Below are 125,448 nucleotides of genomic sequence, written 5' to 3' on the forward strand. Positions count from 1 at the left end.
TTTTACTGTTATTTTAAGTGTATTACTTTTTTACATTATATACCAATATTTCTGGGTGAACCTGCTCTCTCTGTCTCACATTTAAGTGATCATGACTTCAAGAAAGGGGAAACTTTATATTTTGCCTGTCATTCAATATTTCAAACATGTAAGCATGGTGTTGTGGTTGGTATTAAATCTGAAGGCACTTACGTATCCGTGAAATTCATAGACTGGATTGTTCCAGGCGGCCTGTAATATACTGTTATCTGAAGTAGATGACACTAAGGAAGCTTGAACACACATTAGGTTAGTAAATCCAGTCAGTCTGGGTATGTCTACATGATTTAATTATATAGAAGTCTTATGCAATACGGCACATGTCTTAAAACCGGGGAGATGTTACGAGCGGAATTTTGACACGCGAGATTCTCCACGCTTGTAATGTATTTTGCCCCACTCGAGGTATAAATATTTGTCTACGCTTGTTCTGTGTTTGTGTTTTTTGTCCAGGTAGCGGCCTAGCCACGAGCTGATCGCTCGTCCAAGGAATCCTACCGAATGTTTAGAAGATAGAAAAAGTGAAGTGAAACAAAGCGTTTCATGAATGCCCTATGCTCCAGAACGAGCAACAGAAATATGAATTAATTAATGAATGAATCAAATGTATTTTGCTTGAATCCTTTCCTTTCTTTGACTCAGTAATATATAGTTTGGTATTTACAGATGAAAAATATAGAAAAAAATCCCATATATTCCCTCCTTTGTAACCGCACCACTGCCGCGCACTAGTTTAGGTATAATTGGAATAATTAGTACAAAAGAATTAAGCCAGTGGGTTACTAACCCCTGGGATATGACACTGTGTAATCGAGTTGAAGTTCGCTGACGTTTCGGAGTAACTATGGCCTCCGTCTTCGGAGTCGAAGAGCAAGCCAAGAAAAGAGCCAATATGATGATATCAGCAAGCACAACCATCACAATCACCACTATGTAAACCTCAAACTGTACATTGTATCCCTAAAGAAATAGTTTTTTCATATCAACTGAGGTGTTTTTAAATAACTTCGTGTATAGTGAACTAAAACGAATTTAGAGTACTTTTATCTAGTTCCTGTTTATCACGATTTTGTAATATTCAATGAGGTGGTGATATATTGAAACTCCTTCGTATACAAAAGAGCAAAGAATGTAAGATATGGCGTTTGATTCTTCTCTGACGTTAAAGGGGGCCTCATTTTGAAGTTCGTGTGACTAATATTACTGGTAGAGGGATCCTCCCTGCGGTGGGTGATTGGAAAGGATGAGGAATGAGACCTGTTTGTAAACTGTTCTTGCTACGTACCTCTATTCACAGTCTCACATCATTCATATCCGCTGCATGCCTCACTGCCTTTGCATTTTTCATCCACCCCTTCAACCGGCACACCCACCCCCAACAAAGTATGAAGGAAATACGGTTTCCAATCCATGCGGATGGAGTAACAAAGCTGCAAACCCAAAACCTTTCTCTACACAGGATGTCCCAGGAGGATTGTGCCAGACTTCGGGAGGGTGTTCCTTATGTTAAAGTATGCCGATATAACCCAAAACACCTATGTCCTAAGTTGAACGATTACGGAGATAATGGCCAGAGAAGTGTGAAACTTTGACAGGTGTTACACACTTGTTGATTACCAAATACATATTAAAACGGGCAGGAATATGTGATTTCTGTAATGTTAATAATGTACGTAACATCAAACTAACTTGTGAGTGACATGAAGCCATTAAATTGAACTACGAAAACAAAAGCGCGCCATGTCATAGTTGTCGTTAGGATTCCAAGCACTATACACGACACATGAATGGCAAGCACTGACGTAACGTTGCTGACTGCGCATTCTGGTATGCGAGTGTATGCGGCTAGTGTGAGCCGTCATCACCACACTCAAGGACAAACATCGATACGACTTGTCAGCTGACAGGTACAGTGCGTGGACCGGCCAGAAGACCACACTTTTCTTGGGCCATTATCTCCGTAACCGTTCAACTTTGGACATAGGTGTTTTGGGTTATATCGGCATACTTTAACATAAGGAACACCCTACCGAAGTCTAGCACATTCCTCCTGGGACATTCTGTATATAACAAGTTTCAAGATAATGTAAAGATAAAGTTGTTCTTGCGCTTAATGAATTCAGCACCACGCTATAAAGACGAGCATGGGATTTGTGGTATAGCTCCACTGTTCTTGACCTCAGAATTAGATGGAGTGGGCAGTGTGATGTCCCGGCCGCTTTACCCCCGGGGAAAGACCCCCCCCCCCCGGTAAACAATTGATAGCAGGCCGGGTTCGCCGGTCTAGACTTCATAGAGAAGAGAAGAATTTCCCCTGCCAAGAACCGAACCCCGCCCCTCCGGCCAGTAGCCCGTCGTTATACCAATTCAGCTATCCCGGCTCTATTGCGTGATGTAGTACACAGAATTAACAACTGCGTTCAGGTGCGTTAAAATGGTGATTATTTATTGGTTCAAGTAAACATATCACATTACACCCAATTAAGTGTATCTGTGTAAGCTAGTGAGTTCTGCTTTACGGGGCCTGAAACTTCTCAATGAAACGGAATGTCTTTATAGGAAATTCTGTGCACTGATCGCATTGTTATAAGTAATATGATAGTGTATGCTCTCTTACAGCACTGTCGCCTGAAGCTGTTCCGGCTCTATTATCTGGCCTCGACTGCGAATTGTATTCATCCCTCATTTGGGTACGAGACTAAAGAAACACTTTCAGCCTGAATCTAGAATAGCACAGTAACTGAAAACAGCAGGGGCTCTGTCTCAGCGACTGTTTCTATTTTGATAAGAGGAGAAATTTTACGTTATCGCGTAAGCAACGATGCGGAGTGCGTGTCATAACACGTATATCCGATTGTAGCGTGCGAAAGTACTTAAATTCAAGCATTTATATGCTAAGTTTTGTTTAATGTGATAGTATTCTCGTATTTCTGTGTAGTACATAGGGTACGTATGTATGCGTGTAAGGGTTGGGCCATAAAATCCGGCCCTTGCACCGCGACCTTCAATGATCTCTTATCCTTCCCCTTTGGATTAACCCTTTATTAAACCTACACTTCGAATGAAATGTAGGATTCTATTTATGGGGGCGTCATAAAAGTCATATGGTTCCATGAAGAACTGACCCAGGTGACGAAATCCTAAGTAAGCTATGGTCTCACAATGACACAGGATATGTGTGGCTTATTCATCTTCTTGTAGGCACCTCTCACAAGTTGGGTCCTGTGTCAGTACCAGTTTGGAAGGTGTCCTTTTAGGTGTCAGTGTCCAGTAAGTAATCCTACCGCCCATCTTAATTGATCTCTGGGCCGCGCCATGGCTCAAGTGGTTAGTCGCTGGCTTCCCACCGCGGCGGTTCAAACCCGGGTCTGGTCAAGTGGGATTTGTGGTAGACAAAGTGGCGCTGCGGTAGGTTTTCTCCGAGTACTTAGGGTTCCCCTGCCAATCTTCGTTCCACCAAATTCTCCATCACCATAATCACCCGGGCAGGTACAATAGGCCAATCAGTGGACGCCGTGCCGAGTGGATCCAACTGGACTCCACCCCCCACTATGCGAATAACAAATTTTAATAAGTGATCTCTACTTAACTTCAACAGGTCCTTCGTTCTCCTGGCAGAGGGTCCTGATATAAATCCCTTTGCCTGTTTGAGTCCAATTGTGGAATCGCAGTATTTTCTATGATTTCTGTTAGTCCAGTCCCTGATCGCTTTCTTGGCAACTCCAATTGAGATGCCGCAAGCTGGTTCAATGTTCAGATCCTGTTCTTACCAGTTGATCTGCGGTTTCATTCCCAGCAATACCCTCATGGCCTGGCACCCATATCAGTTGAATTCTGTTTAGTGCATAGGGTAAATTAGAGACTAACTAACTTACAGCCCAGACCTGAGCCCTTCGTGAGAAGCCGCCAGTAGAGCAGCTACTCAAAAACTTTCCAATATTTATGGAACCCGAAGGTTCATTACCGTGTTCACAAAATCCCTCCACTGGTCCCTATCCTGAGCCACATCAATCCAGTGCACATCATCTCATCCAATTTCTCTTGGATAAATTGTAATATTATCCACCCATCTACGTCTTGATCTACCTAGTGGTCTCCATCTGACTTTCCCACCAATATCCTATATGCAGTCCTCTTCTACCCCATTCGTGCTATATGTCCTGCCCACTTCATCCTCCTTGAATTGATCACTATAATTATACTTGGCGAATAGTATAAGTTATAAAGTTCCTCATTATACAGTTTTCTTTCAACCTCATATTAGGCATAACTTCGACCGATAAATATCGCAGGCAATTTGAACTATCAGATAAAAGCAAAACAAATATAGTCGTGATGATGTGATGACGTTTAGTTTGGTATATGGCTGCAAGCATTCTGGAAGAACCTGCTGCCTCCATGTTAAGAATCAAAAGTAAACCAAGATGGCAAACGGTCCATGATCGCTCAGTCGTTATTCAGAGGTTATTGGAAGAATAAAGCCAAGTTTCCACTAATTCTTGTTACATTTTATACAATCTCGTCTAAAGCTGCATTAATCTACTTAAGACTGTAATTTAATTTATATTCAAATGCAGACTTCTGTAACTATTAAACAGAAATGTAATCCGAGTTAAGGAAAAACACATTTTAAGAAATACTGCTGTTAAATCCAGTTTCACGCGAAACATTTGGCTTACTTTCAGAATATTAAGTATTCAGAACAAGATACAAATGAGACACGACTGCGACAATGCAGACATTGTCTTATAAAGTTCACTGTATAAAAATAAATTAAAAACAATTTGTATTCCCATAAACATTACACATTTCAGTTTTTCTGAAGTATAGGGAAAGTGTTTCTTTCGTTATTTTCCTGTCTTCAGAATAGTTCCGAAAATAGCGATTTGCATTATAACTTTCATACACGCCGAATAATAGAGCGCCTGAAATGTCAGAATTTACGAATTCTTGGGTTTATTATCCGGAATTCATTTGTTTCCTTCTATTCTCTCTTCTAAAGCTTCCAGAAGGATTACGAGATATCCCAAGCCGTTTTAGATCCGCAGAGGCAGAACCATTTGGCCAATGAGCATTACTTCCCCACCACAAAACGCTTGTTCCTAGCAATACAAGCAGAGCACCATCCACAAGAGAATCAATTTTCCAGACCACGCACTGTTTTAAGTTTGTGTGTCAGGACACGAGGGGTACCACATACAGCTTACATTAAAACGTTACAGACGGTAAAGAGGCGGTTACTTGACGATGCTGTCAATATCCAGACTTCATGCCTCCAGTAACAATATGTATAATATATATAATTATATACCACAACCACGGCCACAACTACAGAATTATTAGCAGATTCTAAAGGGTTCTGACGATGGTGTGTAACACTCAAAATTACTGGGTTTTTGGACTATTCTGGAGAGTAGAAAACACGACGTTTCAGAAACTTGATATGTTTCCGTCCCTAGAAGAGGGGCGAAGACATGTATTCAGTTGGGCCCTTAGAAAAAGCTGACCTCGATCATTGGACAGACCTAGTTTCCGAAACGTCATGTTTTCTAGTCTCTAGAATACCGGACGATGGAATAGTCCAAAACCCCAGTAATTCTTATTTCTACAAAAATATTTTTAGCCTAACTTAATTTTAAGACTACGTNAAGGAAAAATATTAGAAATCGGCAGGCGAAGAGACGGTGAGGACCGGTAAAAGCAGTCTCTTCGCCTGCGGATTTCTTATATTTTTCCTTCTACCCTGAAGACGGAGGCGATACGTTCCTCCGAAACGTCGGTTAACACCACATATACACGGTGCCAAATCCCAGAAGACTGTTTTCTTCATGTAGCATCACCTTTACGTAATAAATAATAGTGATACGATAATATCTATTTTCATCTTCATTTGAAAATATTTACGTTGTGTTATCTAATATACAACAGGTTGCAAACCATAAAGGACAAGATGACTAATCAATGATGAATTAGAGAGCATCTGATGTGAAGGATTGGTGGTCTAATTCAGGTATTACTACAGGTATTGTTATCTGTCAGGAAATCCGATTTTCCGGTTCAAATTCCAAAGGAGTGCCTCTCGAATACAAGTCTAGATGGTATCCGTAAACCAAAAGAGCAATTGTAGAAGTAAATGTACCTGTGATCATCGCTGAGCGTCTTTTTAATATTATAGTGTCATGTGTCCGGGGTTTCCTGACAAATAATTGTGGATTCTTAGATTTGATCTGTTTTCTGTTGTGCTTTTCTGACTGCGCACTTACGGCTTTCAGGCAGTGTTTACCGAGCTTTGTTCAGCAATCATCTATTCCAGCTTCTTATCCGGCCACGTGTTTTAACAAGCCGTTGACTAGCAATGGACGACCGCTCAGATATTCTGGATTTTATGCGGCACGCCACAATAGTTTCCAGCTTATAACACTTACAATTTATACAGCAGGAAGCGACATAACCCACACAGAAAATNTTGAAGGGTTTCTTTTCCCGTGTTAGCTGATGTATCCGTTGCAGCGGGAATTTCAGTAGTTCTGGCTTTCATTCTCGCGGTTAACGGTCTGCCAATGTATGCGTTGTCGCGTTTGCGTGTTCACAATTGCCGCCTAGGCAACAAGGTATTCAATATTCTTTGTTGTATGGGGAACATAACTACTGAGCCGTTGTCTAGCAACGGACTTTTCTGTTGTGCTTTTCTGACTGCGCACTTCCGGCTTTCAGGCAGTGTTTACCGAGCTTTCTTCAGCAATCATCTATTCCAGCTTCTTATCCGGCCACGTGTTTTAACAAGCCGTTGACTAGCAATGGACGACCGCTCAGATATTCTGGATTTTATGCGGCACGCCACAATAGTTTCCAGCTTATAACACTTACAATTTATACAGCAGGAAGCGACATAACCCACACAGAAAATTCTTCATGAAATCGACGAGCTTTAGAGTAGAAACAGCGGAGTACGATTACACTCAGAACTAGAAATTCTTTGCTATACCTTCATCTGTTTCCATCTTACTTCTGTTTCTGTCTTTCTTCCGTCTCAGGCGCCACCTGAACACACACCCAAACGTCGGATAATAAAATAATACTTCTCTACCTCACTTTCTTTCCAGCTGGAGTAAAGTAGAAACCAAATTTACTGTCTTTCCTTCTTGAGTGAACTCCAATCAAATTTTCTAAGGCAGCTACCACAACTTGCAAAAGGCGTCGAATACATTTAAAACTTTATTTTCCTTGTAACTTACCGCTTTCTTGCTGCCTGGGTTGGCTTACAGCATGCATCTCAGTAATGTTTATAGGAAAATCCAAAGGTAAACTTTACACAAGTCCACTGGGAGTTTAGCGTTTCGTATTTATATTCTCTTCCTGCTACGCCTCTATTTCTGTATCCTTTTCACTTCTTTTCAACCACGAACACAAATGCTCATACGATTCTCGAATCGATTTCTTCACTGACTCCTAATATTTATCATTATACAAAGGTGTACATCAAACGTAATGGATGAACTTTAGCCTCCTTTCCTCATTTTGTAAAAATATAAGGAGTCTTATGTGTTCTTCATGCTGCGTCCCCCACAACAACTTTTGAATCCCTGCTAGACAAGCAATCCTAAGGAGGAGGAGGGTTTGAAAACAGCATCCCGAGTAACAGTTCACGAAGAACGAAGGCTGAACGTCGTCGAAACCGAAAGAAACTTTGAGACCGACACGACGTTGCGGGACCATTAGCCAGGGCGATGGCAGACCTTGCAGATATCCCCACTCCTTCGGAGAAGAAGAAATGGCAGTACGCCTGTAGGCTACTCTGAACGAGAAGTCTTAAAGAGGGAGCAATGTGACATGACGTCTTAAGGCTGGACTAGATGATCCAGGAGAGGAAGTCATACTAGGCAACGGTTCGGTAAACATGTTCCCGCGGCGACGAACAAATATACATACATATTATACATAATTTGTAGTAAAAGGACAGTAGGCGACAGTTTTCCAATCTACTGTTTAAAGTTATTACTGCAGACAGATCATTACTTTTCAACAAAATCGTCAATTTTCTTTTTGCTTTCCTGCTACTTATATATCCAAATTTATTGACATTTGAGGAAATATTTTCTAGGATGTGATGCCGTGCAGCCTGGTATTCATTCATTCATCAACAGCTCTACACCCATCTCCTGGGCTCTGGCCTCTTCTTCAGTTTCGTAATCTTTTTTACACAGACGGTGGGACGACACAGACGAGTGATCAGCCCGTCACAAGGCCGCTACCTACACACAGAACAACATAAACATGGACAAACGCACACACACACACACACACACACACATACATGCCTCGAGTGGGATTCGAACCCACGATCCCAGCGTTCGAACGAGCGACGATATTTCATGCCTTAGACCGCGCAGTCACCGTGATCGGCGCAGTCTGCTATAGGTTTTCCAAATTTTGGAGGAACATACCACCACTATATTCAGACTTCAAACGTAAGCCGAACAAGCAAGCATCAAGCAGAGTAGGCACTCTGACCACTGGCCTTCGGGGCAGTACAGTCATTCTCGCCTTTTGAGTCCTATTACGCATTTCTTTTTCAGTCATACAGGTATGGGGTGCACGTTTTGGTGGGTGCCTCCTCTCTGACAAGAGGACGAGTTTGTCTCTCAAGTAAAGTGATACGGATGTAAGCCAGCGCAGAAGCCTTCAGCGAACCAATAAGAGCATGAAGAAGATTGAATCTAGGCTCTTCGACACTGAAGATGGAAGAAACATGTTCGTCCAGAACCATGTAAACTTCATGAAACTACACAATGTCACTTTCCATATTAGTGCGAAATCTTCACAGTAACCGTTGTGGGAACTTCACACCTCACATGTTACGAACTACAAGTTAGTTGTATCTCTCATCCACATTAATTACGTCTCAGCACCATTCTTAAAATAGCACCGCTGATGAAAGCCCCCTCGAACTGAAGATTTAGATCCCGGGGAACTGTAAGAAATCAAACGGGGATCTAACAGGCGAATAAATAGGAATTAAAGTGACTACCACCTACACCCATATCTTGGAAAGTAGCATGCGTGCTACATGCTCCTTGTATCTCTCCGTTCTTTATAAGACCGTCCTTAAAACATTCTGTCTGCATTATATATCGTGCAGATAGTGATCTTTGTTACTTCCTGTTATTCTTTTCTCTTAGGCCCATATATCCTCAGCATTCTTTTGTCAAAAGCCCTGAGTATGTCCTTCCCTCAGGAGAAGAGACCATGTTTCGCAGCCGTACAAAACTGCGTGTACATTCGTCTTCTCAGTTGCAAAATATATGACTTACTAACTAACTCCATAGACCTCAGTCATACTTAGGAAGCCATCAGTCGTGCAGCTACTAAAGAATTTTCAAATATTTCATGGACTCCAAAGGTTCATTAACTTGTTCACAAGTGACCTTCATTGGTCCCTATCCTAAGCCAGATGAAATCCAGTCCATACCATCCCATCCTAGTTCTCTACGATCCATTTTAATATTACCCTCTCACCTGTATCTAGGACTTCCTAGTGGTCTCTTTCCTTCTGGTTTTCCAATGAAAACCTACACGCAATCACCTTCTCCCCTGTGCGTGCTACATCAAATTATATGACAATATTTAAATGTTATTATCTCCAGAATCGTGTAACGGAATGAGGGTACATTATCACAAAAGGTCTTGCGAATCTGTGTACTCTACATAGCGGAATTATGAAATCCTGATGTCCGGCTTGTTTCCAAATCAGAATTGTTATCAAGAGCAGTGCCTGGTCTCTCTGTGTGAGGGCTTGGGCAACGGTCAACGTGGGAATATGGTTCGTTAGCGGTCTATTTGTATTATTATTATGGTTGTGTTTAATCTTTATAATCATTCTGACACACCGCATGTTCGTTTTGAATGTAATATGATAAAATTAAAGTAAATTAATTTATTGTTAAGTCTCGTAATGAACTCTGGCCAAATTAAAATCATCACAGGTTTTAACCACATTATGAACCACAAGCTGACCAGCGTAGTTTACTGTGTTCAATATTTACAACAATTTGTTCCCAAACATCTCACTTCAAAATAACAGTAAAGGGATGAACTAGATACACAATTTCCCAAATCTGACCTTTACGAGTCTCCTTCTTTGAAGTCCCTTTGTTGCAAATATAAATAGTATATTCTTTAACAGCCAATTATAATAAAGACATCGTACTGAGTACATCTACAGTTTATTTTTCTCTGCATTTTAAGTAGCATGTTACTGCACAGCTGATCACAATACAGCACTAAGTGGACCAACAATTTCTTCTTTTCTTCATCATATAATTAATTCATTGACAAGTTCTATCTTCAGGGATACAACGCCGTGTAGTCCGTTGAAATCAAGTCAATGAGGATGAGATGGGCAGGGCATGTAGCACGAATTGGGGAGAAGAGGACTGCATATCGGATATTGGTGGGAAAGCCAGAAGGAAAGATACCACTAGGAAGACCAAGGGCGTAGGTGTGTGGACAATATTAAAATGTATCTTACAGAAATAGGATGGGTTGGTATGGACTGCTCTGATCTGGCTCAGTATAGGGAAGAGTGGAGGGCTCTTGTGAACACGGTAATGAACCTTCGGGTTCCATAAAATGCTGGGAAATTCTTGAGTAGCTGCACGATTTACGGCTTCTCAAGAAGGGCTCAGTTCCATCAGTGAGTAGTCCGTTGAAAATTAACCGTCCTTTCGGAGGAATATTACGCTTCCATCTTCAATTTAATCTGCAACAACATGTAATGGAAAAAAACGAACAATGGAATCGTCTTAATACATTAATCGCAATTTTCTGTGTAAAATATGGTGGCATATTTGCTCTGAGTAGAAACTGTGCAGGCAGAGAAACAGACGTTGCTAGCGAACAGCTCTCAGATAATATTTGTGTCTAGCCAAGGGCCGCAAAATAGACACCGGAACGACGTCCGTTGCTAGGCAGCAAATTCTTAATAAGCAAGAATAGACAGCAGCTGCTAGGGACCGGTTCGGTACACACGTTCCCGCGGCAACGGATAAGCATATGAGAATAAATGGTGGCGTCTCCGCGGGCCGTTCTGAGAGTTATAAGGAAGAAAACTGGGGAAGCCAAGTCAGTCCTATATGGGAGGCTGTGAAGATAGGGCTTGAGCGTGTGAAGCCTGAAGAAACTCCACTGTTAGAAGCCATTACCAGAGAACGGCTGGTAAAGAGACAACAGACTGGAAAAGACTTAGGGGGTGTTGTGATGATTTGTGAATTGTGAAGAATAGCGATGGCGCTGTAATTGCTTGCAGTTTCAAGTCGTGTGGTAAAGTGGTAAATCAATCCAATATCCAATCGAAGCCCCCGTTGAGTCACACGCCATGCTACGTGACAATATACTTTAGGTATGCCTATTATAATACTTCAGAGAGACTGTTCACCTTCATTAATGAAATGATACTGGACCAGAATTAATTACACATTTATATTTCCAAGTATTTTTTTATTGCTAGTGGGGTGGGACTAAGTTCCTTACACTGCGGCCACTTCTGGCCTATTGTACCAGCCCCAGGTGAGGGTGATTGTGGAGCAACTGGTGGAATGAAGATTGGCAGGGGAAACCGAAGTACTCGGAGGAAACATACCCCAGCGTCACTTTGTCCACCACAAATCTCACTTGACCATACCCGGGATCGATCCCGGGCCGCCGCGGTGGGAAGCCAGCGACTAACCGCTTGAGCTTAAGCGGCCTCCGTAGTCTAGAGGTAACGATCCCACCTCATGACTCGTAGTACGCGGGTTCAAATACCCGGCGGAGGTCGTCGAATTTTTAAGGGCGGAAAAATTCAGGGAACAAGTCCTCCGGGAGGGACTTTAAGCCGTGGGTCCCGTGTCGTAGCTCTACGGCACGTAAAAGAACCTCATATCTCCAAAGGAGGTCACTGAGCCAAATTTACGGACGTTTCCCGCCCNTATATATTTCAAAGTAACTACAGTCCTACATTTCTATTTCAGAACATGAGCTTTATACACTTGTAAATTTTTAGTAAAGGAAATGTTATTTCTACTTGGGTTTAATTTTCCAGGCAGAAAACGAAAACCGTAAGGACCTTAAGCTCAAATCCACCGATGTTTAAGACGCTTTAGGAAGCTTTTCTGTTAAATGAACAGATAAGGTATAGTTCCTCCGAGTAAAATGATGGAGAGGAACCTAACTGGTAATTAAGTATCATACATCTGTGTAATTTGATGGCAAAATTTCCATCGCTAGGCATCAGAAAACTCTGTACTCCAGAACACACTTACATCCCAAGCTTCAGCCCGTGATATTATGCGAGGTTATTACTAAACACATCTCCGGCAGAGTAACAATATCCTTTCTCTATTTCACAGAGTTCCTAGCGGCTCTGAGACCCATCCAGCCTCCTATCCAAGGGTACCGTCGGCTTTTTCCCCAGGTCTAAAGCGGCCGGGGTATGAAGCTGACAACTAACTCCATCTAGTGCCGAGTACAAGAACGTTAAAGCTATAAATCCATTCCATCCTGACTTCATAACGTGATTCTTCAATAATTAAACAATAGGACGAACTCACCTTTATTAGAAGCACTCATCATTGGTGTAACGCAGGGTTCCACAGCATTAAACCATTTGAGTTCTCATATAAATTTAAAACCTCACATATTTTCTCGAAGAAACGAGACGTAAATATGTATCTGCTACAATGACAAACCTATCTACTTGTTGTTACTTCACACTGTCGAAGGAAAAAAATTATATATAATAAAATCGTAATGAAGCTGCGTGTGTGGTTACACATTGCGCTGACAGAGCGATGCACGAGCTCTCTGCAGGCAGTGTTAAATCTGCCAGTAGATGGATCTGCCAACAATAGTCCCTCTGTCATTAGCTGTCGCCATTTTCATGAGAGAAACTTATTTATAAAAACTTCTTGAAGCGTGCATTTTGTATCCCTCCCCCCCATATTGGATAGCGTGACATTGTAAACGGGGTTTGAGTACGTGGGGCCCCTACAACAAACTACATTGAGTAGAAGTATGGGATTTCAATTTTTGGCAGTCCAAGTAATAGGGTAAACATAAGAGTGATGTCCTACTTCTTGAAAACATGTTGCGACTATTATCGGGAAAAGACAGAAATAAACCCCCAAAACACGTAAGTATTTATATAATATTACATAAATATATCAAAATATTCTACCGTTCACTGCATAAAATTGAAAGGAACAAAAAGTAATGTTTTTTGGTCCATCTCTCCCACAGCTAAATGTAAGATATACCATCAAAGACGAGAAGATCTACAATTTATAAAACTCTAAGCACAAAAAAAAAACAGAGTCCAACATCCCTTCTTTGAACAAAAACCGAAGAAAGATCTTTAAATTTATGAAGATTTAGTTTATACCTACACACTGTAAAATGAATATATGGAATATCTGTCTCAAAGAGCTGAAAACTTTGAAAATTAAATAAACTTGGTACCAAACATACAGAGCACTCCAGATATCACCACAATGTGCTTCATGACACTAAACAACATGGCTTCTCCCCCTACCACAAATGTGTAAACTAGGAGCTGAAGCATCTCTCCCAATGGGACGTCTTACCCCTGTTTACCACAGAGCTTCATCCAAACAATGTTATTAATATTATTATATCGGAATTAATCCTGTTCAGACTGAAGCAGCGTGTATCACAACTACTGTAATTTAATAAATGCCAGTCGAACGTACCTTACTCTTTTTACCTGTGACTGACAATCTAATTTTATTTTTTGGGTTAATATTGGCTGTAGACTGTGGACTAATAAAAACTTCATAATTAGCAGGAGTTCTATACAGACACAAAATGAATGTTGTTGCTTTGTAGGTAGACACAGCGCGTCACTTTCTAGGCTCACTTTTCACGTTGCTCTGGTTAACATATGTCAAACTGAGAGAGTAGCTTACATTTTCGCTCGATGATTTTGCCTTGAATACGCAAGGGTAGTGAACGTATGACCGCATTCTTAACGTCTACACCCGGCCACATTACCCCAGGTGAAAAATTACCCGGTATCAATTAGAAAGAAACAGTAAACACAAGAGCCGGGCTAGGCTCTGTGGATAACAGTAAAATCTCTTGTCACTGTCGGGAATCGAAACTCCAGTTCCCAGTTGTCAAATCTACAGAGCTGTCACTTTACCAACCTTATAGGCTTATATATATATATCTTTATTTTGCGATGTCGTCAGTGCCTCAGGTTAGAACATGTCGAATGATCGTGCAATTGGTGACTAATGAATATGAAAGGATTTTGAAGGAAGAAGCCATGATCTAATGGAGATTCCAGAATGAGGGCAACCACGAAGAACCTCAGTCAGAATATGTGTAGCGAGATTCAAACCAAGCACCTCATGATTACAGGTCTATAGCGTTACTGACAGGGTAATTTATTCGGTTAGCAAATTTATCTCTAAAGTAATCTTGTGTATTCACCCTAAACGTCGGTTGGCACTGTAAGTCGATATATCTCAGAAGATAAAATTTTCGAAGCCACCGCTGCGGTAACCTCTCTTCCAACATGCTTTTCATTTGTCCTGATACTGCCTCTCGTTTGCCTGGGTGCACTCCATATACATTACAAATAAATTCTGGTCCGAAATTTTAACCTGGGACATTCATAATATGAAACAAGGATGATATCCACTGAACCATGGCGTTCATGCATTTTACATGTCATTACAATTGAAGCGACCACATAATATGACCACAGCCATCCCATTAGGCTTACATTATATCAGAATTGCGAGGGCAAAGTGATATTATGTGCCTCTGTGAATGTGATGTATAGCTTCATATTTCCTTATTGCAGCTACTGCGTTGCGTGGTACTTCAAGTGTTCGGCTCACAGAGCCATTTCATTACACTCAAATGAATCCTGCATCAGCAATTCGGTGACTAATGCCTGCTGATTACTGCAAATTAATTAGAAAGTAGGATATAACGTGCAGTTGAAACAACCGCAAATATATCGGCCGATTGCACCTTTCTCTCGTCTACGTGCCACAGACTTTGAGGTTATGTATGGTTCAGCCGTTCTTGTAAAAGACAGTTATCCCACGCTGCCCCTCATCACTAACACTTCATATGAATAGTATGCAAGAATTTTAGTCATGATTTAAATTGAAAATTTTCCGATACTTCAAAAATATGGAAGGAAGTGAACAGATGTTGTGCAGCCCGCAGGTATTGGATTTATAATTTTAACTACGAGAGAGCTCAGTCGGTACAGCGAAGGGTTACGGGCTGAGCTACCGGGGTAAACTCTCATAAGTGTAAGAGATTTTTGTTTTCTCCACAGCGTCCAGCCCGGTTCTGTGGCCCACCCAGCCTCCTACGCAATGAGTAAAGGGGTCTTCTTCACCGAGGGTAAAGCTGCTGGAACGTGAAACTGAATATGCACCTCCATCTAGTGCCGAGGTCAGAAATGGAGGAGCTATACTTTAACTTCCCCCAAACGCCGTCATGCAGTTGGATTCAAATAATTAAGCACATGACATTTTACTAAGAGACTTCCGGGAGTGAAGTCCTATCTTGGGAAATTAACTCACATTTTGGAAACATCTTCAAAATGATATATTAACAAATATCTAGGAAGTGTAGCATTTTATACAGTTTTCTTATTTTTTTAATATAAAGTACTGAAACATTTTATGACTCCTAAAAGTTAGCAACTAGATCCAATGTAATGACCACTAAATTTTCTACAACTTTCGTTCTACACAGGCACCTTCGTTGGCGACACGTTGTGCTGTATAGGCCTACTGTACACTCTTATACATACTGCATGAATTAGCATATAATGCAGCCGACGGTGTGACTGAACGCCCGTCTGCATGTTTCAACTCCAAAACTACTACATGATTCTCGATTACGTCTGGGATTTAGGATCTATATTATAAAACGTGATGCGAATTTCATTTTAGTTCTGGTTGCTAAAACATAGTTCTTTATCTCTCTATCTACCTATCTATGGCTCTATAAGCCTTTGTTGGACATTGACCGCTTTTCAATTTCTTGATCTTTTACACAGTCGGTAGGACTCCTTGGACGGGAGATGAGCCCGGCGCAAGGCCGTTACCTGCACACAGGACAGCACAAACATAGAATAAATGAACACAAATATCCATGCCTCAAGCGGGGTTTGAATCAACGATCCCAGTGTTCGAGCGAACGAAGGCAGTTCATGCCTTAGACCGAGCGGCCTTTGTCATCGGCTAATGATTCTTTATAAGAAGCGTAAATCAAATATTATTACTCGTTTTCAGGTTATAAAGATGGTGACTACGACGAGTACCATCTTCTGTGATGTATCACTGTGTACAACATTTCAAGTCCCACAGCTTAATCGCTTTTCTTGCTAATCCTATGGGTTCACTCAGGACTCCTGTCTGTATACCTCTTTTCACTCCTAGCTTACTCTCATACACCGAAGATGGAGGCAGTACTTTTGCTCGGAAGTCGATAAAGTTGTGCCACGTAAGCGCTATCACACCACAGAAAACAATGGTCTTCTCAGTACTGCACATACTCGTATATGTGTTACGTTAGGGAAAGTACGTACTGGTGCAACGTAATGTTCGAGGGACTTTCAAGGTACGCAGTCTGAGAAATAAATGAAAGAGAACGGCTGTGATTTTGTTGTCACGGCAACCTAAGTGTGCTCTCGTCAACGGAGTACAAGTCAGAGTGAGTAAACTGTCCTTAATTTGGCCGATTTTAACCAAAACTGAATGGTGTCAACAGACATTAGTAAAACTCCCCAATATAAACCCTCAAGAAAATTCATCCAGTCTGAGCCTAGTTTCTTCATCAGGACTGAAGGACAGATGGACAAAAAGAAACAAGACATGACGAAGCTAATAGAAGGTTCTCGTAATTCTTGCCAGCATTCCTAAAATATAATGTAAAATTCGTGTAAATACGTATTTACTGTAGAAATTACAGCAACTCTGATATAATGGTACAATGCAATTTGTCAAAAAAGCATCCACCCTGTATTCAGAAAGGGATGGGATTCGTCACACACATTACAAAGTCTCAAGTACGTGTAGAAGAAGAACGGATGCGTTCTCCAGATATTGGACTCAGCGCAAAAAGACAAGTACGCCCTCCTGGTACACTGATTCCCCAATTCTACGCCTTCAGAAAATTGCAACCGTTTCTTGAAGGGTGACGGAAAAGATGAACACTTCCTGAAATGTTCCAGTGAGTATATTCAGCTTCCATCAAAGTCTGAAGAACAGGCAGACGCTTTCCTTTAGTGGCAGAAAGGAAAATAAGCGCTAATACGGCTGAGATAATGACATCTGTTTGAGCCTATGGAGGCAGATTCGGGAACAGAAGAATGAAAAGGCAAAAAAGCGCAGAAAAGATAAAGAGCGCGTTGATTGGAGGACTTTTCAACCCAGTTCACAATCATGCCCGTAGGATAACGACGGCTTGGATCTTAACGTCTCGTTGCAGTGCTTCCGTTAAACGCGGAGAGAACTACAGGTCTAGCATTGAGAGAGAAATTTATGTCCCTGCTACTTCGGAGAATAGGAAAGATTTAAGAAAGATGAGTGAGAAACAGACAGATATTCGATCCTGGGTTCTCAGTTGCGCTTCAGTAGCGACACAGAACCTTCCGTTACTTGAATTAAAGTTTCGTGTTGACTTTCTTTGTTTTGAATAACAGTCTTATAACAAGTGTCTATTTAAAAATAAATAAATTAACTACCTAATTCTCCACAGCGTCCAGAGCGGCCTGGGGCCCACCCAGGCTCCTGTACAATGGGTACCGGAGGATCTCGCCCCAGGGTAAAGCTGCAAGAGCGTAACTTTGACTCCTAACCTCCATCTAGCGCCTAAGTCAAGAATTTGTGGATCTATACATCCACTGTGCCGTATGTCTTCATGGCGCAGCGCTTGAATAGTTAAGGTACATACGCCACACGTAATTTCACGACATGCCTTAATTCTTGGTACGACACTTTAAATTCGACAAGACACGTGTTTCCGAGTTAGTTATCGCAGTTCTTCAGAGATGGCTCTTTTAGCATATCGGACCACGAATTTAAGTACGTTTACCTTGTACACCTATATATTTACATGAAGCCCAATCAAAATAATAAAAAATTTAAAAGCTCGTCTCAAAGTTTACAACTTACAATTTCTTATTATTCTCCGACATTGCATAACAGATGGTCTTACAAATGACTCATTTCACAATTTATGGGCTTTCTATGTTTATTAATGTGACACATATTCGAAGCTGTTGGGACACTAAAAGCCCCCAGTAGGACACGCCTATCGCAAGCTAAGACGCATATGGACAAAGAGTTACTAGTAAACAGGTCAGGAATGACGAAATATTCGTGCAAGTAAATAGAGTGAAACCACTGAACATTCAGTAACATAGTCTTACTTCAGTTGTTCTCATTAGCGATTTCTTGATATCAAGGGAATATTTTGTCCATCGGTTCTCGTCCATTACGAAGAAAGGGTGGATGAATAACGCTTTTACGTGTTGTAGACAAAACAATGCTTCCATATTGAACCAAAAGGCTTCTAGACTGGATGGAATAATTGTATGTACCGCTATACATGTGCTTACAGCGTGTATATATCTACTTGCTTTCTTCTTAAGACAATCACAGAATGGTTGATATGGTACATTTAGTATCTCACAATAAGGTAAGAATATACAGGATTTTTGCGAATAAGATTCTGAGGAAAACATTTCTATCCAAGGGGGAGAAAGTAATGAGGGGATGAAGACAATTTTATAATGAGGAATTCCATAATTTATACGTCTACTCACTACCATATATAACTAGAAACAGAATCAAAGGAAATGGGATGGGCGGGGAACGTAGCACGTGGGGGAGACGAGAAAGGCCTACAAAATTTCTGTCGATAAATCTGAAGGGGAAGAAATCACCTGAAAGGATTACCGTAGATGGGAGGACAATATTAAAATGGATCCATGAAGAGATTGAAAGGATGCAGGCTGGATTCATCTGGCTCAGGATTAGTATCATTAGCTGACTCTTGTGAACGCAGTACTTAACTTTCTGATTTCTGGGAGGTATGTTTAATGACCGGCCGGTCACGGTAGCCGAGCGGTCTAAGGCATGTACTGTCTTCGCTCGCTTGAAAACCGGGATCGTTGGTTCGAATCCCACAGGGCATGGATGTTTAGTTTGTGTATGTGCGTTTTTCTGTGTTTGTGTACAGGTAGGGGCCTTGCGACGAGCTGATCACCCGCCCAAGGAGTCCTACCGAATGTGTAAGATCTAGAAAAACCGAAGTGAACAAGAGAAGTTCATGGAGGTACGCCTAGGCCCACTGGGGCTGTAGTGCCAAGGAAGAAAATGTTTAATGACCAGCTAAGCTTCTATCGGCTTCTCAACGAGGAGTCTCCTCCACGAAGTCAGTCATTTTGTGAATGGTTACGTGATCGTTAAACCGTGGGGGGAACAAACAAACAAACAAACAAACAAACAAACAAGCGAAGTGCAAATGTAAACAGAAACTTAGGGGGAGAACTTATGCATAAAGAGAGCTATCTTATAGAATACGATGCCGTGTGGTCTGGTAGAGGTGTATAACTACATGGCATCATGCTCACCGCCACTGAAACTTCAAATTTAACTTGTGATACATACTGTAATTTCCTTCGGGGGACGCGCGGTAGCGTAGTTGGTTGAGGCACTATGCTACAAGCCGGAAGGTCGCGGGTTCAAGTCCCGATGAGGTCATTGGATTTTTTCAATTGACCTAATCCTTCCAGCCGCACTATGGCCCTGGGGGTCGACTCAGTCTCTAACAGAAATGAGTACCAGGAATTAATTAAATAATTTTCCTGGGGAGTAAAGCTTGGCCGGCGCTTAAGGCTGACAACCCTACCGCCATCTTTGAGCCAATTGTCTAGATAATGTGGGACCCTCAACGTCTCACAACCCTATGGGCCTCCACGGCTTGTTACAGGGATAGCTTTACATTTACTTTTCTTTACATAATTTCCTTTAAATATATGACTGTATGTGGTAAGGATAGCAAAACCCATTTCTATACTTATGTTGCACTTATGTACTCCTATTACTTTGTATTTGTCAGATATGTTATCAGTGTTTCCTACCGTCGCCATTTTGCAATTGTTCACACGTAAACAATATGTTATATACGTAAAATATGAACGCATCTTCAAGCCTAGCTCCAATTTTAAATTTGTCGTCAGCATCACACCTAGAGGTGCATTATATTTCGTACTACTGTCATATTGTTGCCTTACATTAAAAAAAGTAAAAAAGTAAATCTAACCCTCTAGCAGGCCGTGAAGGCCCATAGGATTGTGAGACGTTAGGGTTCCACATTATCCAGACAATCGGCTCAAAGATGGCGGTAAGGTTGTCAGCCTTACGCGCCGGCCGCGCTTTACTCCCCAGGAAAATTATTTAAATAATTCCTGGTACTCATTTCTGTTAGAGGCTGAGTAAACCCCAGGGCCTAGTGCGGCTGGAAGAATTAGGTCAATTGAAAAAATTCAGTGACCTCATCGGGACTTGAACCCGCGACCTTCCGGCTTGTAGCATAGTCCCTCAACCAACTACGCTACCGCTACGTGTGTAAATACTGACGACCGTAAATTACAGGACGTGTGAATGTAGTTTTTATTTCCACACCGATTTCAATGCAGATTCATCATTCGCAGGACTGGGACAGAGTCAACGATGAGATACCACAAACCTATCTTCTTTTAGAAAACAGAATGCTTTTGCTTGCCCAGTTCCGTTTTCCCAACCTGCCTGGTCTTCTCGTTAAGAGAATACACAGGTGTATTAATGCGCAAGACGATTTAGGTACACCGATATTTCGTCGTTCGGCAAAATTAAGATATATAACCCATACAGTTATCCACGTCCACTACCAAGAAACCACAGGCAGTTAATGCATAAAGCGATCTATTTAGTATTTAAAAGAATTGTGACCATGCGGTGAATTATACAATAGTGGTGTAATGTCAAAACATTTCTCTCAAGGACCAAAAATGTAAATATAAATAATACCTCGGTATTTACTTCTTGCAATGAACATAGTTCCATGTGTGATTTGAGGTTCTCACGGGATTAACTATCAAGGGCACTGTCTTCTGAGAAGTAAGTCGTGTGGACTCCTGGAAGAGGACGTGGAGTACAAATATCCCAGAAAATAGTACTCTGCATAATTTCATGTCTCGGTTATGATGGTAATGTAAAGGATATCTGGGCCGTGCCATGACTCAGGCCGTTAGTCGCCGGCTTCCCACAGCGGCGGCCCGGATTCGAGCCCAGATCAGGTCATGTGGGATTTGTGGTGGACAAAGTGGCACTGGGGCAAGTTTCCTCCTAGTACTTCCGTTTTCCCTGCCAATTCTCATTCCACCGACTGCTCCACAATCACTATTACCTATCATCCGGGGCTGGTACATTAGGTCAATATTAGCCAGAGTACCAAGTAGACTCAGTCTCACCCCACATCAAGACACTAAACTAAAACTAAGCTACATCATATTTGAAAAATGCCGTCTTCTGGGATGTGGCGTCGACGTTTAGGAAGAAAATATCACTTCAATCTTCAGGGTAGAAAATCCGCGAGCGAGGAACCAGCGAGAGCAGGTGGCTGTAGACTCAGTCTGGTTCATCACTCGCGGATTTTCTACCCTGATGATGGAGGCGAAACTTTCTTCCGAAACGTTGATTCACACAAGCTCTAAACGGCGTCACATCCCAGAAGACGGCATTCTTCATAGTCACCGCCGTGAAAACCTCAAATCTTACTTTATATTCGGCTATATTTTTATATTTATTAAGGCGCATGCAGAAGATTAATGCAACACGCATCTAGTCACAGGGAATAGAAACAGTTTTCAGTCATCTCTTCTAACAGTAACCCACGTTGTCCCTCAGACTTTTTCATCATATCTTCATAACGCAGGGTACCTAAAGTCCTTTCTACGATTTCTTTCCCTCAACACGGTGTAGCAAAAACTTATTCACCGCCTGCTTTCAATAACATGTGGTCGCGCCTATTAGACAGCGCCCCATTCGTCCACTTTGTCGAATACACTGCGATATCCACGTCACAGCTTCCAAACCCACAAGATTCTAACCTTGAAGATGACAAATTTAATGTTTGTCGAAACGATGGAAAATCTATAAAATTCTATATGATGTATTCCCGAAAGACTAAGTCATGCATTACACTCCAGAAGCGAAAATCGAAAGACAAAAATAAGAGTTCATTAATTTTTGTTTGTTTAACGACGCTCTCAATATGGAAATTATACAACGTCGATGATAGGGACATTAATGAATATGGTAGGATCATGATTGGCCGACTCAGTACCACTTCGTACACCATAAATCTCACATGACCTTAACTGAGGTCGAACGCGGGCCGCCGCGGTGGGAATCCGGCTATTAACCGCCTGATCAATGGTGCGACAATGGTTTGGTGAAGATGTGTGATGAAAGAAATTATCAATTTCATTAGGCTACAGAAGAAGAGCTTATTTCAAGGAAAACCCAGGCAAAAATATGTTACATCAACTAAGTATCTCAAGACGGAAGCAACATGTGCTAACAGTCGTTTTTTTTTTCAAAGAGTATTTACTAAATGGCGAACGGAGAAGTTCGTGGAGGTAGGCCTAGGCCCACTGGGACTGTAGAGCCATGGAAAAAAAATACTAAATGACTGGGTCAATATCGACAAGTTAACATAACGGGATGATAATTAAAAAAAAACAATCCTGAATTTGGTTTATGAAAAGTAAAGGATAATTATTTGGAACGACGTCAGTTCAACGTTTCCCCTTTTTACATACTGTTATATATTTCACCTTTTTCCACCTTCACATTATACAAAAAGACTGGATCATTGTTTGAGACCAACTTCATTAAAATTAAGTGTCCGTAGGCTAACCCTGTTCCTGCAAACCCCATAATAAAACCAATTTACGATATGTTTCGTTTTTTATAAAAGGTCTGGATAACGTAAAAACGTGTTCAGATACGAAAACCTTAATGGTCTCAGTACAGTTGTTCTATTGTTATATATCATCATAAAATATTAAAATGCAATGATGAATTTATATTTCCCAACATTTAATTACTTAATAAGCATGTCTGTTAAACGTCAGAAGTCGCTTTGAATCGCTGTACAATAATTGTAACTAAATTAAGAGTAATTATTATATTTCTGAAGTACTGTGCAATTTTAATATTGTAACGTCCATTGAAAACGAAACGAGAGCCCCTTCCTTTATCTCCTCCATCCTTTCTCCTTTATTCCCTTTCCATTGTACATGTGTTATCTTTGACACCGAAAATTAACGCCATCTGTCAGACATTGTAAGTAACCACGTCCTCGTATCCCAAAAGCAACGGGTAGAAATTCATAAACCGTTTCCTACTTTACTTGTACATTCTTTTACGTTTTTGGAGTAGTAAAGATGATAATTAATAAACAGTGTTATTGAATTACGTGTCGTACCTTGACCGCCTTTGTGGTCTAGTGGTCAGAGTTCCCAGCTAAAGATTCAGAGGCACCGAGATCGATTCTCGGCGCTACCAGATTTTCTGAGAAGTAGTGGATCTGGAACGCGGTCCACTCAGCCTCGTGAGGATAACTGAGGAGCTGCTTGAATGGAATAGTAGCAGCACGGTCTAGAAAACCGAGATTAACCGCCGTGGGGAGCCGTTGCGCTGACTACGCGACATCCTCTATTAGCTAAAGTTGGCACTAACTTCACCGACAAGCGGCGGTCGCTCGTTCGGTATAGTTCGTTTGCACACTCAAGCCACAGAGTTTATTTTAGTCGTACCTTAACAGCCATGGTAAAAGTCCAACTTAAATTCCAACTGCCTGTAATGCAAAGTCCGTAGTTCGTATCCCTACCGCTCTATTCACATGAAAATATACAATGAACGGTTGGGTATTGCGAACTAATGAATGAATAATACGCCCCTTCAGGACCCGTAACGCGTGGATTCGCTTCCCGGTTGAGCTATCCAGAAACTTCATTGAGAGTCTACTATTTCTACTACTTCTGAAAACAGAACGCTCTGGATTGTAAAATGCTATCTGTGTGTGTGTAAACCTTTGAACGTAGTTCAAAAGTTTCGCTTTTCATAAATCTCTGCGAGATAATTTACTGGCACTTTATCTACCGATGCTCTGTCAACTATACAGACTATTTTGAGTAAAATTATCGGGCACGATAGTCATGACTGGTGAGCAACAAACAAAACAAAAAATAACAAACTCTGTGGTTTTAGTCCGCAAGCGAACTATACTGACCGAGCGACAACAGCTTGTCGGCGAAGTTAGTGCCAACTTTAGCGGATAGAGGGTGTCGCGTGGTCAGAGCTATGGATCCCCACGGCCGCTAATTTCGGGTTTCTATACAGGAGTCGCAATTTCCTTGAAATAGCTCCTCAGTTATCCTCACAAGGCTGAGTGGAACCCGTTCTACACCCACTACTTCTCAGAAAATCTGGTGGCGCCGGGAATTGAACCCGGTACTCTGGATCTGTAGCCAGGAACTCTGACCACTGGACCACTACATATATATCACACATAAGTCAGAGCCAGGTACACTAGCCAATACACTACAAAATGGAGATTTCGTCTTACTGGTGAAGAGAATTTGAATTATTAATAAAAATGTCAAACTCATTTGTATGCCATGTTTCTGTCAGCAGCTGAGAATTTCCATAAACTGAATTAAGTTGGTTTAGAGCCAAATTCCTTCTATTTCTTTCATTTTCACACATTTTATATTGGTCACGTTTAGGAGACATATATTCAGGATGGTCGTTGACCTTCTGCGTTCTTTCATAAGGACGGCCAAGAATGAGTGGCGTGCAACAGATGCGACGAAGAACACGAGGACAAGTTACACGTTATTGTGCAAGACAGTCTTCATTTTCTTCACAGATGCAGAAGTGCTTAAAGAGAAATTACACTATTCTACAAATACGTACACTAATTTAATAGAAAAAGTAAAGTCGATGTCGCACTATTTTACCCAGTACAATTCTTTACCAGTGTAATTTATTCCGAAGAGTTTCAAACATGTGCACTGACTTTTAGATTAATTAAAAGCTTATTATTTTGCAGTTATTCTTCAAGCTTGGCGGATTGGGTTCTCTGGTCTGTTGCCTCACTTATTCACTCATGGAGCTGAGCCCTTCTTGAGGAGCCGACAATTGTGCAGCTACTCAAGAATTTCCCAGCATTTTATGGAACCCGAAGATTCATTACAGCGTTCACAGGAGCCTTCCACTGGTCCCTATCCCGAGGCAGATCAATCCAATCCATACCATCCCATCCTATCTCTCTGAATCCATTTTAATATTGTCCACCCACCTACGTCTTTTTCTTCACAGTGGTCTCTTTTCTTCTGGCTTTCCTATACGCATTCCTCTTCTCCCCCATTCGTGCTACTATCGACTTCAGTAGACAGATTATGCTTTAAAACAGAAGTAATAATAACCATGTGGATGAACCTGGCAGGATATATAATGTATCCTATAATTATTTACACTTCATTTTTGGTGCCGGGCTGTCTGTTATCTTAACACATGTTTTTGCAAATTGCCCTATCGCTCTTTCCAGATGCGTGTTAACTTGAAACAGGCCATCATCATATATTTTCATATTTCTACTTACCCACTATCCATGACGGCAACATTCCATCTCATTCGAAGCTCGCAACCTCACAACCTAAAAATAAATAAATAACTAGTAAGCATGCGGAGCACATTACTGCAAGGACTGTTGCTACAATGAATGTAAAGGCGCTTCCACATTACTCGTGCTCGTGCTCGTGCTCGCCAGCCTTGTTCTCGTCGGGAGACTCGTCTGGCTTTTACTTTTGCTCGTAAATATTCGTCCACACTACTTCAGTTTCTCACCAGGCTTCGGTGCGTGAGGATCCGTATATTTACTCGTAGTGTGTATAGGCTGTAGTCGTATTATAATTTATTGGCTATAGTTTTTATATTAAAAATTTTAAATCTGCTTGTCTCGTGACTTGTCATTCGTCCACATTACTCGCGAGCATAGCGAGTCACACGAGCACGAGTACTGTGGACGCGCCTTTAAGCTTCAGTCGGTATAGCGACTGACCACAGGCTGGACGGCCGAGGAGTCGCACTTCTATTCCCGGTAAGGGTAACATTTCTCCTCTCCACGTCATCCAGTTTGGATCTGCGACCCACCCAGCGTCCTATCCAAGGGGTACTGGGGATTCTTTCCCCGGAGGTATAGTGGCCGGGACGTGAAACTGACCACAAACCTCTTAACTAGTGTCGAGGTCAAGAATACATCCACACCCCCATACGCCTTCATGGCATAATGCTTAATTAGTTAAGTAAAAGGACAATTTTTTCTACATTTTCATGTGAGCTCATAAAAACTTTGTCTACATCTTCGAACATAAATTATACATTGAGTAAAGTAAAGTTGGCCGTTCACGGTAGCCGAGCGGTCTAAGACATGTACTGTCTTCTCTCGTTTGGAAACCGTGATCGTGGGTTCGAATCCCACTCAGGGCATGGATGTTTAGTTTGTGTGTGTGCATTTTTCTGTGTTTGTGTACAGGTAGAGGCCTTGCGACGAGCTGATCACCCGCCCAAGGAGTCCTACCGAATGTGTAAGATCTAGAAAAACCGAAGTGAACGGAGAAGTACATGGAGGTAGGCCTAGGCCCACTGGGGCTGTAGTGCCAAGGGGAGGAAAAAGTAAAGTTGTCCTTGTGCTTAACTAATTAAGCATTATGCCATGAAGGCGTATGGGGGAGTGGATGCATAGAGCCAAGTTTTCTTGATCTTGGCACTAGTTGGAGGTGAATGGTCATCTTCACGCTCCTGCCGCTTTACCCCCGGGAAAGAGTCGCCGGTATCCATTGGCTAGGAGGCTGGGTGGGCCCCAGAGCCCGGCTGGACAACGTGGAGAAGAGAAAATTCTTGACCCTACTGGGACTCGAACCAGTGGCTATACCGACTGCGCTAACCTGGCTGCATTATAACTTAAGTTGGCAGGAGAAATATCCTGCACGTTCTATGAGTACTCCAGTATGAGCAACTTGGTTTCCAATGCACGCTGAGGACACAATCCAATTATTTTCTAATGATGACGCAATGATATGCATGTTGGGTCCTCAAATATATGTTATACAGAGAACAGTTCTGAGTTCTTGCTTCCTGCATAGTTATTTGTTTTATAATGAAGGAAATTCCGACAAGAAGACAACTTATGAGAGTGAATTTTGGTCTTCAAGAATTCATAATAACCTGCATTGTCATCACTCGTGCGAGGTACTTAACATTAATAATAATAAATATAACTAGATTCCATTGCTACAAGCTGGAAGGTCAAGGGTTCAAATCCCGATTAGGCCAATGAGTTTTTCAATTGATTTAATCCTTTCAGCCGCACTATGACCCTAGGATCGACTCAACCTCTACCAGAAATGAGTACCAGGAATCTTTATGGGAGGTACATGGAGGCCGACCCGTAAAGCTGACCTCACTATCTATGAGCCGATTGTCCAGAAAATATGGAAGTCTCGACGTCTCACAACCCTATGGGCCTCCAAGGCCTGTTACAGGGATAGGTTTACTTTTTACATATAACCGGATTCCGATGAAGTGCACATAGCCCAGAAACAACGCAAGAGTAAAGAAGCCACAACAGAATGCGTAGCAAATTACGACGATGCAGATAAGCAGATTCGCCAGCAGCTAGCACTAAAATACATACTCCAGACAGAACAAGGGTACAGGCCTAACTCACATGCACTTACTGTAGAACACTCTCTTTTGTGTTACTACGTCGTGTGGTTTGGTACATGTTTGCGGACTTTTCTCTGCTCAGTGCTGATTCTTCAAACATAAACTGTCCACCTATTAGATGCGCATCAGATGCTTATGCTGCTTCTATGGGCGTCGAAATATTTAAAACAAAAATGGTTTCTTTCAGTCATATTTTATAAGAACCGCTATATTTTCCTCTTTAATGCTTATCAGTACATTTTTTTTTCCTTGGCACTACAGTCCCAGTGGGCCTAAGCCTACCTCCATGAACTTCTCTGTTCACTTCGGTTTTTCTAGATCTAACACATTCGATAGGACTCCTTGGACGGGTGATCAGCTCGTCGCAAGGCCTCTCCCTGTATACAAACACAGAAAAACGCACACACACAAACTAAACATCCATGCCCTGAGTGAGATTCGAACCCACGATCCCGGTTTCCAAGCGAGCGAAGACAGTACATGCCTTAGACCGCTCGGCTACCGTGACCGGCTTATCAACACATTAACTGAATTAAAAATTTAATATATTTTTCTTTTCTCACCATCTAATGATAACTTTGAATGGAATTATTATTATTACTATATGCAAACAACAAAAACTGCGTTTTCTTTTTCTTTTATCTTTGCGATTCTTTCTTTCTTTCTTCTTCATGCTTAAATTGTAATTGGTGTGTTAAGTTATCAAGAAAATTATTAAAATATTATACTGAATTTTAATATTATTTATATGACATAAATTGTCTTGCCTCTGTCTTTTATTTGCGTATGTTTCTCTTCTACTTCATGCTTAAATTTTAATTTGCCTGTTAAATTATCAAGTAAATAGTTAAAAATTATGCTGACTAATTATTACTTATTATCACCATCATTAATTATTTTATTTAGTTTTTAATATGTTCTTTTTATATGTCCATTCTTCTTTGTTCACGCCTGTTCATATCCTCTGTATTAATGTTTTTTCTTCAGTGCTTGCCTGTAATTGTCTTTCAGTTGTTATGAGGCTCTTCAATAAATGAACTGAACTGTACTATGTTCCTGTGCTCCTATTTGAATCTTTGTTTCGAATACATCTAACAACTTTCTCCACATCTGTATCCCAAGGAGACAAACGTGCGTATTCACACCACGAAGTGCGCATGTGCAATCCATTATGATTATCCGATGAATAGATATTGTAATCGTCTCCTACTTCACCAATCTGTGTCAGAAACATGGAATTTTGGCACGAGCGTACGGAATGTGACGAAACTGCAACTGGATTCAGGAGAGAGTGAAGGTGGTTGCTACCGGTTGGCTACTGTCACAATATTATTTGGACACTACAACGCAGCCATACCAAGATAGGCACCCTCCCACATGTCCACTGGGTATATAAACGCGGGTCGACTGACCAGAAGGCACTGTGCATCCATCAGGAACAAGCAGACATCTCTTCCCTCTCATCATGTTTAAGCTGGTGAGTGCAACGGTGGCTTACAAACTGCTTACAGTTACAAACGTCAGCAAAAAATATATATTTGGATATATTTCTTGATCTCTGTTTTACAATATCAAATTACAAATATAAGAGGTTCTATAAAGATTACTAAAATATATGCAGTGATACAGTGTAGTCTTGGTAGGTAGTTATCAATGTTTCGGAGACATATGTTGCCTCCAACTTCGAGGAAAAAGATGGAGACAGCAGGTTCCTCCCAAAATGCTGGTAATCATATAATTGAGTTACTTTCTTTGTGATGAAAGATTTCTGAGAAAATTGGTAAAGTTTTATTTGGAGTTCATGTATGTTAGGGATTGTAATACACGAATTCATTCATTCATCTGTAATCTGTCGAGACGACAGGTCCACAGTCTCTTCCAAAACAGTTCCTCCACTTGATGCGATCGAGAGCTTTCTCTTTCAAATTAAAATATCCTCTTCTGTCCCCAAGGTCATCCAGCATCTTCTTACGTCTTCTTCCTCGTCTTCTGGGCACTTCTATCCGCCCCTCTATCTTTCCTTCAATAACTTCTTTTAGAAGGCAGTTACCGCGTAAGATATGACCAATCCAATTAGCCTTCCGTTTTCTTATTTCGTGTAGGATATTCCTCTGCTCACTGACTCTAAATAACACTTCTTCATTTCTCACATAATCGGTCCAACTGATCTTCTCCATCCTTCTCCAACACCACATTTCGAAGCTTAATATAGCGCTCAGGGTCATTGGTATACTCAAACCCCCTCACCACGATAAGGTGGAGCCACCAACGAGGGGGAAATACACGAATACCGAACCAAAATTAAATTCACCCAACAAATCTAACTCACACAGAGAGTGGGTCGTGTTCCGTTCCCGAAAGTACTTTGCACAGAAATGCTGTATGAAACTGGGAGATACCGTTCGTAAGACAAGTACTGACCAATAAAGGAAATAATGAACACAACGCAGTGTAGCCCGGTGAAAGTCAACCGACGTTTCGGGGGATTATGTCTCAATCTTCATGGTTGAAGACTGAGCATAGCAAGAAACCAATCATCAAGCAGCCAAAACGTCATTTGACTTTCAGCGGTCTACAGGGTGTTGCATCCCAGAAGATAGAACGTTACACAGCCACCACTGTGATAACTTCATATAGTACACAACGATTGAGATCAGGAAGTTATACAAAACTGCAACAAATGAAAATAAAGAGAGGAATGGTACTTTACAGTCAAACAGAATATTCGAAATATCACTCCATAAATTGAATAAAATGTCAATACTAGATATCTCTCGTTCAAAAGAAGTATTTATATTAACTTCAGGAAAAAAATAATATTGGTAAAACCTTCTCTGGCGATTAGGAGCGTGAATTCGGAGTCGAAGTCTAACTTTTCGGACGCCTCTTCTGTTTCTATCAACAGGGCATGATGTTCCTTGATGACAGAGGCACAGGAAGTCGCTGAAACGTTAACCTTTCCGAATTTATGCGGCTAGTTGCCCAACAGTATCACCCACCACTTCTAGTCGCCATGAGACCTTTCAACACTTACTACAGTACTAAACAATAATGACAAACCACGCATTTCTTCTGCGCAGGTTGTTTTCCTCGCCACCCTGGCAGTGGCACTGGCTGCCCCTGGAATCGTGAGTGCCCCTCTGGCAGCGGCACCACTAGCTGCCCCCTACGCTTATACAGCTCATGCTGCCTATCCTGCGCCACTGGCTGCATACACCACAGGAATTGGTTACCCTGCCTACAGCGCATATAGCGCCCCTATCGTCAGTGCTGCTTACTACGGCTAAGTGCAAGATGTCTCATATAATCTTGATACTTGCTTAGTCTTCAAACTGTGTATTTGTTGCTCTTTCTTTTCTTGACATTCGAATGACAAAACTGAAATAAATTCTCTACAGCCGCATAAATATATCTGATTCACTTTTCCACATCTCCAAACCATTCCAAACAAAACTGTGGAAGCTACAGTGTTTACAGCTGCAGAGGTTACGTTGGCTCTAATAAGATGGAGACACAATTATAAATTATAAATATGTATTTGGAAGGAGTCGGTCGTTTCCAATATCGCGATGTTAGTCCAGCATACACTTGGAGAGGCTGAGGAAAGCGGCGGAATATCTTTACCTCCTACCCCACCTGGATCCTGCGGCCCAAGCACCAAGGAGTTAGCAAAATGTAAGATTTGAGGCTTTCACGGCGGTGACTATGAAGAGAGCAGTATTCTGGGATTTGGCACCGTGTATATGTGGTGTTAACCGACACAGTCTGCTTTTACCGGTTCTCACGGTCTCTTCGCTTGCAGAATTCTTATAATTTTTCTTCTACCCTGAAGATGGAGGCGATACGTTCCTCCGAAACGTCGGTTAACACCACATATACACGGTGCCAAATCCCAGAAGACTGCTTTCTTCAGAGTTAGCAAAATGTTTAATTATTATGTCTGAAATGTCTATAGGCTTGATATCCAAAATATCGATTCCGGCATATTTCATAACTGAAAGCGTGACAGGTATCTGTGAAAACCTATCAAGGTAGGAACGGGAGACTTTACGCGGCTGCTTTCCTGTAATCCCATGTAATTTATAAGGTACGAGTATTAAGTCTGTCTAATGTGGATTTACCTAATGCGACGTTCTCGTGGAGCCCAACCGTCTCACTGACGAGGTTTTATTACGTATGTAGCACCAGGGCATACAAAATACCAACCTGTACATCATGGAGTGGAATTTCTTGCATACAATGCGGACCACAACGGTCGCGTGGTCCAGGGCTTCTACTACCTTCTGCCAACGGGACAGACTTCTGTATCCGAATCCCATCCAGGTTCGCTATTCCCCCCCTCTCCCCCCCCCTTACGTTTATGTTGTCCTGTGTAATTGATGGCCTGACTTTCCAACCAAAGAGCACCAGAAAATATCTAAAAGATTCACACTTCTTCTTTTCAGCTCTGCGTATTACGCCCCCTCCTATTCCAAATCATAATTAGCTTCTCACGCTATGAATCTTATAAAGAATGGGAATGGTTTCTATGGCAGCGGGATCGGTCCTTCGAAACGTTTCTAACTTCACAGGACATCACCAACGCAAAAACAAGTTCTGGGAAAAAGCAATCGCCTATTCCCCTTTGACACGGCACAGACTGCACAGAAAACGAAGAAATTAGGGGGAACAGGCAGATACACAGAGAGGATGATCCCATAAGCCTGTTAATAAAAATTAAGAGGGGTACACAAACTGACAGCAAGGTGATCTCATAAGCTTCCCTGACACGATACAGACCAAAGATAAAATAAAAATTAGGGGGATACACGGACATACAGAGAGAAAATTGTTCTCATAAGCCTCCTAGCAAAAATTATGGGATTATACACAGACAGCAAGGTGATCTCATAAGCCTCCTAGAAAAAATTATGTTATACACAGACACATGGCAAGGTGATCTCATGCGCCTCAAAATTAGATCGGACATACTGATAGATGGACAGACACAGACAGACAGCAAGGTGATCTCATTGGTCTTCTCTTGCATTTTCTAAATAATGAAAGTAGGCTAAAACATGGACATCCATCAAGACCCGCAGTGTGATTCGAACTCATGTTCCCAGTGTTCTGTTCAAGCTGTGAAAGACGGCACGGCGACCCTGATCGGCAAGATTCATACTGACAGAAGCTAATTCGGAATTGGAACAGGTCACAGGGCCTAATCAATAGAACCTGAAGAAGAAATATCACAGATATAAGCAGACATAGGTTTATTGTTCATTTTCAAAATGTCATGGCAATTAATTCATACCTACCTACCACTCGCCGCTACATCCCTTGGTGAGCCTTGACCTCCTCTACATCCAGTCTCCACAACCAACGCGTGCTGCCATAGGAATGGGCCCACGCATAATCTGAGACTGGTTGTTAGGTTTCTGAACAAATTATTTTTACAGGATGAGGTTGCTAGCCTCATGCCCAACCCCAAACCTGGAGGACCAGGGCATCTCTCTTGGTCTAGACTCTACCCTTTGACCTTCCTGGCATGAGTGACCCTACCGGTAGTTTAACTACCGCCTGCATAGCTCTCCAGGTCACAGAGTCAGGCAAGCCCCACCACCACGACAAGGTGCAGACATCTTTGGGGGGAGGTAATTAATTCATATCAGAATCTAATTAGGAATCTCTAGGTTAATCACAGAGCGCATATAACATCAATAACAACTGAGATGACACAAGAGTGTCCGTCCGTAGTACAGCAAGCGACCCGATGAGGCTGACAGTACGTTTTCCTGTTGACACTGCAGTGTCCCGAATGATTGATATATTATTCCATGTTGCAGAAACGTTATAACATGGTGCTCACTCCTCCGTCACTCGACACGAATTTAAACCTGAACTAGACATAACACTGAATAATGATACATGTAACTAGAACGAAGACTGTAGTTACGATAATTTTGCCACTTCGCTCCTAGTTCATTTCTGATCTCGTTGGTAACTGTAATACCGTGGTCTGTGAATACTGCAGCTCCTCATCTAGAGCCTGAATTCCAAACCTAATTCAACAGCGAAGTGGTGCTGAATAAATTGAAGGGGTTCAGCAAGGGCAGATTAGTCGAGGACTAACCCACCACTTCTCCAGTTTAATAATGAAATTATGGACACTAAAGGAACAGGAGCTCTGATTAATATTCTACAGGCCATGTTTCATTGATGAACGCAGAAAACTATCACTCGAAGCACAACCAAATGATTTGCCAAGTCACACTCAGTAGTCTGGCGTAGCGATAATGTCTAGATCAGGAATGTCCATCGCGTCGATCGCGGGACGTTTTTTGGTCGATCTCATAGGCCTGTGAGGAAATTATACGTGAAAAACTTGTAAATTCACTTGCAATATAATATGATTATATTCAGATTGCTCATTCCTATTTTTCTGTTCTTATGTAGCTTACGTGAAAATTGCTTTACATTTGTGTTAAGTGAACTGCGGGGAAGTCCCTACTCTATCCTTATCACGTGAACTCTTATTTCATCACTCGTCGTCAGCCGCGTGTGTTCTGATGCAACAGTGATCGACAGAACGTGTGATTCACTTCGTTCCCTCCCTCCAGTCAATTGTGAATCCCCGTACGTTGAACTAACAAGTGAGTCGTATTTTTATAATAGCTGTTAGTGGAGATTTGTCGCTTTGCTGTGCATTAAACAAATATACAGTTTGGGGATGAGCTCAGTGTAATAAAAGGGGCAGTAAGTGCTCTGCCCACGTTATTTTATTAATTTCGAAAGCGTTTGCATGCGTGTGCGTGTGTCAGACAAAACAGTTACCTCAGTATAGTGGAAAATGCAACGCCTCAGTATCCTTGCCAAAAAAGGGTAATCTGGAACGTCATTATAATGCTCTCCACAGCAATAGGTATGATGCTGATTTTCCACCCAAAAGTTAAATTCGTAAACTTAAGCTAAAAGAACTTAAATCGAAATTAGCTGCACAACAACAGTTGATGGCAAAACCAATGTCACTTTCTAACAATGCAACCAAATATCCTTCAAGGTCAGCAATCTGATCGTTAAAACATGCAAACCTTTCACTGAAGGGGAAACTGTAAACGAGTGCTTTCTTGAAATAGCTGATATTCTTTTTGAAGGATTTAAAAATAAGAAAGAGATCATAGCTACTATTCAAGATCTTTAATTACCAAGAAACACCATTGTGCGGCGAATAGAAATGATGTGTGGAAACATAACTGAACAGTTGCTGAAAGATGTTTCCAATTGTGTTGCTTTTCCCCTCCAACTGGATGAATCTACAGACATCAGAGACAGCCAAGTTACTAGTTGCTTTTACAGCAAACATCATGTGTCGTGTTATTTTTACCAATATTTTTGCCTAAAGCGAGGTACGACGATAGGAGGGGGTGGCAGATCAATGGCAGTTCTGACACTAAAAAGTCTATCACAACCTGTTTGAAGCTGGACATGCTTGCTCTAGATTTTCATCCGGGAGGTGCTCGGTACGAATCTCAACCCGGACACCGATTATCCTGACTGATATTCCTTGTGGTTTTCTTCAGTCCCTCCAGGCAAATGCTGGAATAGTATCTAGAATACATGATCGCCCATAGCTCGAGCGGTTAGTCGCTGGTTTCCCGCCGCGGCGGCCTAGGTTCGATCCCGGGGTCTGGTCAAGTGGGATATGTGGGATTGCTCCACAATCACCCTCACCTATCGTCTATGGCTGGTACAATAGGCCAATAGTGGCCGCAGTACAAGTGGACTTAGTCCCACCCCACTAAGAATAAAAAAAATGTAAAGCTATTCCTGTACCAGGCCGTGAAGGCCCATAGGGTTGTGAGACGTTTAGGGTCCAACATTATCTACACAATCGGCTCAAAGATGGCGGTAAGGTTATCAGCCTTACGCGCCGGCCGCGTTTTACTCCCCAAGGAAAATTATTTAATTAATTCCCGGTACTCATTTCTGTTAGAGGCTGAGTGAACCCCAGGGCCATAGTGCGGCTGGAAGAATTAGATCAATTGAAAAAAATCAATGACCTCACCGGGACTTGAACCCGCGACCTTCCGGCTTGTAGCATGGCCCCTCAATCAACTACGGTGCCGCGTGCCCCCACCCCACTAAGAATAAGAAATAAAAATAACTGACTGCACCGGATTTGTTCGAGTCTACATACAGAGGATAACTTAACGCCGCATGTAATGTTATTCGTGCCTAAGAGCGAGTCACAGGTCCTCGGTTCCAGCATATTATTCTTACGCTTAGGAAAGTGACTTCTTGCGTAGAGCTTATCGACTAAGATAAAACATTCGTCTGTTTCGCGTATTTACTACAGTATTAACAACCTAACAAAATAGTGAGAAAGATAATTTATATGGAATTTGTAGTCTTTACGGCAATGACCATGAACATTCTGGGATACGACACTGTGTGATCTCTTAGCTTTTCGAAGTTTCGGAGGGACCTGATGCCTCTATCTGCAGTGTCGAAAATGAGACCATGAAGACGAAAACAGAACGATCCAGCCAAATAAACTATAGAGCGTCAAACAAACAAACAAAACAGAAAATAACAAACTCTGTGATTTTAGTCTGCAAACGAACTATACCGACTGAGCGACCGTCGTTTGTGGGCGAAGTTAGTGCCATGTTTAGCGGATAAAAGGTGTCGCGTGGTCATCGAAACGAATCCACACGGCCATGAATCTCCGTTTTCTAGACCGGAGCAGCTATTTCCTTGAAACAGCTCCTCAATTACCCTCACGAGGCTGAGTGGACCCCGTTCCAGAACCACTACTTCTCAGAATCGAACCCGGACCTCTGGATCTGTAGCCAGGAACTCTGACCACTAGACCACAAACTACATTTTAGTTGAGGAGATCTGAGGACTTAATACACAAACACATATTTGTATACTGACGACCTTAGGTTACATTTAAATTATATACCGTAAACGTCAAGAAGCCGGTCACGGTAGCCGAGCGGTCTAAGGCATGTATTGTCTTCGCTCGCTTGGAAACCGGGATCGTGGGTTCGAATCCCACTCAGGGCATGGATGTTTACTTTGTGTGTGTGCGTTTTTCTGTGTTTGTGTACAGGTAGAGGCCTTGCGACGAACTGATCACCCGTCCAAGGAGTCCTACCGAATGCGTAAGATCCAGAGAAACCGAAGTGAACGGAGAAGTTCATGGAGGTAGGCCTAGGCCCACTGGGGCTGTAGTGCCAAGGAAGGAAGGAAGGAAGGAAGGAAACGTCCAGAAACAACGCATAGATCTGCCCCCGGATATACTGTCAATTTTAATTCGGTTTCCCAACGGAACATGATATTAAAAGCAAATGTAGCATAAACATGGCTATGCTCCTAAATGGATTAAAATATAGCATATAGCGCTCACGGTCTACTGAAATATGACAAATGATAAAATGAAATTCTTAAGAGCTGAATGGATAAAGCGGCAAAAACTGTCTGTATTTCACTGCCAAAAAATCCATTTATTATAAATCCATATACGTGTAGTTGTATGTTTCAAGTCGCATTTGCCACGAGGCTTTTACCGGTGATCGCCGTCAGAACGCGATGACTCGTGAAACATTTTGGAGGCAGCAATAAAACTGGTGGCGCTGCGGGAGGGAATTTCACATTTTCGAATTGAACTGCATTTACTGGTTGTTGGGTGTTTGGTAGCTGTGTAGGGCGAAGAAAACTACCCTCAACTGTGTTCATAACCCAACCCAATATTCCTCCATTTCCTATTTTATTCTTTTTTTTTCTTACCCCAAAACTCGAGTCCCATCACTTGCTCCTCAAGTCTGTATATCTCTCTACGCCCTTTTGTTAGATAAGAACTCCAGAGAAATAACAGAAAATTATTGGGGTCTCTGGTCCACTACTGCTACACTTTCTGAAGACAAGTTTAGTTTTCATTTATAAAGACTATCAAACAAAGTTTTGCGTTAAAGGAATTGGGGCTCGGTGGAGATAGTCATGACGTCACATTTTACGTCACTTATAAAAACAATAGAAAATAAATATCTCTTTCTAAAAACTCGTATAATTTGAAAAGTAAATGTCTGTGAAGAAAATGACAGGCAACAGTAATAATTTCTATGCGCTGTACGCCTCTCTTGAATGATTGCCATTTAATTACGAATGTTAACAACGAAACATAAGCTCCACTACCGTGTCGCTTAGTTAATGAAAAGTGCTCATTAACGAAGCAGAGCAATCGGAATATTTGGAAACGATTCTGTAGTAGGCGGACATTATAAACTCGGGCTGAAAGACTGGAGAGGTCCTTCATTGCTTTTCAGCCTACGCTGTAATGTTAGCCTTTAAATCGAAAACACACTGGGCATTAAAACTCGAAGAAGATTAATATTTTTTGTCTGTACCGTAAAATATTTTGTTGTTATTGTATTACTGATATAGAAACTGTACGAGTAAGATTTTCATATTTTACTAATAAACTGTCATAAATTTTATAGCAATTCGTTGACATAATTACGTAATAATAGAGACATTACTCCAATAGAAGATGGGTTATTTTCGACGCAATGGAATCCTCGATTTAGTGGAGACAAGTATTTTCATCTTTTAATTTTGTATTTAATAAAATGTCAGAAACTTATTTGTTACTGGAAAAAGTAATACATATAACACTACACCGATGCGTAACTCAGTATGTTCAATCCAACACACATTCGTAAACCAATGCTACACAATATGAGCAGCTGAAACAGCATCAATAAATAACCTTCCAGTCACAGGGAAAACACGGGTTCTTCGCATCGTGTGGACCACCTCACGGACCCAGCAAGGTTCCTATCCAGTTGGGCACCGGTTACACTTTCCCCGGAGATGAACCGGCTAGGTTAAGAATATGTGGAGCTAAACCTCCACTACCCCATACATCATCATACTTCCAAATAGCTTTCCTTAAATGAAGTACGATATGTTCTAGGTATTCAAGGAAATTAAAATTTGTATTATAAGCTTCTATGTTAGGATAATATTGTGAAGTATTTACTCTATGCAGGACACCCCCCCTTTCAACGGTGAAAGCATCGGAGCAACCCCCGCTGCTACGGTAACAGGCCAGTCAACACTCCGTCCCCCTCCCCGCGGTGACGTAACAGGGTACACCGCGGTTACTACGCAGCTATAATCAACTCTCGGCAGCGTTCCCCAGGAACGCCTGTAAACACGGCGTCACGCAACAGGGGAGCCCGTGCAACGACTGTTGCTAGGCAATCGGTAAACACGACGTTACGCAACAGTGGTACTTATCATGTAACTGTTTTCTGTGTTGTCCGTGCCGAGCCTAAATAAGGAGCAGCGAACACTATTCAGTAGTGAGTGAGTAGTGAGTTACTAGAGAGAGAGTAAACAGTCAGTTGCAGTCAAGCATTCGCCGGAGTGAATGACTACAGGAGAAGCTTGTATTTGTGATACTGCCGATGGCAGTAATTGTGAGATTGTAAATTGTGTAATTGTGAGAGCGAGTGGAATAAATTCGCTACACCCAAAACGTCGTAAAGTTATTTGTCGCGTTATACACCCATCACGTGGCAATATATAGTCTGTTAGGTGAGTATCAACATTACGGATGAATATACCACTTCATTCTTCAGGGTACAAGCACTTCTACGCTGAAGATGGAGGCAGTACGTTCCTCAAAATCGTTGATTTCAATTTACAAAAATATGCGGCGTCATAATCCATACCAGACATAATGAGTGGTCCATAAGCCTCAATATAGCATGGTGTTTAAATAATGCGTATCCTTCTACAATGTGAAATGAAAAAACGAGAAATATGGTTTATATCGTGTAAAAGTGAGTCTTTTTCAATTTTCTGACCTGAACAGTTTCTGTTTTAAATCTTCAAAATAATATAATAAATACAGGAGCTTCGATAGCTCAGTCGGTATAGCGACTAGCTACGGGCTGGACGGCCGGGGTTCGATTCCTGGCCGGGGCAAAAAAGTTTTCTCTACTCCACAGCCTCCATGCCGCTTCTGGGGTCCACCCAGCCTCCTACAAAATGGGTACCGGGGGTAAAGCCTCCGAGGCGTGAAGCTGGCCAGTCACCTCCATTTACTGCCGAGCTTAAGAATGGTGAAACTATACCTCCACTCCCCCATATGTTTTCATGCGGTTGTGCTTAATTATTTAAGCATAGGGGCAATTTTACATTTACCTTTCAGATAAATTCAATGTGTAAAATTTCGTTACAACCTAAATTGTGAACTACATGACCATTCATTTCTTCCTATTGCAGCTGCTACGAAATCCAAGCAACCGACAAAATTGCATCCCTTTCTAAACTGTCACAGTATTTTTAGCGATTTTCAATTCCGTAACAATCATTTCCGCTTAGAAAAGAAAAGGTCGAGGATTTTGCCAGTACCAGGTGTACCAATAAACAGCGGGTACCCTCCCTGGACTTCTAGGGTAAACTGAACTAACCTAACTTGACCTGACCTAGTCTCGCCCCAACCAAGTGATTCCCTTGTGTACATCCAATACAAGTTCAGTTCTATGCCGGTGCCATGAGATAGAACAGAAAGGATATCCTCAGGGAATTGACCCAAAGTTGCTGCTTCGCTGACTGAGTTTATCGGGGGAGGGAGAGAGAGAGAGAGTGAGAGGAAAAAAGAATAAGATAAAATTACTGAGAAAAGGAATTTGGTAGGACAGAGAAGGAAGTACAGCACAGTCTCACCGATGTCACCGACAGTCAGTTGCATCTCTTGGTTTCATTTCGTAATCATCGAAGAAGAATTTCCTCGTAAGTTCACAACTGCAAATCAGGGGACTGAATATGAACCAAAGGAACTGAAAAGCAGCAGACTACAGCAATACAGGACAATAACGTACCGGTCACACAAGACAAGTATAAAAAGTTTACGTCACTTCACACATAACATTAGTCGTAAGACAAGCTACTACCATGATTAATTTATTATGCACAACGCCATAAAGACATATGGGGGAACTGAGGTATAGCACCACCATTCTTAACCCCGGCACTAGATGTAGTCAGTTTCAAGCTCAGGCCGCTTTAACCCCGGAGAATGAATCCCAGTACCCATTTGACGGGATGATGGGTGGGCTACAGAGCCGGTTGGCCGCGCCATAGCTCAAGCGGTAAGTTGTTGGCTTCCCACCGCGGCGGCCCGGGTTCGATCCCGGGTCTGGTCAAGTGGGATTTGTGGCGGACAAAGCGGCGCTGGGGCAGGTTTCCTCCGAGAACTTCGGTTTCCCCTGCCAATCTTCATTCCACCAATTGCTCCACAATCACCCTCACCTATCATCTGGGGCTGGTACAATAGGCCAGAAGTGGCCGCAGTACAAGGGAATTAGTCCTACCCCACTAGCAATAAAAAAAATTCCACCTATTTTGATCTGGAAATTCTACCTTGTTCTCAACTGAAGCTTTGCCTACTTCCAAACTGGACTGCGAAGTTAACCTAATTCTGAATGGCAGCCTCTGCCTAATTCTGAACTGGAGCATCTAACTGGTTCTGAACTCGAGTTTTAAACATATTCTGAAAAGAGTACTCTAATTAGTTGCGATCTAGGGCGTTTACATATTTCTGGAATAGTCTATAACATGTAAGATTTCACGTTTTCACGGCGGTGACTATGAAGAATTCCGTTTTCTGGGATGTGGCGCCGTGTAGATAGTGTGTATACCGACGTTTCGAAGGAACGTTTCGCCTCCATCTTCAGGATATAAAAATCCGCGAGCGAGTAACCAGCGTGAGAAGGTAGCCGCCGAAAACCTACTCACGCTGGTTCCTCTCTTGCGGATTTTTATACCCTGAAGATGGAGGCGATATGTTCCTCCGAAACGTCAGTTTACACAATATCTAAACGGCACCACATCTAAGAAGACGGCATTCTTCCTAGTCTTTAAACAGTTCTGAACTAGAGAGTCTATCTAGCTGTGAATTGGAGCGTTTATCTAGCTCTGAAACTGCAGTTATCTATCTAGTTCTGGGCTAGTCATTAACGAATTCTAAATCGAAGAATCTTATCTTGTTGTAAACTGAAGTGTCTACCTTGTTCTGCAAAGCGATTCCAGGCCGGATTTTTTTTAATGCTGGAACCGCTCTGGTAGTGTTGACATGTACCCATGCTTGGAGGTGTTAAGACACTTTTGCAATGTGTTGTATCCTGTAATCCCCAACCTCCTGCAGAAGGAATTCCCTGGCCAGAGTTAAATTTGATCCTTTCCACTGTGGCCCTCCCGTTGGACTTGTAAGCATGAGAACCATTGGTAACCCTAATGGAACCCTCGGTTCTTTCTTCTCTTCTTGCCACTAGGGAATACCTCATTCCGATCAAGCAGACTGCATCCTAACGGACACCTGCGCTATTTCTGTGGCGAAATCAACAGTAGCCCCTCTCTACTGCTCTGCGGACAGGCAAGGACGTGCATTGCAGTATTAATTCATTTCAATTTCTTACTAACGCAGTGAACAATAAATCATAGCGACTATACTGTTTTAATGCGAAATGATAATCAACATTTAATTTGTAAGTTTTGAGGTTTTCACGGCGATGACTATGAAGAAAGTCGTCTTCTGGGATTTGGCGCCGTGTATTCTTTGTTTCAGCCGACGTTTCGGAGGAACGTTTCGCCTCCATCGTCAGGTTATAAAAATCCGCGAGCGAGTAAGCAGCGTGAGCTGTACTCGAGAGATGAGCGCTCATACTTCGTTCTGTAGCTTACAGACCCGCTGCTAAGAGGTAACTCTGTAAATAGCGATCGCTTCTGGGCAGCGACTCGGTACACACGTTCCTGTTGCTAGGCAGCAAATTCTTAATATTGCAACAGTTTGACGCAGCAATAGAAGAGCTGTGGTTTCTATGTGGTCCGTGCCGAGATGTTATAAGCAAGGGACAACGTTCAGTTCTGTACGGAAGGCTGTGAAGAAAAGATTTAGGTGCAAGAGTGCGGCTGTGAAGAGAAGAATTTATGCGTAATATTGGGAGTGTTTAAATCAGTGAGGCTGTTAGAGTTCCTGTGTTAAAATCCACTGTCAGGAAACGACTAGTGATGACTGTAATACAAGAAAGACATTAGACTCTGTGCTCTAGTGAACTTGCAAAGTGTGGAAATAGCGATGGTGCTCTAGTTACTTGTAGCATAACCTGTAAGCGGTCAGTAAACCATTCACTAATCAAATCGCCGCTTATAGTCACACACAGTCACGTGAGAGTATTTATGAGTCCCAGATTTAAACCTCAGCCGAGAGACAAGTTATCAAGACAGGCGTTTCATTGGTTACTCTCAGTCTTTCAAGGAACATGCTGAGATATTACTTTAAATTCTATCAAAGTCGTTTTCTTTCAGAATCCTTAAAGTCCATTAACTTCCTCTGAAACGTTAATAAGCACTTACCAGACAACACCGTGTCATAGACCAAAAGAAAAAACATAATCTAAATTAAATTGTCACCGTAATAAATTTCACTAATCTCATATAAGTTTTTGGCTCTTTTGTCAACATGCATCAAAGGTATTTAGATGAGAAGAATATGTAGCACGCATGACCTTCACGACAAAATTTATTATTATCGACGTTATTATTATGACGTTATGAGTGAAGTAGGAAGAGAGTAGCTCACGAGATTTAATGATGACCATAAAGAATTTCAGTAACAGAGAATAACTATCGATTGTTCGGAGGAAGCAAAATCGTACAGTATTTAGTAACTTAGAGTAATTAAGTATTCCATAACCAGCCTCCGCATCTATAAAATGGACAGCCATATTCGTTCCACTTGCCAACCTTACAATTCAAATGGCCTACGTAAAGGATAAATTGAGTAAATTCAGCAAGTTTTAATAAAATACAGACATTTCTGTAATTTTTAATATAATACAGAGATTTATCTAAATGGCATAACTGAATCTGCAGCTGTCGTTGAATAATTCAGTCTCAAACTTAGCGTCCGTCCGTCCGTCCGACTCGTCGTTTCGAAGAACAAGAAAACGTCAGACTGGGACAGAAGAGACATGACTGAAGTGAGTCCAATTTCGTTCCTTTCAAAGTGCAGAAAATTCCTAACCTTTCTTCACTCCTAAATGCGGTGAAACTTCGTGGTTCACCACATGTCCCATTAAAATAAAACACAGCTCCAAAGAAAGGGCTCCATGAATGAAAATGTTGTATTTTATAGGCCTAGTTTAGAAATGTCAAAATTCTAGAGTCGATTACCTTAAATATGTCTGACATTACAGTACAGACATATGAAATCTGCTTCTTAATTATCACAGTATGTGAAAGCTGCTGCCAACTCAAAATAAAACAGACTGAGACAGACGCGCTGTGGAAGAAACTGGAAACTGAAAAAAAAATAAGGGGGAAAATCGCGAAACGAGGAAGGATAACCTTCAAATCTCGCGATATTAGTGCGTATAGGAACTCCTGCGTCCTTTCTGTCTTCTGGGCTATGACACCGTGTAATCTGGTAAGCGAGTATCAACAGTTCGGATGAATATACCGCTCCCATCTTCAGAGCGAAATCATTTCTATGGTGGTGATTCTGGAATGTTGATACCCACACACCAAACTACACGATGCCATATCCCACAGGACATTCTTCACGCATTCGAACTGTACGTAACACAGTCTATAAGGAGAAACAAAGGTAACGTGTATGAAACACTTGGCTGGCGTGTAGACAACAGGAAACGCTGTGTGTAGGCTCCTGGCTTGTTTTCACAGTTAATATGCTACACTAGAATCATATCACGTCATAGGTTATTGTTTGTTCAGGTGGGTCGTGTCCTTTGTTCTGTCTTCCGGCTAATCGATCTGCAGCCTCGTTGCGTTGCAAACGGTGGGCGTTGCATACTCGAACATTCACCAAGAATGACAGGGAAGTGAGTCAGTCTGCTTCCCCGCTTCCAACACGAGTTCGGAAGTAAACGAATTCGAACCTCGTTCGGGGTACCGTCTATCTTGGAATTTGTGGTTAGGATGAGATACGGTGAAGTAAAATCTAAAAATGTTCATACGCTTAATTAATTAAGAATCAGGCCATGAAGACGTAGGGTGAAGTGGAAGTATATTTCCACAATTGTTCTTACCTTGGCTTGAGATGGAGATTTTTCTCTTAACAGCGTCCATACCAGCTCTAGGGCTTACATAGCCTCATATCCAATGGGTACCGAGGGCTCTTTCCCCGAAGAAAAAGCAGCCGGGGCATTAATCTGACCACTCTAATGCCGAGATCAATAACGGTGGAGATATACCTCCACTCCCCCATATGTCCTCATGGCACGGTGTTTAATTAAGCAAAGGAACAACTTTATCTTTACCCACTTTTTAAGAGACTTGTAATTTATTTCTTAGTAATTTACGTAGCTTCCTGTCCTGAAATGCTATCACGTCATACTGCACACACCTTTGATATATTTACCAATCAAAACGACCAATGATGTATCGTATTTCTACCATAAATATGTATGAGAACTTTTATTCACATGTGCGTGTATTTACTACAAAAACAGATTTGATAGTCACTAACAGAAAGAACTCCCCTCCCCCTCTGCATGACAGCGCTGTCTACCTACTTAATCTGTGTTATCCAATTTTCTGCTCTTCGCGAAGGCTTTCATTTCCCTTACGAGATCAAAGGAAGAGTAGAACCATATTGTTGCTTCAAAGTTTTACTTCCTACACAAGGGAGGAGCAAGGAAATTAATCTCCTACTTTGTCTCCTGTACAAGAATAAATTTATAGTTTCATCGAATAAAAAATACTCTTTACGCGTTAACAAAAACATTCCCTGGATAATATTGAAATGAAACATATCAAAGCAATTATTTCCAAGATGAGGCATATCTCACTGGTGCTAGTAACACTTTTACAAAGCTGTACTTCAAACTTTTAATAATCGTTAGAGCCAATACAGTGTGCTTTTAGAGGCCATCTTTAGAATTTTAATCTGGGTTGTGCGTGAGGAGACGCACTGCAAAAAGTAGCGTGGGAGTGGTTGCAGCTTGACTGTGGGGTACGAGGGAGAGGTTACCGCACAATAGCTAAGGCTCCTGACTAGGTCATGCTCAGTCTGCAATATTACGGAAGCGTACGTAACAAGCGCTGAGAATTCCCGTTGAATTCCCGATGGATGTGTGCACTAGCTACACTCTGTAAATGCATACGGATCATGAGAGAGGTGAGATGGAACCCCGAGCCAGCCACAGATGTCTGCCCCCCAGACGCCTTCGAAAGCCATATAAACGTATATGAACATATTTAATAAATACTTTTAAAAACCAGATTTTCTATCATTAAAATGGATTTTAAATTATATTATTTAGAATGGTTTACAATTTACATATTATTTACATTGATTCGACACAATTTAAAATTTAAGGCCGTGCCATAGCTCAGGCGGTTAGTCGCCGGCTTCCCGAACCCAGGTCAACTAATGTGGGATTTGTGGTGAGCTACCGCTTCCCCTGCCAATTCTCATTCCACCGATTGCTCCACAATCATCATCTATAACCCGGGGCTGGTACAATACTCTAGTTAGCGGCCGACGTACCAAGTGGACTCAGTCTCACCCGACCACAAGAAAACTAAAGAAACAAAAACCAATTTAAAATGTATTTGACTTTCTAAATCAAATAAGAGTATATTTGGGGCCCGCCTAGGCCAGGAATGGAAGCCAAATAGCCCCCCCCCTCCACCATTCTCTCTGAGATCCTCAACCCATATATAAATGTCTTGAAAATATTTCATGCTTAGAATTCTGGCTTCTTTCCTTCTTTCCACATAAAGTACCTACTACAGGGGAAAGAAAGAATATCTCACCAAAATCTCATTCTACCGTTCGAGCAGAATTTGGCTTCCAACTTCACTACAGAGCGCTTGATGTTGTGCTGCTCCAATGAGGCTGGTTCATAACGTAGAGAGAATCCTTCACTTGTTCTGTATTCGAACCGTTTGATGGCAATGGGAAAAATACAGGAGGATAAAAAACACAGCGACCTCTGGACTCCATAAACTGTAGAGTTTGAGCCCTAAATTTCACAGGACGTAACTTTAGGCAAAAAATATTTATTTTGTGATATTCTCGGTAATGACGCCATGTAGTTTGATGTGCGCAGGTTCTACCATAACGTCAGCAATCACCTGTCGCCGTCATCATTTTCAGAACACCTGAAGATAGACGTAGCATGTTCCTCCGAAACGCTGGTACTCATCTACCAGATTATAGATCCTAATACAGAGAAGAATAGAGGATAAGACTCCTCTTTCGAATATAAGAGGTCGAGGAATCAAATATCGACCACAATGCTAAGGTGTTCATGGTTTTCCTGAGTCCTTCCGTGCAAATTCTCCAGCAGTACCTTACGATATATATCGATCCCTTTCTTATTTATCATTTGTCCAAAATCATTCCATGTTTGGAGAGTACGGTGAAGTCGTGTACATGGGAAGGAGAGCGACGTTTATTTCTAGGCTTCGTCTTCGATCGTGAAGATGGAGGTCATGTGTTCCGCCGAAACGTCAGGCTTCCTCCTAGCTACATGACGTTACAGCCCAGAAGACCGACCTCAATTACAGTCATTCGATATTTCCTCGCAGTACAACTTGCTCTATTTTGTCACGATTTAGGCGTGTGGCTACAGACGGGGTTTGGTTTTGAAGATTGGATTCATTGCTCCCTTACACACACAACTCGTAACTACAAGTAATTACAGCCCCAACGCTAATATCAACAATTTACCACAGCACCCGTTAAGCCATTTTTCCGGCCTGCCGTGTCTTCATCAGCCGTTACCTGGCAACGGCTTCAAACAATTGAAATTCTTCAGCTTCCTGTACTCACGTCGTTCCTTCGTCGACTTCCGTTCAGAACCGCTTGCCAGCTATTTCCTCAACTGAAATGGATCGCCATCTCCTCTGAGCCTCCCTTGCAGAGCTCAACTGCACTCCCTCAACACTAACTGGATTCTCCAATTGTCTCCCTTATAACTATATTGCACGGACCGGAGAGAAAGCACCGTTTTCAACAATAAACCTATTGTTGCTTGCGCATTCGTTGCCGCAGGAACGTGTTTACCCAGTCATTGCCTAGCAATAGAGGTCTCCTCTGGCTCCACTATTCAGGTCTTCAGGCGTCATGTCACAGAATGTCACATAAAGTAAGCAAGAAACAGCATAAACTCTTTAATGCATTAGGGTTCCGAGGATAGTTCATAAAACCTACTTTACTACTTCAAAAATTTCTAGTCAAACAGATGGATTTATTGCCTTTACATTTATTTTATTTTATTTCTGTATATAACTTATTATTTACGTCCACATTCTGTCTACCACAATCTGTCGGACATAACCTCAAATTTTCTCACTTTCTTCTTAACAAGCTCTTATTAATCCTTTAATGCACTCTGGTAGATATAGGTACCAGATGTTTTGACATTTAAATAGTCTGTATTTTGCCCACAAAATTCTTAGAGCACACAGAACTTTTTTTCCCTTAAACAGCATTACTCAGTTATTTGCAGTGAGACTTTGTGTGTTTTCTGAAATACAGATGTTTACTTTCTGAACATTATTTATACGAGTTTCTGAGTTTAAACTTTTAAAAATATATATTGTATTAATATTTCGTGTACGGTTTCTCGGAAAAACAAAATTAACCCTTAACAGTTACATTCATGAAAGCAAATTAAGAACAAGAAGAGTTCTATCTTCTGGGATATTACGTCGAGTAATTCGTTGAAAGTCAACTGACGTTTCGGAGGAACATGTCGCCTCCATCTTCAAGGGCGAATAATAAGGAAAACAAGAAACCAGTGTGAAAGCAGATGGAAAGTACAGTAATCGTCCTGCCTCATTTTCGGGTTATACAAGAAGCAGGAGGGAAAGAGAGGATAGTAAGAAACGTCAGTTGACATTCAACGGAATACATGGCGATATATCTCCCTTAAGATAGAACTATTCATAACCACCGTTGTGAAAACCTCAAATCCTACAAACTAAAAACATATTATGTTCCGGGAATGTCGAGTATTTTGCTGAATTCTGTATCTTTTGTCTTCCCGTCCGCTGTCCAAAACTGCAAAATTCTGAATGCAACGCTCTGTGTGTATCTTCTGTCCTATTTAAGAGTGTGGAACTTGGTTTCTCACCTTAAGGCAGGAATGAGGACTGAGGGCATATTGCGAACTAAAAAAAATTAAAATTAAATTCGCTTAGTGGGGGGTGGAGTCCAACTGGGTCCACTCGGCACAGCGGCCACTGATTGGCCTATTGAACCTGCCCCGGGTGATTATGATGATGGAGAATTTAGTGAAATGAAGATTTGCAGGGGAAACCGAAGTACTCGGAGAAAACCTACCCCAGCGCAACTTTGTCCACCACAAATCCCACTTAACCAGACCCGGGATCGGACCCGATCCGCCGCGGTGGGAAGACAGCGACTAACCGCTTGAGCTATGGAGCCATATTGCGACCTAACAGACAGCTGAGTAACAGGAGTCTGGAGAAAGCTCTTTCTTAATTTGTAGCTTTCTCAGAACATTATTAGGGCGATAAAAACCTGAAAAGGGTCCCAGGCGTAAATTGGACAACAATGTTAATCTTATTGTGACGAATTTGCTTAAAAAGAACTGTGGAGCCAGAGAAACAGCCGTTGCTAGGTAATGTTCGCAAGCAAATATAGAAGGACTGTCACGAGATGTGACGCGTACAGCTATTGCTATGGATCGATTTGGTAAACACGTTTCCGCGGAGACGAATTCACGCAACAATAGGCGAACTGTTTTTATGTGGTCGGTGCCCGAGGGGTTATAAAAAGAACATAGAAGATCGTTTGAGTCAGTTGAGTTTTGAGGTCTGAGCTTGGGAGCAGAGGAATTGAACTGAAGAACTTAGGCGTCAGAATTACTGAGTGCAGTTCAGGTAAGAGTTGAAAGTCTGTCTGTGAAGAGAAGATTTTATGGGTGCTGTGGTACCGCGATATTTGGAGTAATTCAGTGTGACTGTTGTAGTTCCTGTGTTGAAATCCGTTGCCACAAAACGGTTAGTGGAGACTTTAATATATTGAGGACATTAGTGAGTGTAACAGTGAATTGTACAATGCGGAATTCATTGATAGCGCTTTATTATCAGTAGTTACGAGTTGAGAGTACAAGTCTAATCATAAACCAAAAACCTGTTAAGTCACCCCTTCAAGTAACATTACTAAGGATTAGATTAATCTGGCTCAATAGAGGTACCAGTTTCAGGCGCTTGGCAACACGGTAATGAACCTATGGTTCCTATAAAAATTAAGGGTTTCCTGAATAGTTAAGCGACTAGTAATTTCTGAAGGACTATGCTCAGTATGGCTAATTCCTGACATGCGTAGCTGCATTTAACTTCATTCTGAATGCACAGATCCCTTCGGCACGGGTTCCTCTGTGCCTTCATTACTACTGCATCCAATTTCTCTCCTCATTTCCAATTCCTTTGTTCTAACAAATTAAATTTTTAAGATTCTTGTTTTTCTTTCTTCTCATCTCTCTTACCTTTCCTTACCATTCTCTCTCTCCCTCCCTTGTCCCAGTGGTAAGTTCTCTGGGAAGCTGCAAATACATTCATGAACCCAGATCCTCATGTCATCTTCACTGTTATGAATCTGAATGATTTATGTGCACTCGAGTGTAAGCAGATATTGGCAGAAATAATATTTTTGTGGCGTGTAAGGTAACTGAATATTTTTAGAGGTCTATATCATAAGACTGAATTATATTTCTTAAAAAAATATCTTAAAATTCCACGTCAAAATTTACATTACATCGAACTAATTACAACATTCCCCAATACTCGCGTCATGTTAGAGATAAGGCGGAACATAAGCTCTTTTGATGCACAGGAAGTCCCAGAAGTCAAGTTCAGTATTCTGGGAGGTCGCAGTACCGGTAATTCTAAGCAAAAAGAAATGTCTATATACATGTATCTTATTCCGAACGGTTTCCGAGATTTCACTGTACAGTTCCAAATTGTTGATAAGAAAGAGATATTACGTATTGTTTCTAATACCGGTATTTATTGTTCAAGTGACAAAGTTGGTACAGTTTACATAGTATAATACATTTTTAAAAACTCCACTGTCATCATTACTGCTTTTTGCAACGCGTGTGAGGACATTGCGTGCTGCTCGTCTGTACAGTGTTCAGTGTACTGTACAGTGAAGTAGCTCTATCTCGGTGCAACTCGTGTGAGGAAATGGCGTGCTGCTCGTCTGTACAGTGTTCAGTGTACTGTACAGTGAAGTAGCTCTATCTCGGTGCAACTCGTGTGAGTAAATGGCGTGCTGCTCGTCTGTACTGTACAGTGAAGTAGCTCTATCTCGGTGCAACTCGTGTGAGGAAATGGCGTGCTGCTCGTCTGTACTGCATAGTGAAGTAGCTCTATCTCGGTGCAACTCGTGTGAGGACATGGCGTGCTGCTCGTCTGTACAGTGTTCAGTGTACTGTACAGTGAAGTAGCTCTATCTCGGAAATACATTTTGGGTTGAATGTATAACAGAGGCCGGCCGGGCACTTCTTAAAGTCAGGTCCTCTCCACATAATAACATCTCATCGCTCGTATCCCCGTATCTCATCCTTAAACAAGCCAAGTACTGGTTTCGTTGTTAATTATTTAAATCATTGCATTCATTCTTATGGATTTTTTTCCCTTGGCACTACAGCCCCAGGGGGCCTCGGCTTACCTCCATGAACTTCTCCGTTCACTTCGGTTTTTCTAGATCTTACACATTCGGTAGGACTCCTTGGGCGGGTGATCAGCTCGTCGCAAGGCCTCTACCTGTACCCAAACACAGAAAAACACACACACAAACATCCATACCCTGAGTGGGATGCGAACCCACGATCCCGGCTTCCGAGCGAGCGAAGACAGTGCATGCCTTAGACTGCTCGGCTACCGTGATCGGCCTTATGTATTTTATTTTACAAAATTCGTAATCATTTGGCAAGTCAATCATGTTTAATTAATAACATAACCCTAAACAATGCAAGAGCCGGGACAGCTCAGTCGGTATAGCGAATGGCTACAGGCTGGACAACCGAGACGTCGGAGTTCGAGTCCCACAAGTTGATGGTGATCAGTCTTAGCCCTTATTTATTTAATGATTATAAATGACAATTAACTTTATTTCTAATTTATTCTCGGTAATTTTAAATTCAAAATCTTCTATTTCGATATTACTGGAACTTTATTGTCTGGGACTTGCAATACGGTGTTTATGTTGAAATTTCTATATTCTGGCAGGGCCAAGGAGTCCGGAGCTCTGACATTTACGAGCAGTCATAAATTTAGCTCGGGTACAGGAAACCAGACGCGCCTACAAAAGTCAATGAGAAGGACAGGTCAAAACTCGTTACAAATGCCTGTGAATGTGGGCCATTATGATTGAGTTGCCTCGTTCAAACTTCCTTACGGAAGATGGGATGGCATGTATATGTCCGCACAGTGTGTAATTCGAATTGTTTTGAATTCCCAGCGTGGGGTGTGCAAGCCATTTCACGAAAAGTATTTCACCATATTCTGAAGTGTACGGACGCGACCCTTGCGCGCTCCGAGACATAGCTTGCAGGCCAAGTAACATGTTATAATTTAAAGCATAAGGATACATTTAATTAACAGCGTGGTATGGAGAACAATAAATGAATAAACATCAAATTGTATCAATTCCCCGAATACCGCTTAATTCGGAATCGCTACCCTGAGTCTCATATAAACCGACTCAGCTAGTTTCCCGTACCTATACCGATCGGTGAGGACAACTTGCAGTGATCATCTTACACTATCCTAACGTAGAAACAGGTGTAGCAGGGATAGCATCATTCCGACTCAGCTGATGTTACAAAGGCGGGTTGGATAAGAGCGGTGTTAAGAGTGTCAAGAATTTTCACTTAGCCATGTTGTCAAGACCGGCCCTGGGGCCAATCCAGGCTCCTATCCAATGCATACCATCGGCTGTTACCCAGGGGTAAATCTGCTGGGGTGTGAAGCTGACCACTCACCTCCAACTCGAGCGGAGGTCAAGGAAACGTGGGTCTATATATTCACTCCCCCATAGGTCTTCACGGCGTAGTGCTTAATGAGTTAAGCAAAGGGATAACTTTACTTTTTAATTATTTTGCCCTGAATGATGTGATAAGCAAGGGATAACCAATATGTAGGGACACTCACGTTAAGGACACAATTAACATAAAAAATCAACAACAAATTTGAGAATATTAACTGTTGAATTTTTGTTGCTAGAAGACAGAAGGATTAGAATTATCAGGTCAAGGAGATTGAGGTGGGCAGGGCATGTAGCACGCATGATGGAGAAGAGGAATACATGTAGGATATTGGTGGTTGGAAGCCAGAATGAAACAGACCACTAGGAAGACCAAGACGTAGATGGGTGGATTGAATTGATCTGACTCAGGATAGGGACCAGTGGAGGGCTCTTGTGAACACGGTAACGAACCTTCGGGTTCCATAAAAATGCTGGGAAATTCTTGAGTAGCTGCAGAATTTGCGGCTCCTCAAGAAGGGTTCAGCTCGATGGGTGAGTAAGTAAGAAGGCAGAAGGGAGTCCCTGAGACCTGGCCGCTGTCAAGCGCTGCCCTTCCCTACGGTCAGAGCACCTACTTTCTTCTGTGCCACTCAATTTAACATTGCTTTGGATAGCGTTCGGTTATCTGGCCTCTAGGGAGAACTCTATGTCTAGCCGACTTGTGGCCTCATCTCTTTGAGAATGACCTGTAAGGGCATAGCGATGACAAGACTGCAAACGCGACAGCACAAGACCCACGTTTCAGGTAGATTTATTGCCCTGAGGAATGACTTTGCTCTTGGATCGGACACGGAGAGAAGAGGCGGCGACAAATTAGGAGCTGGTCTCGAATAGGCTGCATCATCCACCATCATCTCGCGCGCTCTTTCAAATCATCCATTCCTCTGATTCCCTCACATTCATCTATCTCTCTCTCTCTCTTTACTTTTCTCCATGTTCGTCACGTCTTTACCTCACTATATCTTCCATTTCTCTGAGAGCGTCGGCGTCTAGATCCTGTGAACTGGTGAAGAAATTTGAGGCCTGAGATGTCTACCCTTTCGGGTAAGATTTTACATACTTCCACTGATGCAAGCAGAAACAAGAAGAGCTGTCTTCTCGGATGAAACGCTGTGTATTCCGATAGAATTCCATCGACTTCTAGGAGGAACATAACTGTATCTAAAGGTAAAGTTGTCCCTGTGCTTAACTAATTAAGCACTACACCATGTAGGCGTATGGGGGAGTGGGTGTATAGATCCATATTTTCTTGGCCTCGGCATTAGTTTGAGGTGAGTGGTCAGCGTCACACCCCGGCCGCTTTATCCACAGGGAAAAAGCCCCCGGTACCCATTGGATATGAGGCTCTGTGGGCCACAGAGCCGGTCTGGAAGACGTGGAAAAGAGGAAATTTTTGACCCTACCGGGACTCGAACTCCCACCACTTGGTCGTCTAGCCCGTAGCTAGTCGTTATAACGACTCACACATAAATGACTCTAACTTCAGTAAACCAAAGTACACTCATTTTGTTTCTTGCTTGCGTGAATTATATTTTACCCTGAAGAGGGAGGCAGTACGTCCTCCCCTTTAACACAGGCGATAATCTATAGCACTACATGCTGCTATACCACTCTCCATACATAGTAACCGCTGTGAGGACCTCAAATCCTATAAAAATGGAGGTCGTTTACATGTTAGACAACTAAAAGAGAAATGGATATTCACGTGCACAGTAGATATACAGTATATATGTATATATATATATATATATATATANATAAAGTAAAACCTAAACTTCTCTCTGCAACTCAACGTATTCCCATGAAGATGCATAGGTGAGTGAGGTAAATTTCCATTTATTCTTAACCTCTGCTACTGGATGGGGGACAGCAGTCAGCTTCACGCTGCAGATCCTTTAACCCTGGAACAATATCTCATCTCCATGAGCCGACCCCAGAATTACTTTATATGTACCAATGTACAACCATGACCACTAACATAAAAATATGTATGTGTCAATATAATCACATCCAGTGACTCTAAGACAGTAGAAATGTCAAGTTCCGAAAAGTCGGATGAATCAAATACACCGCAGACAATGGGAAATGTCAAGCACAGCAGGTTGCTGGGAAATTAGTCGACCTCTGTCGGACACACTGAGAGCATTACCTCTAAACAATGCGGCATATTTGCTCAAACCAAGAACTGGGGAGCCAGAGAAACAGCCGTTACCATGCAATGGCCGCGAGAGAGGCGGATATGCCAGACCCGTTCCGAGGCAAAGAATTGGTAAACACGTTCTAGCGGAAAAGAATATTGCAACAGTTTGGCTGTAACGATGGAAACAGTGTTTCTACGGTGGTCCGTGCTGAGAGGATAAAAGAGGGACGGGGTTTATAGCTTAGCTGGTAGTCGGGCTGTGAAGAGAAGAGGTTGATGTGAAATGGACACCAGCCTGGGAGAAAGTTAGCTGAGTTCTGTACGGGAATCTGTGAAGAGAGGACTTGAGCGTGTAAAGTTGAGGAATATCCACTGTTAGACGCCGTTGCTAGGGTACGCCTAGCGAAGCCACAGGGTGCTGGAAGGGGATTAGTCATGGCGCTGTAATTACTTGTACTTATGAGTCGTCAGTCTATAAGTGGCTGATAAATCCGAGTCACCAAACACCATCTATAGTCACACCCATACACGTGACAATATATTTTGGGTGATGATCAACAAGGAGCTTACAAATTGCATCTGACACCGTATGAATCTAGCCTACCAAAAAATACAAATTGAAATAATTAGATTACGAATAGTTCTGCATCACGATTACCGGGATAGCTCAGTCAGTACAGGGACTAGGATAGAGAGAGAATGAAGGGCTAAGCAAGTGGGATTCGATTTTTGGCTGGGGAAAGAGAGGTTTCTCTTCTCTACAGCTTTCAGATCTTCTCTGGGGCCCACTCGGCCTCACTTCGAAAGGACACCGGACTCTTCCCTCGGTGGTAAAGCCGGCGGGGCGTGACACTGACAATTCATCACCCAATGCCCAGGTTACACATGTGTGGAGCAATACCTATAAATGTCACTATTATTTACATGTGATCCCCTCAATCGGTCTAACAACTGAATAAAATCCATAAATATTTAGAATTCCTGACTTAACTTCACTCCGTGGTTTTAGTCCGCTATCGAACTATACCGACCAAGCGACCGCCACTTGTCGGCGAAGTTAGTGCAAACTTTAGCGGATAGAGGGTGTCGCGTGGTCAGCGTAACGGATCCCCATGGCCATTAATCTTGGGTTTCTATACCGGTAGAACTCCTGACACCGAACAAATATTTGGTTCATAAGGCGGAAACGATCACGTGCTCTGCGATCATAAGCTAACAATTAATAAAGTATTAGGAATATTTTACAAATGTCGCGTGTGTCCCAAATTCCGTCAGGGCCTTCAAGGGACCAGTTAGCTTTCCTTGTTTTAGAATTTCTGTTTGGTACTCAACAACCGGACTGGGTATTTGGATGCATTCATTTTAATTCCACTCCCGCTAGGTTAAACACAATTTTAGGATCGCTTTTTTTAATGGAAGAGACCTGTTACGTTGATGTTGGGGTCACAGCGTGGGAAAACTAACAGTTACGATTCCTCGTGACAAAGGGATCGGCAACAATTGTAGCCTACGCTCTAACGAATATTATCACCGAAAGCGATGATAATATCATACAAAGCGCCTGAATTGGCTGTCAAGTGGCAGGTTGGTTGGCTGGGATTTCACGGTCGAATTTCAATATAAAGACTTTGAGATTTGTTGTGATTTTGCTGGGTATTTCCATACATTAGCTGGGACAGTACCAAAAAAGAAATTGCTGCTGTTTCCTGCCACACCCTTTCTTAATCATCATTCATAAATCGTTGTATCACTCGACGACATACAGTCTCAAGAACTGAAGAGGCGTGGTTAAATAAACTAAAATTAAATCACTCTAGAACAATACGACCAACTTATAATTTTCTGTGTATTTACTTAGAACCGGAAACTTTACTTACTACTACACCTGTTCCCTTTCCCCGGCGGTAAAGCGGCCGGGGCGTGAAGCTGAACACAAACCTCCAACTTGTGCCGAAGTCAAGAAAATGTGGATCTATACATCTATTGCTCCATACGTTTTCATGGCGTAGTGCTTAATTAGTTAAGCACAAGGATAACTTTACTTACTAATACCTCTGTTCGCAATAAATTAATGTACTACGTCCAGTAAGCAATGCAGTTCAGTTCAGTTCCTTTACACGAGTGTGAGCGTTTTGCAACAGCGAGTAATCTGTAACAGGGGAGCACTGACTACATACGAGTATATCAAACTGAATCTACGCTAATAACTAGACTAAGAATCTGATGACGGTGATGATGATGATGATGATGATGATGATGATAATAATACGATAATTTATGAGAGGATAATAATAAAATACATCTTTGGCCGCGCCATAGCTCAAGCGGTTAGTCGCTGGCTTCCCACCGCGGCGGCCCGGTACGATGCCTGGTCTGGTCAAGTGGGATTTGTGGTGGACAAAGTTGCGCTGGGGCAGGTTTTCTCCGAGTACTTCGGTTTCCACTGCCAATCTTCATTCCACCAATTGCTCCACAATCACCCTCACCTATCATCTGGGGCTGGTACAATAGGCCAGAAGTGGTCGCAGTACAAGGGACTTAGTCCCACCCCCACTAGCAATAAAAAGGAGCTTCATAAGACTGACCCAGGCATTCGAATAAGACTACTTTAGGAAAGCAGGCTAAAAGCGAGGGAATCCCAAAATGACTGCTCTCTTCCACTGTATAGAATCTGAGTTTCTTCACTTCCAAGAGCCATCATGTCTGTATAATAGGCATTAGCCTATAAACGTATTGCCTAATAATGGATCCCCTGGGTTTTGAAACTAAATTCTTGAAGGTTAGCCTGATGATTATTTCTTGAAGGTCGAAACACCTTTGCACAATAAAAGATTTTGTATCGATTTGTATTTACTTACACTGTATTACTTTTGCGTAGACGGTCCCATTTGTGATATAGGATTAGTCAAGAGTAAAGAGTAAGAGTAAGAGGAGCAGTCAAATGAAAACGGGTCAGAAGCCATTCATATTAAAGAACATTTCTTACCTCAAAAGTAATCTCCAAAACTGTTAATACATTTATCTCACTGGGAGATAAGACGGTCAATCCCATCCTTGAAAAACGCTTGTGGGTTGTCTAGGGAACCACATCTTTACCCAACCACACACGTGCACTACAAGACGGCACCTGTATACACATCATGGACGTCTTCGTCCGATGCAAACCGATGTCCACGAATGTCTCTCTTCAGGTCTCCAAAAATGTGAAAATCACATGGGGAGAGATCTGGGCTGCAGGGGGGGATGTTGAAGCACTTCCCAACCAATTCTCTGCAGCGTATTCCTCACAGACTTGACAGTGAGGGGGCGCGCATTACCATGAAGAAGGGTAATGCCGTTCAATAGCATTCCAGGGCGTTTTGACTGTATGGCACGTCTCAGTTTCTGCAAAGAGTCTTCATAGCGCTGTGCACTGATTGTGGCCCCATGCTCGAGAAATCCGACAAGCAGAGGCCCCTTGCAGTCGAAGAAGGTCATCATCATCACTTTACCGGAACCTGTGTGTAGGGCTTTGGATTTCTTCGGTGGGGGAGAATTCACGTGTTTCCACTGTTGGCTCTGCCGTCTGCTCTCGGGTTCAAAATGGTGGCACCACGTTTCGTCCCCAGTGCCAATACGGGACATAAAAGCATACTCTTCCTCGTGGTATCGTTGCAAGTGACCCAGTTATGCAGCCATTCTCTGAGTCTTCTGTTTCTCCGTGAGTTGATTTGGAACCCACTGCGAGCAGATTTTGTGGTACAGCAGGTGTTCTGTTACAATGGTGTGTACGGAACCGTGACTTATTCCCATAAAAAGACTAATTTCTTCCACACTGATCCGTCAGTTTGCCCGGATATGACCATCCAACGTAGCAATAACATCAGGAGTGATGACACGATGAGCTTGTCCTGGGCGAACATCATCTTGCAGTGACACACGTCCCTCTTGGAATCTCTTATGTCACGCCAGCACACGCGAACGTGACATGCTGTGTTCGCCGTAAACAACAGACATGCGACGATGAATTTCTCGTCCTCCTACTCCTTCAGTAGTCAAAAAGCGCGCTACACTTCGCTGTTCTTCTTTACCTGCCTCCATTACTGTTGTTGGACGACCACACGTAGCGCTAACCTTACTTCCAGCACAATAAACAAACGACTAGTGTGCATGAGCACGTTGTCGCTGTGCTTTCCCGAGTCCCCACTACATGTTCGTATCGTAAGCAAATTCCAGTGTTACCAACTTGCGCGCTGTATGAGTTATGCGTGGTGACCCATTTTCATGTTACTGCCCCTTATACTTAATTGCACATAACTGAAACTATGCCCTGAAGAAGAATGGTAGAGTGGAGGTATAGCAACAATACTTTTAGCTCTTGCCGCTTTATTCCCAGGGAAACAGCCGCAGATTTGTATTGGTTAGGGAGCTTGTGGACGGTACAGCAAGTCTGGACGGTTTGGGAAAGAGAATAGCATTTTTGCCCCCACTCAGACTTTCCTCAGTAAACATTTAATTGGAAAGGACATAGAAGGGGATGATATTGGCCTAATGTAACGTACTATCCCAGATTTGATTGGAGGGATTTAAAAGAAAACATGAAAATCATAATTCAGGATAATTGGTGTTCTAGCCGAGATCTGAACCGGTTACCTCCAGAATATAACTCAGATGCGTTACCGGTTGAATCAGCTTGTTCTGTCCCACTCCTATGCCTTAGCTTTATCACGCATTTTGTTACCTGAAATCCGACATTACAACTGCAAATCCTCTCTTTCAAGAACAAGATCCTCTGGGATGAGTAAGGCACATGTCTTGTAACATTTAACGTGAAGAAACTGGTTCAGCCACATGACCGGAAAGGGATTTCTGGATGACCTTATCTGACCTCGTCGAACCATCTCTTCTTCCTTCTTCCCTCTAAGATCATCGTCTCTTTAGAACATGTCTCAGTCAAGTAAAGAAATCGTTACTACGGTGGTGCGTCTTAGACTCTGCACACAGTGGACATGGAACTTTGAGTGGAAACCGACGTCAGAGCAGAGGAACAGACACCTAAGGCGAATTCGGTTTCCTTTAACAAGACGCAAGAGAGACGGGATAAGTTCCTAACTTACACATTCACAACGTAACAAAAGACTCTGCTCTTCCTAGCAACCCAACCACTCTGATGTATTACACAAAAGAAAATGAAATTGAGGCACTGAAATAAGCTTAGTTTGAGAAGGGCGAACACAACATTACGAATATATCCGGATGAATTTACAGTTAAATTTACATCGAAAAGAGGCTCGAAACCTTTCATTGCAATAGTGACTTAAACGTGTTTAAACTACTTCTTAGTATATCTTGTTTGACAAAACAGACAAATTAGATCCAAGACCTCCCTTTTTCCTTGTTCCGTTATCTTATTTACTGGACTCCGTGGAGAGGGTATTGACCCTTCGTACGGCCTCTCGCTTCATGCGTCAACATAAATACAGTAAAGACGCCAGACACATACCGTATTTACGCATGTATAGGCCGCAGCACAATTTTCAGACAGAAATTATAGAAAAAATAATTTTCTTGGAATATTATTTCAGGAGTATTACACCCTGTATTACTAATTATGAATATAATTTTTTTAAATGAAGTGTGATTTCGAATATTTCGAATATAAGCCGCACCCCAGTTTTCCTCTTGAATTTTTGGCAAAAAATGTGCGGCCTATACATGCGTAAATACGGAATTCATGGTCCTAGTTGGATTCAAACCCACAACCGCAGTGTTCGAGCCGCAGAAGACATTACAAACAATGGAGTGGATAACCATTTTATTTACTTTAAAATGTTGTCCTGCGTGCAGATTTAAGCGGAACGCCATGCGTACATGCGAGTACGTGGCATAGCTACAAGAATTCTTAACCTGGCACTAGACATATCTGAGTGCTCAGTATTTTAACATGATATATATTCTGTGTCACAACTGTATCAATCTTGGGATGACAAGCCATCTAGCGTAAATGAGCATAATACTGTGGCGTAAAGACACGTCGTTAAGAGGCGACTCTGTAAAGAACGACCGTTTCTGGATAACGGCTCTGTAAACACGTTCCCGGGGCAACGAATATGTACGCAACAATAGAGTTACTGCTGACCACGGGGTGTTTCTACGTGGACCGTGTCGAGAGGTTATAAACAAGGGAAGAATTCAGTTGCTAGGCAGTTCTGCACGGGAGGCTGTGAAAACAGAACCTAAGCGCATAAAGGTAATGAATCTCCACTGTTAGAAGCCGTCGCTAGAGAACGGCTTGAAAAGGTTTAGTGGGTGCTGTGGTGATTTGTAAATTGTGGAGATTAGCCTTGGTGCTGTAATTATTTGCAGTTACGAGTTGTGTGTATAAGTGGTCAATAAATCTATTCACCAATACAAAGCCCGTCTATAGTCACACATACTATGTAACTATGTATATCCAGCCGAGAAACCTAAGGGGTGGACAGCAATCGGGGTCGAGACTGAGATTAGAACCGAGCACCTTGAGAATATTGTACAACATTTTACATTACCTCGCTATATCATGTACTGAAGGGAGATTAAGAAGAAATAAAAGTCAAAACAAATATCAAGATATTTCGATAAAATCTCAAAATCACTTAATAATTTTCCTGTATTAGAGTATTCTTGCCGGTCACGGTAGCCGAGCGGTCTAAGGCATGTACTGTCTTCGCTCGCTTGAAAACCTGGATCGTGGGTTCGAATTCCACTCAGGGCACGGATGTTTAGTTTGTGTGTGTGTGTGCACAGGTAGAGGCCTTGCGACGAGCTGATCACCCGCCCAAGGAGTCCTACCGAATGTGTAAGATCTAGAAAAACCGAAGTGACCGGAGAAGTTCATGGAGGTAGGCCTAGGCTCACTGGGGCTGTAGTGCCAAGGAAAGAGAAATAGTATTCTTAGTCTAATTAGTTATGCGAAAGTGTGGCAGTTACTTTTTAAGTGATATTTTGAATGTAACTTATAAGAAATAATGACAGGGAAGTTTCACAGTGTTTGGAGATCGTGTCAACAGGAAATGGAATAAAATTCAAGGTTTAATGGAGGGGGCTGTGATATCCCGTCGGGGATTACCGACAAACAGCACGGAAACATTTCAGCTGGCTGGCCAAAGGAGAGTTTTTGAGTTGCGGGAAGTATAGTGGGCCGGGGGATGGAACTGTGATGAAACCCGAGTACAGCCTGTATTGGAAGGAGCTTCAGGGCTGCTAGATAATATACGAGAATAAAATGATATAAGAGGAAATATAAACCAACAAGTAAATAAAACTGACGTAGAAAATAAACTTAGAGAAAATAATCCTCACAAAACTGCATAACATATATAATAGAAGCACGTACAAAAACACAAATACAATAAACTCTCGTTATAACCGTCTCGGGAGGAGCCCGTCATGGCCGATGTCCACTATAATCGAGTGAAGATGTAGCCAGGTAAACTTGTCCATGTGCTTAACTAATTAAGCACTACGCCATGAAGATGTATAGGGGAGTGGATGTACAGATCCATATTTTCTTGAGACCTCGGCACTAGCTGGAGACGAGTGGTCAGCTTCACGCCCCGGCCGCTTTAGCACCGGGGGAAAGAGCCCTTGGTGCCCATTGGATAGGAGGCTGGGTGCGTACCAGAGCCGGTATGGAAGACGTGGAGAAAAGAAAATTCTTGACGCTACCGGGACTTGAACTCCGACCGATGGGTCGTCAAGTCCGTAGCCAGTCGCTATACCGACTACATTGTCCCGGCTCTCATATGTAGCTAGTACACAACATAAATATAAAAACACACAATGCGATAATATAAAGTTTTTTTTTTTTTTTAACAGTTACCTAACTGCAAAACCTTCTTGGTGCATCAACATCTTTAAATTCACCACTGTCCACAGCCAGGTTTCGTCCTTTAATTTCAGGTCCGTTAGAACGAGGGCTTACTCCATGATAATATTAAGAAGAGAATCAAGATCAGAAGTTGGCATCGTCACTAGAAGAAATATCATCTTATCCGAGATAAAGTAAAGTTAACTCTGCTCTTAATTAATTAAGCACCAAACCATGAAAACATATGTGGGAATGGTGGTACAGCTCCACCATTCTCGACCTCTGCACTAGATAGAGGTGAGTGGTGAGCTTCACGCCTCGGCCGCTTTACTCCCAGGGAAAGAAACCCCGGTACCCATTGGATAGGAGTATGGGTGGGCAACAGAACGGGTCTGGTCGCTTGGAGAAGAGCAAAATCTCTTGCCCCATGTACGGAATCTATTCCCTGCCATCCAGCCCATAGCTGTCACTAATCGACTGAGCGCTAGCATCGCCAAGATAAGAGCTATAATAACACAGCAAGAATAATACCGAGTTACTCAAGCGGCAAGGCCGCGCCATAGCTCAAGCGGTTAGTCGCTTGAGCTATGGAAATTTAGCTTCTAAATATTGCAAGGCTATGAAACAGGCAGCTTTCATGGAGTGAACACTGGGCGTCCAACGCCATGGATTGTCGCCCGAGAAAAAATTATCAGTGACACTTTTAGGACTGATGTGTTTTGAGGGATTCTGTTTAGCACAGTTACCTCTTCTACAGTTGACGGGATTCGAAATAGCAACCGTCAGAAAGTTAATTAGGACCTGAGGTTCTCACAGCGGTGTTTATGAAGAGTTCTGACTTCTGGGATATAGCGCTGTGTAGGATCTGAGGCTCTCACAGCGGTGGCTATGAGGAGTTGTATCTTCTATATGACGCTGTGTTGACGATGAAATTCAACCGACGTTCGAGAGCAACACAGTATCTGTATTTCCACACCCGAAAAGCCAAATCATGGCTCTGCTTACCACGTGAATTCACACAGGTACATATCTTTCTTGGCTTATTTTTCGACCCTGAAAATTTATGACATGTTCTTCCGAAACGTCGATTAACTTTCAAAGGACAACACGGTGCTATATCCCAGAAGACAGAACTCTTCATGGAAAGTTAAGATTTCTATTTGTACTGCAGCCTTCTTAGTTACTGATTTCGTTAAGAGAAAAATACGACGTAATGGAGGGGATGCATCAAAGTAGAAAGACAGTTAAGGAAGGAGTGATAAAAAATAAAGAAGATTAAAGTGGTTAGCTTTGGACATGAAGAAACCATCAAACAGAGGAAAGGAGGAAGGATCAGTCCGCGTGGCCACAGCCACGGCAGCAGGAAATTGAAGGTCGATTTCCGTCGATCAAGAATCCGAAAGTATCTGAGCGTTCAAACGAAACTTTCTGTAAGATAGATCTTATTGATGACCACTGCCCATTACTTCTGAACCTCTCTTTCGACTTGACATTAAAAATAATGACAAGTTTCTTAACCTTACAGCTTCAAGTAACTGGCGCTTAATCTGCGAACGACGAGTAGGCCTATGTTTATCAGACTGATTTACTTTATCTTTATTTATTTAACATTCATTACCTCCTGTATATTAGAAGTCAAGATATCTCAGTCGGTATAGCGTCGGGCTACAAACTGGACGACCGGAGTTCAGTTCACGGGAGGAGCATGATTCTTCTCTTCTCCACAATGTCCAGAAAGGCTCTAGTGTCGTTCTCCTATCCAATGGGTACTAGGGTTTTTTCCTCTATGGTAAAGCGGCCGGGGCGTGAAGCTGACCATTGACTTCCAACTAGCGCCGATGTCAAGAATGGTCTAGCTATACTCCACTCCCCATTACGCCTTCATTGCACAGTGCCTAATTAGTTAGGCACAGAGACTTTGCCTTTAATATCTGTATCACCGTTACATAACAGGAGCCCAGATGTCTCAGTTGGTATAGCAACAAGCTATGGGTCGGACGGCCGGGGTTCGACGAATTCTCCTCTTCAACGTAGCGTCCACACCGGCTCTGAGGCCCACCCAACCTTCTATTCAATGGGTACTGACAGCTCCTTTCCCCGCGGGTAAAGCGACTGAAGCGTGAAGCTGATCACTCCCCTCCATTTAGTGTCGAAGTTAAGAAGGTTAGAGCTAAATCTTCACTCCCATATATATCTTCATGGTTTGGTGCCTAATTAATTCAGCGCAGGAACAATTCTACCTTACCGTATACACAGCCTCTGCAGTTGGATAGGGTCGCTAAAAACTTGGAGGAACCCTATTCGAATTTTGAAAATCATCAAGTACTTTCCTCATTTCTTCGGGTTAAAACGGAGATAACAGGCTACATTTAAAGAGACTAGGATCACTCTCTTACTGAAATTGTCATGTTCATAATTGTTCACTTTGCATACGTTACGCCATATGCATCCCAATCGGTTCTGCATGCACTATTTTTTTGTATTGCTAGTGGGGTGAGACTAAGTCCCTTGTACTGCGGCCACTTCTGGCCTGTTGTACCAGCCCCAGATGATAGGTGAGGGTGATTGTGGAGCAATTGGTGGAATGAAGATTGGCAGGGGAAACCAAAGTACTCGGAGAAAACCTGCCCCAGCGCCACTTTTTCCAACACAAAACCCACTTGAACACACCCGGAATCGAACCCGGGCCGCCGCGGTGGGAAGCCAGCGACTAACCGCTTGAGCTATGGCGCGGCCCTTGCATACACTAAGTAGCTGACACGGTGTCTTAAAATATTGTAGGAAGGAATCCTGGAAGGGTGCGAATGTCTCCTAAATTTTGGGCTCTCTACTCGGAAGTACATTCAAAACACTGCACCGAGCTCTCACATTATACCCACGGAGACTTTAAACCGCTGAACAATTAATGTTCTGCAGCGGGATTATAAATTTTCAATATTTCATTTACATCTCCGTGTAATTTGTCCGTTATCATATTCTGTAATAAATTACCGTCATTACAGCTAGCAAACTAAGCTTATTTGTAGTTAAAAAACTAGCGTAAACAAAAATTATGAAAATTCAGCGTTTTTTAGTGCGACAGGATTAACAAACAGCTGACGCATGGGCTCATGTAACAGCAATATTTTCGTTACATACACATACACACACACACACATTTCTTTCCAGAGCACATTCTAGTTCACCCACAATGCCCACATAAAATCACCATATATTGGATCTTTTCCACCTCTCCAATCCATCCAACCAACCCACTATCATGCATTCACACTACATTAATTTTTCGCATATCACGTGATGAGTTTATAAATGGTTTCATGCATTTGTAAAGTTCACTGGACCATTAGTTGGTGAGAATTCTTGATCCTTTCACACACGTACCTAAGCGTCCAAAGCCAGAAGTATATATGTACAAACTTGCCGATCACGGTGGCCGCGTCGTCTAGGCGTGAAATGTCTTCGACCGTTCAAACACTGGGACCGTGGGTTCGAATCCCATTCGAGACATGTACATCTGCGCTTATTTTGTTTGTGTTGTTCTGTGTTAGGACACATAGTGTCAGGTTAATGAATTTCATGTGAGAGGGGCCAGAAGCCCTAATACGAAAGACAGAAGAGAAAGAAGAAGAAGATTAAACTACAGTTAAACTATAATCCCTGCAGCTACACATAATTTTTCCTCTCCTCTTACTCCCACTGTGGAGCATAGGGCTGATTTCTCAGGATCATGATCATTTTTACAGACGGCAGGACTCCTTGGAAGTTCATAGAGGTAGGCCTAGGCCCACTGGGGCTGTAGTGCCAAGGGAGAAGAGAAGGCCTCCTTGGACGGGTGATCAGCTCGTCGCAAGGTCTCTATCTAAAGACAGAACAACATAAACACAAAATAAACGTACACACACACCATACTTCCACGCCTTGTGTGGGATTCGAACCCACGATCCCGGCTTCCGAGCGAGCGAAGATAGTACATGCCCTAGACTGCTCGACTACCGTGACCGGCTGCAAATGTAACACAAATATTATAAGGAACCAGCCCTTGAATGCGCACCTGCCAGCATCACCTTCTTGGTATGAGCCTATGAATGCTATGTTCCCTCCTCTTGAACAGTCTGCTGATCTCACCGCCTTAATACAGCGTGAGCCAAATATCTTTCTCCCAGTCTGCACGTTAAGACTTGTTCGGCAAAGCGTCACGTTTCCATTCGAAAATCATCGCCTTTCCGTTCAGATCTATCATTCAAATTAGGCATTCATGACTTATCTCTGAGTACTGTGCTCCCAATGTCATCCTTTTCTATCTTCTGCTTCCGTCTTCAGTGCAGAAGTATCTCGTAGTAAAGTTGCTACAAAACCATAAGACGTCACGTCACAGAAAGGAGAGTAATCTTCACAGCCACGGACGTAAAAACCTCAAAACTCAGTAGCCTGCTTGTTGGACCAATCATCAATGTCACCAACCACGGGGATTACGCTCCTGACAAACCAAGCGCCTGGCGAGAACAGTGTCTTATTGTGAGTCCGGTGTGAGGGAAACCGCCATTACTGACAACACCCATCTCATCAAAGACTAAGTTACCTGTTCCTTCACTAAACACAAACAAATATGTAATAATCGTAACATTTTTAAAATAATATGTTACAACAACGAAAGTAGTATAAAAAGTGGCACAAGAAGACGCAGCCCATTGGGGAAAAGAAGTCAGAAAACTGGTTTCGGATGACAGATCCCTTGGCGAAGAAACCATCCATTTTTAAAGTCTACAGAAATTAAAATTGGGGATACGCACGCCTAAAACCGAATACGATCGTCAGAAAACTGCATAAACGCAGAAACTAGCATGTGAATATAGCCCTCGGGCCGACTCAGCCTCTAACAGAAATGAGTACCAAGAATCTTCCTTGGGTAAAGGACGAAAGGCTAACAACCTCACCGCTATCTGTGAGACGACTGTCTAGAAAATGTGGTAGCCTCGACTTCTCAATAGCCTATGGGCTTCTACGGTCTCTTACATGCATAGCTTCACCTTTACTGGAAACCACTATACTCGTAAAGTAATCCAAATTACAGTTTTAAAAGTTTAAAAGTACTTATAGATTATATCAACAGAAATTAATGTTACCGTTGCCTGACGAGACATGAAGATTGTGGTATAAGAGAAGGATTAAACATGAACAATTAAGTATTGAAATTAAATAAATGAACACTCTAAATGCCCTATCGTTAGCACTCATGTGAAAGAAAATCTGAAGACTTGCTTAAATATGGTTTGAAAATTCCAGCATCGTAAGTATTTTCTTCTGATATGTAATAAACAACTGGATTAAGTCATAGTCTCACTCTATAAAAATTTTCCCCTTGAAATTTTAACGGGATTTATATCATCTGTTTTAATAATCAGTCTGTTTGGGATGGAAACTCATAATAACTTGTAGATTCCTTCGGTAAACAAGTCTTGAAATAATTTTATATTGACCTTCACGAGATGAAATTGATTAAATATTGAATTCAGCTTGTTATACACCCTCTCCTTTACAAAATACTAAATATTACATAATTCTCTTTCTCCTTTGTATTGCTAGTGGGGTGGGACTAAGTCCCTTGTACTGCGGCCACTTCTGGCCTATTGTACCAGCCACAGATGATAGGTGAGGGTGATTGTGGAGCAACTGGTGGAATGAAGATTGGCAGGAGAAACCGAACTACTCGGAGAAAACCTGCCCCAGCGCCACTTTGTCCACCACAAATCCCACTTGACCAGACCCGGGATCGAACCGGGGCCGCCGTGGTGGGAAGCCAGCGACTAACCGCTTGAGCTATGGCGCGGCCCTCTCTTCCTCCTTTAGTTCGCCACTGAAAGCTCTGGCACGTGAATTCGTTCATTGTGTTGGTGTGGGGAGGGGGACAACAAGTATTGATTGGTAAGTGACCAGGAACAATGAACCATAGGCTGACCCGCAACGCAATTACAAATACATTACCTAAGCAGCATTACTTATTCATATGACCTTCTGAAAATAATCATTCGGAAGAGCACTCACAGTTTATACCATTAACAGACAAGTAAGTGTATTGGTAACACTTCCAGCAGCCATTGTGTTCTGTGTTGCCCACTTCTGTTCCACAGAACTCCATTGCCTTAACTACCGCCCAGAAAGGGACATAGGCTACACCTACTGCCTTTCGTTCATAACAGTTACCGCTTTCAATATTATATTTAAGCATCCTGTTACACTCTACACAATATATGACACAAACTCCGTCCTAAGTGCAACAATTTATTGTAGTTCTTTTGTCTTTCTTTTTCTCCATTACATCACAAGAATTAAAGATAAGCAGCGGCACGCACACAGGGAGCCTACACAGAATAATACCTGAACAGTGCTGAAAACAAGAAGTAGCCGCTGCAGCACTATTGACATAGGACGAGTACCCCTGAGAATTTTAAATTTTAAAATTTGAAGAAAAAAAAATTTAAAGAAATTTTAAATTGGAATTGAAGATTTTAAAAGTGCCAGTTTTTGAAAATCAAATTGACGTGTGTAGGCTAACAACATATATCGAAACCTGTTAGCAACGGAGAATGAACAATTGGGAAGACTAGTGTTTTATAAATTTTAAACTACGTGCAGTGTAGCGGCTACGTGAGAGTATACACCTGATGATGGCCGTTTACGGCCGAAACATGTAGTGTAGAAGAAAGGAAGACGAAAGAACTACAATAAATTGTTGCACTTAGGACGGAGTTTGTGTCATAAGTTACAGCTTGACTGTGTCGTCTCAATTATTTTGGTTTACATAACGACGTTGCCAATAACGCAAACTCTATAGCGTCGAATGTCTGAGCGGGTTAGTGTAGGGGTAACGTTTCTGACGTGTATTTGGGAAGGCTATCCTGACTAAGGCTTTTTTTTTTGCCCTCATTAGCCCCGAGGCAAATTCCACGATACTACCCCAATAAGGCCAAGGCCGAGACGTCTTGAAAATTCTAGGCGTCGCTATGAAGATAATATTGTTGCGTGTAGAGCCGTTGCTATGAAAAGACTGTGAAACGGGAGGATATACCAGAGCCCTTTCTACGCAATTGCTCGGTGAACAAGTTCCCGAAACAAAAGACACGAACGCAATAACAGAAACGCTGTGTTTTCTATGTGGACCGTGCTGAGATGTTATAAGTGCGAAGGTTCAAGCTTAGTCAGTTCTGTACAGGAATCTATGAAGAGAGGACTTCAGCCCGGAGGCAGAGGGATAGCCATTGTTGGAACCATTACCAGGAAACGTCTAGTAACAGACTGACAACATTAGACTGAGTACTCTAGTGAAATTTGAACTGTGGAAATAGCGATATTGTTATAGTCAGTTATAGTTATGACCTGTAAGTGGTCAATAAATCGAGTCACCAATCCAACCCTGGTCAATAGTTACTGATACACGTGATAATATTCAAATGAATCTTAATGGAAAATGTGGCTCAGCATATGTATCACAAGCAGACTCGCGTGATTACGGCAATAAAATTTCGGGTTATAAAGCCAGTCAAATCTGTTGACTTGCTTAGCGACAATTAGCTTCTAAGGAAGAACTGTGCCCCCAATCATACCAGATAGTTTCCGCTATTGATAGCGTCGCTAAATAAATAATAAATCTGAGTGTCTCTACTTTATGTAACCGTTACCAAAACATCCTCACGCTGTGACCTGCAAGTGCCCAATCAGAGTTGAAGCCCGCAACTTTAAGACCGAGGATATGATAAGGTTCTGCCTGCTCAGGGCTACTGCACATCTCAGAGGGCGGTGACAGACGATTATGGAGTAACGACAGACGATTAGCTGGAGGAAGAAACCGAAAGAAATCGTAGATAAACTTGCTCAATGCTACTTCGCCCACCACGGATCTCATATAAATCACACGGGTTTGAACCCGGGTCTTCGTCTTGATATTTCAATCTAGCTATGCACATGAACTTATTATGGACATGAAATCAGAAAAGGTACCCCTATATTTGCAGATTATTTGCTTTCCTAAGATGCTGGTGGCTGTGCAAACAGACGATTCTCCAAATACCCTTTATCCTCGAAGCATTTTTCATCGCTCTCCATTTCTTGCTGCCGGCTGCAGGGTGGCCCACTTTCCGTTTCGTTGGGCTGTAGCACCGTCATATTTCACCCATGCGGCCAGCCTCCACCTCCTCTCTTATTAATGTCGAATCGCATACCGCCGAAGAACCAATATCGGTACACTCAACTGGAGAACAAAAGCTGTGAAGTTATTTACAGAAAGTATTCTATACATGAAAGTAACAGGAAATTTAATTGAAAATTAGTATGAATACTTTTACGTATCCACGGGTCTAACACCATTCGAGAATATAGCAGGAAGTCTCACCATTTCGTACTAATAACTTCACCTGCTTTTCCAGCTCTGCACAGTCAATCCTAAACGGTCTCCTACATTAATAGTACACAGCCCTACACACATCAATATCAAAATATTGTGACAAGACGCCTGAAAGCTGCAATCTGCCCATTTGCTGGGAGGGGCTTCGCTGAACACGTTCCCAGGGCAACACGGACGGCGAATTGTTGGACGCGTTTCCACAGCAACGAATAAGACTGAAGAAGCAAAGCATTGCATACAGAGTCACGTCGATTCCTAGGCAGCGCATACAGAAACGTTTCCGCTCACACGACAACGAACATCCAAAGCACAGTTAAGTGCGAAGAACGCGATAACTCTACTGTTGAAGAAGGTAATCTCCATACGGTTCAACAAAAACCTACAGGGAGACAACAAGGCAGAAGAAAGGAGACAAACAGAAATCCCGCCTGGAGGCGGAGTCGAATACCTCCACCGTGGCCCTGAGAGTCGTAGGAGGCGACCAAAAGAGAAGTCTCGAATCTGAGACAGTAAAATATGGTCTCGAGTCCAACGGGACTCGGACCCGAAAATGTCTGCGCTGGCGAGGGCCAGCAGCAGTTGTAAACGACAGACCCATCCTCTCCTCAGAGAGATTGCCCCATATCAACAAACCCGCAACTGTCCGACAGTAATAAAAATTTGGTCGTAAGCCCCAAATTGGCCGACTGACTGTCGGTCAGACTCAGACTCAGACAAACGGAAATCAGAAGAAGAAGTCAGAAGTGAAGTCTTTATTTTACGTGGTGTAGTTACAGTAACCTTTAGAGTGTTGTCATTGTCCGTAGTTACGAAGTGTTATAGTTACAGTAAGACTGTGGTACAACTATTTGTAGTTCCGCCTTGTGAATATCCAATAAATCGATTCATACAAATCCGGAAGCCATTAATCACTTGTCGCGTTACCTGGATACGTGGCAGTATTATCAATGCTCACAGAAAAGACGCGATACAGTGAAACAAAACACTGCTCTTTCTCGTTCGTGACCTAATAGTCTACGTTCATGCAACGTGTTAATAGTTCGTTGTTATGGTAACGCGAAATTACGTGATGACAATAATACAACAAACGCTTTCAAAATTTGCTTATATATATGAAAGAGAGAGAAAGTGTGAGTGTGTGAGTGAGCGAGAGTGCGTGAGAGTGTGAGTGTGTGTGTGTGTGTGTCTGTGAGAGAGAGAGAGAGAAAGAAGAGGGAGCTTAGAGAATTCAGTCATGAATGCTTGCGACTTGAATGACCCGATTCAATTCCTGGCAGAAAATTTTCTTTCCATCACCAGTTCTTTTCCAACCAGTGGGTACCTTGGGTTTTTCGGACAGGATAAAACGGCCGGATCGTGAAGTTCACCACTGAGCTTACTGTCTGAGAATTTGTGCAGCTACGTCAGTCTTCCCCAGTACGTCTTCATGGTTTGATACTTAATTAGGCACAGATAACATGAAATTTTTATTTAAAAGGATTTTTCGTATGCGCAGACTTCCAACTCTTTCTTCACATATTATAGACACATACATACATATACGTATTATTGATTCTTAGGTATTTAAAGTTACGGTTCCTATTGCCGATCATATGGTGTCGAATGTATTAAAAAATGGCCATGAATTTTTATGGGTGAGGATTTAGAAGAAATACTCGCACTATCCTGGTGTCAGCCTGGAGACACTGAGCAAAGTTACGAAAATCTTCAGCCGTGATAGCCAATACAGCGACCGAGATTTCCCAAGTACGCCACTTGCCGTTACAGCTACACCAACCTATCCGGTACACAGCACAGAGAAATGAATACCTATAGTATATGCATACTTTCATAATATCTGCCATACCAGCCGCCATGGCTTGCCTATGTGCTATTATTTACCATAATCTTACATCATTCTGATGAGATAAGCAGGACACGTAGCACGAATAGGGAGAAGAGAAATGCATATAGGATATTGGTGAGAAAACCAGAAGGAAAGAGACTACTGGGAAAACTAAGATGTAGGCGGGTGGACAATATTAAAATGGCTCTTAGAGAGATAGGATGGGATATGGATTGGATTAATGTGGCTCAGGATAGGGACCAGTGGAGGGCTCTTGTGAACATTTAATTTTCTGTATCTGAAACTGATTATGGGATAATTCCTCATCTGTTGCACCAAAATGCAGACATTCCTCACTCTTCTATTCTGCATTACAAGGTTATCTGAGCGGTGGGCGCTCCGTAAGCACCATCAGTCTTCATCCGCCAGGGTAGTCTCCACCCGAGCGAACACAGATTCCGCGTGCTTGCCTATTGTTTGCTGCTACAGCTCAGGGAATTTCTTTTCTTTTCGTTGAGAAGACACTAAACCCTACTTGACCCACACTTCCTTGCATTTCTCCAAGATCACACATTTCGTTTGGCAGTAATTTTTATTTATTTGTTTATTTGGGTGGGGCGAGACTGTGTCCACTTAGCCCGTCGGCAACTATTTGTCCTATTGTACCACCCCAGGATGACAGATGGTGATGATGATTGTGGAGTAATCTGTGGAAAGAGAATTGGCAGGAGATACCGAAGTACTAAGAAGAAACCTGTCCGGTGCCATTTTGTCCAGCACAAAACCCATATGACTTTACCTCGGATCGAACCCGAGCCGCCGCGATTGAAAGCCGGCGACTAAACGCCTGAGTTACGGCACGGCCCCGTTTGGCACAAAACAGAGATATATTGTGGCATAGAGACCCACTCATAAGAGGTGACTGTAAATAGCGGCCGTTGCTATATAACTCCTGCATCATACACGCATGCAACAATAGAATAACAGGGTTATGCAACCCGTTTCTAAGCAACGGCTCAGTAAACACGTGCCCGCGGTAAGCATGCCTCAACAATAGAGAGGCTGTGATTTCAGCATGGTCCGTGCCGAGGAGTTATCTTGAAGATAATGGGCGCTATAGTGTAGATGAGGGTTCAGTTGTGGAGTTTTAACCGGCGGGCGGCGGGAGCTGAAAAATCTCCATTGCTAAGATTCGTTACCAGGAGACGTCAAGTGAAGACAGTGGAGAAGAACAGCCATTGTGGAGAGCTGTTAGCAAGTAAAAGACTGATGAAATGTAGGCTGAGAACACGTAGTGTGCAAATCAGAAATAGTGCTATAGTTATTTGTAGCTACGACCTGTAATTGGCCAATAAACGTTCACGAATCCAAACCCCGTCTGTAGTCACACATACTACGTGACAATATGTAATTACAAGTTGCGCCATTCAGTGACAGCATGACCACCATGTACTCTTTCTTCTTTTGCAGTTTTCCCATACGGCAGAAGGCCATTCGTGGACGTCACTAGGATCTTTAACGGGGAGTGAAGGAGAGACAGAAAATTTGCTTACTAACCAATATTTAAGACAATTACGACTATTTTTACTGATCCCAAAAAACATTCTGGACAGAATATGTATTTAGAAAAATATACGGTTTAGAGTTTTGGAAATGTCAGTAATGTTTGTTTTCTCCCCTTCCGCTTCGCTCCCATTTTGGAGCACAGGGCTGATTTCTCAGTTTCATTGATCATTTTACAGATGGTAGGATTCCTTGGACGGGTGATCAGCTCGTCGCAAGGCCTCTACCTAAACACAGGACAACACAAACACAGAATAAACGCATACACACACCAAACATCCATGTCTTGTGTAGGATTCGAACCCACGATCCCGGCTTCCGAGCGAGCGAAGACAGTTCATGCCTTAGACCGCCAGGATTTCACTGCTCTTGCGCTCCGTAACTGTCAATGAATCCGTTTTAACGGACGTGAAATTTGGTACACATTCATCTTTTCATTGTTCAGCGTATAGACTTCTAGCCACCCATTTTTGTTTCATTTCTTTCTACACGTCCATACAACATGAATATTTGGTTTCCTGCGTTCTGGGTAAATTCGTCTTTCCTGTCACTGTCATCCATTTAATTTTTCGCCAAATTTTAACCCTTCGAGAAACGACGTTCACGCCGACAACTATAGGAACTGTAGTTTCGAAATCACAGAAACACACGACGTCTCAATTACAGAGGTAAATCTATCAATCATTTACGAAGATACAAAGAGAACCACATAATGGGAATAACCGTTTCCTAGTAACAAGAAGACGTGGCACCCTATAAAGGAGACGGTACAATACACAATAACTTCACCACCGTCACTAAAAGGGAAAATGGAATATAACATCACTTACATGCAGAAAACCACCAAGTAACATGCGCACAAAGAATTTAAAAACACCACAGATTCTCAGAAAACCCATCTACTCTGTGATTCAACATCACAGACTTTTACTCCGCACTACAGAACAAAAATTTATTTTTTTAATTTTTTAACTTTTAACTTTCAACCGAGTTACGATGTTTTATGTTTTAAGATTGATATGTAAAATATAACCAAACACAAGTATGGTAATAAAATTCATATTAATGATTACTAATTTGTATCTACATTAGAAATACAATTCAATAACGAATAGTATATTTCATGAAAAATTTCATGATGATGGTTCAGCTGCATAAGAACATGTAGCAAATGTATAAAATAACACAAATGATAACATAATAACACTGCTTATTTATTACGAATTCGTGTTGACTGTTGTATAATAGAGAAATAATCGTTGTTTATACCAAAACTCATACAAAACCAACAGCGTTATGCCCCATCACTCCGTGGCCGAGCGATGCTTGCGAGGGGTAGGTTATGAATCAGAAGATATGGGATCGATCGCCTTAAGTCATTAATAGATACTATTAGTGGCTGCCTGGAACTCGGACTTCGTCTCGAGCCGTGACAGCGCTGTGTCTGCTGACAGACTCGCGTGGAGTCACAACAACAAACCTCCTCGGCCGAATATGCCCACATCTATCCTCGTTCATAAACGTTTATGTTCATAGATATGCACGGAGTCATAATGACCTGTTGTCGACCGAAGTCTAAGTACGTCGTACTATGACATGACGACTGAAAGCAGAAATAGCGGAGCCAGAGTAGACGCTAATTGCTAGGCAACGACTCGGTAAACAGGTTCCCGCGGAAATGAACAAGCATGTAACAATGTAAGAACCAGTTTCTAAGCAACGGATCAGTAAACACAATAATAGGAGTACTGCTGGAAACGGCTTTTCCTGTTCAGTCCTTGCAAAATGGTTATAAAGAAGAGTTCACTTGAGAATAGTTAGCTGAGTTCCGGAGTTCTAAGAGAGCAGTTAATCGAGAGTCTGTGAAGATTATTTAGAAGAGATGGCAACGAGATAGTTGGCAGTTGCAACAGAGAACTGAATTGGGAGTTCAGCAGTTGGCGGTTGGCAGATGATGGAGGAAACGAGACGGTTCAGTTGAGAGTTGAAAGTCCGGCAGCGTAAAGGAGTCTTCATGTTTGCTGCAGTGGCAGGACACGACTACTGAAGACTGAGAACAACAGTGGGTGTAACGGTGAACTGTAAAGCGTGTAGATCAGCGATGGCGCTGTAATTGCCTGTAGTTCCGAGTGGTGTATGCAAGTGGCCAATAAATCCATATACAAATCCATACCCCGTCTATAGCCAAGCACCCCTAATTCTTGACAATACTATCTTCTACGTATTACACTCAGGAGCGACAGAAATGTCGCTGTGTTATAAGCAAAGTTCATATTCCTGGTGATCTATATAGCAAACCAAAAGTACACGCAACCTATTAAACAAGAAACTACACACGTAATGCTGAGCAAGGATGCCGCAGTCGGTATAGCGACTAGCTACGGCCTGTACAGCCGAGGGGTCGGAGTTCGAGTCCCGTTAGGGCCAAATTATTCTCTTCCTCACGTCGTCCACACCGGTCCTGGGGTCCACCCAGCTTCCTATCTAATGGGTACCAGGAACTCTTTCCCAGGGGGTTAATAGGGCGGTGCGTGAAGCTGACCACTCACCTTCAATCACTGCCGAGGTCAAGAAAATATGAATCTATACATCAACTCCCCCATACGCCCTCATGGAGTAGTGCTTAATTAGATAAGCACAGACACAACTTTACCTCACCTTACCTTTACCTTACTACGCATGTAACATTTAACATGACTTTACGCATAGCTGCAAAACACTACCATATGAAACCAACAACAGATACATACACTGTGAGGCCAAAACGCAGTTTTGTACACGTGGCACATATAGTAACCACTGTCCTTAAATGATTATACAATCGTTCTCATGGCCTGTGAAAGAGTGAAGAAATAACTCTACGCAGAAGAGTTACGTTTGAGCAGCTGGTAGTTCTTCAGTTGGTCAAGAATTTCCCTGCTTTATATTGCAGTGTATGCCAAATCAAAGTCAGTCTTGAGCCAGTTTAATCCAATAAAAACTCCCAGAACCTATTTCTGGGGATAATTTTAATATTATCATCCATCTAAGCCTTCAAATATTCGACAGATCAATGTCGTTCTATCCAACAAGATGGGCTTTACTTGCAGGAGAACATGAGAAAACTTACACGGCCCATGAAATTGGTTTTGGTAAGAACGCAGGCTTTATATATTACATAAATAAACACACTTATTTGTAGAAGGTAATAAAACGAAGATTTATTGTCTCGAACATAAAATAAACTCCGATACCTAATCATACCTCTACGCTTTATGAAGGTGTAGGGGCTATATACTTCACTGCCGAACATCGATTTTGCTTCAGTACACCACGGAGGTGATATAATTTATTTTTTAACATAAACTTTAAGCTAATAAGGTAAATCCATCTTGAATTACGATACAAAACTGTATGACGACTGGGCTGAAGTTTCTGTCCCGATAAACAATCCCCTTAGGTCTTAATTCCAACAAAGTGACTAAAAACTTCGCAACAGGCTGAGTTACTATGAACTACTCAAATTGTATTCCTTGGCGTGACAGGATATAGGCTTACATATTTTGTAATTTTCAAAACTCGCCAATATTACACACTAGTATATTAATCCCGTCGCCGGTCACGGTAGCCGAGCGGTCTAAGGCATGCACTGTCTTCGCTCGCTCGGAAGCCGAGATCGTGGGTTCGAATCCCACTCAGGGCATGGATGTTTGTGTGCGTTTTTCTGTTTGTCTACAGGTAGAGGCCTTGCGACGAGCTGATCACTCGCCCAAGGAGTCCTACCGTATGTGTAAGATCTAGTAAACCGAAGTGAAACGGAGAGTTTCATGGAGGTAGGCCTAGGCCCAAATTGGAGCTGTAGCGCCACAGAAAAAATATTAATCCCGTCACCGCAAGTCCATTTCGCAGCGTTAGTATAAAGACCTATTCATTAATATATAACTACTTTGTCCGTTGTTTTGTACAGTTTTTAAGCCTCTTCTCCAGTCGTGAGAAAAGAACGTAATATTTTATCTGTAGTGATTTACACAACAGGATGGAGAAAAATAGGACTTATTAACTTACGTCCTTTTCTCACGACTGAAGAAGAGGTTTAAAAACTGTACAAAACAACGGACAAAGTAGTTATATATTAATCGGTAGGTTTTTATATTAACGCTCCGATATGGACCTGCGGTGACGACATTAATACCAGTGTGTCATACTGGCGAGTTTTGAAAATTACAAAATATGTAACCACCACAACACTACATCCAGCATATGGGGTTGTTGTTTAAGATGATATGTTTCGGTACAGTAACTGAAGATGGCAAACATACGCCGAAACATGTCTTAGACAGCGACCCCCAATCTGCTGGAAATAGTGTCGTGTTGGCAAAATATGCAATAAATATTATACGTACATAAATGAATAATCCTGGAGAATAAAATACCAAGTAAAAGATTTGGAACCTTGGTAATTCCGAAATTAATGAAACAATTTCACAAGGACTTTGATCTTTTCCTCTTTCACCTCTTCTCTTGTTACTGTCAGGACGGTTCAATGAAAGAGGATACAACGGGGAAGGCTTCCTGGTCAGGATACAAGAAATACGAAATACGTAGGTAAAGCTACCCCTGTAACAGGCCGTGGAGGCCCATAGGGTTTTCAGACGTTGAGGTTCCCACATTTTCTACACAATCGGCTCATAGATGGCGGTAAGGTTGTCAGCCTTACTCGCCGACCGCCCTTCCCCCCCTCCACGGAGATTCCTGGTACTCATTTCTGTTAGAGGATGAGTCGACCCCAGGCCCACAGTGTGGCTGAAAGAATTAGGTTAATTGAAAAATCCGATGACCTCACCGGGAATCGAAACCTCAACCTTCGACTTGTAGCATACTGCCCCCCAAAGACACATGAAACACAAAATCTTGTTGCGAGACATTACGTTTCTCCGAAAAGTTGGTAGTGAACTATCAGTCTACACGGCGTCACATCTTATCCCACTTTGTTTCTGGGCTGCGCCGGAACATGTAATGCGAACTCGGGGAGCTATCCCGCTGTTTTAACTGGGTTCAAGTCTCCATTCCATTCAGAGCCTTCATTAGAGATCGCAGTGACATTTTCAGTGTTCGACAGATGCGTCATTCAGCACGTGACCTACTTCGGTTACAGGAGCAAAAATCTTAAGATTCGGAATAAAGGGCATACTGATGGAGCTGTGAAAAAGAAAAACAAACTAAAGAATACTGAACATTAAAAGGAAGAAGACCTAAAAATGGAGATAGAAGATAGTTGAAATGTGTTTGATGAGAAAAAGAAAATGATAGAAAGACATGAAAGTAGGGGTGAAGTCAATTTCAGACGTTGAAGGCTGCTTCATCTGCAGGAGTAGGAGAGACGCAGGTGTCTGGCTAGGCTGGAAGGAGTGGCAAGATTGAGTTACATAATGGAAGATTCCTACCCCCTTCTCCTAAGCAACACCATCTTCAAGACAGTTCCATAGATGATTCATAGCTCGTCAAATACCTGTCACACCAAGAGCGCTGCTCGCTGGGTGACAAACACAGCCGCCTTACTGTCGTGTTACGTTCTTGAAGATGGCTACTAGACGTATAATTCTTCAGGACTAAATCTGTAGCGAGTATCAAGTGATAATGATAAGTAGATTAGTAGATTACATAAGTAGATAAGCCGATGGCCCTAGTGTTAGGCACCACATGTCTTCACAATTTTTTCCTCTATTTTTTCCTATGCATTGATGCTCATGTACTTGGTTTTGTTGGCTAGGAATTTGAGCATAAATTTCTACCTCCTTTTCTATCCTAGTTCCATGCGTGTGCGTGCTCTATCAGAATTTTTACTGCATATTTTCTTGTTATCTCCCGCCGAATTAACCTGGTCTCTGGTGAGTAAATAACTGTAGTGAATCTGACAGTGGCTGCATCCCTGTGGAGGCGGGCTCGAATACCTCCACCGTGACCCTGCGAGTCGTAGGAGGCGACAAAAAGGGAAGTCTCGCATCTGAGACAGTAAAATACTGTCGCGAGTTCCACGGGACTCGGACCCGAGAATGACTGCGCTGGCGAGGGCCAGCAGCAATTGTAAATGACAGACCCGTCCTCTCGTCAGAGACAGCACCCCATATCAACAAACCCGCAACTGTCTGACAGTAATAAAAATCTGGTTGTTGTAAACCACAGATGGGTGTTTTATTCCAAGATAGACTGGCCGACTGACCGTCGGTCGTAATATAAGACTCGACTCGACTCGACAGGGGTTGTCCAGTGATTCACGTTAGCTCTTTATAAGGGACTCAACTGAGTAGGTGTCTTCTCCCCTCACATGAGAACGGAATGAATCCTATTTCCGAAACGTTGAGTTTGCTGGTTTCTAGAATACAGAATGATGGACAAAGTCCAAAAACCCAGTAATTCTGAGATAATGATAAGCCAAATTACGTTTACTGGAATGGAATATAAAGAGATCTAGGCGTGGTGTTGTTCGTATCTGACCTCACTTTTACAAGAATATAAAATGAGAACAGCGTCATTTAATGTTCTATCCATAAATATAGCATAATCCTCTGAACAGAAGAAAACAGTGGGCGGTAATTGTGCGTCTGATAGCCCTGACAGAGTCTAAACGACTAACTACAAGACAGAAGTGGCCGCAGTACAAGGGGCTTAGTCCCACCCCACTAGCAATAAAAAAACTACAAGACAACAGGTTAACTGCACCACGTAACATAAGAAAACAACGCCACGATACATAATCTTATAACATGCAACTTACACCCAGATATAGCATAAATAATGGATAAAGCATACTGTCACGTATATTAGTGACTACAGACGGGGTTTGGATTGGTGAACAGATTTACTAACCACTCACAGGTCGTAACTACAAATAAGTGTAACAATATTGCTGATTTCCACAGTACAAATCACCCAACACTTAGTCCTCTCAGTCTATTTCCACTTATCTTTACTTGGTAACAGCTCTCCGCAATGGCTACTCCTCTGACGTCTTTACTAGATGTTTCCTGATAATGAATCTTAGCAAATGGAGGTTCTTCCGCTTCCGTTGCCCGCTGGTTAACAGTCCACAGCTGAGCCCTCAACTCAGCTACCTGTAGTGACAAATGTACTCAAGATAACTCCTCGGCACGAACTCCACGGAAAACACCACATTCTGTTGTCAAGAATGCGTGTTTATTGGTCCGTTACCTAACAATGGATATATGCAAACCACATAGAAAACACCTCTTGCAACACTGGTTCTATTGTTGCGTGCGCATATTCCGGGCCTTGGCTAGAAATGAGTCTATATGTCACAACGCGAACGTGCAAGAAATCGATAACATCGTACCCACTAAGGAAGAAAGTAACAAGTGCACCAGTAGTATAGCCATATAGACATCTTACATAAATTTTAACGTTAATTCTAATCTTAACTCTAATTTGATTAATACCAACATATCTTAAACTGAAGAGTAAATAACCCAGGTTTTGTTATTAAGCAAATATCACAAATCATACGGTCAAATCTGAAAAAAATGATCCATATTAAACAAAAAATTCAACATCTGAGCACAGGTGATACATCTGATGATGATCCAAAAAGGGTAGAAACATGTCACGTTAACATTTTAGTGCAAATAACCTATGTTAGTTGGAGAAGTTCATGGAATTAGGCCTAGGCCAACTGGGGCTGTAGTGCCAAGGAAAATGTTAGTATTTTACACGAAGTGTTGTGTCGATGGATACAAATATCCTCATTTCTCCTGCACATTTTTGTATATTCTTTAACGACGCTTTTATTATGACAAATAGAGGATCTGGGATGAGGGTGTCATGGTGGTAGACCGGAATTTGCTTGTAGGGCTGAGGAAAACAACAACAAAACCTCAGTCAGGATCGCCGGTGTCCCTACCGAGATTGGATCCGAGTACTTCCTAAATACAAGTCTAGAGCGGTGTTTTTGTATCATCAGGGTACAACAGTAAGACTGAAGTTACAATAGAAGTTCCACCAGAGTGTTTTCTAGAGACATACCGTACGTTTAGCATTCCCGTAATACATCTCATTCATTTGCGTCTACTTTGCAAAATAGGGGATATCTCCGCAGGCTATTCGTCTTCTAAATTTGAACTACCTGCTGTAGTTATTCAGAGCAAGAATAAATGAAGGAACATTCCCTTGTCACGAACAGAACAGATTTCCTCAGCATTCCTCCGAAAACTTTAAACACCGCATAACAAATCAGTGCCACCAACCTTATGTCACTGAGGCAAAGAAACAAATATGCCAACGCTGTAAATGTTGGTAAACACAACAAATTACTTTTTCCTAGAAAATAAACTTTCCGTATAACAGAGTTGTATGTAACTCGCTTTGTTACCGACTTCTTTAGTTTCTGCGGCAATAACTATCTAATCGACCAATTTATGGAGCCGAATCTTTCTGCAAATGCCACCAGTCGCTCAGATATTCCAAAATTTCCCAATATTTTACGGAACCCCAAGATCAATGTCCGTGTTTACGAGATCCTTCCACTGCTCCCTATCCTGAGTCAAATGAATTCAACCTATACCATGTTTTCTAATTTCTAAAACATCCATTTTAATATTATCCTCTCACCTACATCTTGGTCTTCCTAGTGGCTCTTTCTTTCTAGCTTTCCTACCAAAAACCAGTTTCCATTAATTATCTTCCGTGCGTGGTACATGCTCTAGCCACCTTATCCTTCTTGACTTCATCATTATAGTTAAGCCTATTCCTGGCGAACGATACAAGTTATGAAATTCCTTAAAATTCACTTTTTGCCAGCCTCCTACTGTATCATCTCTGTTGGGTCCAAGCGTTCTCTTCAGCATCCTTGTTCAAAACACTATCAGCTTATTTTCTTCCCTTAATGTCAGAACCCAAGTTTCACACCCGTACAAACCTATAGGCAAAATTGTAGTTTTGTATACGGGTATTTTAATCTTTACGTTTTTAGACAGCAGACAAGAAGACAAAAGGCTCTGAACTCAATGGTAGCAAGCATTACTTTATAATGAAATAATAAAGCGGTAGTTCGTGAAATAGCAGATGCAATAATTAGCATAAAAACAAACATGGCTATTTCGCGGACTAACAACTTCTCATACGAAATATTTAACTAGTTTCCGTGTTGCGTAGACTACAAACATTAATCATTTCTCACTCTGTACACAGATTCACCGAAACAAGTCGAAATATAACACGAAAAATTAAAAAGAAAGAAACTTATTTCATTAGTGGAAGTAGTTTCCGTTTCAATAATTTCATTTTCCGTGGAGTGAGATACAAGGATCTTAACTTGTTTAAATTACGTATTAAGTAAAAGGCAGTATAACTTCCTATGAAATGTTTTCCCATACACGTCCATAGTGATTTTCTCCACCTTCAGTACAAATGTAATCATAGTTTCCTCCTCCCCCTCGTTGTCAGTGATATTTCAGCTGATATGCAGCTTAAATTACAAGAACGGGAAAGTTTGTGTGTGTAATAAATTTTACCTTCCACTAAACAGATGTAACCATAAACAAATTTCAAGCAAGCGTTGTGTTATAATATCCCGTGTGTGTTTTTCTGGTAAGAAAGTACTTCTCCTAACTTCATCTAGTAAGTTACTGCATTCTATCGGGAGAAAGTATAACTTGAGCAAAGCTCCTCTCGTAAATAAGAATTCCTGTATTCCTCCCAGATTTTATGCTTCGTGAAATAAAAGACTACGCTCAAGAATCATAGTTGTATACCTTCAAGATTTCATAATTGGAATGAAATACTTCCGTGCCAGTAAATTCCAAAATAATATCATTAATGTTATTTAAGAAGCCTGAATTAATGAATGAAACAAACAAGAAGATCTTTGGGTGCATGGAAACAATAAATCGTATTATGTTGTTGCATTATTTTAACTGGAATATTTTTAATTGCTCCAATAGGGAGAAGCAAATATGTAAAACAGAATTTGTCTTATTTATCTCTCATAACCACTTAAGATATAATTTATAATTTATCTGCTACTACAGTCAAACAGGTGTTTTATAGCAAAGAACAAAGAATTTTAATTTCGATAATTTAAAATAGATTTTAATGATCTGTTCAATCACTTCATGTTATCTCACACTAACGTCTTCCTGGGCTATTTCAAAATAAAAACTCACCACTTATGAAGCTTTAAACAATATTATAACATAAATGCTAAACGTTTTATAGGAAGATGTTGAACATATTTTAAAATTCAGTTCTTACATCCAAGAAAGCACTTGATATCTCTGTTACAAAGATTTGCAAATTTTATGTTCGGGGGAAAAACCACAATTCTATTCTTCGAACAAAAAGAACTCCCCCAAAAAATCTCTGGGGACAAAATATCTTACTATTTAACGTTAAAGCAAGGTATGCACATACAGTTACCACAATCTTATAAAGGGTTAAAGGAACTACTTAAAAACGGAAGATGTATAAACGAGTTAAAATGTATACGGCGGTTGATCTCTAATATTATTTCACCTTCCGGTTTTCAGATATATTTTAAAAGACGATATATATAAAATATACAGGTTAAGACACGTCGATTATGAACTGTGAATTTGGGAGCTGCTGTTCCTAGATCATTCTTTACGATTGAAGAAAGCATCAGTTAGTAGACCCGGTGCTTTCCGCAGTATTCAGACATGATATCTTGAGAATGGCCGCGTTGATAGTCGAGACACTATGCTACCAGCCGGAAGGTCGCAGGTTCGAGTCCTGATGAGGTGGATATTTTCAACTGATTTAATTATTCGAGCCGCACTGTGGCCCTAGGGTCGACTCAGCCTCATATAGGAATGAGCACCAGGAATTTTCCTGAGACGTAAAGGGCAGCCAACGAGTAAGACTGGCAAACTCAACACCACCTTTGAGCCGTCTGACTACGAAATGTGGGAGCCGGGATGTCTCACAAACCTATGGGCCTCCACGACCTGTCACAGGGATAGTTTTACCTTCTTTTTTACCTTTATGCAAACAACGTCTGTGACAGCCGAGGTAACTTGAACAGCGTAAGATTTTCTAAATAAGGGCGCTTTATACGTCCTGAACTATGGGCGATCGAGTTGTTAAGTTTGTGTTGCTTGACTCTGCTTTCTTGCCTAAGGGATACGTATAGACCTATCTTCCACTATGGTTTTTAGACAGATATAAAGGTATTAGCTTTAGAGTTCTCACAGAGGTGAATATGGGGGGGGGGGTTCTATCTTCTGGGATATAATTCTGTGTAGTCCGGTGAAAGTCAAACGACGTTTCGGGAAACACATCTCCATCTTCACTGTCTGAGAGTAAGAGTAAGCTCTGCTTGCTGCGTTCTTTCTGAGCTCAATCTTCTACCCTGAAGGAGGCCATATATTCCTCCTAAACGTCGGTTGACGTTCGTGGGGCTACACACCGTTTTATCCCAAAAGACGGATGTTTTCAAATTTTTTTTTTTGGGGGGGGGCTCTCCGCCACCTCTAGTGGCACCCACTTTCGTTATAATTCAGTCTACTTTTCCCCGTCACTAAACTAACTTTCCTTGACAGAGTACCTTTGGTTTCTCACATACTGACATGGCAGCAACAATTTCATTGCCACTGATTTGATAATCATGCATCGCCTTTTCTTTTGCCCATAAAATCTCCGGTTCTGAATCAGCGGTGATAGGAAATGGCTCAGGAAATGGATGAGAGAAAATATCGGGAAAATGTCAGTGCAAGGCCCGATTCGGTAAGGTCGATTCTTGTCTTTTTGCTTGAGGAAATCAGATAAACTACAAGAAAGCTGAGGATAACCTCCTCTAGAATTCGTCTCATGGCACACTGACGAGCCATGTACCTTAATGTGGGCCTAACGCGACAGTCCATTAGCTGAGGACATGTCCTTGTGCTTAACTAATTAAGCACTACGCCATGAAGGCGTATATGGGAGTGGATGTATAGATCCACGTCCTATTGGCCTTGGCACTAGTTGTAGGTGTGGTCAGCTTCACGCCCCGGCCGCTTTTTAGCCGGGGAAAGAACCCCTGGTACACACTGGATGGGTGAGGGGGGGGGGGGCTGGATGGGCCTCAGAGAAGGTCTTGAAGGCGTGGAGAAAATTTTTTCCCTTACCGGGACTCGACCCCTTGGTCGTCCAGCCCGTAGCCAGTCGCTATACTGACTGCAGTATCCCGGCTCCTTAGCGGATGCCATAACAATTTAAATTAGGTGGGCAGTATTATTAACATAAACTAATTATTCCTCATTAACAAGGAGTCGGGATAACTCACTCGGTGTAGGGACAAGCTATAGGCTGAACACCCAGGGTTTGATTCCCAGCAAAGACAAGATATTTCTCTTCTCCATAGCGTCCTGACCTGCTCTGGGGCACAAGCAGCCCCCGGGGAGCTCTTTCCCGGGGGTAAAAAAACCGGGACGTGAAGCTGACCACTCACCTCCATCTAGTGCAAAGGTTAAGAATTGTGGAACTATACCTCCACTCACCCCTCCGTCTTCATGTCGTAGTGCTTAATTAATTAAGCACTAGGACAGCTTTACCACTAACAAGACCGAAAACAGTAAACCCTACATATAATACACACAATTATCAACGATGCTATTCGAAGCTTATGAAGCTTACATGGAAATATAAATAATAAAACGTAAATTGCTGAAAGTTTCCATTATTTCAATGGCTCTTCCAACCCATTTAGGGCCCAGGCCTCTTATTCAGTCCCTTCATCGTTTTTCACAGACGATATGACTCCCTGGACGGGGGATCAGCCCGTCGCTAGGCCTCTACCTAAACACAGGACAACCCAAACACAGAATAAACATATTATACACATACAAAACATCCATGCTGTGAGTGGGATTCGAACCTACGATCGCAGCGTCCGGCCGAACGAAGACAGTTCATGCCTTAGACTGGGCGTCCACTGTAATCGGCTGAAAATTTTCCATACTAAATCTTAATAAAATTTACTGAATGAGTTATGGAATGCAAAAATCTATGCAAACTAGGCAGGATGAAAACTGGAATTTTCCCACAATTATTAGTCCAAGTCTTCCATGTAAAATTTCGATAATATCTGAGAAAGAGTTTATGATATACATGGATATGTTCAATTGCTGTCTTACGTAAATTAGGCTTATTGTGGATCAATCGGATTTGTCATAAAACCTTTAGCGAAAGTCTCAAATATCGCGAACAAGAGACACAGGACAGATAATTGGACACGCAGGCAGACAGACATTGTCCCTATGCAAGGCACTGTTCTTTGTTTTGTAAAGAACGCCTAGTAGCGACAGCTCAGTCGTATTGTGAATAGACTAAATGAGGATGGCGGTTTAATTGAGGCACTGTTTTCGAAGGGGACAGAGACTTTTCTGATCACTACAGAGTTCAGTCCGCCCCTGGGTCCTGCCCATCGTCCTATCCAGTGGGGACACAGGGCTCCTTCCCAGTCCGTGATTTTAGACCTGGTCGTATATGGCAGAATGTTCAGTGGAACCGAGAGGCCAGGTCTGCCAATACGGACTGTACATTCAATCGTTTCCCTATGTGATACATAAGCGCAATGAAATGTATTTTACATCTCTAACGCTGTTCCAATGTTTCAGGTGTACAGCCCGTTCGCAACTTTATTCCACTCGGAGGTTACTTAGCTGCCAAGAGCTTTTCTGTAACATATGTTATCCAGTTACTAAGGGACACAGCGTGCCTTTATTTGTACGAAGTGTATGTACAGGAATGCGAAATGATTTCACTGGAACGAATTCGTTTCTTCACTGTAGGATCTGAATTTTTTAAGAACTTGGCGATCTTGCAAAGCTATCAAGTGCCCTTCCAATTCCCATTTCGAGCACCTTCTGCTTTTCCTCTGTAGCCATAACAGTGACTAGGTTCCATGTTTACTTGTGCGCCAACTGCAAATATCACACATGTTACTTCCAAACCTATTTAATTTACGTGAATTTTCTTCTAGGTTACAAATATTGAGTTTAAATTTTAAACCTGGTTAGAAATTTGTTCTTCTTTCAGCGATAAAACAGATTACCATTTAATTATAAAGGGATTAAAACCTTCTCAAACTGATGATATCCCAAACAATCCCACGATAATTGCATTTATTTTGATAAACCATTTAAACCCCAGTGGTTAATCTATGTACCACCTGCTTTAACATGTTAAACCCTATATTCTGCCCCTTAGAGTGTCTGTGTGTTCCGTATGGCTCTCACAATAAACAACTGTTTATCTAACAGCATTAACCGGTTGGGCTCTGTAGCTAAGACGTAATATGTTTCCTGTGAGGTACGAAGTCAGTTCTTTTATATTATTTAGAAGAAACTGAATCTTTAAAAAGTAAATATTCTAGCTTTCGTACTCATATATCTTTTATAATGCATAATATAATGGCGTACCGACTTTCATTTATTTCTTCGCGACGGACATGGAAAATCTGGTACTTTTTCCAAAGGGGTTTGATGATGATATATTTCACTTATAATTCCTATAAATTTGTGTGTGGGTCTGTATGGGTGTGAAACTTTGTCTCTGATATTAAGGGAAGAACATAGGCTGAGGGTGTTGAGGAGAATATTTGGACCGAAGAGAGATGAAGTGACAGGAGGTTGGAGAAAACTGCACAATGAGGAGCTTCATAACTTGTACTCTCCTCCAAGTATAATTAGCATGATTAAGTCCAGGAGGATGAGATGGGCATGGCATGTAGCACGAATGTGGTCAAGGAGAAATGCCTATAAGATATTGGGAAAGCCGGAAGGAAGGAGACCACTGGGAAGACCAAGACGTAGTTGGGAGGACAATATTAAAATGGATCTTAGAGAAACAGAATTTAATGGATCGATTGCATTAATCTGAGTAAGCATGGGGACCAATAGAGAACTCTTGTGAACATGGTAATGAACCTTCGGGTTCCATAAAATGCTGGGAAGTTCTTGAGTAGATGTACAGTTGGAGACTTCTCAAGAAGGGCTCAGCTCCATAAGTGAGTGAATTTCGGGATTTATGGGCTTTGGCCATCGTTTGGTATTTGAAAAATAACTCGATTTTCCAAAAGCTGGATCTGTCTCCGTCCTCACTTGAATGTCGGGTGAATCCATAGACAGACTTTAATGACATCTGACTTACGGAAATTTCTATTATACAACTAAGCTATGTTTGTAAGTTTCACTCGCTACAGTTTTCAACGTACAGGAATAACACCAGATAAATTTAGCTTTGTGCTTAATTAAGCACCGCGCAAAGAAAATATACTTATTCGCAACCACGGAAATAGTTGAGGGGTGAGTGGTGATCTTCACGCCTTGACCTCTTTAACCCCGCTATAAATGTTCTCAATTCCCACAGAATTTAGCGGTTGGAGTAACTTGGAATAATTAATCAATTAATGTAGAGAGTAACATGCTGGTGCGCTGCATACCATTCTGAGCAACAGAATAGAAAGAAATACACCAGAAACCACTAATCGTGATATTTTTGCTTACTGGCAAAAGGGCAATTCTGATTTCTTACTCAAACTAATGGTACAACTGTACCAAAAAGGTTAGAGATCACTGATTGAAAGGAGGGTGGGTGGGCCACAGAGCCGGTTTGGGCACAGAGGAGGAGATAAGAATTCCTTGCCCTTACCGGAAATCGGAACCCAGTTCTTCAGTTGTCCAGTCCGCAGCCTACTTCCGATATTGGCTGGGCTACCCCGCCTCCGAAATATTGGAGCATTCAAAAGTATTGTCTTGGAAAGACACTTTAGTCTAGCAGAGTTCATGGAATTGAAGGCTGTGAATTAAATTTCACGAGGAATATCCCAATTTCCTTATATGTTATTCTAATTTTGGAGTATGGGTAAGTGAGCTTCTTTCGGGATTAATTATCGTTACAAGCTTTAGCACTTCCCATATTGGATAACAATACGGCACAGCGTGTGAAATCTGGGAATCAAAAGGTTGTAAACTCTAATAAAAAAAGTCCTCTCACTGTTACTGTAAACAAAGTCCATGAAAATGGATCCATAACATCACAATATTGTAGGGCGTAGCACCGTTGGTATGCAACGATCGCGAGAAGGAACGTATATTGCTTGGTAGCGGCCGGTAAACACGTCAACGATATCCGAGCTATAGCTACGCAACGGCCAGTAACAACATAACTGTTGGAGGTGGTGTTTCCTCTTGGGTCCGACCCGATGCTATATAGCGAGGACCCCAGGCCGGTTGAGTGCAGTTCACTTGCAGAATATTGTCCGGACAGTAACGACATGAACAAAGTATCTGGATAATCTTCGTTGTTAAGATCCGTAAAGACTGGTGAAAGCAAACTGAGAAGACTTAACGTGTAGTGATTTGTAAATGTGGAATATGTTTGTAGTTAAGACCTGCAAGTGGTCAATAAATCTAGTCACCAATCCAAATCCCGTCTATAGATACTCATACATGTAAAAATATTTACATTGGTGGATTATTTTACGTTGCTATCAGTATTTAGATTATAGAGAGCCAAACATTGGGATTAATTATAAACGAGGAATCTGACAATATCTGGAATGAAATGGCCGTGGCCTAATCGAGTTATTATCCCGGAGCATCTCCGTAATATGGGTTAAGAAACTACAAGGCGTTATATTAGAAAATTCAGCACCCTTCAAATATATACTAAATTTCGATTAAGTGTTACAGGATATCGACATTGACACTTAACTAGTATTTTTGCAACTTCTTTCAAACATTTATTCTCGAAGCAGACGGTGAGATAGGGGCATGTACTTGTTGAAAGTTTGAATAGAAGGAGGGCGTAAAGGATTGCTTGGTAAGGTATAGGTCTATCAATATTATATTGAACATCCGACACTCCTCTCCTTCCATGTCCTCCTGCCCATGAACATAAACGAGTTCAAGGTTGGTCATGGTACAGTCAGTACCAAAAATATCACTACAGAAACATTAACCAGAGGTCAAGCCGTTAACTGAGGTGTTGTTAGTGAAATACCAACCGTGCGCCAGAGCGAATATTTTGAGTAATTTTAAGAAATTAGTGACACCTGAGAGATAACTAGGAAGGGCGAATAATTTTCAATATAACATGCCTATTCTTTGCCATTTTATATATTTTTGATAAGAGTCGCTCAACTACGCAAGAAATTCCTCGTCTATGAATTCCGACGGCATATAACCGTATTCACACATCCCGTTAGTGATCCATATACTGTTGCTGTCAGAACGAGTTCAAATTCCAAAATCTTATTTCCTTAAGACCCACTTTAATATTATTCAATTATGAACTAGCCAATATGCTCAAAATTATGCTCGTCTCCGACATAGCATCTGCTTAAAATTAACTGAATGTTAAGTCGGCTATAATCCGGTCTAGAAAACTGATATTAATGGCCGTCGGGATTCGTTGCGCTGACCATGCGACACCCTCTATCCGCAAAAGTTGGCACTAACTTCGCCGACAAGCGGCGGTCGCTCGGTCGGTATAGTTCACTTGCGGACTACAGGCCACGGAGGTTTCTTTTTAAGTCAGCTGTAAAACTGCTGATGTAGTTGTGGATTTGAACTTCTCAGGGGCAGTTCACCGGCTATTCGAAGGAACTTACTGTCTCGATCTTCAGGGTCGAAGAGTACGGCAAGCACCAAGCAGAGCAGAGAACTGTATTTGTTATCTGCTTCTTGGTGGTTGCGTCGCTTATCCTTCAACTCTGATGGAGGTAGTATATTCCACCGAAACATCGGTGAACCTCTACCATACAGCACGGCATCACATACCAGGATACAGTTTACTACAATATTTTCAATAACATTTCTGTTAACCGAAAATAAATTCCGGGCCTCAAGGTGTATAAACCGGTAACATTCTGATAAACAAAAAGTTGCTCTCATTCCACTGAGTACAAGTGTTTCGGATACTGAAGCTGGCGAGGAAATTGGTTTTCTTCTAACACAGCCCGAGTTATGTGTGGTAGTTGTCGTCCCTTGCTGAAACACACGTTCACACAAAAACACGTGATATGAACAACGACCAAATACTGTAGGCTATATCCATTCCATTTCCACGTAATTTCCCGGACGGAATGCCAAAAAGCAGAAATGTTTTCAGATTGTGAATTATTTACCAACATGACAGACTGATAGGAAATGTTAAAATAGAATGTGACAACCGGAGACTTTACTGTGGATAATTATTACATTGGAGTCACTCCAGTATGCGAGTTTACAGACACATAACATATACGTCACTTTATAATTTATTAATGCCAGGAAGACAGTGCTTTTAGACACATTGTTCAGAAAAATGCATGTGTATTACTGATTATTTCTACTGGTATGCCTACCGTAAGTATCTTTCAGTACGAATGAACATATTCGCTTTACATTTCAATTCTTATTGTCATAATTTAGAGTGGTGACTATAGATGGGGATTGCATTGGTGAATGGATTTATTGACCATTTATACACACCACTCAGGACTACAAGTAACTACAACGCTATCACTAATCTCCACACTTTAAAAATCACCACAGCATCCGCTAAGTATTTTTCCAGCCTGCTATGTCTTCCCCGGCCGTTTCCTGGCAACGGCTTCTAACAGCAGAGATTCTTCAGCTTCACGTGCTCAGGTACTCTTGTCACAGCCTCTCGTAAGGAATTCTTGTCAACTCAACTACAGCGCCATATCTTCTCAACCTCCCTTGCAGAGCTCAGCTGAGCTGGATGCCTCAATTGTTCATTAAAACTACTCGGCGTGGACCACGTAGACAACACTCCGTTTCCCCCGTTGCATGCGTAACCGTTGCAGCGGGAACGTGTTTACCGAGCCGTTGCTCAGAAACGGATCTGATATAACCGCCCATCTGACGATCGTTTCATAGCAACGGCTATCATGCTACAGTATTATATAATCCTAAAGTTACTCTTCTCTTAGCGGCCTCCGTAGTCTAGGGGTAACGTTCCCACGTCATGACTCAAGGTACGCGGGTTCAAACACGGCGGAGGTCGTGGAATTTTTAAGGGCGGAAAAATTGAGGGAACAAGTCCTCCGGGAGGGACTTTAAGCCGTGGGTCCCGTGTCGTAGATTTACGGCACGTAAAAGAACCTCATGGCTGTAGGAGGCCTTTGAGCAAAATTTGGCCAAAAATTTCCCGCCCAAAGTAGTTTCCAATGCCTCCGGTAGATGGGGGAAGTATTGGTACCACTGCCAGAGGAGGGGGGACCTCTCTGACAGAAAGGGACTAACTATTAGATACCATTGCCAGTAGAAGGTTGAAACCTCGCTGGCAGAAAAGGACTGATAGTAAGCACCAGTACCGGTAGGGGATGGTGACTGTAGAAATTAAAAAGGGGATGTACAATAGACTATCAGTCGCGGTGCATGTGGAAACCCACCCCCTCAATACTGAATAACTGAATACTCTTCTCTTTAAAGTATTCTGACGATGCCTACGGCTGTTGGCCTATTAATATGATCAGAATTTGCTTAAAAATCTTTAGATATTCAGTTCTGACATTTTCTTAATAGCACTGCGATATTAAACAAAATTTTCAGGAAGAAATATGGATGAATGGCGGATTCTAGATGACCACAGCGATGGCTGTGAACGGTAATATCTTATGGTATGTAACGCCGTGCAGTCCGATAAAAATTTTTGGATTACCATTCAGTCCTGAAGATGGAGGCATTACCTTCCTCTGAAATGTTCGCAGACTTCTGCCGAAGTACAAGGCGTCACATCCAAGAAGACAGTAAAGTGAACCTTTTAGGATATTACATAATTAGGAAATTCCGTCTAGTACAAGTATTCTATTTCCTTGTATCATTATGGATAGGGAATTAATTCTAAACGGTTACAACATCCTAGACACGTACTTCAATAGACTGGGCTTACTACGCGTGGTGAGAGCAGAAATTTAGTTGGAAATGATCACGGAAGGCGGTCACTTGGAAGTCTGAAACGAATAGAGAGTAATACTGAAACGGATATTAGAGAAATAGGTTGTAAGACTGGGAGGTTGGCAGAACTGACCGGATGTCATTTATTGTCCGCTTTTAATCTCAAATATGTACACTCCTCGAGGTCTACTATCACGCAGTCGCCGGTACTTGAATCATATGTCTACTTACATTTTTTATTTAAAGAATAAGTACAAATAATTTGTCTTTGTGACCACTAACCACCTCCACGAGAACTGCCGTTGCCGTGAAGAGGTTGTTTGCGCACCCTAATGACCCGGAGAGCTATGCTTGCAGGAGCGTGAGCTCCTGGTAGACCACCCATGGCAGAGAGGTCAAAGGGTGGGGGCCAGACGAAGTGTAGTCCATGGTCCTCCAGGCTTGGGGTTGGACGTGGGGCTAATTAAACTACCCCGGAAAAATTTTCTGTTATGAAACCAGGGAGCAGACCAAGGCCCACACACAGGGTTGTAGCGTCACTAAAGAGGAAGAAGATTAAAACCAGTTATAAATTATTAGAAATAAGGAAAACGATTATGAAAATGAAGCACACGTTTAAGCTCTAATTTCGTGTATGTTGCCCTTTCAATGACAAAGCAATAAGGACGAATTCGGAGAGGTAAAATAAATTTCAGTATTCTCACACATCTCTTATTCGTGTATCCTGAATATTATAAAGGAACAGTAGGACGAGGCACTACGTTACAAGCCAGAATGTCATGGGTTCGATTCCCGATGCGGTCATTGATCTTTAAATTGACCTAATCCTTCCCGCAAAACCATGGTCCTGGGGTCGACTCAGCCTGTAACATAAATGATTACCAGGAATCTTTCTGGGGGGAAATGAGCGGCCGGTGCGTAAGGCTGACAACTTATCCTTCATCTTGAGCCGATTACATAGAAAATGTGGGAGCCTCGACGTCTCACAACCGTGTGGGTCTCCAGGGCCTGATACAGGGATAGTTTTAATAAACATAAAATTAACTAAGTTGGAGTCCTTATTCATACTTGATGGTTAATTAAAGATGTGTTTAATGTGCATTATGAATGGACAGTGAAGTGAAAACTTTTCGTACAAGAAATGAAACATTACTTTCAAATAAAAAAAGAGGAAGGAGGAGAGGTAAGTGAAGCAAAGGAAAAAGTTAATTACGTGGCTAATGAACAAACTGCAGTCTACTGTTAATACACACTTGCGACACACTTGAACCAACAAGAAGTCTATTGCTCACTATACAAACCGCCAATTAAAAACACAATAAAATTAAAATTTGGTTAGGAAAAGAAAAAAAGAATCTACTTATACAAGAGAAGTTTATAATTTAGCCTCCGAGCTCTTTATGAATAAAAGCTTTAATAGTTCAGCATGTGATCCTTTATTGTAAAAATTCTAAATGTTCATACTAACTTTGTTGAAGTTAAATTTTGTTCCACTCTTAAGAGCATGTTCACATTCTACTCCCGTATTACATATAGGAGTAAATTCGATATCAGTTTCGCGTAAAGGAGAGAAAAACACACAGAAAACAGCCACTAACACCAGTTCCTGCAGGGTTATCTGTTTCGTAATGCAACACATTTCCAATATTTAGTATGATAACTATCTCTGAACAACAGCACCAAACGTTATTTGACTAATTAATTAGAAGCACCAAAACCTGTACTTCTTCAATAAAAGATAACATTTTCCCTGATGTTAATTCACTAAACACCACGCCATGAAGACATATGAGGAAGTGAAGATACAGCTCCATCATTCTTGACCTCGGCATTAGATGGAAGTGAGTTGTCAGCTTCACGCCCAGGCAGATCTGCCCACCATGAAAAAAGCCCCCGGTGCCCATAAACAGGAGAATCTGTGGGCTCCAGAGCCGGTCCGGACGCTGCGCAGAAAAGTCTCTTCCCCCTGCTGGAAATCGAACCCCAATTCCTTTGCCTTCCAACCAGTAGACAGCCGGTATACCGAATGCACTAACAAAGTACTCAAAGATTTACGAGATACCGAATCGTATTACTTTCTTATTGCAGAAATAATACTGTCACGTGTGTTACTGACTAGAGACGGGGTTTGAATTGATGAATAGATTTACTGACTACTTATAAGTCGTAACTATAAATATTTATTACACTATTGCTGGTCGAATCATTCCACAATAAGTTTTATAAGCCTGCTTTCACTAGTCGTTGCTTGGTAACAGCTCTCAACAATGGCTATTCCTCTGCAATGTTTTCACTAGGCGTTTCCTGGTAACGGATATTAGCAATTGAGATTCTTCAGCTTCTGTTGTCCATTGGTTACCACTCCACAGCTTAACACTCAACTACTGAACTGAACTCACAACAATTTTTCGCCTGTTATATAGACTCGGGCCGGATCTCACGGAAAACACGTGTCACATGTCAGAATGCGTGTTCATTTTCCCGCTACCCAGCACTGGGCATGGCGCGGACCACATATAAAATGCCTCTTCTCTTGTCGGAATGCATGTTTATCGACCCGTTGCCTGGCAATGGGCATGGCGCGGAGCACAAAGGAAACACTTCTTCCAATACCTTTTCTATTGTTGCGTACATGCTTTTCGGGCGCCCCCCAGACATAAGTCTACGCATCACAACACTTTTGAGTTAAGAATCTGTTGTTTCCTGCCTCATTTCTAAGGCTCTGGGGGTAAAACCATGTGATCTTTCGTATGAGTGTAATATTTCCCGTTCCTTCCTTGTAACCAACACGCACAGTGATCGAAGTTAAGGCTATCCTCGCGGTAACACCAAAGATTGTCTTCTCTGAATGTGACGTAGTGTAACATTGTAGTTGAATATCGACATTTCGGTGGAACACGGCACCTCCTTTTTCACGGCCAAATTGAGTTCAATATTCGGGCAAGAGGGAGGAGGCATAAGACTGTTCCACCGAAACGTCGGTATCTACATACAGTCCTACATAGTGTTAGAGAGCAACACTGCGGTATGAACGCACACCTTCATGAAAATTTGAAAACTTTTAATATCGTGTTGCATTTGAGGTTCTCACAGCGGTTGCTATGAAGAGGGCGGGCTCCGGAGCTGCGAGACATCTGAAAAACATAAGCCTCCAACTTCAGGGATGAAGAGTAAGAGAACAAATAAAACTAACTCTCGGCTTTCTCTTCAACCATGAAGATGGAGGCGATATATTTTCCGAAACGTGGAGCTTTCTTCGAACTGCACGGTGTTACAACACAGAAGATACCAATGTTCCTTGTGTCCTCTTTATTTCATTTTCTACAGTCCTGTGTTAATTTGATTATATTTTCCTCAGACATCCTCAGTATATGTACGTAGGTATTGATCACAGCGGTGGTTATGCAGAGTTCTATCTTCTGCGATATAAAGCCTTCTAGTCCAATGGAAGCCTATTGACGTTTCGGAAAAACAAAACATATCGCCTACATCTTTAGGGCTGAATAAAGGTGCGGCCACACAGAGCGCTACGCTGTGTTCGCTACGTACGCTGTGTACGCTATGTTCGCTACACCGCGTGGCCACACAGAAAGCTATGTTTGGTACGAAACTGCTCAGTCTTGAATAAGATGTTGGCCGATAGTGTGCCTTTGGGGGGGGGGGCAGCGATGATTCCGAAGATGAGCTTTTGCTGTTACTTTCCTTGTGTAAACGTAAAAGGAAGTGGGTGCTTGGCGTGAACTTAAGAAGAACAAAGTTTGGTGAATTTCATCACCTGATAAAGCAGTTACGTGAAGATGAAGTTGAATTTAAAGAATATTTCCGAATAAATGGGGTTGATGAAAATATTTTAAGTTCTTCACTTATAGATAAGAGAACAAAGTTTGTACATTACCTGGTGTATTAATTTCTCCAGAAATCATGTCCCAGGCATTACCCCGCATGTTCTGGTTCTGATATTCTTCTAACCCTTTGTTCCACAAACATGGACACTTCTGTACTTCTTCAATTAATTCCTCCAGTGACATTTTCATCTAAGCGAATACTGCGCTGAATGATACGTAACACGTGTTGTAATCAGAGTGGGAAATTACTGAGGCGCACAGCTGACACCTGGAAGAGAGCCCAGTGCGCATGCCCGTCCACCGCGAAGTTTTAAAAATATAGCCGAGAATCAAACACTCTACGACGCAGCTAACATAGCGAACATAGCGTACGTAGCGTACGGAAGTCTGTGTGGCCAGTCACATTGGCAATAAAGGGAGATATTTTTTTATTCGTATAGCGAACATAGCGTACGTAGCGCTCTGTGTGGCCGCAACTTAATAAGGAGAGATCGCTTGCAGCCTGCTTCATGCTAGTTTCTCTTTTATTCTGAAGCTGGAAGCGACATTTCCCTCCGAAACGTTGATTTCATTATATGGCGTTTTATCCTAGATGACAAAACCGTTCGTTCTCAGTATACGCTATCTCAGTTTTATAATCTCTCATATATATTATGTGTCATTTTTCGAAATTACTTGTTTTCCTTAGCTCATAAAATTTCTCAAAATTGTATCATCATGAACCTATGTTAAGTCTTGAAAAATCTTGTGATAAAGTATGAATTACAGACTCCTCAAATAAAGATAAGCTAACAAGCGAGAGTGACACTTAATATGCATGAGGCTACAGCAATGTAATTAGGGGGGAGAGACTAGCGCAACACACAAAAGGATTAACGAACTGCGGGCCATAATTAATAAAGACAGCAATCAAAGAGCAGACTTCCTGTTACAATGTAAAATGTATGTTTTGTATGTTCACGTAGGTTATCAAGTCTTAGGCTACAGAGTCGTAACAACACAGGAATTCTTGACGTTCCACGCAAGCGCAGAGGGTGATGGGATGATGGATTACATTCAGACAGTGCATCTGTGTGCATTGCTGTCATGATCTCCTCTGTGAGGAGGGAACATGCATGAAATTGGAAATGTTATACATATATATATAGTATCGCACAAAATATGCAAAATCTACATGCAAAATCAGTTCCTTATTCAGAATCATATAACCGTTTTAACCAATTTCACGAAGCAGAACCTTTCTTGAGAAACTAATTGTCGCTCAGCTAGTCAAGGGCTTCGTCGAATTTTACGGGGCACATGGGTTCATATCCTGAGCTAGATGAATCCTCTCCGCACTCTCTCAGCCTATTTCCTTAAGATCCACTTTAGTATTATATAACCATTTAAGCCCGGATCCTTTCAGTGGCTTCTTTCCTTTCTTTCTTTCGTGTAAGTTTCACGTGCATGCTACATATTCAGCCAATCTTATCCTCCTTGGTGTGATTCTCCTAAAATATTTAATGAATTGTAAGAATTATGAAGCTCTTCGTTCAGTAATTTTCTCTATCACCCTGATACTTCCTCTCTCCCAGGTATATATTGTGACATGACGCCTGAAAGCCGGAATAGTGGAGTCAGATCGGATGCTGATTCCCCAGGCAACGAGTATTAACAAAGCACGATCCCGGTACAACGGCTTCAGTTACTAGGGTTTTGATACACAATATGCAACTAACTGTTGTAACCGGTATCCACGGCAACGAATCGTTCAAAGCACGTCAACGGAGGACGCGTTAAGATTAAGGGCGAGGACGCACCAAGAAAACTGGCAACCGCAACGCAACCGAAGTTTCCTCAATTTGCGTCCCTTCATTCAGTAAAATGTGTTGAACTCAGGCTGATAACAGTTCTCGGAAATTGAGGTTGCGTTGCGGTTGCCGATTTCCTTGGTGTGCCCTTGCCCTAATTACTGTGTTAAAGTCGATTACCAGGAAACGTCTGGTGAAGACAGAGAAATTTCGTGTGAGCTGTGGTTACAATGAAAATTGGAGTGTGAGATTCAGTGGGACTGTTGTAGTTGCTTGCGGTGGCGATTCGTGGGCAGCCAGTGGATACGATATCCAATCCGAACCCCCGTCGAGAGACACTCTAACACGTGACAGTATTTAAAACATCTCTGAGTGAGGGAAACATTTAAAGTAATATTTCTGTTTCACTAGTGCGACATTTGCAAAAATATTTACAACAAGAAATTGCTAGAATTATTTTCAGTAAATGAATATCGAGACAGTGATATGAGGGAAACAAAAATGTGCAACTGGTATACCGGTTTACTTCAGCGGACTACACAAGTAACTTCTTCAAAATCTGCTATGCTCATTGTGATCAAATAGGAAAAGTGATACAACAGTAATAATGTCACATGCAGGGCCCATGACTTAAAAAAAAAAGATATTACTAATCCCACGTGGAGGCGGGGTCGAATACCTCCACCGTAGACCTACGAGTCGTAGGAGGCGACAAAAAGGGAAGTCTCGAATCTGAGACAGGGACTCGGACCCGATAATGAATGCGCTGGCGAGGTCCAGCAGCAATTGTAAACAACAAACTCGTCCTCTCGTCAGAGAGAGCACTCCACATCAACATACCAGCAACTGTCTGACGGTAATAAAAGTCTGGTCGTAAGCCCCAGATGGGTGCTTTATTCAAGACACGCTGGTCGACTGGCCGTTAGTCGTAACATAAGACTCGACTAGACTCGACTCGGGAGATGTGATAAGAAGTCAGACACAGAAGTCAGAAGGCAGAAGTAAAGCCTTCAGTTTATATGGTGTAGTTACAGTAACCTATAGAATGTCATCATTTTTCGTAGTTACGAAGTGTCATAATCAATTGTAATCCTGCCTGGTGAACATCCAATAAATCGACTCACCAACCAAACTCGCGTCTAAGGTCACTAAACCACGTGACAATATATTCCTGAATATCATGTTCTCAGATACCCTCAACACCGGTATGTATTTTTCCCTTATTCTAACTGACGCTGTTGTTTTCAGTTCAGGAAACTTAAGTATAATTTTCTTCCGAATTTTAGCAAAAAATACCTTCATTATTTCAGTAAGTTACGAATGTTATAAATAAATGGAGGTGTTTAATTTAATGTCAAAAAATAGCATTTTTATTTAAAACTTCCCTTAAGAATAGATTAATCGTCTAATCTCGGCAAAGGCTACTAGATGGTATTAATAAACAGTCAAAAAGAATACATCTTAAACAGCCTAGTTTCATGACGGAATTAGAATTTCATACAAAATCTCCATTTTTTTCGGATCTATTTTGACGTACCTGTGACAATTTTAACTTCGAAAGAAATACATTTGAAAGGTTTTTAGGAAGGTTTCAAAACAGACTATAAATTTTCCTATCTTCGGCATTATGACCTGTGATTGCCTGCTTGAATCAACCTGATTGTATTCACTCCAACTAAATTTAATGTGTGTTACCCATACTGACACCTGTCAGACAAATATGATTTCACATGACAATGGTAAGCCTAAATCAGCTCCACCAACAAATGCAGCAGAAAATTGCTCTACTTCCTGAAACTGTCCTGTTTATTTCACTTTAACAAAATTCTGTGTGGTTTATGGATATGTCAAAAGCTCCTACCTATAGTAAGGAGACAAGGTTCCAGAGTTACTGGTCTTTTTACTCATATCAATTTGTCAATATATAATATTTTGTCTCTACTTGTTTTTCATTTTCTTTCTCTTACAATTATATATTCCTTTTTTCTTTCTCTCGAATTTTATCCTCCCTTACAATTCAATATCAAACTTTAGACAACATCCAATATCATCTGTGCTCCTGAGGCCATAAGGGATATTCAATCTTCTCCTGATACCCTTCTTAAAACAATGTTTACACTGACGTCTGGAGCATTCATTCCCTCCTCAACCTAAGCCCGTATTTCTCCAACAGGATCCTGTGACATACTAGTAGTTCTCATCCCTGCCAGTAAGTGCTGACCGCCCATACTTGCTCCGATAGAGATCAATATTTTCGAGGAATCGATTCCATAGCTCAAGCTCGCTGGCTTCCCACCGCGGCGGCCCGGGTTCGATCCCGGGTCTGGTCAAGTTGAATTTGTGGTGGACAAAGTGGCGCTGGGGCAGGTTTTCTCCGAGTACTTCGGTTTCCCCTGCCAATCTTCATTCCACCAATTGCTCCACAATCACCCTCACCTATCATCTGGGGCTGGTACAGTAGGCCAGAAGTGGCCGCAGTACAAAGGACTTAGTCCCACCCCACTAGCAATAAAAACAGTACATATACGTAGACAGGGGCTTATGGGATAGGTTGCTTTCTCGAAAACTAGATTACAGCAGACTTCCTTGCAACAGACTCAACGGTTGACCAGCAATACTTTTGATTAAACACGGTGGCTAAATGTGTTGTTTTTGGTTAATTAAAAGTGAATAAATATTGTACTAACCTACAAATACTCCGTGGCCTTTAGTCCGCAAGCGAATTCTACCGACCGGGCGACCGCCACTTGTCGGCGAAGTTAGTGCAAACTTTTGCGGATAGAGGGTGTCATGTGGTCAGCGTTACGGTTTCCCACGGCCGTTAATCTCGGTTTTCTAGACCGGAGCCGCTACTTTTCCATTATCCTCTCGAGGCTGAGTGTACCCCCGTTCCAGACCCACTACTTCACAGAAAACCTGGTGTCGCCGGGAAACGAACTCGGGACCTCTGGATTTGTAGCCAAGAATTCTGACCACTAGACCACAGAGGTGGTCGCTACTAACTTACAAATAGTGTTTAAAAATACAAGTAACGTCATTACATTATACAGTTTTATTAGAAAACAATTTATTGATATACCACGCTCCGCTGCCGGAGCGCGCATATGCGCAAACCTACCAGATCAACATGCCCGACTTCAAGAGTGAATCATTTGCGAGGCAAGGGAAGAGAAACAAATCTGTTGTGTGCAGAGAAACAACCTGCAAATAGTGCATGCCCCTACGAATACAGGCTGCGTATATACACAAACCGCACATGCTTATGTATACAGAGCGATATAAGCTTTTATTTTTCTGAATTAATAACAGCAAAAGAATAAGCTTACTTGAGAGCCGCATGGTGGCAGCAGTGGTCGAGTCGACAGCGCAATCACACAGCGTGTAGAGACAGAGCCAGAATTCTCAACAGTTCACATCAACGTTGAGTTATGCTGCAACATTGTAATGATAACGTTAATAAACGGGTAAAAGCAAAGTTTGTATTTTTGGTTAAAACTATTAGTTTACTGTTTATCATTTTATTAAATGAAAGTGTATTTCTTATCTTTTTCTCCTATCTTGACCCATAATTGGCAGTAAGTTAAACGTGTTGGGCCGCGCCATAGCTCAAGAGGTTAGTCGCTGGCTTCCCACCGCGGAGGCCCGGGTTCGATCCCGGGTCTGGTCAAGTGGGATTTGTGGTGGACAAAGTGGCGCTGGGGCAGGTTTTCTCCGAGTACTTCGGTTTCCCCTGCCAATCTTCGTTCCACTAATTGCTCCACAATCACCTTCACCTGTCATCTGGGGCTGGTACAATAGGCCAGAAGTGGCCGCAGTACAAGGGGTTTAGTCCCACCCCACTATCAATAAAAAAAAGCTAAACGTGTTACTCAACAATTTTAAGTTAGACTGTTTTAAGAATAACGACATTAATGACGGTTTTAATGCGAGGTATGCGAATTCCGTCTTGTTACTTCTGACAAAGATTTTAACTGAGAGGGTAACGAAATTTCAGGTTTCTTCTGCCCCTTGTACACGTATCCTCAAAGAATTTTTTTTGAGAACTACTCCGAAAACCATGGTTTAAGAGTATACGTACCGAGGGGTCCGGTTCAAATTCGCAGCCTGTTTATGAGAAGATGAAAATAGAACCAACGACTACAGGCGAAGTACAAAATAATAATTTTAAACAACGTATCACTCCTACTCCAAAAACCTTTAAACGCAGGTTACAAGGAACTTCGTTCCGTGTTTCATCACATTACCATTGTGCATGAATATAGAGTGGAGGTAAGACTCCATATATTCCAGAACTCAGCAGTAAGTACAGATGAAGCCATCTTCTTGCACATGTCATTCTGTCTGTGAGGGAATAATCCCACGTATCTAATAGGAAAGCCGGTCACGGTAGCCAAGCGGTCTAAGGCATGTACTGTCTTCGCTCGCTTGGAAACCGGGATCGTGGGTTCGAATCCTACTCAGGGCATGGATGTTTAGTTTGTGTGTGTGCGTTTTTCTGTGTTTGTGTACAGGTAGAGGCCTTGCGACGAGCTGATCACCCGCCCAAGGAGTCCTACAAAATGTGTAAGATCTAGAAAAACCGAAGTGAACGGAGAAGTTCATGGAGGTAGGCCTAGGCCCACTGGGGCTGTAGTGCCAAGGAAAAAAACTAATAGGAAAGAGACTGGATGTATTTATTATTTAAGTCCTTAAAAATGATACCGCTTGTTTCATTTCTATATAAGAGATAGTATACTATTAGAAATTCCGCAGAGATTATAATATCACGATTATTATTAATTTACAGTGCCCAGATCAATTCAGAAAATGGATGGCATTTTACGAATTTATGAAGGAACTGATATTTTATTCCGACGTCTGGCGACGCTGTCCGAAATGTCAACTAACGTAGTATTTCAAGCGTTCTAAAATATTAAAACAATCGGATTTAGCTATCAAGTCGTTTTACCTGTTTGTGACATCCGCCATTCAAATTTGCCGACATCTACAGTGTTAAATCCTGTATACTAATTAGACTTCTGGTTTCACAGTAAGAGACCATTTTATTTCCATTATATGGCAGCTGGACAGGTGTCTTGTGCCTCTTAAATAAATATGTATTTACGTTAAGAGGCATTCATAAAGCAGTGTTATCAGACTCGCGCCTGAGTATGTCAGGAAAATACGGAAAATAAATTTTATAGAAGGATTACGTTTTATTTTTCCTAGATACTGATGTACATAACGAATAATATCGTTAATAAAGAGTACAGAGCATCATAAAACAGTTTTAGTGTTCCTACTTTCCTGTAATTTGTCCATGATACTACGTATCATTATACTGCAGAAATATAGCTCTTCTTAGTCAAGGCTGTGAGAACCTCAAATCCAACGACGTTTTCTTGTTTTTAGAAACTCAGACAATGAACAGAGCTCTGAAAGCTAGAAAAAACGAGTAAAATGCGCCATCATCATAACCCTTGCAATTGGGGTATAAAAGGGGCTAGATTTTTATTTGTAAATTAACTAAATAGCTCCTCGCAGGACAGTCTTTGTGAAGCTAGTGCCTACTTATCCAATTAAAATTCTGCAACTTCTATGTAACTCTAAGGTTCATTACCGCATTCACAAAAGTCTACTACTGTCTCTGTTTAAAGCTATTTCAATCCCACGTTTCTGAGGAACACATCGCCTCCATCTTCAGGGTCGAATAAGCCAAGCAAGATACCAATGTGAAAGCAGGCAAGCTCGGTTTGCCACATGCTTTCACGTTCGTATTTTGCTTGTTTTATTTAACCCTGAAGATGGAGGTGATATGTTCCTCCGAAACGTAGGTTGACTTTCAACGGACTACATGGTAACATATCCCAGAAGATAACAATCTTCATCTAAATCATATTTAAAAATTCCGTTCTTCCTGGCGTTAACGCTACGCATCTCCACTTCGAAAACAAATCTGTTGATGCTGTTCAGGGAAATAAACGTTCTTTACTCTGAGAATCATAAGAAATACACGCAGAGACTCTGTGGGCAAAATGTATGTTCTGTTTTTTTTTTTTAATATTAAAGTTGATTCTGTGTACAGAATCGGCCGTTCTTTAAATGGCTAAGCACTGTACACGCTACAGAACAGCTTTGTGTAGCGCTTGTTTCCTACTGCCATCTCCAGGAGTTCACTGGAAACTATTTTCACTCTCGCGGTTCTACCTGCGGTCACTTTCACGGATGAGTAATTGTAAAAGTAAAATCACAAAGCGAAACAGCTTGCAAGAGTTTCTTCAACTGTTCACTGTGTAACAGACACAGCAGCAGGCTCGAGTAAATATTTAAATGCTGGTAAATAATAGCACCCAATTATTAGATTAGGTTACAGGTTACATGCGTGTATTTGGCTTCTGTTATTATATTCTTTGGAGTTTCATTTTATCACGTTCTTGTGTTAAGAAATATTATATAAATTATTCTAAGAACAAAGTAAATTTGAAACACGGAAGAATGAACCACTGGAAGGCGTTCGAAGCGAATTAAACATAAATATATCTGGGATAAATATAAAAAAAAGTAAAGCTATCCCTGTAACAGGCCGTGGAGGCCCATAGGGTTGTGAGACGTTGAGGGCTCCACATTATCTAGACAATCGGCTCAAAGATGGCGGTAAGGTTGTCAGCCTTACACGCCGGCCGCGCTTTACTCCCCAGGAAAATTATTTAATTAATTTCTGGTACTCATTTCTGTTAGAGGCTGAGTCGATCTCAGGGCCATAGTGCGGCCGGAAGGATTAGGTCAATTGAAAAAATTCAGTTACCTCATCGGGACTTGAACCTGCAACCTTCCGGCTTGTAGCATAGTGCCTCAACCAACTACGCTGCCTCGTGCCCTAAAATATATCTGGGATAACAAATATAATTATGACATACCTAATTGTATTCCATTTGTAACCATTTTTGTGTGAAGTCCTTACTTGACGCATATGATTGAATAAAGAAGTCTAAAGGAACAAGATTTGGGGATTTAGGTAAATTTTTACGGTATGAGAAGTTTCTTGCACATTGTGACATGACGCCCGAAAGGTGGAATAATGAAGTCAGAACTGACATCCATTGCTAGGCAACGACTCGGTAAACACATCCCCGCGGCAACGAATACTCAAGCAACAATCGAGTAACTTCCGTTGCTAGACAACGGTTGTAAACACGCATATACAACAATCGACAGGCTATGTTTTCTGTGTGGTCTTAACAAAGTTGTTATAAAGAAGTGTTCAGTCGAGGCCGTTCAGTGAGGAGTCGAATTTCGAGACGCCAGCCTGCCATGATATGAGGTTGGGAACAGATGAATTGTGTTCAGTCGAGTCTTCGAATTGGCAGTTTCAGAATAATGGCAAGAAAGGAATGAGTCTGTGAAAAGAAGACTTTCGTGTGATTTGAAGTGACTGTGAGACTGTTATCAATCCGTTGCCAGGATACGACTAGTGAAGACTGAGAACCCTAGTGTGTGTGCAACGGTGAACTGTAATGTGTGGATCAGAGATGGCGCTGTAATTGCATGTAGGTCCGAGTTGGGTGAATAAGATGTCAATAAATTCAACCATCCTATCCAAACCCCGTCTTATAAGTCACGCACAACCACCACCCCCCTAAACGTGACAATATATCACTGTTACTTCCGTGATCAAATGCGTCTATGCAAGTAATGAATCGTATTATAAAATTCTCATTCTACAAACTTTTATCCCAATTCTATATCTGACTACAGGGTTTCATGGCTGTTTTAGACGACAAATTGTACCCTTTCGGATATTCGATGGACAGGGACGGCAGATACACTTAGACAGAGATGTCAATGACGAACTCAAGGGTGGATAACTGAAAAACAACTCCGTGGCCTGTAGCCCGCAAGCGAACTATACCGACCGAGCTACCGCCGCTTGTCGGCGAAGTTAGTGCCAACTTTTGCGGATAGAGGGTGTCACGTGGTCAGCGCAACGAATCCTCACGGCCGTTAACTTCGGTTTTCTAGACCGGAGCCTCTATTTCCTTGAAATAGCTCCTCAATTATCCTCACGAGGCTGAGTGGATTCTGTTCCAGGCTCACTACTTCTCAAGAAATCTGGTAGCGCCGTGAATCGAACCCGGGACTTCTGGGTCTGTAGCCAGGAACTATGACCACTAGACCACAGAAGCTGTCACTGAAGCTCTGAAATTTGACGATACGACGATACGATACCAGGTCCATGGCAAGTTGCTTCAGAGGGCTCTCCGCTGATGTAGTGCATTTAATGTTCCTGCACAGGCTACATGCCATACGCAGGTCCTGTTGATATCTTTGTAATCGTACAAAATTCAGAGTCAAGTCACCATTCGTGAAGTAGTAGTGATCGAGGCTAGCTCTTTCTGAGATACCCAACTGAGCAGCTGTCTTCCCCCTCACCTGAGAACGGAAAAAGATCCCGTTTCCGAAACGTCGTGTTTCCTAGTCTCTAGAATACCGGATGATGGGAAAAGTCCGATAACCCACTAATTTTCAGTACAATTCGTGACTTCATCAGTTACATCGTCCATCAAAATGGCATTATCTTTTTCTATTCACTAAATATCTGAAGTTACACAACACATCTATACATGCAGTGGTAAAATGCTATGGTAAAAAGAAAAAAGTTGTCCCTGTGCTTAACTAATTAAGCACTACACCATAAGGCGCATGGGGAAGTGGATGTATCTGTCTATCTATACCTCCAAAGCCCTTTGTTGGACCTTGGCCGCTTTTCAGTTTCCTGATCTTTTACATAGTCGGTAGGACTCCTTGGAAGGGGGATCAGCCCATCGCAAAGCCGTTATCTGCAAACACAGAATAAACGGACACAGACATCCACACTTCAAATGTGATATGGACGCATGTATAGATCCACATTTTCTTGATCTCGGCACTAGTTGGATGTGGGTTGCATACTACGGCGAGATACAGGGACGACAGGGACAAACCAGGGGTGTGTAGGGTTCAGGTAAGTTGGTTAATTAACGGCCCTATTCGTGTTTGCATTTAATGGGTATGAAGCTCGGTATCTGACATTAAGGGAGGAACACAGACTGAGGGTGTTTGAGAACAGGGTGCTGAGGAGAACATTTGGACGGAAGAGAGATGAAGTGACATGAGGTTGGACAAAACTGATTAATAAGGAGCTTCATAACTTGTACCCTTTAAAGTAAAGGTAAAGCTATCCCTGTAAGAGGCCGTGAAGGCCCATAGGGTTGCGAGTCGTTGAGGCTCCCACATAATCGGGACAATCGGCTCAAAGATGGCGGTAAATTTGTCAGCCTTACGCGCCGACCGCGCTTTACTCCCCAGGAAAATTATAATTCCCGGTACTCATTTCTGTTAGAGGCTGAGTCGACCCCAGGGTCATAGTGCGGCTAGGATTAGGTCAATTTAAAAAATTCAATGACCTCATCGACACATGAACCCACGACCTTCCGGCTTGTAGCATAGCCCCTCAACCAACTACCCACCCTTTGCCAAGTATAATTAGAATGACTGAGTCAGGGGTGAGATGGATAGCGCATGTAGCACGCATGATGGAGAAGAGGAATACATGTAGGATATTGGTGGGAAAGCCAGAAGGAAACAGACCACTGGGAAGACCAAGACGTAGATGGGTGGACAATATTAAAATGGATTTTGTAGAGAAAGAATGGGATGGTGTGGACTGGACTCATGTGGCTCAGGATAGGGACCAGTGGAAGGCTCTTGTGAACACGGTAATTAACCTTCGGGTCACATAAAATGCTGGGGGAATTCTTGGGCAGCTCAGCAGCATACGCAAAGTTCAATGTTGCAAGAATTTAGCGAAATTCTAAAATCCGGTTCATTTTTTAGCAGTTTCTTTTCACTTCAAACACATCAGTCACTAGCAGCGAAAAGCCAACCCTTGCCGTCTAGAATCACTCTCATGAATGAAAATACGAGCAATGCCAACGAATGACGGGACGCGAAGTGGCGGGAGTCAGGTCCCGGAATACGAACATATCAAAAACAACACCGAAAGAAACCCCGAAATGCGGAACATAGCGGATACAGCACGGAAAGGGGTAAGGTCAGTAGCAAAAATTAAAATATATGTATAAAGGTAGATAAACATACTTCGAGCAAGTTCGCTAAGGCGGGAATATTTCTGAATTTTATTCAAGAGCTGCTCGGTTCGAATCTCTTCTGGGTAGATACTACATATACTGTCTGAGGTTTTCTCGTGAGCTTCCTCAATTTCTCCAGGCATATTCCAGGATAATTCCTTCAAATAAGTCACGATCGCTTCATTTCACACTCTTTCTAATTCATGATTCTTTGACCCTTTAAAGCCCAGTGATAACTATAGGTCTCACCTGCTTCGAGATACTAAAACACTGAATTCTGCCCACACGGTGTGTTTGTGTGTTCCGTATGGTTCTCACAATAAACAGCGACAATTTCCCCTAAATAGCACTGACAGCTTTGCAAACTGTTTTATGAGTGTGTGCGTGCATGCGTGTGTGTGGGGTGGGTACGCGGTAGCGTAGTTGGCTGAGACACCATGCCACAAGCCGGAAGATTCTGGGTTCACTTCCCGATGAGGCCCTGGGGTCGACTTAGCGTCTAACAGAAATGACTACCAGGAATCTTTCTTGGGGTAAAAAGCGGCTGGCGCGCAAGGCATACAACCTCACCGCCGTCTTTGAGCCGACTGTCTAAAAAATTGGGAGCCTCGACGTCTCACAACCCTGAAGTGGTGAATCCAACTCTCGGTAGGGACACCGGATATTCTCGCTGAAGTTTTCGGTGGTTTTCCTCAGTCCCGAAGAGCAAATGCTTTGATACTACCTCGATTATAACCTATTCCAATTCATCATCCATCTATCGTCCTACCCCTGGACTATATAGTCTAACAAACGACGTTGTAAAACAACCCACAAAAAGAAAAATGAGAACCATGTACACTGATGAATATCACATGATCATTGAACGCCAGGAAGAGAATATCGGCGATACGAAACATTATTATTCCATCCTGACTCAATATTTGTTCCGACTGCCAGATACGTGTATGTGAAGACCATAAAATTAGCTGTTTTTATTTATATGACGTCAACAGCCGAGAGAATTATGCAGCTGCCGTATTGTCTGTCAAATACTAACATCAGTTCCTGATTGTCTTTATAAAACGTTGTCTTCTAAATGTCCAGTATACCGTGAAGAAAACTGGGACATTGACAGGTTTATGTTGTCACGGAATGACACAAGACTGAAATTATACCTGTCAGGTAACAGAGCTTCATGACTTGCGAAATACATAAAATATTTATATATCAGATAGTTCAGAGGCACTTACTGATCAAGTGTAGGATGTCTTTGCCTCCTGTCAAAGAGAAACAAGCTGAAGATGTGAAGGCCAATGACTGACGTTTATCATTGACACTGATATGCCGTATTTATGCATGTATAGGCCGCGTGCGTGTATAGGCTGCAGCACAATTTTCAGACAGAAATTATAGAAAAAATAATTTTCTTGGAATATTATTTCAGGAGTATTACACCCTGTATTACTAATTATGAACATAATTTTTTTTAAATGAAGTGTTTTCCCCAGTTTTCCTCTTGAATTTTTGGCAAAAAATGTGCGGCCTATACATGCGTAAATACGGTATATATTTATAAATACAAAACACTATAAACCTGTATTACTTAAGAAAGCCGTCTTCTGGGATGTGGCGCCGTGTAGAACTAGTATAAACCGACCTCTCGGAGGAACGTATCGCCTCCATCTCCGAAACGTCGGTTTACACTAGATCTACATGGCGACACATCCCAGGATACGGCATTCTTCATGGTCACCGCTGTGAAAATCTCAAAGCTTACTCTATTATCTCAGCCATCACACGAAAATCTTACAGCAGAACTCCGTGCTCTGTCCGGTAGCTCAGATAATACCTGTCTGCTCATGTAAAACGGACGCTAAATCTACGATACGTCAACTCATTAAAGATAAATGCGTAGGTGTGTATGGTCCTTCTGCTTACCTAAGCACTATACTATTAAGGCATATGGCAGGGCCGCGCCATAGCTCAAGCGGTTAGTCGCTGGCTTCCCACCGCGGCGGCCCGGGTTCGATCCCTGGTCTGGTCAAGTGGGATTTGTGGTGGACAAAGTGGCGCTGGGGCAGGTTTTCTCCGAGTACTTCGGTTTCCCCTGCCAATATTCATTCCACCAATTGCTCCACAATCACCCTCACCTGTCATCTGGGGCTGGTACAATAGGCCAGAAGTGGCCGCAGTAAAAGGAACTTAGTCCCACCCCACTAGCAATAAAAAAAAGGCGTATGGCAGAGTGAAGGTGTTACTCATCGCATTCCTGTACTGGATGGTGATGACAGCTAGTTTCAAGACCCGGTAGCTTTATCCCTTTGACAAAAACCTCCGGTACTCATTGGACAGGAGGTCGGGTGGACCCCAGAGGCAGCCTGGACGCTGCGCAGAACAAATAATATCTTGTCTCTGCCGGGAATCGAAGCCTGTTTCATCAGTCATCCAGTCAGTAGCCTAGTCTGAGTTTACCAAGCTGTTCTGAGCCTCTTATTCAAAAGGCGAAGTGGACTCGCACGTAGGAGTGAAGGGACCAGGTTTCGGTGCCTGCCATTCGCTTCCATGCCACGTGGTACTTAGGTACAGGTATGAATTTTAGTTTTTACCTCCTCATACTTTTTAATTTCCTTCTTGTTTCACTTATATTAATTGTTCAACTACAAAGCTGCATTTGTAAGAAGAGAGATAAAACCCGACATTAATTAGGTGCGCTTGCCAGAATGTTCCTTCCAGACTTTCCACTACACCATGCTCTTCGCCAGATGCTAAAGAAACTTTCCTCGACTTTGTTATTTAGCTACGGTGTCTTGGGTTAACCCTTTATTGCGTAATTACACAGAACTTCTGTCTTCATGCTATATTTAATTCCCGAGCAAAAGTGTAATATGCTGGTTTTGTGGTTCTCACAGCGGTACTTCATGAATATAACGCCGAGTAGTCTCATATAAATTAACGACGTTTCGGACGAAAGTACATCACTTATCCTCAGGCTCGAAAAGTCTACTTGCAGTATATGTTCGGTTTCATTTTTCGAACCTGGAGTCATTGGCAGTACGTTGCTCCGAAACGTCGTTGAACTTGTATCTGACTGTATGATATCATGTCCCAGACGACAGTATTCTTCAAGAATGTTAACAGGATACCGCAACAGAACAACTGAGATTTTCCATAAATTTTAAATCCGTCTTTTTAATTGTCAAAAACAATTTACTCTCTTCTGTAAGTTACTTTAATTTATCTTGAAAATTAACTAGATTTTGCAGGCTTTTCTTTTATTCTGATAATCGCTTAGTGGTCAGATAAGAACTCTGGTTTGTAAATTCTATTGAGGTAATATCAGGACTCAGAAAGAGAACCAGTGCATTGTAAGACGCCTTGCTTTACAACACTAGGAAACCCGTACAAAAAATAATCCTACCCCGATCGTAACTCTAACGTGCGATACCAGTTTGTAAGCGACCACTGAAACCAGTTCATATTTAACGCCACAGAACAATCACCTATATATTCCTGCAGAAAACGTTAACATAATTATTGTTGTACACACAGAGAGATATCAAGGTGATTATATTAGCCCCAATTTACTTATTCGTAATAAGGAAAGCAAGAGTTCTGGGAAGAAATAGCCTTCTTTCCTTTGGTATGACATGGGCCGCTTAGAAAACGAAAAAACAAGGGGACCCACAGAGAGCGAGGTGCTCTTATAAGCCTCGTAACAAAAATTAGATGGGGAGGGATACACAGACAAGACAGAAAGGTATCCCTGTAGCAGGCTGTGGAGGCCCACAGGGTTGTGAGACGTTGAGGTTCCCACATTTTCTAGACAATCGGCTCATAGATGGCGGTAAGGTTGTCAGACTTACGCGCCGGCTGCCCATTACTCCCAAGAATATTCCTGGTACTCATTTCTGTTAGAGGCTGAGTCGACCCCAGGGCCATAATGCGACTGGAAGGATTAGGTAAACTGAAAAAAAAACACCTCATCGGAATTAGAACCCGCGACCTTCCGGCTTGTAGCATAGTGCCTCAACCAACTACGCTACGGCTATAAACCTCATAAGCCTAAAAATTATGGGGGATCCACAGATAGATGGACAGACAAACAGACGGCAAGGTGATCACATTAACCTCCTTTTAGTTTTTCGAAATAAGGAAAGTAGGCTAAAATAAGAAGTAATACAACGGTGAGATGAAGTTCTCAATCTACGCATTTTTTAGTTACCATAACAACGAACTGTCGAGTAGTTACTATAGGATTCTGACGATGGTGTATAACACACTGATATATTGGGTTTTTGGACTTTATCCATCGTCCTGGTTTTTAAGATACCTAATAAAAACACGACGTTTCGGAAACTGGATCTGTTTCCGTCCTCAGGTGAAGGAAAATACCTATTCTGTTGGGTCCGTTAGAAAGAGCTAGCCTCAATCACAGTGATTGAGGTCCAGTTACCATAACAACGAGCTGTCGAGTTTCAACTCTTTACATAAACGTAGGTCACGAACGAGCTAACACTGATTAGTTTCAATTTATCTTCTGTTCTATAAGCATTAATAATATTCTGATGCGGACATATGAAATGTAGTAAACATTATGCAAAGGAGACGGTTTACGATTGACTATTTTTGTGTGTTAATTGTGGGAGACGGCGTTAAATGTCGGCCTCGACTTACCATTCGGTACCATGTGGGAAGGAAAATGAATACTGGAGGTCACAGCGGAAATTTTGTAACTCTCAGTTACATTCTAATCAGGCGCTATGCAAGTTATTTCTGCCCCACTGCTACGTACACAATAAACTAACCTGTACGTAAATTAGGCCTTAGGCCTACTGAATTTACTGAACTGTCGAAAAGCCATTAGAAGTAACTGTGCAGGTGGGCCGCACCATACCTCAAGCGGTTAGCTGCTGGCTTCCCACCGAGAAGACCCGCGTTCGATCCGGGGTCTGGTCAAGTGGGATTTGTGGTGGAGAAAGTGGAGCTGGGGCGGGTTTTCTCCGAGCACTTCGGTTTCCCTTGCCAATCTTCATTCCACCAAATTTTCCATCATCATAATCACCCTGGGCTACAATAGGCCAATCAGTGGCCGCCGTGCCGAGGGGACCCAGTTGGACGACACCTCCCACTAAGCGAATAAAAAAACTGTGCAGGTGAAGGAGATACTTCGTTCGAACCTCGACCGGAATACAAACTATCCTGAGGTATATAATGCTTTTTTCCTCTGTTCTCTAAGCCGAATACCTGGATTGTAACTTTAATCACGTCGCGACAGCTTCATTCCACATTCATCTAATTCACTAATCTTACCATTCGACACTATACAATATGAACCACTCAAAGCGTCTTTAAATACATCATTAATACATTTCTTTTCAAAATTGTGACAATTTATGAGTTGATAGGAAGATAAATAATTCAGTCTATTAAAAGTAGGATATGAGCTTGTGCTACTATTGCTCTAAACATAAATCCTCTCAGAGATGCTGCAAGAGGCAAAGACAGACTTGCTATTGATGAACGCACGTCCCACAAAACTAACAGCGACAAGAAACGTGACTACGTCAGTGATTTGCATGCAATTACAAAACAAAATATATACATCTTGGCTGAACATGATATAACAGTGACGTGCGATGTAGCAGTAAGATACATGCTGACACTCGGTGGGAACTTGCATCTGAAACGTTTAGTTCTTCTTTGCTCGTCATAAAATAGTCCGCAATGCCTGCCCAAGATCATCTTATCAAGACATCTTTTCCTTCAACTTCCCCGATTATTTCTTTCGTGTGCGTGTGTTTGTGTGTGTTCGCTTGTGTGTAGGTTAGTTTCAGTTTCACAACCAACACTTTTTTTTATTGCTAGTGGGGTGGAACTAAGTCCCTTGTACTGCGGTCACTTCTGGCCTATTGTACCAGCCCCAGATGATAGGTGAGGGTGATTGTGGAGCAATTGGTAGAATGAAGATTAGCAGGGGAAACCGAAGTACGGGGAGAAACCCTGCCCCCCCGCCACTTTGTCCACCACAAATCCCACTTGACCAGACCCGGGATCGAACCCGGGCCGCCGCGGTGGGAAGCCAGCGACTAACTGCTTGAGCTATGGCGCCGCCTACAACCAACACATACTCGTACAACAAACAACATTTGTCCCAAAGACGAGGAACACAAACAAGGACAAAACGCAATCACCCATAAGCCAACCAAACATACTGATGAACATAAGGCAGGGAAAAACGTTGGGAAACTAACGGATCACACAGTGCCATGTCCCAGAAAACAGTACTCTTTGTTTCTTGTTTAATTTTTGCCAAGTTGTATAAACTTTCTGCAGCATTCTGCTTCACGATATGTATCGTGATGATGTCATGTTTCCTTTTAATTTATTTGTTTGTTGGTTATTTAATGTCAGTATCAGTCCTCGTACTATGCAGCGTCGTGTGGTTGGATGATTGTAATAAACTGGAACGCAAGAAAGAGGCCGTGGCCTAATTTACGACATTATCTCGGCATTTATTTGAAGGAACTGATGAAAATTACAAATAACTCTGCTAGGACAGTCAGTATCCTGGCCAAAATACGGCACGGGCATGGCTTGAGACAAATTCCTCAGTCCGCGTTTCGTGTCTCTGGTGTTACTACAATTACAAAAGGCTAACACTGACCACAGACCCGGAAAATTGTAATTTTGTATCATTCCTTTTTATAGTTGGTTATTTAACGACGTTATTAATGTCGAGACTAAATAATATCGAACACTTATCCTCGTTCTGAATTTTAGAGTCTACTAATATTTCCACATATGGATTTGCAATTCATGCAGTTTATCTTCTATACCATCAGTTTATTACAGCCATTGCTATTATCACACTCTACATGCTATACACTTGCCATCTATATTGAAAAATATGTATCAACTACTCTTTCAAATATTACCGTATTCCTTCCTAGAGAACATAAGAATTTTGTTTATATAAAAGAGCCGCATGACTTTAGAATAAAACAATTTCATTATAGGGTACTGAGAGTTAAAATACTGAAAATGGGACCTGAGCTTTGAGTTCTAGAAACGTAACCCTATACGCCCCACGCTATAATGAACCAAAATTACGGTTTTTCGACTTATGTCCCTTTTTCAAGAAAAAATTATACCGAAAATTCCGAAGTACGACGGGCCATGGAGGCCCATAGGGTTGTGAGACGTTGAGGGTCCCACATTATCTAGACAATCGGCTCACAGATGGCGGTAATGTTGTCAGCCTTACGCGCCGGCCGCGCTTTATTCCCCAGGAAAATTCCTAGTAGTTAGAGGCTGAGTCGACCCCAGGGCCAGAGTGCAGCTGGAAGGATTAAGTCAACTGAAAAATCGAGTGACCTCATTGAGAATCGAACCCGCGACCTTACGGCTTGTAGCATAGTGCCTCAACCAACTAGGCTACCGCGTACCCCGTACTCATAACAGTACAAAATTTTATAGACCATCGGAAATCTTCCTATCATCTAGAAGCAATTCGTACGTCGTCTGGGGTTCGAGAAAACCCAGATGAGAAACACACCCATTCCCATTCCTATGCATCTCGCGTTAGTTCTGGCTTAATTGAACGAAACAATTTTCTGCGTCATTTCTGGTAAATACTGTCACTAACAGGTGGCACACCGGTTCAATCTTCCATCGAATTCAACTGTATTTTAATTAATGTCATTTCCTCGCTTCGATTCAGTTATGGACTATTCGCTTCACGATTCTCTTTGTCTGGAAGTTCCCTGAATGCAGACCGCTTTCAGTTGCCGCAGACCGCCGCAGACTGACTCACGCTCTGGGACTGGCGAGAGCTCTACAAACCGAAAACAAAGGATGGACGTGTAACAGTAGCGTCAGAAACCAACAGACATTACGAGCACCGCTGTATATACGTATTTTTGCCGTGTTTTTTCAACTGTCAGTATAGGGTGACAAATAATTTATGAATGGGAAATAATTTGCAAAGAAGCCGTTGTTGACTAATGGCAGTACTATTCTACCATTTAAGTGGACGAATTAAGGAAAACCACGACAAACCTAAACCAGGACAGCCTCTGTCCCGGCCGAGATATGAAATGAGCGCCTCGCAACATACAAATCCGATTCGTAGTTATATAGAATCTATATATAGTGTAACATTGTGAAACGCTGCCTAAGGTAATTATTTCCAAGATATTAAGAGCTATAGTTCATCTACTTAACATAAAATTTATTCTACTTGGAGGAAGTAAAAAGAAGACCGGGGCAGACACGATTATTAGGAGCTTCGTATTTTTAGTCCTATTATACTTCAGATATGAAGGTGATAAGAAGGATGTTGATATGGGCAGGACACATAGCACGCAAAGAGTGATGAGAAATCAGAATTTCAGTGAAAAATCTTGAAGGGAAGAGGCCTGAGAATAGACGGAAAAATATTATTAGAACGAATGTTAGAGAAGTGATAGGAATTACTGAGTTCCTTCATTTTGTCTTTCGTATGGTAATATAAAAAAGAGCAATTTTTCGGAAATTGAATGAGTTTCCGCCTTCAGATGAAGGGGGAGACAACTACTCTGGTGGGCTAACTTCAACCACTGCCCTTTCTAAGGGACTCAACAGAATAGTTGTCTCCCCCCACTGACCTGAGGATGGAAACGTGTTTTGTAGTTTTACAGAACACCGGACGATGGACAAAGTCCAAAAACCCGGTAATTCCGAGGGTTAACCGTCGCCGTCGCCTGTCACGATGACTGAGCGGTGCTGAGCATGCACTGTCTTCGCTCGCTCGGAAGCCGGGATCGTGGGTTCGAATCCCACTCAGGGCATGGATGTTTAGTTCGTGTGTGTGCTTTTTTCTGTGTTTGTGTACAGGTAGAGGCCTTGCGACGAGTTGATCACCCGCCCAAGGAGTCCTACCGAATGTGTAAGATCTAGAAAAACCGAAGTGAACGGAGAAGTTCATGGAGGTAGGCCTAGGCCCACTGGGGCTGTAGTGCCAAGGAAAAAAAACCCATCGCCGTCAAAATGCTTCAGAATATGGTTAAAGAAACTGTGTTAGCAGATGTGATTCATCAGGTTAGGGACCCGTGGTAGCCTCTTTTGAGTACGGTAATGAACCTTCGTTACTCTAGTTATAAGTGATGTGAGAGATGCTTTTTAATTAGTTCCGTAACACAACCAAGTATCAAAGTTCGATTACATACTGAAGTAAAAAGTGTATAGCCTGTTATATGGAAATTATCCGATAGCATTCGCTAATTATTTGAACGTCCTTCATCGTACAAACAGGCCCTTTCCTTTGGAAATCTGCCCTTTGCTACTTCAGAGTTATATTAGGTTAATGCATCGCAGCCGAGCGAAAACGTCAGAGGCTCCTGAAACTGGAGTTTAGCTTCCCTTCAGGCTAATCCCAAGATGATACATTCCAGAAGGCATCGACCTCTTTCTCCTCCTCCTCCTCCTCCAATCTTTCCAATTTGCTAACCTATGCTCTCTTTTCATTTAACTGCAGATAACTTCTGGTGTAGATACAGTTTCGATAAAAGCATAAGTATCTACATCATAAAGACTATATCGATTACTTCTACAGTCTCAAGTGCAACACTAATTTCTATAAAACTTATTAAAAGCTATTCACTTTAAAGTGTTATACTATGTGTTTCGATCAATGTAGTCATCATCAGATGTTAAAACTTATGGATGAGGAAACTGCCGTTTCTGTATCGTTGCTTAGGTTGTTCATATATTATATCAACGGCACATCGAATGCCAATTAGTTATTCTTTGGTCTCCCTCTGTTTCAAAGAGACAATTATTGTAATAGCGTTCATATGCATAATATTTGCACTGCAATTACATTTGTTGTTGTTGTTGTTGTTCTTGTTGTTGTTGTTCATTGTGGTTACTTAAGATTACCCGTAAAATTCGATCGGGAGAGACAGTTTGGATATCTCGCCGTGTCCTAGCAACGTCAGAAGATAATTTAGAGTTTCCCCCGAATCCTTACAAGTGAAACAGTGAGGTAGGTTGTTACTTTTGTCTGTAAGTGGAGGAAATGGGGCAGTCAGTGTATAAGTGCCCGCTCGAATCACCTTCAGTAGAAGGGGAGTGGCCAGCAGTAGTCAGCTCCCTCCTCTCGTTGAAAAAGGGGCCCCGTTTAAAAAACGTAGAAGTCTTGGAGAGAACAAAAACATTGTCACGGGTCCTGACGGGACTTGAAACCATTGCACTGTATGCCATCATGTCTCCTTTATACAATGATTAAAATGTATATATGTCATGATAATAAAGTTTATATATTAAAACGTTTCAAGATTTATCATCTATATGTCGCATTTAAAATTCCACATTAGTGCCGAAACATGTAGTGAGGAGAAAAGTGAAATTGTGTGCACTGTAAGACGGTTGGTATAAATACACATCATGAACGTGAATCAGTGCAACAGGACGCTAAAATATAACATTATAAATACTTACACTTAAGGAGTGGATCTGAATTGTGGTAACATTTCTAATTTTCATATCTAAGAGGCTCGGTTTGAATCTAGATAAGGACATCATCGTTCTATTACTCTAGCAAAATGTATAGATATTCGTAAGCTTATAAATACAGTACGGCAACTTGCCGCCTTATTCTTTCCCCTTCTACCAGCCTACGCTACCTCATACAACCGTACATAACCTCCGCTGCCATGACATCCAACAAACAAGACCTATTCTCAACTGCCTTACTTCGCTTACAGCAATTCGCTCACTGTTAAAGATGTAAAATACGTTGACTTTACCTTGCTTATTGTCCTCTGTGCGGAAAAGCAACTTTAGAAATGTCCACTTTCATTGCAAATACATCACTCGCGATTATTAATAAACAAACCTGCAGAATACAACTGTTTTACTGTCATTACTTTGCACTGCGTACAGGTGTCGCTACTGTGCAGTATGAGATTAGTAGTACATACCGGTTAGAATCGCAACTGAAGCACTAGACATGCAACTTGCTGTCGCACGTCACTGTGCGGGTTGGCATAAGGCTCTAGACTCGAATTTGGAAGGTGCTGGGTAGGAACCTCATCCGAGACACCGGCTGTCCAAACAAATTGTTCTCCGAATTCCCTCTAGGAAATTTCCGGGACAGTACCTCGATCAGGCCCGACGGATTAGGATACGTAACTCAAAAACTAAATTATAGGACGTTCTCTCATACGATGCAGTCAACACAACAATAACGACAATATTATATAAGACAAAATAGATAACTATCATATAAACAAAAGCAAAAATACAAAACTCCGTGATTTTAGTCCTCAAGCGAACTATACCGACCGAGAGACCTCCACTTGTAGGCGAAGCTAATGCCAACTTTAGCTGATAGAGGGTGACGCGTGGTCAGCATAACGAGTCCCCACGGCCGTTAATTCCGGTTTTCTAGACCGGAGTCGCTATTTTCTTGAAATAGCTCCTCAGTTATCCTCACGAGGCTGAGTGGACCCCGTTCGAGACCCACTACTTCTCAGAAAATCTGGTAGCGCTGGGAATCGTACCCGGGACCTCTGGATCTGTAGCCAGGAACTCTGACAACTAGACCACAGAGGCGGTCAACTATCATATCAACATTTGTTTATTTGTGCAGTTCTTGTTGCGGAATGTTTCTACTTTTCTTTTTAGGTCATCCTCTGGCAATACACAACCAATAACGTAAGTCAAAGCGTAGGGTAAGGGTCCATATTTAATCCTTTGACACAGTTTATGGACTTAGGCCCTTGATTGTGTATTGCCTGAGGATAACCTAAAAAGTAAGATCGAAACATGTCGCAATACGAACTGCAAAAATAAACAGATGCTGACACAGTGGTATCTATTTTGTCTTATCGAGTATTAACGTTATTGCTGTCTTGATTGTCCATTTGAAAGTACGTTAAGACACACAACAGGATGCATGCTTTGAAAGCAAACCACAGAAATCACAATCTGTCAGAGGAAGTCATAGAGGGAAACCCAAACACAATCGGCATGATTACAGTCGGAAGGTACCGACAGGAAATGGAGCAGTAGGGATTCACACCTTAACCAACCCTTAAAATGTCAGCACTTAATTCTGTACTTGGAGGGCCGCGCCATAGCTCAAGCGGTTAGTCGCTGGCTTCCCATCGCGGCGGCCCGGGTTCGATCCCGGGTCTGGTCAAGTGGGATTTGTGTTGGACAAAGTGGCGCTGGGGCAGGTTTTCTCCGAGTACTTCGATTTTCCCTGCCAATCTTTATTCCACCAATTGCTCCACAATTACCCTCACCTATCATCTGTGGCTGGTACAATAGGCCAGAAGTGGCCGCAGTACAAGGGACCTAGTCCCAACCCACTAGCAATAAAAAAAATAATTCCGTACTTCTACAGAATGCCTATGGATTGGCGTAGTAAACATAAATAACCACCCTTTAAGAACTTTATCCCTCCTCAATGCGCAGTTCGATCTCTCTATGGCTGTATAGTCCTTTGCTCGGGCTTGGCCAATTTTCAGTTTCTTAATCAGTCGGTAGGACTCCTTGGGCGGGGGATCAGTCAGTCGTAAGGCTGCTACCTGCACACAGGACAGCACAAACACAGAATAAACACACACAGACATCCATGCTTCAGGTTGAATTCGAACCCAGATCCCAGTGTTTGAGCGGGCGAAGACAGTTAATGCCTTAGACCGCGCGGCCCTGAAATCGGCAATACGCAGTTCCATCTGTCTATGGCTCTACAGGCCTCTGTTGGACCTTGGCCACTTTTTCAGTTTCTTAGTCTTTTACACAAACAGTAGGTCTCCTTGGACGGGGGATCAGCCCGTTGCAAGGCCGCTGCCTGTACATAGGACAACACAAGCACAGAACAAAAGCACACAGACATCCAAGCCTTGAGTTCGATTGAAGGTCGCAGTGCCAGGGCCAGTTTTATGGCTCACCCCTCATACTCAAACTCATAGATTCGAACCCACGATCCCAGCGTTCGAGCGGGAGAGCACAGTTCAGACCTTAGACCGCGCGGCCACTGTGATCGGCAATGCGCAGTTCAAGTTTACTAAACACAATGTGATCCATTAGTCGTCCGAAGTGACTATGGAGTAGTTTCAGATGTGCCCACCCCCACACTACCTACACAGCAGCTATTGGTGGGTGGAAGGGGGAGGAAAGACTACCAACAGTTATCAACCTAGCTTGTCACTGAATACACCACCGCTGTCTGTGTTAGGTCACGTGATTAATTCTCAGTATGCCATGATGCATCGTATGTGCGGAGTGCATGTCAGTGCTTGTTGGTAACTGTCGCTACAGTTCAGGGTTAAAACTGCCTAAGATAAAGTGACTGTTACTGGACAGGAATCGCCCAAGTTTTTCTTAGTGACTGCAAAGGTTGTTAAGTTACAGTCGGAATTGTATGAATCTATAGAAAAATACGTGAACCGAAATAATTAGATTAGGAATAACTTTCTTTATATCCGTGTAAGGTAAATAGTAAAGGCCGCGACATAACTCAAGCGGTTAGTCGCTGGCTTCCCACCGCGGCGGCCCGGGTTCGATCCCGGGTCTGGTCAAATGGGATTTGTGGTGGACAAAGTGGCGATGGGGCAGGTTTTCTCCGAGTACTTCGGTTTCCCCTACCCTTCTTCATTCCACCAATTGCTCCACAATTACCCTCACTTATCATCTGGTGCTGGTACAATAGGCCAGAAGTGGCCGCAGTACAAGGGACTTAGTCCCACCCCACTAGCAATAATAAAAAGTAACAGTGAACTGTACAGATGTCTCAATGCCTAATTAATTAAGCACCACACCATGAAGACGTGTGGGGTTGTGAAAGTGTATAACTACCTTTCTTGTCCTCGGCACTAGAAAGAGGTAAGTGGTCAGCTTCACGCCTCGGTCACTTTAGCACCGCGGAAAGAGCCCCAGCTTACCATTGTACAGGAGGCTGGGTAGGCCCCAGAGCGGGTCCTGTCACTGTGAAAAGTAGAGAAAAATCTCTTGCACCCGCCTGGAGTCAAACCGCGGCTGTCCAACCAGTAGCCTGTAGTTGTACCGACTGAGCTTTCTAGGATTTTCTTTCATACCAATGTAGTTTCCAAAATGTTCTTTCAGCGTACACCATCTCGCAAAAATATACTTAGCATGCATGTGATAAGAAATAGCGTTAGAAAATGTTATTTATACTCGGACTCCTCACTTAATAGGATACTTGAACACGGTCTTCGTACTCAGAAACAATCGTCACTGATGAATTCATGTCATGTGCTTCGTGATCATCAACGAACAATTGAGAAGTTTTTTTATGAAAAGGTGGTCTAGTGGTTATAGTTCCTGGCTACAGATCCAGAGCTCCGGTCTAGAAATCCGAGATTAACGGCTGTGGGGATCCGTTGCTCTGGCCACGCGACACCCTCTATCCGCTAAAGTGGGCACTAACTTCGCCGACAAGCGGCGGTCGCTCGGTCGGTATAGTTCGCTTGCGGACTACAGACCACGGAGTTTTTTTTTATGAAACATGTGCGGGCACCTAGATGTCTTCGCGGGTTACTGTATTTTCAGGAGGAACGCTATTGACTGTCCCGGGCTTAAGGTCATGTACTGATTGGTTACATAATCTCTGCTTATCCTTACGAAAGTGGAGGAATGTGGAAACGGTAACGTGAGTATATAAATATTATATTTTATTAGCTTATAACGTTGTTCAAACAATATAATATTTTTATAGATAGTAACATACAACATCGTTCCGATCTGAACTAAAACACGTTCTTCAATTCGAAAACAAATGCCAAATGATTTCATTTAATAGTTGACAGAATTCTGAAATTTATAATTCACACCAAAACATACTATTGGAATACTTTCCATGGAATTTTTCCTGAAGTCTGTGGAAAACGGTTAATGTTATGTCTTTCTCTCAGAAGACGGAACTGTTTTCGCGCGGATGGTGCCAGAGCACAGAAACTACATTCTCCCTCTATTTGTGTCTTATATGAAGAATGCCGTTTTCTGGGATGTGGCGCCGTGTAGATCTTGTGCAAACCGACGTTTCGGAGGAACGCA

The 125,448-nt window shown here is 42.1% G+C and overlaps 1 long non-coding RNA gene across 1 annotated transcript; it reads right to left on the reverse strand.

Annotated features, from left to right (window-relative positions):
* Positions 1-25,783: 25,783 nt before the first annotated feature.
* On the reverse strand, positions 25,784-121,243 carry LOC117283125. The gene is made up of 3 exons (XR_004514139.1): positions 121,170-121,243; positions 103,621-103,725; positions 25,784-25,845 (listed from the first exon to the last, which is right to left on the reverse strand). It is a non-coding gene; the product is annotated as an uncharacterized LOC117283125 (long non-coding RNA).
* Positions 121,244-125,448: the final 4,205 nt, after the last annotated feature.

Source organism: Cryptotermes secundus, unplaced genomic scaffold (genome assembly GCF_002891405.2).
Source record: "Cryptotermes secundus unplaced genomic scaffold, Csec_1.0 scaffold160, whole genome shotgun sequence".
In the NCBI taxonomy this organism is placed as follows: Eukaryota; Metazoa; Arthropoda; class Insecta; order Blattodea; family Kalotermitidae; genus Cryptotermes; species Cryptotermes secundus.